At 40.1% G+C, this 117,903-nt stretch overlaps 2 protein-coding genes across 3 annotated transcripts in view; both read left to right on the top strand.

Moving 5' to 3' along the window:
* Window positions 1-4,881: 4,881 nt before the first annotated feature.
* crip2 (cysteine-rich protein 2) lies at window positions 4,882-59,889 on the top strand. 2 transcript variants are annotated; one of them, XM_079573589.1, is made up of 8 exons: window positions 4,882-5,061; window positions 41,063-41,157; window positions 51,460-51,517; window positions 52,093-52,218; window positions 55,169-55,240; window positions 55,342-55,436; window positions 57,732-57,789; window positions 59,624-59,889. In XM_079573589.1, the coding sequence occupies exons 1-8, from the start codon at window positions 5,019-5,021 to the stop codon at window positions 59,689-59,691; spliced, it is 615 nt and encodes a 204-aa protein (XP_079429715.1). In that variant the 5' UTR covers window positions 4,882-5,018; the 3' UTR covers window positions 59,692-59,889. The 2 variants fall into 2 exon arrangements, with proteins under 2 accessions (XP_079429715.1, XP_079429716.1); XM_079573590.1 differs by having other exon boundaries at window positions 4,884-5,061; window positions 55,172-55,240.
* Window positions 59,890-104,393: 44,504 nt separating this feature from the next.
* crip1 (cysteine-rich protein 1) overlaps window positions 104,394-117,903 on the top strand; it is a 14,506-nt gene continuing 996 nt past the window's right edge. The window contains exons 1-3 of the mRNA XM_079573608.1: window positions 104,394-104,558; window positions 112,164-112,258; window positions 115,286-115,343. Coding sequence (XP_079429734.1) covers window positions 104,519-104,558; window positions 112,164-112,258; window positions 115,286-115,343 — 193 coding nt within the window. The 5' untranslated portion in view covers window positions 104,394-104,518. The remainder of the gene's footprint in view (window positions 104,559-112,163; window positions 112,259-115,285; window positions 115,344-117,903) is intronic.

The raw sequence follows: 117,903 nt of genomic DNA, 5'->3' as shown, positions 1-117,903 counted from the left end.
AAACTCAACATGTGACAAAAACTCAACAAAAATGTGACAAAAACTCAACAAAAAAATTAAAAAAAATTCTACGAAAAGTGACAAAAAGCTTGACCAAAAAGTAACAAAAATTCAACAAAAATGTGACAAAAACTCTACAAAAATATGACAAAAACTCAACAAAAAAATTACAAAAATTCAACAAAAATGTGACAAAAACTCAACAAAAATGTGACAAAAATTCAACAAAAATGTGACAAAAATTCAACAAAAATGTGACAAAAATTCAACAAAAATGTGACAAAAATTCAACAAAAATGTGACAAAAATTAAACAAAAATTCAACAAAAATTCAACAAAAATGTGACAAAAACTCAACAAAAAAATTAAAAAAATTCTACGAAAAGTGACAAAAAGCTTGACCAAAAAGTAACAAAAATTCAACAAAAATGTGACAAAAACTCAACAAAAATGTAACAAAAATGTGACAAAAATGGAAAAAAAATAAGAAAAGAAAAAAAACATACAAAAGGTGACACAACACAGCAACAACGCGAGGAAAAAGGTCAGTTTTGTGGGTCTCAGCTTTCAAATGAGCCAAAAGAGGACAGAATGCATTTGGTTTAGGCGGGTGGTAAGAGGTTAAAATATGTATTTGTGGAAGTGTCACAATTACGCTAATTTGGGCCAGGCTGGTCAGAGTCCAGGGCTGTTTTTCAGTCCCTGCTTCACTTTATAACCTTAGTGAGAGAGTAATTAGCATTCCTGCCTCACATTGAGAAGATGCTTTGCTCGATATCTGTCCTTCATGCAGAGGCACATCCGGTGGGTTGGCTCAGCTGGACCCTGGAGGTTTCTGCGCGGGGTTTTCCTGCTCTTCCGTCGTGACTCGTGTCTGGGTGGGTTTCCCTCAGGTGCTTCGGTTAATCCCATCAACCTAAAACATGCTCTTAGGCTAATCCTCTTGCTATACCTGACCATGAACGCGGCTCTCTCTCACTCTACATACATAATGACAAATAAAGCAGTGAAAAAAGAAAACATGAGCTCTACAAGATCTGATGAGGCCTTTTTATCCCATTACAATCGACTGCAACACCGTCCCACTCTGTCTCTGCAAACTCCCCGTCCCAGAGGAAAGATAAACCGTCACATTTTTACCCCAAAATACTCCTCCTTCAGTCGGAGTCTGAATGAGCACATTGTAATTGCCCGCCGGGACCAGCCCAGTGTGTAAAACGGGAGAGGAAATGTCCCAAAACCGAACACAGGGCGGGACAAAATTCAAACTGGTCCGGAGGGAGAGAGAGGAGAGGGCTGACTTCACGAGCTGTGGCAGACCAGTCGGAAAATTACATGTTGGCGATATAGGGTGACTTTTAGAATTTGGGAGAAAAAATGGTGGTGCCAATTTGACTGTAGTGAATAGAGTTTACATTAGGGGGTATATGCAGGAAGTATAGCCAGACCAGCCAGGCCCATTTCTTGATCAAAATAGATAGGGAAGAGTATAGTCTGGCTGGCTATATAGGCTATGGCAGCAACGTCAAAGATGATTTTGAGAAACATTATCACACAAATCAGAGAGTACTTTTAACATTATTAGAGTTAAATGGGAGAAAAAAAGGTAGAAAGAAACACTGTCAATACACCCAATTAGGTCATATATTATGTACAACACTGGCATTTCAAGAAAGTGCAGTGGAAAAAGAATAGTTGTTTTAAGGAAGAAATGACGAATCTACTTGAATTAAGAGATTATACCTAAGGTTTGAGTTGATTTGGTCTGGTCATAGATGAGATAAAACCTCTGGAAGTAGTTATTCTCTTAATTCAGATCATTTTGTGTCATTTCAAGTGAAAAACTATTGTCTGATTTCACATGGATTTTATTCTTGTTCCATTGGCGCTATAGCATTTGTATCTTAGTTCAAACCGACTCAAATTCAACATAGAAGAACTTTTATTAAAGCATTTTTAAGTAATTTATCTCATTTAAGACGGTCATGTTTCCAGTGTTGTGCTTTACTTTGGGCTAATAATCAGTGGCTTCGGCCCTTGGTCTATTTACAATAAAGAAAATCAGCCAAGAAAACTTGCCTACCCCTGGGCTATGGAAAGCTTCTGTGCAATATACAAGAATAACTACAAAACATCTACAACAAGCCTGGACGGCATATTTATTCATTCAACACCCATTTGTAACCATGAACAAATTCAGCTTTTAAAAAACAAACAAGCATCTAATTGTATCGAATAAAAGATCATACAGATTTAAAATCACGATCAAAACGCTAAAAATAAACTTTTGCATGTTTTGTTGCCATGCATTTTGGTTTTAGGCGCTATAAAAGTAGGCTGGATGCACGCTGTCTCCTCGTTGCCCGGTAACCACATTTTCACAAGCACGTGAAGGAGGCACGAGTCCGACGTTAGATACACCGCGCACAGCACACTAGAGTGGTCAGCAGTCACCCGCACGCTGGTGAAATGTGGCCGCCAGCTTGTGACTGCTGCATGAGGGTATTCTAATGGTAAAGGTCAGTCAAAAACAAAACTGTTGACTAGACAGAAAGTGACAAAAGTTTGATAAGAGTAGGCTAATTGCCAGAGGTTTTGGAAAAGTATTCTGAATGAAATAAAAGATAAGTAGCTACACATCCAGTTCCTCTTTGGGTCGTAATTTGTCTTCCTAATAAGAAGGTGGCTCCACATGCCTTCCCAGTTGAAAACCAATGAACTAAACTATAGGATTAGAGAGTTTTATCCATACATGTCAACTGTTGGATTAGAAAATAAGGGTATTTTCAGCTGGTGCCCACTCCGATCCATGCCAAGCTCTTAAAGGAACAGGCCACCGTTTTTCCATACTGAGATATGTTCTTACCTGAGCTTAGACGAGTTGATGCGTATCTGTCTGTCTTTGTGCGTGCTCTCAGTGACCCAAAACGACCAAAGATGTTGTTAGCATTCGGCCTCTCCCAATGTATTCCTATAGCTCCAAACGGGGGTGAAGTTTGAAGGTATATATACCACGCTCTCACACAGGCACAAAGACCAGACAGGAACGTACCAACTCGTCTAAGCTCAGGCGAGAACAGATCACAGCATGGAAGAACTGTGTGCCCTCGGTCATGCAAAAAGACCAAAGTTGCTGTTAGCATTTGGCCTCTTCCAGTACATTCCTATAGCTCCAAACGGGTTGAAGTTAGAGGTGACCAAGCCCTTCCACGGGTACCCACACAGACCAGACAGGTACATATCAACTCGTCTAAGCTCAGGTAAGAACATATCTTAGTATGAAAAAACGGTGGCCTGTTCCTTTAAGGGGGGTCAAATACAATGGTTTCAGGGCCAAAACGCTAGACTTGACATCTACGCAATTTTGTTTTACTATAACTTGGTAATAATATGACTTTTTCGACCTTCATTTATCAAGTATAAAAGTCATTGATGTTTAAAATCTCTTTTTCAAGAGTGTCCTGATTTACGGGATAATAGAGTTCGGAAATGTCCACAGTTACCATAGAGATCCGCCATCTTTGCAGCTGTTAGCATACATTTCCATAGACTAACATTAGCTAAAAACAGTATAACAAGTGGAGAAAAAACCAGTGGTACGACTCCGTTGCTGAGATACTGCTGGTAAATACACTGTGGTGTCCATGTGTTTTAATGTGAACAATAACTCCAGTATTTTAACTTTTAAAATCTCCATTAGTTTACATTTGCTGCTAATCCCATAATGCTTAGCGATATGACGTCACATTCCCGAACGCTATACTAATATGGGAGGATCACCGGACTGACTTGGGCTCAAACTGGGAATAAAACGGGTTTAAATTTGGATTGGTGAGATTAAAGTGGAAGACAAGTCTGAAAATGAAACGACAGAGGAGTTTTACAGCACGGGTTGGTTTTCTTATTCTAGTAATTGATTTTGAAGTCGTTATCTGGACTTGGTTGTGGGACGGGTTGGTTAAATTTACTCAAATGCAGGTTCTGTCATTTTTGCAGCGACTTAAATCGAATTAAAAAAAAAAAACAGAGCAGTTCTGTCTCTTTAAGGCCCTTTTGTAAATTCAACGATCCCATGTGTCTGTGGGGTTTTGAGTTTTGCCAAACGACATGAAGTTACTCGATTTCTTTTTTCTTTTTTTTCTTGGAAGTGTAAGCTGTGAAGAATTTATTTTAAATTTGAAACTAATAATTTGATACATTTGCTCAAATAAATGTGTTTAACGTTTTTATTAAAAAAATAAAAAAAATAAAAAAAATGGGAGGATCACCGGGAAAGAAGGGGAAAATAGAGTTCGGGAATGTGACGTCATATCGCTAAGCATTATGGGATTAGCAGCAATTGTAAACTAATGGAGATTTTAGAAGTTAAAATACTGGAGTTATTGTTCACATTAAAACACTTGGACACCACAGTGAGTTAGATGTATTTACCAGCAGTAACTCAGCAGCTAACGGAGCTGTTCCACGGCTATTTTCTCCACTTTACAAACTGTTTTTAGCTAATGTTAGTCAATGGAAATGTATGCTAACAGCTGCAAAGATGGCCGATCTCCATGGTAACTGTAGACTTTCCCGAACTCTATACGGTTGCTTCCCGGACAAAACAGGAAACTTGACAGCTACGGTTTTGTCTATTAAATAATACCCCACAATAAGACCTAATTGCCTATTTACGTCACCGCAGGCGACATTTTGCAATTTCTTTACCTTCTTGTAACAAATCTTTCGCTCAACTCCATTGTACCGGAGCAGAGCGTACCGTCACAACATGGCCGACGCTCTCCAGTCCATCCGCGCGCGTGAAAGCCCACGCTAGGGGTTTTTGGGAGCGGTAGGCGGGGTCGTATGCAAATGACGGAGCCTCCCAGTGAATAGACTCCCCTCCTCCTGCTGCTGCTGCTGCTGTGGAAGATCGAGAGAGAGCGGGAGACACGACCAAAACAACGGAGAGAGTGCCAGACATCGCTTCATACACAAACGCTCCGGGACCAAAGCGAACGCCACGCGCATCACCGATCATGTCGTCCAAATGCCCCAAGTGCGAGAAGACCGTCTACTTCGGTGAGTAAAGGCGAGGAGGACAGCGTGCGTTTTTGAATTTTGAGCTATACTTTTTGAATGGGATCGCGTGCTGTTAGCTAAAGGCAGGCAAGCATGGTTTTGACAGCAGTATTGTTCGTTTGCAACCCTCTCAGACGCTCAAATGCACGTAATACAACTATAATGACTCCGTTGTGCGTGAAATGCATTGACGTTAAATGCACGCGCGTGTATTTTCAGTGTAAATTGCGAGACATCAATGTTCCTGCCTTATTTCATTCTGCTTTTACCATTTTGTCCCGTTCATTTTGACTGCAGTGCATGTTACACAGGAGTACATTGCATTTCTTTGCATTAGGGCTGCACTGTATTTGAAGTAACTTGCGATATGGCCGTGCAATATCGCGATATCGATATTTCACTAAACCATTTCAGTACCATATGTTCCATTCTATTTACACACAAATTGTAGCTAGTTTTTCAGCAGATTGTGTCAAAAAAAGACTTAAATAAAGACTACATCCGCGCCACCATAAGACTAACATGTAACCAAATTAGGAAATGTTTAACTAAAACTTTGAATTGAACTTTTACACGTTTATAACTTGAATGCATTGTTTGCTTTTGGCTGAGTTTGCAAAACAATGTGTTGATCTTAGTCAGATGAAGGCCTTAGTGATGTTGCGATTAGGACACGGCGATGTGGCCTAAAGTCTATATCACGATATAAAAACGAAATATCACAATAACGATATTTGACGATATAATTGACAATGGGGAAATTACTTACGCCTATTGGGAAGATTAATTCAGCGATTCTTTTTTTTTCACACTCCACAACGATATAAAAAAATTGCAATAATGATATGCGATATGATATGGCCCACCCCTAGTTGCGATATATTGTGGCTTCTCGCGATACGGATGTTACATCACCTAATATTGCGATACCACATTTTTTTAATTTCACGATATCTGACGATATAATTGACAATGGACAAATTACTTACACCGATTGGGAAGATTAATTCAGCGATTCTTTTTTTTTCACACTCCACAACGATATAAAAAAATTGCAATAATGATATGCGATATGATATGGCCCACCCCTAGTTGGGCCATATCATATCGCGATACCACATTTTTTTAATATCACGATATTTGACGATATAATTGACAATGGACAAATTACTTACACCGATTGGGAATATTAATTCAGCGATTCTTTTTTTTTAACGCTCCACAACGATATAAAAAAATTACGATATCCAAAAACTATATCGCGATAACGATATGCGATTCGATATGGCCCACCCGTAGTTGCGATATATTGTGGCTTCTCGCGGTACGGATATTGCATCACCTAATACTGCGATGCCATATTTGTAAATATCACAATAACAGTATTTGACGATATAATTGACCATGGACAAATTACTCACCCCTACTGGGAAGATTAATTCAGCGATTCTTTTTTTTTTAACGCTCCACAACGATATAAAGAAATTACGATATCCAAAAATTATATCGCGATAACGATATGGCCCACCCGTAGTTGCGATATATTGTGGCTTCTTGCAGGACTGGGCGATATGGACCAAAAGTCATATGCTGATATATTTTGGTTGAACATCGATATACGAGATATATCCTGATATTTTGAGAGCGTGAGAGCTGTGAAAGGAAATCTTGAGTCAAAGTCAAAGCCAAATATGAGTAATTTTATTGAAAACTCACTATAAAATGTAAATCAGTTTAATAATAAGATACATCAGCTTGAGCTTGTGTTTGTTAACTTAATAGTTTATCTGAATTTGAAATATCCCGATATACTGTATATACGATATGATCTAATTCCATAGTCTCATTTAAACATACATCAATATACTGTATATCGTAAATATCGATGTATTGCCCAGCCCTAGCTTCTTGCTATACGGATATTGCATCACCTAATGTCGCGATACCATATTTTTTGCGATATATTGTGCAGCCCTACTTTACATTGATGCCCTATAGACTCTTATTTGTGGTTAGCTTTGAGAGGGGGGGAATCCCAGCCAAATTGGATGTTGTGGTCACTCAGTAAGACGACTTCCTGTGTTGTTTTTGCTTACTTTGTGCATTTTTGAAGCGACAACAGTGCAACTAATGAGGTATTGCTGTGTAATGTGTGCCCCATTTCCCTTTCATTACACCAAAAGTCATTTTTAAGAGCATTTTTCTCAAGTGATCTCTAAATGTAGGTTACAGCAACATCCCGAGTTTTGAAGAATGTCTCACCTAGTTCCTAACATTCCTCAGAAATAGCCCTCTTTTCTGAGTCACTGACCTGTAATGATTGACTGTGGACTTTGGGAAGACTAGTAGCTGGAGAGGCAATGTAAACAAAAGGGGTTTTTAAGCAAATACACGAGTCTGAATCCCAAAATATTGTGCGTGTCTGCGATTTCTTGCCTCTCTTTGAAAGCTGACGGTCTCTTAATTTGTTATGTTTGGTGACTATCCAGCCTTGGCAGCGCGCTCGCGAATATGCCCAAGATAACGGCGATGCCATATGCCGTGAATTGCCCACTCGGTTTTTGAAGATCAAGCGTGCTGCGTCAGTCGGCCGGAAAACTTGTAAACAAAACGCGCTATCTTGTTTTTTTTCTCTCGGTAGGCATATAAACAACTTGGGTAGAGTGTTTGGAGACGGTCTAGATTTGTATTTTTGTGTTGCCAGATGCTTGCAGGGAGGGAGGAGTTGAGGATTAGAGAGGGACTTACGTCGAAAAAGATAAACAAAAATTAACATTGCGGGACCATATTGTCATATCAAGCGAGTGGGAACAAATGTAATTGTGATTTTTCTGACATATATGGTGATTAGATTAGATTAGGATCATTAACATGGGACTGTTAAACTACTACGTCTTTATAGAGGTTTAATGGAAGGTTTTACATGGGATGTTTATGATTGTTATGTTAAATAATTGCTAGCTTTTGCGATATTGCCAACAGTGACTATATCCAAATTGCTATTTTGCTTCGTCTTGCAGGCCGACAAGCAAGATATTCCCTCCCTAGACCTTGCAGTGATACAGTTTACGATGACAGCGATGCGACTTTGTGCTTATCTTTCCTACTTAGTGCCTCGCGTTTTGATTTGTCACGGGTCAGAATCAATTATGCGAGAGGATGGGAGCGGGATTACGTAACGGCAGCTCGCATCCCCAGCTGCTGCCCATCCCAGGAGGCAGGACGCAGGCAATAAAGTGGAATAATGTTCTTTTGTAAATATGGTTTTGTTTGTGCAGAGCGGGGAAGACTAAACCGGGGGCTGAAAATAGAGTCTGGTTTCACTTGAGGCTTATTTTGATTCTAAACCAAGATGAATTGAATTCCAGCTGGCGTTATGTCTTAATTTCTGGAAAAATAATGATTATTGTTGCTGTGTAAGTGCGCCAAATACATAAATTCGGGTTTAAAGCTCATTGAGTTGCAGTTTTCTCTTCCTTCCTCTATTTGGTTGAACATTGGCAAGTCTTTAGGAATGAAATATGCACTAATTTGTTGTGTTTGTTGCTTTAACCCTTTAATGTTACTCCCTACACCCTTTTTTGTATTATCTATGCATTTGGAGGACAATCATCAATGTTTTATTACATTTTTTTGATAGACCTCTGAGTTGCCTGCCTTAAACCAGTTCAAACCTGATCTAAACCAGTTCAAACCAGTCAAGCCAGACCTGATCTAAACCTGGTCGAAACCAATCAAAATCTCCTCTAAACCAGTGAAAAACAGCTCTGAAACTTGTCAAAACCAGCATTAAACAGTCCAAACCTGGTCTAAACGGGTCCAAACCAGGTCTCAACCAGTCTAAAACTGCTCTAAACCGGTCCAAACCAGTACAAAACTGTTCTAAACCAGTCCAAAATTGCTCTAAACCGGCCCAAACCTGCTCTAAACCAGCCCAAACTAGTCCAAAACCATTCTAAACCAGTCCAAACCAGTCCAAAACTGCTCTAAACCGGTCCAAAACCGTTCTAAACCAGTCCAAAATTGCTCTAAACCAGCATAAACCAGCCCAAACTAGTCCAAAACTGTTCTAAACCAGTCCAAAACTGCTCTAAACCGGCCCAAACCTGCTCTAAACCAGCCCAAACTAGTCCAAAACCGTTCTAAACCAGTCCAAACCAGTCCAAAACTGCTCTAAACCGGTCCAAAACCGTTCTAAACCAGTCCAAAATTGCTCTAAACCAGCATAAACCAGCCCAAACTAGTCCAAAACTGTTCTAAACCAGTCCAAAACTGCTCTAAACCGGTCCAAACCAGTTTAAAACTGCTCTAAACCAATCCAAACCAGTCCAAAACTGCTCTAAACCAGCCCAAACTAGTCCAAAACTGTTCTAAACAGGTCGAAACCAGTCTAAAACTGCTTTAAACTGGTCCAAACCATCTAAAACTGCTCTAAACTGGTCCAAACCAGTCCAAAACTGTTCTAAACCAGTCCAAAACTGTTCTATCCAAGTCTAAACCAGTCCAAAACTGCTCAAAACCGGTCCAAACCTGCTCTAAACCAGCATAAACCAGCCCAAACTAGTCCAACCCAACGTATACTAGTCCGAACTGGATATTTTGAGTATTACAAACTTGAACCGAATGGTAGTGATAGGCAGAATTAGAAACATGATTCGATAAAGTGTGCTCTACCAAACGGTTTAGCAAACTGTTAAAGGGGTAAGAATATAGTATTTGGGCTTTGCTTGGTCAGGTTCATCCTCTCAGCATCTCTGGCCCTGGTTCTTTGGTGGGTGAGTCACAGCTTCCCACAGCGATGCGTGTTGTTCTTTATGTAACGTGCACAGAGCGGAGCCAGAGCTGCGGAGTTATTTTGGGGTCGGGTGTGTCCACGAGGGCTGCGTCCACCGAATCGCCAGGGGGATGTGAGTGAGCGGCAAGAAACGTCAAAGAAAGAGGACGGACGGGGAAAAAGTCGGTCATGAGAAAAGTGTGAGGTTTTCAGTCATTGAGGGAAAGGGAGCGGGGATGGAGGGAGTGTAGTGGAACAGGTTTGATTATTCATTCATTCCCCAGAGTCTGAGTGTTGCACTTACGGCCTATTTAATCACCACTACTAACTCACTCATACACTCATCCATTGTTAGAGAGGATGGGAGAAGTGTCTTGTCCAAGGAACAACAGTTTAAAGGTTTTTTTGGGGTAAATATTTCAACATGACCTATTTGTGTGTCATGGGTATGAGCTAAAACATGTTCAAATCAAAGTTTAGGTACTTCTGGTATTGAAAAAAGAAAAATATCGAAAGCAGGTACCGAAAACATTACTATATCTTTAGAGTAGGGCTGATATTGAAGTGACTTTCAATATGAGATACGATTGTGCAATATCGCGGTAACAATATTATTACGATATTTTATTAAACCATTTCAACACAACATTCTAATAAAACACACATAATACAAATTATGGCAGTGGTTCCCATCCTTTTTGTCTAGTGTAGCCCTTAAACCTTCTATTTGTACTCCATGTACCCCCTACCTCAAGGGTGTACACGGAGGGTGTAAATAATCATCAGATTTAGTGTCTCAAATTCATACATTTTATTGCAAAATAGTATTAAATTAGCCTTTTTTCATTCAAATTCACGTTCTTTTTAATCTGACATAACTCCAAGCACAAGTCCTCTAGGGGTCCCCGTACTTCTGTTTGGGAAATAAACAGTGAAACATATAAATTAGTGTTAGTGTTCTGTCTTCTAGTTCTATATGACAAATATTCTATTATTGGTATCATAAACCTAACATCGTTAAAGTACCGGTATCTAAACATTTTTTACAGTACCCATTATGGACAAAATTATGGGTTAGGTGAAAACCAAGCATTTTTCAGAAAAATATAAAAATAATACAAAGGAATGCGGTTTCATTGATGAAAATCTATATCGTTTGTATCTGGCTTTTTCGATTTTAAAGCAGTACTAAGTAACTCTTGCCCCTAGAGGCCATAAGCGCAACTGCAGGTGTAGTAGAAAGTTACGTTTTTTTAACTTATTAATTGTCTTGGAGAGTAAATACTACGCTGACAGAAAAGGCGAAGGGAGAGAGGGATATTGTACATCCAATTATATAATGTAAATATTTTTTTTCACTCAAACATGGCTGTAAATACTGTTTAAAGTGACGCTAGCCCACAGTTAGCTTTGTTAGCTTCTTCTTCTTCTTCGTGATTCCATTAGTGTGTATTGGTGGCTCTGGTCCGGTGGCAGTCAAGTTGCAAGCAGGGTTTTCTGGTCAGAGACACCAGAGGCAGATGAAAGACCCTCCAATCATCCCATAAACACTTGTACAGTATTACCCCAGAGGGACTACGGAAAGGATTTATTAAGGTAAACACAGTACTTAGTACTGCTTTAATGTTTTGAATGTTCGTATCTTAATATCAATACGAAAACGATGTATCTTTCAGCCCTAGTACTCGGCCCTATTCACAATTAAAACGCATTTTAAGTTATGATGAAGTTATTTCCATCTTTTTTTTTGGTTGCTGAGACAAATAATCGATCAGAGAGATGCCTTTACTCTGGGTTACCTAAGGCTTGAACTAAATCTGTCTCCAATCAAGTCCTATTTGGTGCAAGTTCAGGCCTAAGTAGGTAACGTTTAGTCACTGAACTTTGGAGGTTATGAGCTTTGGGTAAGGTCGCTCCACAAGCTTGTGTTCTTGGGCTACAGCTTAAGGCAACATGAATTGAGTAATGATTGCCAAACCCTTTACAACCACTAGGTGCATATACTACATACACTCATTTTAAACTAGTAAGAGCTGGATTTATGCTGCACTGCTCCAGTCAGTTTGTCCTGAATTTCCATTTCTAAGGTCATCTTCATGTTAACTTTGCCAGCGCGAGATCTGCTGACAGTTGTTGTGTGAGAGGTGTAGGCTGCCGTGGCTAATTGCGTTAGCTGCTTCTTCTAGGAAACCTTAGCGATTTTTCTGCTCTGCTGCTCAATGTGGCCGTGAAACAAATCCGGTAGCTTCTTTTGATGCCATGAAAACATCTCAAGCGATGACTCATTTCTCATTGGCACAAAGATGATTTGGAGGATTGACTCATGCCTCATCATTCATAAAATCTTGTCAAAAAGGTACAAAACAAGCATTCATTAAGTGTCGATCTCACTCTTTGAAAAGAATGTAATTTTCTTCTGTCTTCTCGAATTTCTTCAACACAATAAGAAGAAATTTATTATGTCTCTTCTTGCCAAAGCTTGGACAGTGAGTCAGGATCTTGGCAGGAGTTCTGTGTCGCCCACTGGCTCCGCTCTCATGTTTCTGCATTTATCTTGCTGAGGGACTTTGTGTAGATGTCTTCAGTGGTCCATCTTTTGTAATTTCATACATGACATCACTTTGTGTTCCTCCCCCGTTCTCCTACTGTACACTGCACTGAGCCCTGCAGGAGCGAGTACAGAGAGAGAGATCGTTGCCCGGTCACAGCTCTGCCCACTGACCGGAGCTTTAGGCGCTATGTGATGAACTGGGTCCTCAGAACAATGAGCTCAGCAGCAGCCGTCCACCTACAGACGACAGCCTCCACTCAGCACTTCTGCAAAGAGGCCAAGCAGAGAAACTCAGGCCGTGGCAGATCACGCAAATGAGAAAAACTTGAATTACAATCATTCATGTACTAAACCAGACCCAAAGGTGTGTCAAAAGCTAGAGCTAACCCTGAATGTAAACAGTGAAGTTGGTCTAGACCAGATTTAAAGACTAAACCCGGAAAATAGGTTTAGCAAGGACCAAAACCACAACTTACAGACATACTGCAACCTCCACCTTGGGAGGGTGATATTGACAATGACGATGAGGCGATATTTTTGCAAACATCAGTAAAAATGTGCTGGTAAACACCTACATTTAGAAAGTTTTGTTGCACAAACTGCAAAAGTGCAGAAAAACACCTAATGCCCTTTTGTGAGAGACCACACATCAAGTATATTTTGTCCCAATCTGATATTCAGTATCAGTATCAGAAATAGAATTAATGACTGGATCGAGTCCAAAATCCCCAAAAAGGTGTCCGTGAATCTGCATCAGATCCAGCCTGCAGGTTCACCACAGCCATGAGGTCCTACTAGTGTTTATGTCTTTTACAGGTCCAAAACATAATGCGATAGACCTAAATTATCCTTTAGAAGCAGATAAAGCTGAAACTATCTACTGCTTTGCTGTTGTGCCTCTAAACTGCCTCTAAAATCCTAAAATCCTGCACTGTCACTCAAAAAGGTGTTACTTTGGGTCTGAAGTGCCGTCAAGCACGAGCTTAATATAGAAGGTGGCATTAGTGAGTATATAATGACCAACTTGCATCTCTTTAAGCCTTTATGTTCTCCAACATTGCTTAATTGGAAATTAAAAGATAAATCCAAAACGTCTTGCATATAGGCCTATTTCTATAACAGACTAATTTATAAAATATGTTATTAATCCTATACAATATTATATGAAAATGTATTAACACAAAAAGTCTATATTGGATCAGTATCGGCCAGCATGATGTGTCAAAATATCTGAGGGGATCGGGACATCTCAACAAACAGCCATTTTGATATGATCTTGAAGAAATTGAGAGGTGATGAAATCATTTCCTGATTATGTTGGACCTGAGGAGGAGCTGCCGCCGTGCTTCTAAGAAAAGCCACCATAGATTACTCAAATATGCGCCGACAGCTTGAAATACATCTCCAGATCGGTTTTAAAAAGCTCTAAAAAGTTGATTTTGTGCAATACCCCACTTTGAAATGAAGTCTAAATCAAAGGATTTTGGTCTAGGACTGTTTGAAACCCAGGACTGTTTGAGATATGGACTGAACAATGTGCATCTCAAATGGAAAAAATGTTTTATTTTTACATTTGCTATAACTGGGAAGGCAATTGAGTAGAAATGAGCTGCCCAGTCAAACCTGGCACTGCTGGAAATGCACAGTCCAGTCTTCTATGCCGCATAATTTCACAATTGTCCCAAACTTGTCAGAAAAGCCTAAAACGTCCCTGCTTCCCCTTAGACACGTGCTGCCCGTGTAGAAAATTGCCCCTTGTGCTCCATATCTCCAGTTATGGCCGTGCTTGTTGGTTTGATTCTGTTGTTCTGATTGGTCCTCGCCACCCGCTCCAGCGCTTGAGCCAAACACTTTTCTTCTTCATCTTTTTTCCGAGCGCAGCAGCGGTGAACCACAGTCTGGGAGGGTCAGATCTTTCAGGGAACAGTTTTTTACGATTTCCCGTTCCCCTGTGTCACAGCTGTGCTACTGCGGCTGCCGAAAGATTTCCCTCAGTCCAAAACACGGTCTCTGTGTGAGTTTGTGGAAGTCGATGCAGTAAGTTTTGATGTTTGAGCCTAAAACTAAACCTCACAGTGACTTAAAAATGTGGAAAAGTTCAGTTTTAGTCATTATATTTCTAATTTACTTCCATTTTTGCTTTGTTTTGGTACTGATTGTGTGTTTTTATAGTCTTGTTTTGACACTATTTCATTAAAAAACAACTTGCCTTCCTTTTGCCTGAAAATATGCCTCCAGTTACTTTTTTTTCCCATACTGGTACTTTAACGATACTTGGTTTTCGATACCGATACGATATTTACCGATACATGTACTAAAACATTTGTCTTCTGAACCCGACAACAGAATAAGGTGTGGAAGATGTGCAAATTTACAACATCAGGTTAATTTCCAATGTGTGTGAAAAATGGGGAATAATATGGGGGGGAAATGGGGGAAAACGGGGAGAAATTGAGGCAAAATTAAGGAAAAAATGGGGGAAAAATTGGGGGAAATTGAGAAAATATTAGTAATAAAGAATGAGCCTAAATGAGGAGAGAAAAATTGGGAAAACAAGAAAAAAATTGGAGAAATGGGGCAATCATTGGTCAAAAAAATTAAACAAATAAGGGGAAAAAAGGCATAAAAATTGGGCGAAAATTGGCGAAAAGAAACACATTTATTTGAGCCGAAACAACAAAGTCTCTTCCTTTTAATCTCTTAACCCCCACCAGCACATTTTCTCCAGTCTGGCTTTACCCAAATCTAAAAGCTTCTTGAAAAGAGTGTATAAATAGCGACAAAAATGAGACAAAAACAAGGATGAAAAACGAGCCTTAAAAGAACAACAGAAAAGTAACAGACAAGCGATGAAAAAGTGACGACAACGCGGCAACATTGCAAGGTAAAGATCCTTCTAGATCAGTTTTGTAGGTCTTAGCTTTCAAATGAGGCGTTACTCTGGCCTATAGGCTGTAGCATTTTAGATTTGGTAAAGTAAATGCACATTAGTTAAAGGGGCTAGATACAAGTTGTCATTTTTATACTCACTACTGCCACCTCTGGTCATACGTATAACTGCAGCTTCTATATTAAGCTCGTGCAACACCTTTTTGAGTGACAGTGCAGGATTTTAGAGGCAGTTGTGGTGAACAGGTCTGAGCTCATTCTATTAGAACATGGCTGCTACATGTAGGGGGAGGAAAATACATAATTTTGACATTTTTAAACTCTGTATAGTCCCTTTAAGGCGGGGGTTAAGAGGTTAATGCTGTCCCTGAGCCAACAGCATCAAAACTTGGATCTAAAGATATAAGACTAGACTTTTTTTGTCCCAGATCCCGTATCGTTTGACAGTACACAGCCCTTCTCTTATGCTCCAGCCCTTCTTGCATCTATAAGTGAATTGTCTGGACTCCAAATTGGTCCTAAACGTCTTCCTTCTTTCTCTCGTTGACCAATTCGTCTGTGTCTGGCTGCTCTAGTTCCTCTTTTAAAATGTACTTTCTCTTGCCCCGGGGCGCTGGATTCCCGTCTCCCCGATGTATTTTTTTTCTCGCCAAAGCTCAGGGGGGAACGCGGAGTGAAGTGACCGGCCTGTTATTTAAGCAGGGAGTCTCAGAGTGTCTCATGCATTATAATGAGGACGGACATCTCCATTGAAAAGCGGCGCTCCTTTCTCTGCGTCTGCTTCACTGGGTCCGACAGAATACCTTCTCCACGACTGCGTTTTCATGGCCGGACCAAGTGCTCCGCGGTTTCCCACATTTTTTTTACTGAAATGCGCACACAAAAGCCGTGGTCCAAACAACCCAAGTGGAAGCCATATAAAGTGCCTGCTAAAACGGTTTGGAGAAAGCCCTGTGAAATGTGAAAGTCGAGGCTGGTACGTCAGGACTTTGGCAGAAAGAGAATAGTAGGTGTTATAGAGATGATACATACAGTATGTTTTAGCAAAATACTTTAAACATTTGTTTACCCACAAAAAGAGGGCCTTCAAAATTAATCATGAGTTCATTTGATCACTTATTTTCTGCCAAAAAGCAAAAACTTAGTTACAACTGGCCTGGTCCTGTTGTGGCCGATACAAACTTAAGTTCAGACCTAGGGCTGAACGATATGGACAGAATTTCATATCTTGATATTCATGCAATAAGATATAACTACGGGTTAGGTGAAAACTAAGCATTTTTCAGAAAAATAAAATCATAGTACAAAAGAGTGCAGTTTTATTGATGAAAATCTATATCGTTTATATCTTGCCTTTTTGATTTTAATGTTTTGAATGTTCATGTCTCGATATCAATGATAACGATATATCTTTCAGCCCTAGTTCAGACCTAGGGCTGAAACAACTAACCGATTAATCGACAACTAATCAGTTATTGCAATAGTTGTCAACTATCTTAGTAATCGATTAATTGTTTTCTAGTAAACACAGACTCAAATAGAGCAAAAATGGCACGAACATTTTCTATTTTTGATGGAAACCGACTTGGTTTTTCAAGTTAGGGTCTGTAGTGTTTTGTACATTGAAGATTTCGTAAATATCTGTCTGTGTCTCATCCAATCAGAAATCAGAATTGGGACTAAGAGCCTCCAAAAACTCTCACTTTAAGTTTACTCCATTAACTTGTCCTCAAGCAGCAACACTTAAGCTTTATGTGATTAAAAAAGTGAAAAAGTAAAATTTTCATGCACCATTCACAGCCAAGCGATTAATCGTAAAAAATAATCGGGAGATTAATCGATTACTAAAATCAGCAAACTTTTGTAAATATTAAAGGCACATGCCACCGTTTTTCCATTCTGAGATATGTTCTTACCTGAGCTTAGACGAGTTGATGTGTACCTGTCTGGTTTTTGTGTGTGTGCTCAGTCACGCAAAACAACCAAAGATGTTGTTAGCATTTGGCCTCTCCCAATGTATTCCTATAGCTCCAAACGGGGTGAAGTTGGAAGCGACCAAGCTCTTCCACGGCCACAAAGACCAGACATACATATCAACTCTAAGCTCAGGTAAGAACATATCTCAGTATAAAAAAACGATGAACTATTCCTTTAAGATATTGGTCAGAGAACAAAAGTTGCCTGAAAGTCGAAGTAGAATCAGAAGGGAAGGGGGAGGGAGATTAATTGTCTTTATTTTCTTCCCCTCTCTCCTCATTTTACAAACTAGTGGCTTTTAGATCCAATCAGAATGGACGGGATGTCTCTCTGTTTAATCCATTTGATGTTCCTGGGGTTTTTTTCCTGGACAATGGGGTTTGGGTCAAGTTTGGACCACAACGAACATTCAACACATTTCTAACATCCCAGTTTGTCCCAGGCATGAGTTTAAACTTTACAAGCACTTTTCACAACTTTCAGGGTCACTTTTCAGGGTCACACTAACAAAAACGAGCCTGTGAGCAGAACAATCGATAGAAGACAAAACAAATTTCATATCTGTAACAAACTGGGTTCATGGTCTTCAATAGTCGGGGGAATTGTGGGTCAATGAATAGGCATCTCGGTGTCTCTTTATTCCACACTTTTCCGCATAAATATCCACTCTTCCCAAGCCAAATCATCACTTGACTTCGAGTCCCTGAGAAACCCGTCCATGAGACCAGCACAGCCCCAGGTTGTCCTCTCGAGGTGCCTCCATTGGGACAAAACCCCTTTTCTTCCCTACCTGTCTGTGTGTTCCCCGTATACGGTTTCCCACACCTCCCGCTCCCCCCCCCCGAAACCTTTAACAAAATCCTCTTTCTCCTTTCCCTCTCGTCTGTCAGCGCCCGGGCCGCCTCGCTTCCCCTCCGCTGCCCGATCCCGTCTTACGTAAGCTAATTTCTCCCGCTCGGTGCCATTGCGTAACGTGCCAGCCACTGTGCACATTGGGCAGTCGGTGCACAGTGCCTTTGTGCGGCTTTCGGAGGCATAAATATGATCCCCCTAATAGAGAGGACAGAGGAGGATAGTGCTGGAAGTCACCACAGGCTGTTTTATCCCTTACGTAAGAAAGAACCAGGGCCCTGAAGATGCAGCACGGATGTTACCTGCATTATTTATGAGTTTTTACACAGTGTAGTCAAACTTCTTTTCCCCCCAGTTACTTCTGTCATGTGAAATAAAAGCTTTGTGTGGCCGTACAAGTGAAATCTGTCGTCCACTCTTGACCCAGGGCTGCACAGTATAAGAGAAAGATTGCAATATTCGATCTTGGATATTGCAATGAAGATGTTATTGCATTGGGGTGGGAACCTCTGGGTGCCTCACGATTCGATACAAGATCATGGCTCACAAATAACCTTATGATATGCTGATATTTTTAATGTATCATTTCATTAAAAGCAATATATTTGTGTGACATGTGTTTGGTCCAAATTGTATTGCTGCCCTTTACATTTCTGACTGAATTCTTGATCATTATTGACCTCATTGACTGCAGTAGAGGATTTATGTCATCAAAAGTATCGGTACCGTATCATATCGTATCGTATCACGATTTATCGCGAAATCAATATATTGTCACACCCCAAATATTGGTTTTGCTAAATCGTTTTAACGCTGTATGATATATTAAAAAAGCAGTTTGCATTTTTCATCAAATTGTCTCAGAACAAGACTTAAAGGAGCTAGATGCAAGTTGGTCATTTTATACTCACTACTGCCACCTCAGGTTTTAGGTGTAACTGCAGCTTCTATATTAAGCTCGTACATGACGGATATTCGGACCCGAAGTAACAACTTTTTGAGTGACAGTGCAGGATTTTAGAGGCAGTTGTGGTGAACAGGTCTGAGCTCATTCTACACCTCAGGACATAGCTGGAACATGTAGGGGGAGGAAAATACATTATTTTAACAATTTTTAAACTCTGTATAGTCCCTTTAAATTAAAATAAATATTGTAACAGTTTGAATTTTTCATCAAATTATGTCAAAACAAGACTTAAAAGGGGGGTATTATGCAAAATCGACTTCTTCAAGCTTTAAATCATGTTATTATGTCATTCCCTCATTAAAAACATGCCTGAAGTGTTGCCTTGGCACATTCACTTATTTTTGAGTGATCTGTAAAAACTCTGATGGCGGCCATTTCAGGGATATGTTTGCCTGAGTCCTCCTAGGAACGCCCCCACCTCCTGGAGACGCCTCTGAGCTTTCGTCACCAGCCGAGTAACCAACCACTGCTCCTCAGCAGAACCCCCTCCCCACTGATGCTACAGACAGCGTGTCGGAAAGGGTCAGAGGTTCTTAAAGAGACAGAGGCCTATTTCAAGACATTCACTACAGCCTTTTTGAGAGAGCAATTTTATACAAGGCAGTTATTCTAATTTACTGCATTTACAGACCAACAGAAGGTTTCGTCATCATTGTAGTGTGATATAGACTGGTGCTATGTGATTGAAAAAAGCATAATACCCCCTCTTTAAAGGATGGGTATTAAGCAAAATCGAGCTTTTGACCATGTTACAATGTTGTTCCCTCATCTAAAACATACCCAAAGTTGTTTTTCCGGCCGATAGCACATCTTTTACTCATTATTTAATCTCAGCGGCAGTTCCCAAAAAGGAATCAAGGATCAAGGAAATGTTTATTGGTTTATTTGGTCGGGAGTAGTAATCGATTAATCACTGACTCAAATAGAGCAAAAATGGCATGAACATTTTCTATTTTTGATTGTTTTTCAAGTCAGGGTATGTAGTGTTTTGTACATTGAAGATTTCATATTTGTCTGTGTCTCATCCAATCAGAAATCAGAATTGGCACTAAGAGCCTCCAAAAACTCTCACTTTAAGTTTGCTCCATTAACTTGTCCTCAAGCAGCAACACTTAAGCTTTATGTGATTAAAAAAGAGTTAAAAAATTAAATGGTCATGCACCATGCAGGGAAACCGGAGTACCCGGAGGAGAACATGCAAACTCCACACAGAAAACCCCCGTCCCAGGTGGGAATCGAACCCGGACCTTCTAGCTAACCGTGATACTTTCCTCGCCTCTCGATCTTTTGCTAAGCTTAATCTTTCATTACAAAGTAAAATCACTTGTTTCACTTCATCCTAGCAAGTGTCATCGTCTATTGTATTGTTCCCCTTCTTTTCTCTTTGTTGAAACAGCTGCACAGCAAAGGGGAGTTCCTGCAAAAAGCATCATAGCCCCTAAATCAGGAGCAACACAAGGCTTATGTGTGTATTGTTGACAGTTTGGATTCAGGAAGTTGCCATCTAGAAACCCACTCACTCTCATGACATCAGCCGTTCATCCCCGTCGAACATCCTTCATCTTATTTGGAGACTTTTCTGCATCAAAGCCACTTTTGTCGATCTCCAAATCCTCATTAGAGCTGTGATTGCGCTCAGATGACTCGAGGTCTTCAAGTCTCCGACATGTGATGTGGCCCTCGGGGGACGGTTATCTCATTACAGAGACAGATGGACACACAGCGCTCTGTGGGCACAGATCTGCTCCCACCGCTTTCAAAGTGACTCTTTCTTATCTACAATCAAAGAACAGAGAGGACATTGGTTTCAGGGTCACGGCGGAGAGGAGAACATCGTGATTTTAGCCTTAGATTCTGCAGTTGGTGATCTTCCCTCGTCAAATCATCACCAACTTTGAGATGCCCATAGCTGCTTGAGTCCAGGGCTGCGTTGGACAAACTGACCTGACCAACTACAGCAACTCCAGATCGTGACAGTGTATTTTCTCTGTTTGTACTTGTACTGAGGCGACCGTGGCTCAGATGGGAGAGCAGATGGCCTCATGACCAGAAGGTTAGCGGTTTGAATCCTGGATCCCGCAGGTACAGGCTGTGTCGCTCACTTTGCCAGTGTGAGTGAGCGGTTGGGGAGGTCAGAGGCGCAGATTATGAACCTCCAGGGCTGCTCGGGCTAAATAGTATCTTACCGCCAGAGTATGGGGTTTAGTTTAGTTTAGTTTAGTTTAGTGTAGTTTATTTTATTTCAATATCTTCACACAGACACGATTAACTACAAAAGGTGAAAATAATGAAAAAATGACTGAAAAAGGTATTGGCTTAATTACAACTCAAAGCGCCAAGCAGACAGCAGTTTTACCATCTGCATTATTGTATCTATTGGTTACAAAGTGAATTCACACAAGTCACACATTCGTCTATAGATTGGCTCAAATCAGTCAATTATATTGTCAAGACAAAATATACTGTACTCAGGAGAACTTATATGTGATTTAGTTCTAGTGCTGTATAACTGCTAATTACATTACATTTTAACTTTTTTTTTTTTTTAAAGCGTTTAAGGATATTGAGTTTTTCAAGTTTCAATCAGACTATTCCATACTCCTCTGGCTGAGACACATCTGGCTTTGGTGTTTGTTCCAAATATACTTTCCTGATAAGTACGAGTTCCTCTTAGATTATAGCCAGTCTCTCTGGGTTTGAACCTTTCTTCAATACATTCAGGAATAGGCGTGGGAACCTCTGGGTACCTCACGATTCGATACGATACACGGTTTACAACGATAATCTCATGATATGCCAATACTGAAATAATCAATATATTGCACAAAAATAATCTACTTTTAACCTTCATTTTAGCATACTACATATTATTCTTCGTTTACATTTGTTTTCATGTGCTTTGTACCTCTTTTTCTGTGTGTTTATCTCTGACTTACACACTGAAAATGGGTCAATGGTCTGTCAGTGTTTACATTTAAATAAACAAGAAACCACAGGAATTAATCATCCCCAAATTAATCATAACTGTCTAAACTATCACTAAAAGTAATACATTTGCGTGACAGTGTTTGGTTCAAGTGCTGAAAAACTGTAGTGCTGCCCTTTACTGCTCTGACTGAATTCTTGATTATTGGCCTTTATCGCTTTATCGCTATCAGAATAAAAGATATCGGTATCGTATCGTCCTGCAAAATATCGCGATATATTGGAAAATCGATATATTGTCACACTCCTATTCAGGAAGCTTATGGTGAAAGAACAATGTCTTTGAATGCCTTAAAAGCACATATTAAAACTAATTTCTTGTCTTTAATATCTTTCTTATACTCTCCGACTACAGTTACTAATTCAACCACCACATCCAACCTGAAGACGTTTTTTTATATATCATTTTAATTGTTATTTCCATGTTTTCTTCTGGATTTTCAAGTGTGAGATACGCATGTGCTTCCAGCTTCCTTCCTGAGTGTTTGTTTTAGGTCTATATCTGTGGCTTCCCTCTGGTTTGGGCGTGCGCCGCTGCTAAATAGTGCCTTAAATCACATATTTGTGCATATTTGGATTTCCCTGCGGCTGATGCAACACAGTGGTAACTCCTCCAGCCCCGGACGTCGCCTGCGTCTGTGCCCAGGACTGGAGCTTCCTCTCTGGGCTCGTCCCTCCTCCGTCCACCCCTCCTGGGAATGAAACGCCCTGACCTCCAGGATCTGTGACGTTCTTCTCCGCGGTTGTGTCAGGGGAGAACTGCCTCTGCCCTGTGCGCTGGCCTTTACAGATTCTGAGAAAGATGGAATGAAATTGAAAAGAAGATGTAAACAAACTGTGCACATTTTGGAGGGAATTCTGTTAAGTTTTTGTAAGCTCGTGGTCGTCCAGGATTTTATTTTTGTAGCCGTAGTTTTCAAGTGTCGACGATGTAGCCATAGATATTGGAGCCCTATTGACAAAGATTCCCCTTGAGATTTAAAGATCGCTTTTTCAGGAAGTCGTGGCCCCAGAGTGAACCCTATTGTCCATGTTTTTGTGATGGGTGGAGACAAATTTGATCACAAAGATTAGGGCTGTGCAATTAATCGAAATTCGATTACAATTTCAATTATTCCACTAAACGATTACAAAATTAGCATAATCGGAAAGAAAAATGTTTTGGCAAAGCAGACTTGCATATTTCATGGCACTGGGATTATTTCCCCTTCTCATTTCACGTGCCATGGCTCATGCTTTTGCCTGACTTAAAAACAAACAGTGCTGCTCAGTTTGCTTGCGCAGGTGTGAGGGCTGGCCAGCAGGGGGCAGGTGTGAAACAGAGACCTCTCCTTAATCGAGGCAAACTTGAAATCATCTGTACTTTTATGACTGTTCAGAAAACAGAAAATATTCAGCATAGTTTTTTTAAATTAATAAATATATAAATAAAATAAATACCTTTTTTATAGGGAATAATAATCGTTAGAATAATCGTGATTTCAATTATGACAAAAATAATCGTGATTATTGTTTTTTCAATAATCGAGCAGCCCTAACAAAGGTGCTTCTTATTCTCTCAACCAAGAACATTTGCTAATTAACCTCTTACCCCCCACCTAAACCCATTTTCTCCAATTCGGCTTTACCCAAATCTAAAAGCTTCTCAACAGGAGAGCAACAGTGTAACACTTCATTTGAAAGCTAAGACCTGCAGCATTTTTGTCACATTTTTTAAAGCATTTTTGTCGTGTTTTTTGTTGCTTTTCTATCTCTTTTTCACGGCTTTTTTGACGTTTTTTTGTCATGTTTTCATCACATTTTTGTCGCTCTTTTGTGGCTTTTATGTTGCCTTTTCATCCCTCTATAGTTTCCATGAAGCTTTTAGATTTGGGTAAAGTCGATCTGGAGAAAATGTGCTCGGTTCAGGCGGGGTTTAGGAGGTTAAAGCCACACCGTGTACAAGTTTGCCCATTAAATCAAATTGAAAGTATTTATTTTGTGACAGATATTTTATCATTGAAAAATAGGCAAGGCAACTTTATTCATACCGTGCATTTCGTACAGAAGGCAACTCAATGCGCCTGAAAAGGAAGATAATGCGAAATTACAATCAGGTTAAGTTAAGGCAAAGCACAAATAGAAACATCAAGACATGGGAAATACACGATGACCAGGCATTGACCGGGGGGCGGGGCTGAAGAAACGTGTAGAGGTTATTTACAGTCTGAAAGTCAGTGTTATGCAAAACATGACCCAGGGAGCTCAGTCCTTATCTGGTTTAGCTCTGTGGCTTGGCCTTGAAGGGAAGTGTTATAAAAAATACTTATAAAAAATGTTAAAATTAAATATTTTCCTCCCCCTACATGTTCCTGCCATGTCCTAATGTGTAGAATGAGCCCAGACATATTCACCACAACTGCCTCTAAAATCCTGCACTGTCACTCAAAAAGGTGCTAATTCGGGCATGCACGAGCTTAATATAGAAGCTGCAGTTACACGCAAGACCTGAGGTGGCAGTAGTGAGTATAAAAATGACCAACATCTAGTCCCTTTAAAGGCCTTGTACATGATATTTTGTTGGTAGTTGAATGAAATGAGTTGTTTTGTCCTCCTTTAGTAAATTGTAAGAATAGACGTTTGTGAAAAGACTAGAGGTCAACCAATATATCGGCCGGCCGATATATAATACCGATATCTCTAATATCTCCAGACGTAGTGCACCTTCATGGTTAAATCCAGCCGACAGGGCGACGCCACACTGGGATCGTGACTGTGATCCTGAAAGTCGTAAAAACCTGCTCATAAACTCATCCCTGTAAAGAATGTGGATGTTGGATAATGTGCCAGGAAAGTTAGGAATGAGTTTGGGAAACAACAATTTAAACTTTGCAAACAATGAAAGCAAACGACGTTAACAAAACACACCGGGGCTGTAATTGAAATCACAGACTCTATTTTGGTCAGTTACTGTCATGGGGACTTTTAATCAAAGTCTGGAAATCACGACACCTGGGGGAGTAAAATGTCTTAATCTCGGAAGTTCTTTTTTTAAAATATATTGCCCAGGTAGCCCCATTTTGTGATTTCTGTTTTATTGAAGCTGGAGGGTTTGTGACTGACCGCCGTGTGAACCGCCGCTCGACTCCAGCTTTGGACCCGTTCAGAGAAGGTCCTGAGGGTGAGGTCAAATAGCAGCGACTGAATGACCATTGTGTTTAAGGAAAGGTCTGATCCTGAAGGGAACACGGGCCGGATGTGGACTCGGAAACACAAGGGACTGCTGTTTCCTCCGTGAGACTAACTCTCAAAGGGACCTGCAGGTTGTTTACTGTGACATTGCACTTGAAGTTCACTGTGGTATTGGTATTAGGGCTGTTTGCCAATGATTAGGGTTGGGCTCAGTAATAGGGCTGCAAGGTTTATCGATATCGAATCACAATCAAGCAATTTCTCACCTCAAGAGGCTCAGGTCTTTTTCTTGTCTCTGACATTTGAGTGATAGATGTTGTTCACCGATCACAATTGTGGAGCCTCTGATCTCCAGTTCTGCTGCAACAGATAAAAGGTCTGAGTTTCCATAAAGGCAAGGCAAGTTTATTTGTAGAGCACAATTCATACACAAGGCAATTCAAAGTGCTTCACAGTCGCATAAGATTACACAAAACAAAAGAAACGGATCAAATCAATCCATAAAACATCAACATAAAATTAATCAATTTGAGTAAAAAGCCCCCTTCTGGAACCGCCACCGTGTTTAGTCCTGACTCTGGAACCACCAGGAGACCCCTCCCTGAAGTCCTCAGGGCCCGGGATGGTTCATACGGCTCTAACATGTCAGAGATGGACTTTGGTGCTAAACCAAACCAGATTGTAAAGTGTTTAGATAGACGCTATTCCATCCAGGACTTGTTTTAGTCACGTGGCTGTCCCCCGGAGGTACTCTCTGAATGTCGGGGAAGCTCCTCCAGTAAAGGGCGCTGTTCACGTAAAACAATTAAAGCAGATTATTGTGTTTTGTTCTAATGTGGAGCAATTTGAGCAAGAGGTTAAGCTTTTTGTCAAAATCATGCCGCCCTACTTAGTTATATGCAATGATTGTGATAATGAATGGTATGGTGAATGTTTGATAGTTTTATATATATATATATATATATTGATCTGGACAGGTTAAATAACATCAACCTGTTCAGGGACTGTGGGTGGAAATTAGAATGTTTTTTGTGAAAACTGTTAATGGCACATGACATGTTTATAGTAATGTCTTAGTGCATTGTCCCAGATCAACATAAATTTTCATGGGAACACTGCATAATTGCTGGAATAAGAGGAAAGCTTTAAGATCATGTCCCATAGAACTTTTATTTTATAGTTTTTTTACTGTGGAGATAAATGGCTCGCCACAACTTTGGGGAAGATACAATGTTCTCGCAGGTGCAGAAACCAGAACAATCTGTGCTGTGGAATAAAATTCAATTCAAATAACAGCATTTTAGTCGAGTTTTGAATGGGTGGATGAGCGAAGGACACGTTTTCGGCTGTGATGCGTCGAGCTCCACCGAGGGTCGATAGATTCTCCTCTGCTTTGTCTGCTTTGTTGTGGATGGAGCTCAAACAGATGGGCTGCACTTCACCAGAGTCTAACGAAGCATACAAGAGCACGGTTACATCATCCGTGTGAAAAACGGGAGGACGCTCTTAGTCATAAAACAACAACATAAGAATAGATGCGCGGGAGAGAGAGTGAAGTGGGAGAGAGAGTGCAGCGGGCGCGTCACCTGATGTAGGCCGGTGATGACTTAATGGGAGTAGAAAGGATTCATGCAGTAAACATTCAAATTTAATTATGTGTGGCTGCTCCCTTTACTTCAGGTTTCGCTGCCGACTGTTTTTATCCGTCGCCTCTTAAAACCAAATGCTCTGCTGTTCGGGATAGGCGACATCGGTGTAAGCATTTATCACTGTGTACTGGCTATTGCTAATGGCCAGAGCAGGTCAAAAATGGGGTAAGGGTTAGCATGTTATTGGTTTGATGCCTTTGGCAAAATCAAGCATCTTCTACAGGCCATGCAGCTCAAAAATAGTACTTTTTTCTTGAAAGTTTCAAGGCTTTGATCAAATCAACACTTTGGGCCAGATCTTGTGCCTGGCGCAAGGACAGCACAGTCTCTAACTCGATGTTTAGAGCAATTACCTAATGTGTAGAATGAGCCCAGACCTGTTCACCACAACTGCCTCTAAAATCCTGCACTGTCACTCAAAAAGGTGTTCATTTGTGTCCGAAGTGCCGTCATGCAGGAGCTTAATATAGAAGCTGCAGTTACGCCTAAGACCTGAGGTGGCAGTAGTGAGTATAAAATAACCAACTTGCATCCCCTTTAAGCATTAAAGGCTCTCACAGGTGAAACTAAAACTTTATTAACCCCATCTCTAATCTTGTGTCCCGAGAGAAAGAGATGTCACCAACAGCCGGTCCCGGTGTGGCGCGGGTCGGCACTCGCTCGGCCGTAATTGTGACCAAAACAAAAGCACATGATCATCCCCTACTCCCCCACAACTAGGCCTGTTACGATAACACATTTTAAGTTCGATATATTGAGGCAGGAAAGTATCGCGATAAACAATATTATTGACACATAACGATACACTCGGGCATAAAAATTACAGTAAACCTCTGTTCTCAAAGTGCATCATCACATCCTAAAATACCACACAAGCTGCGATAAACATGAATTATAATGTAGCTCAATTTGCGTCAATTAAAGATCAAAGTTTTACAAAGAAAAAATATGGGGAAAATGCTAAGAAATGTACAGACGCTAAATATCGAGACCAAAAATATATCGTTTATCTGTTATTTATTGAAGTCGATGTAGTAATTATCATGACAGCCCTACCCACAACCCCTCTCCCCTTCCCGACTGAGGAGTCTGATTGGTGGAAAAAAGCTGTTTGACCATGGATGTTTCTCCACACCACGTACTTCCAACTTAAAAACTCTAGGAGCTTCAAGATCTTAAAGTGCGCTCCTACTCGACGCTACGCCATAGTCTGCATTTAGAAACACAAGATCGGGCCCTGAAAGTCTGAGACTGTGGAAACCCCGGGCCAGGTCCAGTCGACCGAAGAACAGTCTAATCCACCAGGCTATCAGGAAGCTGAACTCTCTCCCTTTCCTGCCCTCCCTGTGCTTCCACCCCACCATCCCCACGACAAGGACTTGAGAGAAACGAAAATTCCAACAATAAAATCTTTAAGTTGTAATTTTGAGCTCAGCTTGTGCAGTTCGCCAGTAGTAATTGATAGTAATTTTTGGAGAAGCTGATGGAGAATTACCATCCGAAAGAGCATCGGATGTCCTTTTCCTGGCTGATTGAGGAAACCAGTTCACTTCAAGTTCCTTATGTTGAAGAGTCATTGGAGAAGTTCATTGTTTTGCCCTTTGTTTCATAGAAAGCATATTTTAGATCATCTTCTGAGCAAGCGATTCATAAAAACATGAATGGTATGTCTTGGCTTCACCTTAAGCCAATCATTCATGTCTGTATTGGCTTGTGTCAGTCATTTTGCTCTTACTACGTCATAACAGATGATTATTTAAAATCTTTTGAAAGCATTTACAGTATAAATATTTAGTTCTCAGTGACTTGCTTCTCTGCTCGCTCGTGTCGCCCGCTTTGTCAAACACATTTCCTCTCATCGAATTATTGATGGCACAGTACCATCCACCCCCACCGCAATGCATGCTGGGACACGAGCTGCACAAAAGCTCTCTATGTGTGAAGTTCTAGCCTTCAGTGGGTTCGCAAATACAGTTCTTAACCTCAATGAAACAACACATTTTTTGATAATCTTATGTTGGATTGAAAAGTCGCTTGTTTTGATCGTTCTGGCTGTTTTCGTCGCTATGATCTGGAGGAAACCAATCTAATAACAGCTTTTTGGACTGGGACAAGAGACATTGTTATCCCATTAAGATCATTACAAGATTCAAAGACTGGCAGAAAAGTTTAATTGAAGCTTTTGCCCTGCGAGTTAAATCTCCCATGACTTACATTTTCCCAATAAACAAAGTCCCTGTAGCTTTCAGTCTGGAATGTATTGAAGTTTGTGACAATTTGATGCTGATGATGCTCCGATCAGTATTTGTAGCGACATAGTGGGAACAAGAAACAGCCCTCCACATTTTTAAACCCATCAAGGCAGATGCATCTAGAAGAACCTTCGATTTATATGTACATAATACACTGCCTGACCAAAACTGTATCCACAAGTTGGCGCTGGGCGATATTGACAAAAATGAATATCTCAATATTTTTGGCGACTTTCTCAATAACAATGAAGCGATATTTTGCAAACCATTAGAAATAGGCACAAATGTGCTGCCAACATCTTCATTTACATGGCTTTGCCGCTCAATAGATAATTGTCCTGAACCGACAACAGAAGGGCAGGAAAAAAAACCTTTTTCAAACTAAATTCCCCCCATTTTTTAAAACATTTTCCCCCCATTTTTTCAATTTTTTATCCCAATCTTTCACTTATTTATTCCTATTTTTCCCCAATATTTTTCTAAATTTTTTCCCCCATTTAAAATCATTTTTTAAACGTATCTCCCCCTATTTTTTATTTATTTTCCCCCTACATTTTTTTCAAGTTTTCCCCCAATTTTTTATACATTTTCCCCATTAAAAAAAAAAAAATCCCCATTGTTTCCCTCTATTTTTCCCATTTTTTCCCCCCATTTAAAATCCTTTTTTAAACTCATTTTCCCCCATTTTTTTGTGTTTTCCCCCTACTTTTTTTCAAAGTTTTCCCCAATTTTTCATTTCCCCCCCCCCAATGTTTCCCCCTCTTTTGCCCATTTCCCCCCCCCCCATTTAAATTAATAAAAAATGAGAAAAAATATTTTTAAACCCAATTTTTCTCCAATTTATTTATAGTTTCCCCCCACTTTTTGAACCAATTTTCCCCAATATTTCCCCTTTTTCCCCCCCAATTCTTTCGTAATTCTGCCCAAATTCCCCTCCCATTTTCTGGTATAGTTTTATCAACCCAATTCTCGAGTGAAAATTATGTCTCCTGCTCGCTGAACCACTCTTTCACAATGTGAGCCCGATGAATCCTGACTTCATCATCTTAGAATATGCCCGTGCCATCAGGGAAGAAGAAATATATTCAGCTGATCTGATTCTTTGAGCACATAGGGGTCAGGTTTATGTCCACATTAATATGATTTTAATCCACATATCTAAAATAATGGAGCAATTATGGCGAAGTATCTAATCATTAGTTATTTTACTCACATTTTAGCCTGATCTAACCATCAGAGCCGCGACAGTGAAGCTCTAAGTGCAACTTCGGGCAGAGATCCCAGTGCGGTAATGTCTTTTCCATTGGGTGAGGTAAGTACCTTCCCTCACAGGCTTTGGCCGCGAGTCTCTCCATTCGCTAACGCCGCCTTAATGCCATTTGTGTTGGGCGTGCGGGGCATTTTACACATTTCCTGTCACTAAACGAACTGAAGCGTGAAACCTTGGGTGGAGCGGCAGGAGTTGACGTAAACACAGTGATGCAGATTTTTGAAGAAGGATTTTATACGTTTGTTCTGTCTGGTTTTGAAAGTCGACTTGTCCAGTTTGATTACTCTGCGTTTCAAATCATCCCACACTTGTAACGTCGAAGAAATCGTCTTAAAGATCGCTTTGACCTTTGGCTCTTTAAGCGCTCGCAGCCGCTCACTTCTTAAGCATCTTTCTGTTTTCACAATTTATCCAGGATTAGGCCTCGGGATGATGGTGATGATGACGGACAAACTTGTTTGCCTTATTTATTCCTATTTTCCCCCCTATTTTTCCCATTTTTTTCCCCCATTTAAAATTATTTTTTAAACAAATTTCCCCCCATTTTTTTTGCATTTCCCCCCAATTTTTTTTTTTTCAAGTTTCCCCCTATTTTTTCCACATTTTCCCCAATTTTTACATTTTTTTCCCCCAATGTTTGCCTTATTTTATTCCTATTTTTCCCCCTTATTTTGCCCATTTCCCCCCCATTTAAAAATATTTTTAAACCCAATTTTTCTCCAATTTATTTACAGTTTTCCCCCACTTTTTGAACCAATTTTCCCCAATGTTTCCTGTTTTCCCCCCAATTCTCCCCAAATTCCCCTCCCATTTTCTGGAAGGACAAACTTCATGTAGAATCAGTCTCGAGTGATGAGAAAGGAGATCGTATCTTCACTTCCTGTAGGAGTGGGGGGAGCGCCTGTTTTCTGAAGCGGCGCGTCCCTCGTCACTGAGAATGAAGAGGAGGGAGAGGACTTGATGGCATTTCAGAGATGTCTAAACCGCGCCCACGTGTTTCCGAATATAACTGGAGCACTGCTGCATAAAGCTTCTATATGAAAACTTTCAATTAGCGTGTTAAAATCAGCCGTCTGATCTTCAAACATACACCGTTTTTGCAGTATTGTTGTAGTAGCATGAGTCTTGTAAATGACCGCACAATATGAGAAAGTGTTGCAATATTCTATTCTATAACAATATGGTAAATGTTCTCAATTTATAAAATGTCTTGTTAAAGGGATATTTTTTATATTTTTTTGTAATTCATGCTATTCTTATGTTTGAAGAGTTTCGTGGCGCTAGGCTAGTGCAAGGCTAGCGCATTTCTATGGTATCAGCTAGCCTGCATTATAAACAGTCTGACCCGCTCCACAGTGCACCTGACGCCAGACCAACCATATAAATGTCTGTGTCGATAGAATAACTTTAACAATTTTGCATTTAAAAGACATTATATTTGAGCAGCATCAGCTTCGTGGTTGTATAAGCTACACGGCGGCGGAGTGATCTGCTAGAAAATAGTCCCTCAAAATGTGATCATTCATGTGATACAAGGTCAGTTATATTCCAAAAAGGATTCTATCGACACAGACGTTTATATGGTTAGTCTGGCGTTATAAGTGATTTGCCTCAGGTGCGCTGTGGAGCGGGTCAGACTGTTTTTAATGCAGGCTAACTGATACCATAGAAATGCGCTAGCCTTGCATTAGCCTAGCGCCACGTAACTCTTCAAACATAAGAATAGCATGAATTACAAAAAAATATCTCCAGGCACCAGCAACACTCAGGGCCTCATTTCCTAGTTATCCAATGTCAAAAATCCTGAAAGATCTCTTTAATGTGAACAATGAAGGAAGGGGATGATGAAATGATCTCCAAAAGGCATGAAGTTACAATTGGAAGTTTGGAAGTTTTTTCGCAAAAATCTGGTTTTAAGTAAGTGCTTTGTTTGTCACTGATCAATTGTACAACAAAATAGTGTTCAGGTGTTAGTCCTGAACCACTGCGACTGAGCCACGCTGCCACTGTGGGTCAACCTGACTAGCATGTTTTTGCAGTCTTCAGTCTCTGATCCTCTGAAACGGTGCAGAGCCCCCTGGGTTTGTCCCTGTTTCAGAGCGTGGTGTCCTGCACTGATCAGCTCCACCTTCCTCTTCCTCCTGCACAGCTTCCTCCACTCCACTTTCGCCATCTTCTGGGAAGAGCGTAGCCGTTAATCTGTTTTATTCTCCAGTGAACGTCCATTAGCCAGAACAATAGATGGCATGTGTGGCTGAGCTGTGAGTCTTGCCCGGCTACCTCCTCGTTTGTCCCTCAACTTCCACAAAAACACGGCAAAGACGTCCAAATGTATCCAGTAAAACAATGTGGAACACAGAAGCCACAAATGCAGCTGTACCGAGAGAGAGTGAGGTTGCTGCTTTCATTTTGGTTTGAGCACCTGAAGAGTTAACACCTCGTAGCTCCACAATATGACAAGTAACACAGCTTTCTAGCCCGTTCTTTCTACAAAGGTCTTCCAGAACCAAGAGATGTCTTCTCTTTGAAGGGCCTTCCATAGATCTTCAATGATGTTTAGGTTCAGACTCCACCTCTTCATGTAATCCCTCATGGATTGTTTGGTGTTTAGGATCATTTGAAGAATGTTATGGGAAAGTCTCATCTGTAACTTCCTCTTCCCCTTACTTCATCGTTCACATAAATAGAAATTTGGATACGGGGTGCCTTAAAGGGGCTTGTTGCAAGTTTGCAATGACGGCACTTCAGACCCGAAGTGACACCTTTAGAGTGACAGTGCAGGATTTTAGAGGCAGTTGTGGTGAACAGGTCTGGGCTCATTTTACACATTAGGACATGGCTGGAACATGTAGGGCAGTGTTTCCCAACCAGTGGTACAGGGACCGCTGGGGGTACTTAAGGACCCAGCAGGGGGTACTTGGAACTATATCAGATTGAAAAAAATGGAAAATGTAACATCATTTTTATAGGAAAAGGTATATTTTTCAGTAAAATGTTTTGCTTTGGGAGAATTTTAGGTTTATTTTGACTGCAACATTGTCCTTTTTCTTACAAATACCACTTTTAAGTAATTACTTTATAAATAAACTGCAACACCCTTGAGGTAGGAGGTACACGGTTGACCACTGAAAGGCCCAAGGGGTACGAAAGACAATAAACGTTGGGAACCACTGATGTAGGTGGAGGAAAAGGCATAATTTCTAACATTTTTAAACTCTGTATAGTCCCTTTAACTCTGTACATTAGACACTGCTTTGAGATACTTCACTGAACCATTTCAACACAGTACATTTCCTTAACTTTAAACAAAATTTAGTAAAATTTAGATAGTTATTGGATTTTGTGGCATATTCTGTCAAACCAAGACTTTAAAAATACACAATCAGAGGCAAAAAGAGGCTAAAATGGAATTAGATTAGTAAGATTGTTGCTGTAGTTCTGTGCAGAGGATAATGCAGGATTGACCACATCTGTACATGACAGAGATGAGCTTTGGATACGGGACACCTCCCCCACACTCCCCCGGCCCATAATAAAGTCAGGCTCATAACTACAACAATAACAACCTCCCTTTAGACTTTAAACAACTGAAGTAATGTGCCCGGTTTAGCAGATTGTAGCCACTTACAATAACAAATCTTTAATGGGTTTGTCTCAGAGCTAATTGGAAACTTATGAGAAGAGAAAGTGTTCCTGGGGCTCTTCGTTTTCAGTCTATTTTTACTGCAGGTGTGAGCAGACGTGTGGTTGTTCTCCGCTTTGTTAAACACCGTCTCGAGCTGTTTGAACTCAGGAGAAATATGAGGCATTTATGCGCCTCACATTGTGTTGACGTTAGGCAGCTGTGCATTTTACCCAGAATAAAGGACGCTTTACACTGCATTTTCAACACTTTTTCTTTTAGATTAGCCGGTCAACATTTGGTGTATAGTTATGTACTGGTATATTGTATGTAAAAGAAAGTGAAAATGTAGTATGACGATAGCAGTGAAGGGTAGATGTCCTCGATTGCGTTGTGAAATGGATGTCTGTATCATCGCCATGGTTTCCGTGAGGCATTATAAAGGATTCAGCATGAAATAAACGCTTCTAAAATTAAGAAGAAGAGCTTTGTGATTATACAATCGTATCGTAATACATTTTTCTGCAATACCAAGTATCCACACTTTGAATACTTTCAATACTTGTGTTTGGAGGCATTTTTATCACACACTCCTTTGTTTCCCAGTAACAGCACTTTGTAACATTTTGTCTTAAAGCAGAACTAAGTAACTCGTGCCCCTAGAGGCCATAAGCGCCACTGCAAGTGTTGCCGCATGTTACACTTTTTTTTTACTCAATTGTCCGTGAGAGTTATCACTACACTGACAGAAAAGACAAAAGGAGAGAGGGATATTGTACAAAATGGAGATATTTTTTCACTCAAACTTGGCTGTAAATACTGTTTAAGTGGCGCTAGCCCACTGTTAGCTTTGCCCGTTCGCCCGTTAGCTTCTTCTTCATGATTCCATTAGTGTGTATTGCACCTCTGACCCGGAGACAGGAAAGTTGCATGGGTGGTTTTCTGTCCAGAGACACCAGGTGGAGATGAAAGACCCTCCAGTCATCCCATTAACACTTGTATTACCCCCAGAAGGACTACGAAAAGGATTTATTATGGCAAACAAGTTACTTAGTTCTTCTTTAATGCACTTTTCAAACTTAACACTTTTTAAAGTAAACATATGACTTATCATACAGTAATTAATGACAGTATCGCAATACGTATCGGCTCAGCCACTGAGTATCGTGAAAATCGTGCATCGTCCCAGTTCTGGTATTAAAGCTTGAATGTCATCAGAAAGTATTAAGCATTTGATTCCAATGTTATGTCTCGAGATGTCTCTGGATTAGATTTGGGTCTTTTACTATGTCGGATATCGGATTTATAAAAGGCCGATATCTCTGAATGTGATGGACTTTACGTTTTTTGTTTTGAAATCTGAAGATTTTTTGCCTTTCAAACAAACTTCCTTATACATGAACGTCCTGAATAAATCATCCATACGTCACTAATAAAGCGCCCCCTGCTGTCACAGCTCAACACTGACTCACTATACAGTTTAGAAGCACCAAACACAGGATTATAGACGAGACATTTGGAAATTTTATTCTCACTACTGCCACCTCAGGTCATACGTGTAACTGCACCTTCTATATTAAGCTCGTGCATGACGGCACTTCGGACCCCAATTAACAATTTTTTGAGTGGATTTTACAGGTCTGGGCTCATTCTACACATTAGGACATGACTGGAACATGTAGGGGGAGGATAAATACATAATTTAAACATTTTATAACTCTGCATAGTCCCTTTAAGTTCTGTGGACCTTTGTTTGTGGCTTTAAAAATACAGCTTTTGGGCATTAAAAAGACATAAGTCTGACCCGCTGCAAAAACCCTGCATCGTTATCTGCACTGTGTTTTGTGAGACATCATCCAATCCCAGTTTCTTTGTACGATGCTTAACAATAGCCTATTGTGCATCTATGAACTGACCACCTCCTGTAAAGACACAGAAAAAGCCAATAGTCTCCATTTTAATTTAGTTAAAGCAGTCTTGTCTTGATTTATACCTGTTTTCCACAGACTTAATACCTTCGAGTGTCTGTCTTTTTGCACAGTCAGCCTTTCTCTGCTCTTTACTGACAACACAATCAATATAAATCGATTGCTTTCATGTTCTTGGGTCAACCAGAGCCATGTGGATGAGTCCAGTTATTAGATATAAACCTACAAACCAGGTTAAACAAAGAAAAAGCACATTATCCGACCAGTCTCAAGCCCAAACCCACCGCTCTGTGAGGGCTTGAAGTGACAAAGTGCAGTTCGACTCTTTTCTAACAGGATCCCGAGAAGCACTTTTTCCACTTGACGCCAAACGTAAACATCTGGATCACATGACCGTCTCAATTCACGAGTTTCTTTTACAGCCGCTCTTCAAAACCCAACACCGGCCGCACTTAGCACTTTAGGCTCGTACTCTTCACTTGACTTCCTGTTGGATTTATGACATGCAATAGATTCAAATCACACTGTTTGCCTTTTAGGAGCTCTTCATGAGACTAAACCTGGTCTGGACTCACTGAAGAGAGCGTCATTTGTAAAGTCGATATCCATATTAGGAACAACGACATAGGGGGAAAAAGATAACACCACAGTTGAGAGCAGTACTTCGAACTTGAAACGTGCAGTTCTAGTTGATCCTGGAAGAAACAGGAAACAGTGGTCACCTGTAGTCAATATTTCTTTAGATAGCTGAGCCTGGCTGGTTGGATCCTTTCTCTGTGGGTTCATGTAAAATAAAGACAACATAGAGCTGATTCATGAACTAAGACACCTTTAAAGGGACTATACAGAGTTTAAAAATGCTAAAAATATCTAATTTCCTCCCGTTAAATGTTCCAACAATGTCCGAAGGTGTATAATGAGCCCAGACCTGTTCACCACAACTGCCTCTAAAATCCTGCACTGTCAAAAAGGTGTTAATTTGGGTCAGAATTGCCGTCATGCACGAGCTTAATATAGAAGCTGCAGTTACACGTATGACCTGAGGTGGCAGTAGTGAGTATAAAATGACTAACTTGCATCCAGCCTCTTTAATACAAATCTTGGTCTTCGTCATAGTCTCTTCCTCAGTCAGTGTAAGGGCTCGTCTTTGCATTTTATCTCATTTTATCAACTCTAAAAGATGACGTAAACCCTCCTTTATTGCCTCGATTCAGTTTTCCCTCTTTGTCCTGAACAAAAGGCGTTACATGGAGGTGCCATGGTTCCGCGTGACTCATCTGTGACGTCACTGGGGCAGAATAAAGATGGCGCTGTGCTGCGTCGATGGGAGATGGATGAGAGCCCTGTCTGTCAGCCGCATGAGGGATTGAGGGATTGTGGGGGGATGGGGGTGTTGGAAAGAGGGGGGGGTGGTTGTTATTGGTTGTGGGTGGTCCCGGGCGAGGGCAGGCGGGGGGGTCAGTCTGTGCCACGCTGGAGGCTGGAGGCTGGAGGCTGGAGGGATGATGTCAGACTGGGAGAGGGCGAGAGACAGAGAGAGGAGAGGAGGGAGAGAGGAGCATCTTGTCAGACTGAGCGATATGAAAAAAAACTGTGTTGAACGACATCAGTCATAAGTTTGGAAACGTCAGCCATTTCTGGTGACGACATCGTGAAGCTCAGTGAGAAAATGTCCAAACTGTGCAAAGCAGCAATCAAAGCAAAAGGCGAATCTATTCCACCTTTTTTTTTTTTTTTTTTTATATAAATGATCGGCTTCAGTGAGAATATACAATGTAAATAGTCTTGAAATAAAAGAAATACAAGTACATTAACCTCTTAATGCCTGAACCGAGCGTATTTTCTCCATTTCGGCTTTATCGAAAGCTTCTCGACAGGAGAGCAACAGTGTAATACCTCATTTGAAAGACCTACAAGAGTGATTGTAACTTTTTTGTCATGTTGTTTGTTATAATTTTATGCTTTTTTGTCATAGTTTTGTAAAAAAAAAAAAAATGGCATGTTTTTGTATTTTTATGTGTCGTGTTTTTGTACATGTTTTTGCCGTGTTTTTGTACATGTTTTTGTATTTTTTTCACGTGTTTTTATATTTTTTGCCGTGTTTTTGTATTTTTTTGTATTTTTTTGTATTTTTTTGTATTTTATTTTTTGCCCTGTTTTTATATATTTTTTGCCTTGTTTTTGTATTTTTTGTGTGTTTTATTTTTATTTATTTATTTTTGCCATGTTTTTGTATTTTTTTCTCATTTTTTAAATATTTTTTTGGTATTTTTTTGTCATGTTTTTTGTATTATTTTTTTTGTCATATATTTTTTTTCCGTATTTTTTTGTTGTGTTTTTGTTGCTTTTTTTGTTTTTTGTTCTTCACATTTTTTGCCAATTTTTTTGTCATGTTTTTGCCATTTTTTTGTCGTGTTTCTTTGAATTTTTTCCGTATTTTTTGTTGCTTTTTTATCGTGTTTTTGTTGCCTTTTCATAGTTTTTTTCATGGATTTTTTGTCTTAGTTTCTTCACATTTTCCCCCAATTTTTCACCAAACCATTTCCAGCACAGCAATTTCCATAAAACTACAGCAAAATCACAATGAGCTTCACAAAAAGACTAAATCAAAACACATTTACACAACATAAGAGCTTCTTTTTGAATGTGTCCACCGAGTTTCAGATTCAGATAGACTGTATATAAACAGCCTGGCTACTACATGCATGGGCTGGGTCTCAGGAGGATGGAGAGCAGGGGAGGAGGGGCGTATCCGAGGACGATAACCTAAATCCTTTGTCTGTCAGTCTACCATGTTACAGTGAGGTCAACATATACAAGTACATTGACATTATGGGGGCAAAGTGATGCAAAAATCCAGGCCAAATTTGGAGCAAGGGAGGATCAGATTAATGCCTAATAATATCAGGAGAGACCTCTGCAAAGGCGCTGTCTTAAGCTCGCAATGATAAAGATGAACCTAGCTACATATCGGTGAGTATTCGTTAGCAGAAATTGATCTCTCCGATTTAAAAAACACCACACCCCTCTCCTCTACAGTAGACCTTATTTCCTCTCAGGCCACGCCCCACCTCTCCCCAAAAAAACAACCCAAAAAGCGACTCACAATGGACCCGCGGAGCCAGGAAACCCCTTGTTCTTATCTCTAAGGGCGCAGGAACCAGGAAGTCTGTCTCCCTCTCACTTTGGCACTTCCTCTTCCCAAATAAACTCTCCCAAATGTATCATAACAAATACAAGGAAGCAATGATTTAGTTTTTTTTTTTTGGAGAAGGTGGGTCTAACAGGTTGAAAGCCCGCCATTTTGAGATCGTTGCGTTGCTGTCGGTAGGGTTTGCTCATTAATAATTGTCCGGTCAGAAAGCGACTTCGGGGTTGCCAGATTCTTTGACCGAAACCTGTTGCCAGTAAATCTACAGATGATAGTTTTGTAAGCAATTGAATTTAATGAATTTAATTTGTATTGCACTGTCCATCGTAGACAGAACAGCTCATGTCCAAAAGCTCCTCAGTGCCTGTGTTTTGTTCATTTATCTATTTCTACTTAACAATAATATTAAGATGTTACTTATTACTGCAGCTAAATGGTCTCTTTTCGCCTTTACTTCAGCTCCGTGTGGATTCTCTCGTGTTTATAGCAACTTATCCAGTAGCTTCAACATTTTGATTGTTTTGCTGCAGCTCTTTTTCGCTCAATATGAACGTGCTGTATCTAAGGCTGTAAACGATATATTTTTGGGCTCGATATTTATCGTCTGTTCATTTATGAGCATTTCCCCCGTATGTTTCCTTTGTAAAACTTTGATTTTAACTAAAGCAAATTGAGTTACATTATATTTCATGTTTATTGCGGCTTGTGTTGCATTTTTGGGATATGACGATACACTTTTAGAACAAAGGTTTAATTTTTATGCCTGAGAGTTGGCAGTATCGTTTGACTCAATAAAATCGTTTATCGCGATGCTTTCCTGCTTCAATATATCGAACTTCAAATTCGTTTTTTGTGACAGGCCTAGCTGTATCTCTTTATTTTGGATTTTCTGAGGACTTTTTAGTTGCTGGGTTAGTTTTTCAGATGAATAAGCTGCTGGACATAAAACGGCGTCAGAATCGCAGAGCTGTTAGCCGAGAGTTAGCGGCTAGTTAGCAACATTAGCAACATTAGCCTGTATCTTGTAAACACTGCAGACTCCACGCTGCAGCACTAACAACATTTAGCTCTGGTTAAATCCAGCACAGACTCTGATTTAGGGAGTGTCGTCTGTAATAAAGTCAGCTCTATGTGGAATATTGTATTTCCAATAAAGAATTCTCCAGTTTGTTGCTGTTTTCTCTCCTCAGCGAAGAGGTGGAGCTCCAGCCGCACGTCAAGTGGTTTCGGGAACTCATTAATGAATACGAGTTGTACAAGCATATATACTGGTATCGGTATCGGTGCATCCCTAGAAAATACGGTGCTGGAAATGTTAAAGTACTCTCCGATCAAAATCATCTTGACATCGTCTATCCCTGATCTAGACCTTGGTTTGAACCTGTGGAAAACCTTTGTTGCCCCTTGTTTGGTCGTTATTTAATCCCTGTTCAGACACAGTTCAGATTTAGTCCAGGTTAAGAACTTGTTTAGACTTCATTTCATCTTGGTTTAGTTCTTGGTCTGTCCTGTAGCTCTACTTCAGCCCTAGTTTAGCACTGACTCAGGTTCTCCAACTCTTTTGGCCTGGACCCTAAGAATGATCACGCAAACAACCCAGAACCCCGACAGCAAAAGCCTTTTATACGACTGGAGAGGCAGCAAAACATTACAAACATGTATTTAAACTGTTTATTTTGATAATGATCTGGATCTACCAAAGTATATGTGGTTTTGCCCTAAAAATACAAGAAACCAGTGGAATTTTCCTTCGAGTTCATCTTGAAATCCTCTAGTTTTCAGCTGTGTCTTTTTGTGCTTGACTGTAATTAGATCTGACTTTTATAAAGGTAAACGAGCTGTTTTATTGTGAAAGCCAAATGTTTTCTGAGGTGTAAAAGAAGTTCGATCCGCGTGGTTCTAATCAATGCCTGTACAATTTGCAACAAACCTAAATCCTATATCTTTGTGTGTTTTTTTGCAGCTGAGAAAGTATCGTCTCTGGGGAAGGACTGGCACAAGCTGTGTTTGAAGTGCGACCGCTGCAACAAGCTCCTGAACGCCGGAGGCCACGCGGAGGTCAGTGAACGCAACACACGCGAGACTCGCTTTGACGTTTTAACAGAATCAACGGCCTAACGTCGGCAGATAACAGCGCTGATGTCGTGGATTTGGAAAGAAAAATCAAGAGGAGGTTCCTATGAACATGTTCCTCACGGAGCGCAATTGTTGTAGCTCTCCTTCAAATTTAGTGACACGGCGACAGAGTAGAAAAGTTGATAGTTTTGTCTCATAACAACAGGGTCACAGGTAGAGTCATGATATTTACTATATCGAATAAATGAAAGACAACCAATACACTTTTGGACTCAATATTCATTCGTCTTTGCATTTTTTGTCACTTTTTCCAAATGTAATACTTTGTTTTACCCAAAGTAGGCTCATAGTCGTGAAGCTTGAATCTATAGATCCACCGATTCGATACTGGTATTGGATATCGGAGCCGATACTGGAAACAAATAAGATCTCAGGTATCAGCTACAAATATCCAATACTAAACCGATACCAGTTACGTTTGTCAAAAATAGAAACACTATAGTTTAAAACTAATTCAGCTGCAGTTTTGACTGAAATGTTGCCCGTTGTGTCCAATTTTTCTTTTAATTATCAAAATGACCCCTCACTTTGTTTGATTGTTTGCAAATCTTATGAAAGGAAGTTAGATTTCTTTACATCTGTGGCAAATGGTCACATTTATATAGTGCCTTTCTACCGGCTTTAGGCACTCAAAGTGCTTTACATCAAGGCACCAGTCACCCATTCAAGGCAAGGCAAGTTTATTTGTAGAGCACAATTCATACACAAGACAATTCAAAGTGCTTCACAGTTGCATAAATACAAGAAAGAAAATAGAATCTATAACATAAAATAAAATTAATCAATTACAGTAAAAGGCAAGAGTGCAGATAAAATACTTTCAGTTGTCATATACATGGGCAAAAAGAACTGTTTGAGCATTGTCAGAGTTGAGGCCTGTCTCACTTCCTCGTGAAGACTGTTCCAGATTTTAGCTGCATGAAACTGAAACGCAGCCTCTCCGTGTTTAGTCCTGACTCTGGGAACCACCAGGAGACCCCTCCCTGAAGTTCTCAGGGCCCGAGATGGTTCATACGGCTCTAGCATGTCAGAGATGGACTTCGAAAAGACAATGAAACCATGAAAAGACTTGAAGTGTCTTGCTCAAGGACATAACAACAGTGTGCACCTGTGGGCCTACCGGTCACTAAACGACCCGCTCTACTCTCTCACTGTCGCCCCTAAAGTATATAAACTTTAAAATATCATTAAAAAGCAAAACATTTTACCTGCTAATTCACTTTCTCTTATTTATAAATATATTTTTATCGTATTATAGTGTACGGCTTTGAACAATATTCCCTATAAGTAACTCTTATATAATCTCTGTTGGATTCATGGTCACTCCTCTCTCGGTGAAGCGCCCGGGGCCTTGAGTGCAGCCCGTGTGAGTGAATATAGGTTTATCTGAATCTGGGACAGTCACATGAGCTGTAGTGACTGAGTGGCCTCCAGCCCTGCACCATTGTTTCATTCATATATATGTGCACTTTTATCAGGCAGCAGAGGAGGACGTGGCTCAATCATCCAGGAGGAAATGAATTTAAGGCACGATCTTTTATGGATGATGTTTTCACTTCCTGTTTGTGGGATTATAGGGGTGGAATAACTACAAATGTAAAATAATGACGTCAAAATGATAATATAAAGAATGTAGAAGGTTTAAGCGCATGCCAGATCGGGCCCACCTAAGAATCTGATCTGGCCCACAGGAAGTTTCCCAGAATATTAATATATTAGGGCTGGGACAAAATATCATATCGTAATACTTTGTTTTGCAATACCAAGTACCAAATATCCCGAAAACTGCCATAACCGGGAATTTCGAGCCCTTGTAAATACACTCATTGCGACTTTTTCTCTCACTCTTTCTCAAGTCTTTGCATAAAATCACTTAGTTTTGCCGCATGACTAGTAAATATGTGTCCAACCAATAATCATCCATGTCGATAAGTGGACACAGCGCTCCTGACCCGCTCCCCGCTGTGCAGACGTCCACAGCCTCCATTAGTTTGACACGAGTCGATAATATCTGGGGCAGAGCGCTCCCTCCTGCTGCGTCACTGGAACAACCGCCTTTTAACGTTTAACCCAGAGCTGACACTTTATACACACAATAATGACGATACTACAGCGAAAACAGGACATAAATCTGGTCATTACAGGTTAAACAATGTGATATAAAAGTGCATGTTCACTTCAGTCTATTGGAATAAATGGAGCTGCTATATGTCAAAAAATGTTGAAATATCGGAAAAATTTAGAAAAAAATTGAGAAAAGTAGGTAAGTAAGTGTTTTTTCTTCCCTTTCTATCTTTTTGAGCGACAAAGCAATGCAAGTTGTGATGTTTGCAGCACATTTTTCCTTTTCAACTTAAGGGCCCCAAAACAATTAACCCCTTAACTCCCACCTGAACCGAGCACATTTTCTCTAGTTTGGCTTTACCCCAGTCCAAAAGCTTCTGGAAAAAAGCTGTGAAAATAGCAACAAAACTGAGACGAAAACAATGATGGAAATGTAACACAAAAGTGAAAAAACATTGACAAAAAAATGACGAAAAAGTGGCAAAAATGTCACAAAAATGTCACAAAAAATGACAAAAATTTGATAAAAACGACAAAAAATTGATTAAAAAATTTGGCAAAAAAATGTGACAAAAAAAATACAAAAAAATGACCCAAAAAAAATGTTATAAAAATTGATGGAAAAAATGACTAAAAAGTTACAGGTATAAGAGGTATAAGTTAAACATGATGAAGTATAGAACTCTTGAAGAAAAAATCATTAGAAAAGAAGTTAATTGCGGCCACATAACAGTTTGAATAGTATTTTCCTCCCCCTAAATGTTCCAGCCATGTCCTAATGTGTAGAATGAGCTCAGACCTGTTCACCACAACTGCCTCTAAAATCCTGCACTGTCACTCAAAACGTTGTTACTTGCGCGAGCTTAATATAGAAGGTGCAGTTACGTGTTAGACCTGAGGTGGCAGTAGTGAGTATAAAATGGCCAACTTGCATCCAGCCCCTTCAAATACTTAAAGTACATGTTTTCTTGTTGTTTAATGTTTAAGATCTTTGGAAAACATGTGATCTAAATGTTTATAATGACCGAAGAAAATAAACTTCTACTACTACATTTTTGCATATTTCTGGCGGTAGTGTTCAGGTGTTATTCCTGGGCCGACCTGAACCGGAGGTAGGGGAAACCTGACTGGCTGCCTTCTTTGCCCCTCTGATCCTCTGAAACGGTGCACCGCCTCCTGGGTTTGTCCCTGTTTCAGAGCGTGGTGTCCTGCACTGGTCACTGGTTCCTCTTCCTCCTGCACAGCTCCCTCCGCTCAGTCTTTCACCATCTTCTGGGAAGAGCTTAGCAGTTAATCTGTTTTATTCTCCAGTGAACGTCCATTAGCCAGAGCAATAGAAGGCATGTGTGTCTTCTCTGGGAGTCTTGCCCGCATACCTCCTCATTTTGTCCCTTTTCTGGTTCCTGTAGCTCCTCTTGTGATGCCTCCTCTGTGCGGCCGCTGTGGGGGCTCTGGGGGCTCTGGGTGCCTCTTCAGTGTCTCAGAAGAAGACATTTGTAGGCCTCAAATGGTATTAGCTGATGAGCTAGCTGCTTACTTTTAAAAAGCTGTTTCATTCAGGACAATTATGGACTCTCTGCCATGTTTTTGTGGAGGTTCAGTGTATTTTTTTAATGCAAAGACGTACAAAAGTATCCAGTAAAACGATGTGGAACACAGAACCCCAAATGCAGTTCACAGAAAACGGCAAAAAGTGCAGCTGTACTAGGAGAGAGGGAGGTTGCTGCTGGTTTACACGTCTCCATGAAGTATCGCTTCATCGACGTTAACAAAAAACTCCCCAGTATCCATTTTGATCATTATCTCTATTTGGGCCAGATTTTGGGGGCATTTTACCATGTTCCCAGTTCTTCCTCCGTCTCCCTCTCGTCTCCTCTCTCTCTCTCTCTCTCTCTCTCTCTCTGTATACGTATATATAATCCAGTTTATTTAGTGCAGGAGGAGGATGTGACTCCAGCTCAGACCCACAGGACTCTGCTGCTGTTTAATCTCTGTGATTACTGTCATTGTTAAGACAGTCTCTCCCACTGCTTCTCCCTGGACCACCTCCGTATCTGACGAGCTCTTCATCATTCTGCCATGTCACGTACTGTAGGTTTCAGCAAGAGTTTTCTCAATAAGAACAAAGAGCATCACAGTGGTGCTGCTGCAAACGCACGTTACCGGATTTGTAGGTTCACATTAAACAAAGAAGAACTAACATTGTGATTCTGTGGACCCTTACATGGTGCTCTGTGAACCCCCTCAATTGACATTTGTCGCAGTTTATCTAAAGTAGTCACTGAGTGTGTCTACATGCGCCTGGTTATTAGTCACATCCTGGTTATGACATTATTCTGTATGAATGAGCTTATAAGGGCTCGAAATTCCCGGTTATTTGCTGTATTCCTGTTATGGCAGTTTTCAGGATATGGTGATTATTTGACACTGAGAAATCTGGAAACTCAAATCCCTTGTTTTCATGATCAAATAAGGAAACGCGGCTTTTCGTATATTTAAGCTCTGGCAGGCGCATACATTATATTTTTGAGCACAAAACGGTGGAAATATTAAAAGCATCAATGTGTGGCTTATTGTGGGCCTTGTTCTTTGAATGGCCACTTTGCTCTCAATGTTTTGCTCATCCTCTACATTCTGAGCTACAGCAATGGCAGATTGCAGATAAGTCGTTACCTTCACCCGTCCTGGGTCTGTGTTTATCGCAGAAGTGGACCAGGGAGCTCTGGGAGAAGGTTTGAAGCCGGGGTTCACCGATAGTTAGTGGAGGAAAAACTTTATCCGTCTGTGTTGTGGTCGACTCCTCTCTACGTTCAGAGGAAAACCAGAAATCCACATTCCGACGCTTCTTTCCATCTTAAATATTCACTGCTTTTAGTTCTTTCATGGTTAAAATACAAACCTCCGTCTGCTCTTCACTCCAGAAACGGGAGCTCTTTGGACTCCTCGTCCATATATTCATGTAAATCATTAGTCATAGATAAATATGCTGTATTTCACCCATTTTCCATCGGCGACAGTGGCTGTGGGCCAGAATACATTTTATATTTTCTTTTTCTTTAGTCTCAAAAGTCCTGCTTTTGAACAGATAAAGCAGGCGTGGAGCTGATCAGGCGAGGGAAACGTAAGGATCTACAGCAAATAGTGCCAACATTATCTCTGACTGAGTGAAGTAAAAAGATCACACATTGATGTCCTGCCTTTAGCAGCAGAGCCACAGGTGACTGAGGCCCCGCCCACTGGAGCTCAGTGAAGCCCAGATCCACATTGTAAAGAAAATGACTCTTATTTATCAGCCTATGATTGATTTGATCGTTCAAACATATCAGGCTGAAAATAATAAAACTGCCACACGTCTGTTTGAAACTTCTCTTCCACATGATTGTGTTGGTGCTTCAGTCGTGTTTATGAGAAGTCGCGATAATAAAGTTTGTCCACAAGAGGTCAGTGTTCAAACAGAATGAAACAGCTCCGAGACTTCGAAACGTACAACACTTTTTTGCTAGGAAGGCCTCAAAGTGTTACAACGCTTCACTCGCCCATCACTATTTGTTATTATATGTAATTTATAAGACATGAAACATTGCCTTCACTGGGAGCCCTTAGTTCAATCTTCCTTTCGATAAGCAGACCCACAAAACTTTGAACTTTGGCAATGCCGGGAATCCTAGAAAAAAAGTCAGGAACCTCAAGTCTAGGAACCAGAGGGAATTCTCTTACACGCTTCTTTCTGTCATTGGGCAAGACATTTCCCCCTTGTTTACAGCTCTCTGATGAAAACAGGAAGCAGCTTTGTGACTCTTCTTTCTTCCTAAAAGCTCATGACTTGCAGAAAAGATGGAAACCGTTCTCGTCATAAACACATTCGGTCTATCCCCCCGCCCGCTCCGCAGACCCCTCTTCCTCTGCTCTGCTGGTGGATGATTGGTCATGTCTGGTATGTCGGGTCAGCGCCCTCGCGGCTCAAGTGGCTTCTTTAAAAGGACACTGAGATTAGCTCCTGTCCGCGCAGATCCGGGACATGCTTCGTCTGAACTGTGGCCCTCGTCCAAAAGCGGCAGGGCTCCACGTGATGAGGCCGCACCGCTCGCCCCCCGAAGGCCACGCCGGAGGTTAAACCAACGCGGAAATGGAGTCAGAGTCAAAGTCATACACATTTTTAACCCAGGCTTCTGACATTTAAACAAAACATTGGACTAAGGAGCTCTATCAAGGTGTGTGGGATGAGGATATCGATCTTTGATTCACTTCTCGTTAAAACAATCAAGGTCTGGAGCTCATGCCTCTAGGCCAGAGTAACAGTAACTGATTGTAACTGTATATTCTGTATATTCCTTTTTTGTACTATATGACATAACTATATTTTGTCTACTTTGCACTTTTCTGTGATGAAATAAATTAAATCAATACCGAGCCCAGCGTAGCAATTTTGAGAAAAAGATAAACTCTTTGGGGCGAGGGTTTTAAGCAGTTCTTGGGAAGTGCAAAGACTCCATTGGAATGCGTTTCTGTTTCTCCAGTTTGGCTTTACGCAAATCTAAAAGCAAAAACTGTGGCAAAAGAGCGACAAAAATGTGACGGAAAAGCGACAAAAACACAATAAAAAAGCGGCAAAAACTCACGACTCAAGAGTGACGAAAACGGCTGTAAACTCCTGTCGAGAAGCTTTTAGATTTGGATAAAGCTGAACTGGAGAAAATACGCTCAGTTAAGGTGGGTTAAAGAGGGTAAACTACTTTGGTCACATTGGTTATGAATTAAAAGCCACAATGTTTTGCAAAATCTACTTAAAGCAGTACTAAGTAACTCATGCCCCTAGAGGCCACAAGCGCCACTGCAGGTGTCAAGTTTGTGTCCAATTTAGTTTTGATTAGTAAAATTCCCACTTTTCCCTCCCTTTTGAATGTTTACAAGTCTTACGAAATAAAATTAGTTGAGATTTATCTCATTTATGGCATTAGAAAGACAGTATTTAGGCATTAAAGCAGTACTAAGTAACTGCCATAAGTGTTACGTTTTTTACTCATTAATTGTCCGTGAGAGTGAATACTACACTGACAGAAACGACAAAGGGAGAGAGGGATATTATACATTATCTCACACAATGGAGATCATTTTTTTCACTCAAACTTGACTGTAAATACTGTTTAAAGTGGCGCAAGCCCGCAGTTAGCTTTCATCACAACCATTAACACTTGTACTACCCCCAGAGAGACTACGGAAAGGATTTATTAAGGCAGACCTGGGCAAAATATGAGATGATTCAGTCCGGCCCACAACTTGTAGAGCATAAATTCATAAGTATGTCCAAAAAAAAGTAAGTCTCTAGCCCATTCCTGTGCGGAGTTATGATTTATTTATTTTTATTACCAGAATGCTCACTCCAGCCACTAGGGGGCAGATTAAATAAGAATGAAAGGAAAGAATTCTACAGGTGTCCAGCAGAGGGCACTGACATAATAAGAAATCAGGTTAAAAACAACACATTGTAGTCAAGTGGGAAATGGACAGTCTGCTCGGGCTCATTATTATTCATTTATTGAAAAAAAGTCGTCAATGTATTTTCCCAATCAAAATAATGTTGTTTTTTTTAATTTTGGAGCTTTTGTTTATGGATCCCGGCGATACACACCTCATATATTATACTTATATCCCGATACAAGTTTGAGTTATTGTTGGTGCGGCTCCGACTCATCTCTCATGTGGCCTCTTATGAAAATTAATTGCCCACCCCTGTATTAAGGTAAACAAGTTACTTAAAGGGAAATGGTTTAGTAAGATGTAGCAATATTATCATTCAAAACAGACAAATATCGTCATCTTTCTGTCATATCAAACAAACCTAGTTTCCTCTCGATTATAACCGCTGTAATGACGTCATCTGTCCTGACTTCTTCTCCACATCAGGTCCAGCCGCTGTTAAACCTCCCTCTGTGTCTCAGGGTGAAGTCAGTCTCAGTCTAAAGAAGACGTTCCCATTCACAGACACAGGGTCCCTTTGTGCCCGTCCCGTCCCCGTGTAACCGCTGTGAGACTGTAGAGCGTCTATGAGCCCGACGCGTGAGGACACAGGCAAATGGATTATCAATACGTGAACGGCCCACGCTGTTCTCAGCAGTAAAAGTTAAAACCGCCGCGTTACGATGATCAAATATCGCTCTTCATACTCCTGACCTCGGGTTTGGTTTCTGAATGCACAAGCAGACAGGAGGAAAAGTGCAGACAAGCTCAAATTAACATATTTCGATCTGTTGTTTTGCATTTTATTACCCATTTTTACTACAACTGTAATGGGAAGTGTGATCAAAATCATCTTTTCAGCCAATTATGTGGCAGTAACGGCTTCTACAGTTTTGCAGTTTGAAGGAGCACAATGGAAGATTTTTTATGTCTTATGAATTGATATCGCCTGTTGCTTCAGCCATTCCAAAGTTAAGTATAGGCATTTATATGATATATTGTACCTCTACCACTATGGAGCACTGAAATATAAGTATTTTCTGGAGGTATTTCTCAAACCCGGAAGACAAAACGTTTGGATTCAGTTAACTCCGCCCCCTCTCTCCGCGCATACAACTTTAGCAGTAGTAGAAATAGAAATACCACAGCAATAAGTGACTTCACGATGCTTCACGAGTTATAAGGAGTTGACATCTGCAACACAGCTTAATAAATGGCTAACACACAAGCTAATATGCTAACACACAAGCTAACGCGCGTTTTGATTGACTCACCGCTCTGTCCTGGCCTCTCCATCAGGCGTTTACATTATGGGACTCGCATTTGTTATAAAAGTTAATCCACTTTGATTCTGGTGAAGGTTCACCAAACATCCATCAGAGACGGTCACAGAAAAACACTATTTTGGCTGATAGTCGCTGACTCCTGGAAAGAAATTTCAACTTCTGGCGATTGGCCTCTTCTTTAAGAAGGTTGAATAAAGTCCTGCACCTCTCGTAATGCGTTTCTCTCTATGGCGTTATCGTTAGGTTAGAAAGAGCTCCTTCTTCACAACTTTAGGTGAAAACGTGACATCTTCTGTTCAGACGCTCAGGGTGCGTTTTTTTTTCCCTACAACAAAAATGATGAAAAAAAACTGTTTTAAAAAATAAAATCAGGCCGTAAGACATTACATGACAGACGTCGAGCACTTCCGTTCCACTCTGACGTCACAGAGGAACAAGTCAGTCCTTTACCAGGAGAGGGCGGAGCAGCTGCAGGATTCAGAAGGATTACTGAGAACAGCGTGAATTAAGCCAAAACCCACTCTGGGGGTGTTTTTGAGACAGAAATAGCACAACAATATGATTAAAAGCTCCAAAAAGTCGATGTTTTATTGTAAATGGCTATATTTTGTGACCAGGTCGGCAAATGAGCTGTTAGCCACATGGCCCATGAGCAAGGCATTGATTTGTCTGTGTGGGCTCTCAGTTGTACAGGAGTTGTCCATCTCAGATGAAAGTTCTTGAGTCATCGTCTGTACACTGTAGTTGAAGTGTAGGACGTTTCGCCTCTTCATCTTAAAGGCTCAGTGTCGCTGACGAAGCCTTTTGGATGAAGAAACATCCTACACTTCCAGACAATTTGAGACAAGTCTTTTGAGATGAAAGGATCCCGGCTCCCTGATCAGAGCCAGGAATCACCAGACCTGACTTTTGTTCATCTTTTCTCTTTGTTTTAATATTGTAGACGATATTTAACCAGTAACATATAATAACGACGTACTAGCCCCAATAAATATATAAAACTGAACTGTGATAAATCTTCAAAAAATGGGGTGCACAAAATAGTTATTTGAATGTTTTTCCGTATCTATTCCTCTTATCTCCTCCTTTCGTCCCGTGGCAGGAGGTGTCCCTCATGTTTTGGTCAAGCTCTGGGTGCATGTCCCTCTTTTCCCATCATGCACCGGGGCTCGTCTCTATTGAGGCAGAAAGAATGTTGTGTCTTAAAGAAACCAGTGATGAGCTCATCCAACAACGCTGCGGCTAATCCCGGTCTCAAAACCCAGATATTTCTAATCATTTTCAGGGTTTATTTATTTATTATTCTATTTAAAATCATCTCACTGACTGAAATATAGTAAAGTATAAAGATTTGTGTCTGTGAGTGTCATATTATAAATTGTTAAACTGATAAATGTCTTGTTTTTGTTCCCCACAGCACGATGGACGGCCCTACTGCCACAAACCATGCTACGCTGCCCTCTTTGGACCAAAAGGTGAACTGCACTTTTGTTTCACACCATAACAAACCTCTTTTTAAGAATGTTAACTGCACATTGTTCATGTTATTCAAGCTTTATACCAGCGTTTATTTTGTAAACTAAGATGCTTTGTCATAATTGTAGCCAAAGTGATATTTTTGATGACTAAAAATGGACTAAAACTGAATTAAAAGTAGTTAATGATGACTGAAACTATGACCAGAATGTCCAGATGTTGGGCTGAGGAATCAGATGACCCAATACATTTGTTAAGTGATTTAGCTGATTTTAACCTGTTGTAGGGCCGACTACAAGGCTCTTTTTAAATGTCTGATCACAAAGAAATATTACATTTACTGGAATTAATTATCAAATTATTATTTCCATACACAATGAGGGCTTATTTATATATTTAATTAATCTTCATTTTACCTGGAGAAGCTATATTGTACAGCTTTTGGCCTTTTATCTGCTGTTATTTCATCAAGAGCTTCAGATGAAGTTGTGTTTTTGCTGTGTTTATCTATCTAGAAATGAAAAAGAATCGTTTGACTATAACTAGATTTACTTACTGTAATGTATATTTCCAGGAGTGAACATCGGAGGCGCCGGCTCCTACATCTACGACGCTCCGGCGAACAACAACTCCACAAACACCGACTCTGCTCCGAAAACCGAGGAGAAGAAAGTCTTTGCCCCGAAAGCTGCATCCAAAGGTGAGAGCAGGGATGAACAGAAAACGTGCAGGATGACAAGAGTTGGACTCACTGTTCCTGAAGTTTGATTACAAATGGCCGCCGTTTGTGCTCTGAAACTGCTTGTACGTTTACTAGGGCTGGGTAACGTTACATGTTTCTGTACCGGCACTTTATTGATACTTGGTTTTCGATACCGATGCCTTAAAGGGACTATACAGAGTTTAAAAATGTTAAAACTAAGTATGTTCCAGCCCCTACATGTTCCAGCCACGTCCTAATGTGTAGAATGAGCCCAGACCTGCCTCGAAAATCCTGCACTGTTACTCAAAAAGGTCTTAATTCGGGTCCGAAGTGCCGTCATGCACGCACTTAATATAGAAGCTGCAGTTACGCATATGACCTTTGGTAAAATATCTGTCATACAGAGCCAGAAAACAGAACAATAACGTGTGAAAGATCTGCAAATTTACAATATCGGGTTAATCTCAGTCAAAAAATGTGTGAAAAATTGGGAATAATTTGGGCAAAAATAAGGAAAACATGTTAAAAAAAAAAAAAAAAAAGGGACAAAAATAGGGGAAAATGGGAGGGGGGGGGCTGTTATTGGAAAACAAAGGAGTTTATGATTAAAAAAAATGCCTCAAATACACAAGTATTGTAAGTATTGCAATACTTGATAAAGTATCAATACTTGGTATCGGAGCACAAAGTATTGCGATCCAAATCCGATCTGATATTTTATCCCAGCCCTACTATTTATAAGTAAAAAGTCAATGTTGTGTCCAAAATAACCTAAAATTCTTCACACACGACACATTTTAGGGCAAATTATAGCTTTGCCTATCAAAATAATTTTATTTTTTATTATTTTATTTTTTTTCCCCCAATTAAATTGTTTTCAGGGTAAAGGATCCAGGAAATATTTAGGAGGATCCGGCAAAAAATTAATCTGATATAATGGCCGGTTCCCCCAATCCATCACATCAGAACAAAAGTGTTCCTGAAATACAAATTTACAAATTAAGCACTGCGAGTGCCCCCAGGGGTGCCTTTATCCATGGTTGGGATACAGGCACAAAATCTGCTTTAAAGCATCAAAACCTGTACAGGTATATATAATTTTTTTCCTATACCTGCTTTCGATACTTATTTTACTTTATTTGATACCAGTAGTACCTAAACCTTTATTCCTAATACCAGACTGGTATCGTTCAACATTACCCAGCCCTAACATTTACTTGTGTTTAACATCTGTACAAACAGGAAAAGAAGACGGTTAAGTTTGTCACTGAGGCGACGTGTTACAGTGAGCGGTTGATTCAGGCTCGTCCTTTGCAGATTCAGTTGTTTTTTTGAGGTTGTTTTTCTGATAACATGTTCACAGTGTCAGCCTGGGCTTTCCCGGGGTTAACGCTCGATAACGCTTTCCCATGATGCACTTCTTTAAACAGGAAACCAGAGTGTTCAGTGCACGGCTTTTATCTGAACCGTCCCAGTCAATGAGAAGTTCAGATTCAAGAATTCTGTGCGTCATCTGATTCTGCCGTCAGAACAACATCCTCCTTTTTTCACTCTATTATTAAGACGGATAACTGGATTCATTATGATACATTACAGAAAAGTCTTATTATTTTTTATTATTCAAGAAAAGAATCTGGGAAAGACAAATCAAAGACATTCGCAGCAAGTACTTAAAAAAAAAGCTTAAAATCGGATTCAAACTGGCATAAATAATCATTCTTGGAGAGAGAGCCCACTGAGTGACATTGCTCAATTATTTATTATTATGTATTTACGGCATACATTTCTCAAAAACAGATAAACTATGGTCTTAAATAAATTCAGCTGCAGTTCTGATGGAAATTTTGCACAATGTTTTGCTCAAAAGTTTCCCTTTGTGTCCAATTTAGTTTTGAATAGCAAAATTCCACCTCTTTCCTCCCTTTTGAATGTTTACAAGTCTTACGAAATTAAATATGTTGAGATTTTTTGCATTTACGGCATCAGAAAGACAGTACTAAGTAACTCATGCCCCTAGAGGCCATAAGCGCCACTGCAGGGGTCGTAGCATGTTACGGTTTTTACTCATTAATTGTCCGTGAGAATAGATACTACGCTGACAGAGAAGGCGAAGGGAGAGAGGGATATAGTACATCCACAATGGAGATAATTTCACTCAAACTTGGCTGTAAATACTGTTTAAGTGGCGTTAGCCCGCAGTTAGCTTTGCCCGTTAGCCTGTTAGCTTCTTCTTCGTGATTCCATTGGTGTGTATTGGTGGCTCCGGTCCGGTGGCAGTCAAGTTGCAATTGTGATTTTCTGGCCTGAGACACCAGGGGGAGATGAAAGACCCTCCAATCATCCCATTAACACTTGTATTAAACCCAGAGGGACTAAACAAGTTACTTAGTAGTTATTTAGTTATGTGGATATACAGTATAGCCGGTCATAGAAATCATAGAAATGCCTTTAGCTAACGGCTCAAGGACGTATTGAATTGAACGTTTTACCCCCATAAGAAATACACGGAGAAGCCAGGCTCTACATTAAAGTATGGCGAGGTATGACATGTCCGTTTCATGTCATTTATGTAATTTCTGTCGTTTCTCTATCATTATAAGATGATGTTTCGTGGCCACTGGATGTGTCTCCAACCCGCCAAAAGCAGAAACTTACTGAATATGATTTAGCATTTAGCTCAGAGGAAACTAGTTCTTGTCTAAAGTCAAATCTCTGTACATTCATTCATTATTCATAACCAGGCTCACCAAAGCAAGGCGACTTTATTTAAATGTGGTCAATGGGTTGTCAATAGCTGAAAACATTTGGATCTTTCATTCATGTTTAATGGCTAATGCTAATGCCTATAGGAAATCGGGAAGTCCACATAAGTGTCAGTTCCTTATTATACTAGCTTATTAGATAGAGAGTACTTTTTCAACCCCAAACCATCATTATTGTGTGTTCGCAGCCGGCGGCATCACCACCTTCTCTGGGGAGGCCAATCTCTGTCCCAGGTGCAACAAGAAGGTCTATTTCGGTGAGTCTTCTCTCGATCTAAAAGTATGAGTGGATGTGTTGAGGATGTTAATGAAAGTGGTAACGTTGTGGACGATTGTTGGATGTTTTTCGTTTTTGCAGCGGAGAAGGTGACGTCTCTGGGGAAGGACTGGCACAGGCCGTGTCTCCGGTGCGAGCGCTGCAGTAAGACTCTGTCGGCAGGAAGTCACGCAGAGGTGAGGGGGAGAGGAAGCCGTGGTGATTATTATCGGTGCAAAAAGAGAAATGCAAAGTCACAAAGTCTTCTCTCTCAGCACATGTGAACTAAGGCGATTTACTGCCTAATAGAGGGGGCCAAACGTGGAGACAATGTTCAAAATTATTTGCTTGATGCCGGTCAGATGAAAGGACTTAAAGATGAATGGGGCAGGTGTGTAAATTAATCATTTCCAAAAAACATTCTTTCCAAAACTGTGTCTCTCCCTTTGAGTCAGATCTGCCCCTGTTCCAACTCATGTTATGACATGACAATCGAGAACAGGGTTTAAATTAATTCAAATCAAGGCCTTAAACGCAATTTAAAAAGCATTACATTGGTATAACTGGTAGTAAATCAAAATTTCTTGTAAAACTGTGACATTGCTCAACGAGTTTTACTGTCTAAGTTAATCAAATCTCACAAAATGATGGTCTAAAACACATTCAACGGCAGTTTTGGCTGCATTTTGAATGAATGACTATATGCAAATCTCATGTGCCCATTTTTTCTGCATTTGTAGCATTAGAATATAGTAGAAGAAGATTATTTATATAGCGCCTTTCACAGACATGGTCACAAAGCGCTTTACATGAGACAATTGTACATTCACTCCATACTCAGTGGTGGTAAACTACAATTGTAGCTTCAGTTTCCCCTGGGGGAGACTGACAAAAGCGCTGTCGCGACTGCACACATCTGTAAACATCATTCATCCTGGCCTATTGTACATGTTTTAGTGGTAGGGGAAACCGGAGTACCCGGAGGAAACCTACGCAGACACAGGGAGAACACGCAAACTCCACCAGGTGGGAATCGAACCCTGGACCTTCTAGCTGTGACGCGAGAGCTACCGCTAACCGCTGCGCTACCGTGCCGCCCAGTAGGTGGGCATTAAAATGGCATTTAAAAGCATTAAATTTGACTTGCCATGGCCTGTATAAACCCCGAAGAATGTCAAAAATGCGACTTATTGCAGATGTCAAAAAAAAAAAATTCTTTCACATTTTCAGATCTTTTTTTTATATATCATTTCAACCAGAGCTGTTCATATCAGTTAACAATATTTGCATTCACAAGTACAGGTAACAACATTTTATTTTGTCATATTTGCATCTAAGTCATATTCAGTTATAAGTCCATAAGGAGAGAGAGTCTATAGTTGGTAGATGTGAGTAATATTCCTCCTTTTTCAAACGCCAATGTATCTTAACCTCTTAACTCCCGCCTGAACTGAGAGCATTTTCTCCAGTTCAGCTTTACCCAAATCCTGTAGGCCAGTGTAACGCCTCATTTGAAAGCTAAGGTCTACAAAACTCATCTAAATGGATCTTTTTCCTCACGTCATCAGATATTTTTTCCATCATTTTTTTTTGGTAGTCAAGTCATTTTTGTAACTTTTTTGTAATTTTTTTTCTTCATTTTTTTTTTTTTTTACTTTTTGTCACATTTTTGTCATTTTTTTCTTCATTTTTTCTTCATTTTTTTGTCATTTTTTGTCAAATTTCTGTCAATTTTTTGTCTTTTTTTCTTCATTTTTTTGTCATTTTTTGTCACATATTTGTCACATTTTTGTCATTTTTTCGTCATTTTTTCGTCATTTTTTCATATTTTTTTTCGTCATTTTTTGTCAATGTTTTCTCACTTTTTTGTCACATTTTCATCATTATTTTCGTCTCAGTTTTGTTGCTATTTTCACACCTTTTTTTCCCAGAAGCTTTTGCACTGGGGTAAAGCCAAACTGGAGAAAATCGTGCTCGGTTCAGGCGGGAGTTAAGAGATTAAAGAGGAAAATGAGTGATAAAATTCAACAAAATGTGCTGCCTTCGTGTTTTTGTACTTCCGTGTTATGTAATGATTAATATTGTGGCTTGGAAAAATATATTATGTTACGATTTCTCACAATATACAGTCGGTATCAATCATTTGTGAGACGCATTACAAAAAGGAATATGCTTGGGCCGAAAGGAGTCGAGCAGACAGTAGGGGGCAGCACTGCACCTCTTAAAGCTCCTTACTGACTCCAAGTCCCATTCATTTCTTTGCACTGACTCTTCTTTGTCACACTCAAACTGCATGTCTACTCTTTGTATTCATTTTTATTATTCACATTTATTTTAGACCTGGATCTGTCCTTTTATAGACCAGATTTAGCCCTAGATGTCTAAAGTTTGAGAACCACAGCTCTTCTTTACATCATATTACCTTCCTTATCATATTAATGTTGCAGAGAGAATCTACTAATGCTACTTTCTTGTCTTGTTTTCTCTCGCAGCACGACGGACAGCCCTACTGCCACAAGCCCTGCTACGCCGTTCTGTTCGGGCCCAAAGGTAACCGCTAGAGGGCGCTGTGGTGTCCACTGTATCACCGCACTGAATCTGAATGTGTCTGAAGACTTGAAACGCGCTGGAGCGAAGTCTGCACAGAATAACAACTCTCTCAACGGCCGTGTCCTTACAGAAAACACATTAATGTTTGAGGCAGCTTAAAAAGGACAATGTGAGAAATGAGGAATGTCTTGTTAAAAAGCAAAACCCTGGAGAATGTGTAAGTTAGTGTTTATATAGTCTGTATTATACTCTAAACAGTGGCATAGATGTCTCGTCCAAAACCGCTCAGATTTGTGTGATTCTTGGCCCATTCCATGTGAAAAAATTAGATTTCAAAATGTAAAATACTGCAGATATCGCCCTCAAAAAGCATCCAGACACTGCAATATGTTTATGTGTCGTTTCTCCGTTACTTTGAGCTGTTCTTACTGTTCCAGAGGTGGGGAGAGTAGCCCAAAAATGTACTCAAGTAAGAGTGTAGCAGTATTTAGAGAAATTTGTGATACTAAGTAAAAGTTTGATTCATGTTTCAGTCGTGACATAGATTATGAGAAACAAAACACTAAATACATTTATTTTACGCCTCAAAATTAATATTTGCCACTTAAAGACTCATTCACAAAGGGACAAGTTACTATTTTTTTTTAATATTACTCAAAAACTACTGAATGAAAAAACTGCAACATTTTATTTTACAGTACCCTTGATACATTGTGCCTAATTAAATTTAGTACAATGTAATGTGCTCTGTAACAATGTGTAATAATTTGTACCTATGGGTTAGATACACAATGGAATAATATGTATTTGTATTTTGTTGGTGCATAATGTAATAAGACATATCTCTACTCTAACACTAACCTAACCCTAAGGGTCTCGTGTCCTAATACATTATGTACCTACAAAGTACTAATACAAGTTATTCCATTGTGTATCTAACCCATAGGTACAAGTTATTACAGATTGTTACAAAGTAACAAAGCCAAAGCCATGGCACTTGAGAACCACTAATGAAAAACATTGGCATTTGCACAAAAAAGTTCTTTACTTTAGGTTAAAATGGCGAGGTTTGGCCCTTAGTGTTTTGGCAATGATTAAAATTGGCCCTCCACAACGCAAACTTGCCTACGCTGATGTAAGGGGAGGAAAATACTTGATTTTAACATTTTTAAACTCCATGTAGTCCACAATTTTTGCTAAACATAGTAGACAATTATATGTAAGATTTTGCTAAAGATTGTACCCAGCTTTCTTTAGTTTGGCCTTTTTTGTGATACTTTCACTTCCTTATTAGACTCTGAAGTGACATATAGGCAAACTATTTTAACTGTACCAGGATATAGTTACTCAAAATATTGTGTTGCTACCCAACACTGTCTGTAAGTGACAATAGGTTCATGTTCAAAAATCAATCGAATTTGAATTAATATGGAGCGTTCATTCATATTTTCCATATCTTTTCCTAAGAATTACAAATTGTGTGTTTTTTTGGCTGTATTATAATGAATTATCAGATTTTCTGACTAGCAACTTTTTAGAGTAGCATTTTCACCTTTTTACTTACTTTATACATCTTCTTGTGTCATATTATTTTAAAGTAGCACTATATTTCGTCTACTTTACCCACCTCTGGTCATAAGGCAAGACTCCAGTCACATTAACAATACCTCCAAGTAAAGGTTTTCCCGACATATTCTCAGTACTTTGTCGTTATTGCATTGAAACCCCCACATCCACACTCTCCTCCAAACTTCTCGCTTCTTGTCCTATAACGCTTTTGCCTTTTTTATCTGACCCTGTTTTTTTGTCCCTCTGTGCTTGTGGTTCGTTGCAGGCGTGAACACTGGCGGCGTGGGCAGCTACGTCTATGAGAAGGAGCCCAGCGCAGTGAACGAGCCCTGAGCCATTTACCCTCCTCCGACAAACCCCCCCTCACCACCTCCTCCTCCTCCTCTTCCTCCTCTGCACCGCTCCACTCGATCATGTCCCCAAACAGTGTTATTTTCAGCCCCTGTGCGGCCATTATCCAGCATCCCGCCTCTCCCGATCGACCTCTGCCCCGAAATCCGCAAACAAAGCGGCGATTATGAGCAAAACAAATACATTTGGTTATGTGACTTCTACCGCATTTGCCATGTTTACACTTTGTATATAAAACACTAATTGTACTAAAACGTCGTGAAATCAACAGTGTTAGATAATAAAATAGGTGTTCGTTGACTTCGGGGGAGATTTCAAGTGAAGCTTCGGTCATGGAATCATTTCTTTTAAATGGTATATTACAGTTTTCAATCCGTTTGTGATAAACTACGTTATGAGTTCACACGAAAGACACTTCTCTTAACCCCTCATAATTAATATTTAATAGATATTTAGAAAAGCGTTATTCGAAATGAAAGATAGCCTACAGACATGTCATGCTATGGGGCGTATCCTAAGTCTGTTATGGAAATCATTATATTTTTCACTCTTTTGAGACATTTTCTGACAAACTATAAGCATATTTAAAACACACAAATAAAGTCAAGTCAAAATCAGGTCATTACTAGTGTTTTTAATGAGCAGATTGTTCACTGGAAGCAAAGAAACAGCAATAGAAATTAGCCGTTAGCTTGTGGCATGAAGCTAACGTTAGCATTATAGTTAGCATTCTCTGTTATTTATGTTTTACGGGCTGTTTAACTCCTCTCCACGTGTCTGTATCTTTATTTGGCAGAAAGTACATCTATAGTTCAGCATTTCTTAAAGTAATGGTGGACTAATAGGTGAAAGAGTTGTTAGTTATCATCAGTTTTCTTCGCTGATAGATAGCCTACAGACACGTCATGCTATGGGGCGTATCCTAGCAACAGGGAAGGAGGTCTGTTATGGGAATCATTATATTTTTCACTATTTTTAGATGTTTTTTTGGCAGATTATAAGCATATTTCAAACACACAAATAAAGTTAAGTCAAAATCAGGTCATTATGAGTGTTTTTGATGTGCAGATTGTTCACTAGAAGCAAAAAACAGCAATAGAAATTAGCCGTTAGCTCGTAGCATGAAGCTAATGTTAGCATTGTTGTTTGCATTATCTCTTATTTATGTTTTATGGGCTGTTGGACCACTTTACTCCTCACAGTGTCTCTGTATCTTTACTTGGCAGGAAGCAAATCTTTAATTTAGTATTTGTTGAAGTAGTGGTGGAGTAGTTGGTGAAAGAGTTTTCATCAGTATTCTCCCTCGAATGTGTCCATTGACCAAAGCCTTGATAACTGTGTTAGATTAATTTTATTGTCTGTTTAATATTTCCGTTTTTAGTTTGTTCCTAATGTTTGACAGTAAATATGAGCCCCTTTAGAGCAGAACCAACAGGACCTTAACTTAACCACGTTGTCACAGGAAGTCATTAAATGATCTTTGCCCAAAAATAGGCCTTAAATGTTTCAAAAAGTATTAAATGGGATTCCAACTGGCATTAAATCTACATTTATTGTAGAATAATTGGGTCTAAAACACATTCAAATGCAGTTTGGGCTGAAATTGTACAGTTATTTGCTTAAAAGTGGCCCATTGTACCCAGTTTTCTTTTGATTATCAGAATTTCCCCTCACTCAATCTTTATAAATTAAAATATAGATGAAATATACACAGCTTTTTTGGCCTTTGTGGCTACCTGTTTAACCCCTGGCCACTGTGTAAGTCAAAATGATGAATTAATATTAAGCTAATGCGCTTTATTTGTCATGATACAATTGTATTGTACAATGAAATTTCTCCATCCAGATATGAGGAGAACTTGCAAACGCCTGCATGTTCTGGGAATTGAACCTGTGGTCTTCTTTCTTTACGGCAAGAGCGCAGACTTCTTTGCCGCAAAGTCCAATAAGATCATAACAAAAAAAATATTTAAAAAATTGCTCACAAAAAGCCATTGAATCGTCCTCGACTTCTGAAATCTCCCCCGAAGCCACGTCTGTATTTCTACTATAACAGTGTTCTCTGGGTGAAATGCATCGTGGGTAGTGTAGTTTTTGAGCGTGGACCTGAGAGGCAGCTGCAGCGCACAGGTGGCGCACAGGATGCCAATAAATCCACACGTTTGGACATTTTTTGGCTCCTGTCCACATTCCTGTTCGGAAAATTACACTGAAGTTTCAACACTCGTCCGACACGTCCGTAATGTTGCGTCCAGAGTTACTCGAAGCATGTGTTTCTATGATGTTTTCTTTTTTTTTTTTTGCTAACACTAATAAATAAAAGGTGTCTTGACCAGTGCAAAGCCAAGAAATGACAGCGCTGTGTAAAAGTTCTGAATAGGAGGTTGATTAAATGCACTAAACCAAGAGCCAAAGCAAGTTTAGAGATGATGAATTTGAGATTTCATGAAACTACTTTGAAATCCAAGAACTTTGCCTGGACTAAAACAAAGCTTAGTTCATAAATAAATGGCTTAACCAGGCCTGAGACGCAAACTGTACATTACTTAAGTATAGTATAGTGGACGTTACTTAAAATAATCGCATTGCTGGACACATTTTTGCAATTATTGTAAGTCAAAGCCATCCATTAAAGGGGCTATTTGCAAGTTCGCCATTTTATACTCACTACTGCCACCTAACTGCAGCTTCTATATTAAGCTTGTGCATTGGAACATATAGGGGGAGGAAAAACTCTGTATAGTCCCTTTAATGCTGCGAGACATGAGGAAAAATGGTAATACCATCGTAGTGAGTGAATACACGTTTTCCGCCATGTCTAATAGGGCTGGGCAATAGGATGATAGAAATCGAATCGTGATCTGATCTCCATGACGATCTGCTTTTTTGGCAAATCATCATATCAGTGGTTTTTATGTTTAACACAGCGACGAGCTCAAATACTGACACTTTTCCCCACTCGCTGCTTCTACTCTTAAGATTAAACCAGGGGAAAGCTAGGTCTAAACCAGGTCGGGCAAATCTGGGACTAAACCAGGAAGTGAACCAGACTAAAGCAGAGACTGAAATCATGGTTTATCCCAGGACGGAAATAAAAAGGACTAAACCAGTGACAGAATGAAATGAGGATTACCCTGGACTAAACCAGGACTAAACTCAAGGACAAGAGAACGCTGGGTTTGAATCGGGTCTAAACCTGGACAATATGACAGCCTGAACCAGGGTTAAACCACGAGTGAAGCACGTCAAAACTAAACTATGTCAGGACTGAAAACAGACTAAAACGGGTCTTTACTAAGAACTAAACACCAAGTCTAGAAGAAGAGGCACATTTTCTCCAGTTAGGCTTTACCCAAATCTAATCTAAGCTTCTTCCTCATTGTGATTGTCACGTTTTTGTTAAAAATAAAAAATGTGCTTGGTTAAGGTAGGAGTAAAGGGGTTAAAAGCATGATTTGTGAGAAAATCTAAATCGTGATTTAAACAAAAGAAAATGGTGATGCGATTTTTTTTTTTTCTATTTGGCCATATCGCCCAGCCCTAGTGTCCAATTTGCTTTTGAAAATGTCCCTTCATTGCCCTCTTTCGATGGACTGTTTGCATTATTAAAGAGACTAAATGCAAGTTGGTAATATTATACTCACTACTGCCACCTCAGGTCTTATGTGTAACTGCAGCTTCTATATTTACCACTTCAGACCCGAAGTAACACCTTTTTGACTTTTAGAGGCAGTGTTGGTGAACAGGTCTGAGCTCATTCTACACAAGGACATGGCTGGAACATGTAGGGGGAGGAAAATACTTAATTTTAACATTCTTAAATTCCGTATAGTACCTTTAAGAAATCAGATATGCACAGATTTTGGCATTTGTGGCATTGAGAGCCTTGGGTTATTTGGATTAAAACAGAACTAACCCTGTTCCAAATCAGCACCAAACCAGTTCAAGTCCAACTAAATCAAATCCAAACTAAATGTGCATAAATACTAGTTTTGCTATTGAAACAGACAAACCCGCTCTTAACTAGAACTACTCCAGGACCTAACCAGGACTAAACTGAATGCTTTCTTTAAACTTTTACACAGCCCTGTATTAAAAAGCGCATTGACACTTCTATTACTATAAATGACTATTTATTGTTATTGTTTGCCATTTACTTTAACACTAGCGTCACTCGAGGAAACGTGAGCTGTACAAATCTCTCAAACGGAAAAGATTTTTATGACTATTTTTAAATGAATAACCTGCTGTTTTTCCTATAGAGATGATGTCGCTATATATATTTTTTGCCGTTAGCGTAGCGCGTTAGCACTCGGACAGTCGTTCAGTTTGAATGTGCATCGGTGGCTAGACATAAATCGTGCTAGTTTTGAGTATTTTGTACAAAGTGGGGCGTATAGACACTTTAGACGCACCTCCGCCCCACTGCTACGGTCTGTAACTCCCTCAATAATTAAAAAAATATGGATTAACATGAGTGTCTTGGTGTTTATTTTTGTATTCATGCCACCGGGTGTTCTGTACTAAGTGATTTGTTCTGAGCTTTTCTTTGCATTTTACATCAGTTTTAACCAAAGACAGTCTGGGGAATAAGAAAAGTTGTTTATTGTAAATAGTTGTATCATCTAGCACAGTGGTTCTCAACCTTTTGGAGCCGCGACCCCCATTATCACAGGTAAAGGAGTTCGTGACCCCCCGCTCGGGTCACAACGTGAGAAATAGGAACATTAGCCTACATAATTCTTAAAAAACAAATGACTGAAATAAAATTCATCAAACTACGAACAAATAATGGCACTCTGGCAAAATAGCACATAACACATACAATAAAACATTAGATTATATGCTAATGAAAATCTGTATATTTTATTCAAATGATCTGGTGACCCCCCAAATTTGTCTTGCGACCCCCTTGGGGGTCCCGACCCCCAGGTTGAGAACCATTGATCTAGCATGTGGCCCCCTCCCCCTGTTGCTGTGAGCACCACGTTCTACATTATTAAGCAGACCACCATTTTCAAGCAATATAGGAAAGAAAAAGGATCTAAAGCGTCATGACAAAGCATAATCACAGTACTGTTAAGAGATTCGTGGCTGATTCAGAGCACACATGTGTTTGAGCAGATAAAGGACGCATCAGATTAAGAGAACAGCTGCTACAAAGCAGCAAACAGGTATTTGAAGCTGCTGGTGCCTCTGGAGTCTCCCGAACATCAAGGTGTAGGACCCTGCCCCCTGACTTGTAGGGCATAAATTCCTGAGTATGTCAACAACAAAAAAAGTCTCTAGCCCATTGCTTTGCAGAGTCATGCTTTTTTTTTAAAGAAGTCACCAGAATGCTCGCTCCAGCCACTAGGGGGCTGCTAGAATAAGATAAAAGAACAGAATTCCACACGTGTCCAGCAGAGGGCACTGACATAATGAGAGATCAATATACAAACAACACATTGGCTACAGTTCTGTCAGGCTCATTATTTTTCATTTATTGAAAAAAGTTTCCTCAATAGTATTTTCCAAATCGAAAGGATCTTTTGTTAATGGACCCCAGCAATACACTCCCCATGTATGTTTTGTCCCCCAGTGAAATTTACTTGGTTTGAAGGAAGCAAAGAGGTGCTTTCAGTGCAATGGTAGAAGTTAACGAGTATAAGAAGTTGAATAAGCTAAATAGTGATGCACTCACATGCATGTCCTTGTCTTGATATGGCTAAATATTTTCAGAAAATAACAGTCCTAAACACCAGTATCAGATATTCAAAATACACAATTTAGTGTAATATAATATAGGATAAAGTTGCAGAATAAGTTCGAGTTACTGCTGGTGCGGCTCCGACTCAATTCAGGCTTCTTATGTGGCCCCTTTTAAAAATGAATTGCCCATCCCTGCTCTAGAGGCTGCAGTTGTGCATAAACCTTCTAACCGGCCTCCCCTAAACTGTTCATTGAATGCTCATGAGCAGAAACGGCTGGAATGGGCCACAAAACCTTTACATTTTTGATATAGCGCCTTTCTACCTGCTTTAGGCATTCAAAGCACTTTACATCAAGAAGCTCCTCACCCATTCACACTCTCAGTCTTACACCAGCGTAGGCAGACACTGTTTTAAAGGATTATAGACAAGACATTTGGGAAATTAGTCCAAATATCGACTGAGCATATAGGCACTGGCCTTCATTGGTCGACCTCACTAAAAACAACAACTTTTCAATGACACTTGAAAAATCATTTAAATTCACTTCCAAAAGAACAGATCTGTGCTTTGGTTCATGTTCATTGTCCTGTCCCTAATTAACCAAGGCCTAAAAGCCACACTGTGTGACATTTCAACCAATCAACAGAATGTTCCCGTTCGTCTTTGTTTGGGTTTTGAGTTTCATATCTGCACATTGTAGCTTTTGTCACACGGTCACAAGGCTGGACATCTGGAAACATGTCGCACAAGAGATGAAACCACTTTTTAATTCAATATTTCTACATTTTCAATGCCTCACAGCAGATGTAGGACCAGAGAGATTTTCAAAGCCTCTGGTCTCCAAAACAAAAAGCTTCCTCTCTCTCTGTCCCAAAGTTATGTGTGGAAGTCGACAATGTTGCAAATGGCAGAGAGAGAGTGAGGGAGGTTAATCCCGCAGTTTCTGTCTGATCTCACTGAGTAAAAATGAGCCGCAGTTTCACAAACACTAACGCACGTCGTGGTTGAACCTGTCAGAGCACCAGAGCTCGCTTTTGGGAGCTCTGTGAAGTGTTTACACGCCTGTGCAATGGGGCTTTTACATACTTAAGCCTGTAAATATAACAGTTAATAAGACATTTGAATGTGGGATTTGTAGTCTCAAGATTTCCACTTTATAAAGTGTTCAGAAACAGGTCTCATTTGCAAAGAAACATGTTTCATTGGCACAGCTGACGTGTGTGTTTTTGTATATTTGTAGTAAAAGTACCACAGTATAATCCTTTGCTCCATGTGAGAGAAAACAGATTTTTTTTCAAAGTGCATGAAATGAATCTAAACTCATCCGCCGTGGCATTATCACATTATTGTGATAATGTGATGGAAATGTGACAAGCCACAAAAAGTGATGAAAAAATGACAAAAAACTCAACACAAAAGTGACAAAAAAGTGGCAAAAATGAGATGAAAAAGAACATGAAAAGAAGTGACGGCATCACAGCAACAACGCGAGGAGAATGATCAGTTTTGTGCTCAGTGACCACTGCGCAAAGAACTACTATAGACTATTTCCTCTTAAACTGGCAGATATGATGTGGGGGGTATGAGTGTTATGTCCGAGAGGCCCATTGCTCATTATACAAGATTTTCTGGGAACCACAACTCAAGAAAGCGCCACCAGAAGAGTATAAAAGGCGTCACATCGTGTTGTGGAGGAATTGTGTAATTGCATCTATATAATGACAGGGATGCTAATAGCTCTTGACGCTAATTGTGGGCCAGTGTAATGTATTACGGGACCTATCTCTCGATCTGACTGACCCGACCGGCCCAAAACTCCCGGTGCTCCCGATGGCCAGTCCAGCCCTGCTCCCTGGTGTCTCTGGCCAGAGACACGATTGCAACTTTGCTGCCTACGGGTCGGAGTCACTAATACACACTAATGGAATCAAGAAGAAGCTAACAGGCTAACGGGCAAAGCGAAGTGCGGGATAGCGCCACTTAAACAGTATTTACAGCCAAGTTTGAGTGAAAAAAATGATCTCCATTGTATAATTGGATGTACAATACCCTTCTGTCCCTTTGTCTTTTCTGTCAGCGTAGTATTTACTCTCACAGACAATTAATGAGTAAAAAACACAACATGCTACGACACCTGCAGTGGCGCTTATGGCCTCCAGGGGCATGACTTACTTAATACTGCTTTAAAACCTATTCAAAACAAATCTCTCTCTAGCTCTCTCTCGGCTGGAGGTGTTAAATCCATCACGTCTTTTCTAATTTCCAAAGTATTCCTTCATTTCCTGCTCTGGACGGTTCCTGTTTCGTCGTCTGCTGCAGGTTCGAGTCTCACGCCAGAAAACGATATTTCCGCCGAAGGTTCCCGGAGAAAAGACTTTCACATGTGGCCAATAAACCTGGCCAGGGCTATAGTTTATGCAGAGGAAAGAGATTGGACAATGACATGAAAAAGGAACAAGTCAAATCACCTCAGTTTGGGACTCGGAAATCTCTTCTTAAGGGATTGTATTTGTGTTTGTGAAATTGAACAACAGTAGCACGTCTTGACGCCTTGAGCCAGATGTCGGGGAAACGTTTCGACTTGGCCAACAGAGATGTACTGTTTCAGATCTCACTCACCAGCAACTGTTTGTATGGCATTGTGTCACACCCAGAGGATTATGGGTAAGTCTGAATGAATGCGACTGTGGCTAGAATAACAAATAAAGAGTGAGCCGAGGTTATGGGGTTAGATAAAGGTCGACTGAAACACATACACATCACAGATAATCTTTTTGTTATGGAATTGTGTACAAGAATATTATTATTTCACTTAGAAACTTTGTAGCGACAAATTGAGAAATTGTCGCTACAAAGTTTTGTCTCCTCCTTGGAAATGAACAGTGTTTGTATAGTGTATGTTTTTGTGTATGAATGTGAGAGTGGTTCTCTGATGTAAAGCATTTGGATAAAAGCGTGATATAAGTTGAGACCAAAAATCTGAGAAGTATAGTCTCTAAACTGGACTAATCCACACCTTAGGCTAATGTACCGGCCTACATACTGTAAGGCAGCTGCAATATACCTGTATACAAAACTGCTGCTCGAGTCCTGACCAGAACCAGGAAATACGATCGCATTAGTCCAGTGCTCAGGTCCCTGGCAAGGCAAGGCAAGTTTATTTGTAGAGCACAGTGCTTCACAGTTGTATAAAATTACAAGAAAACAAATAAAATCAATAAAAACATCAGCATAAAATTCATCAATTACAGTAAAAGGCAAGAGTGCAGATAAAATACTTCCAGTCATATGCACGGGCAAAAATAACTGTTTTCAGCCTGGATTTGAACATTGTCAGAGTTGAGGCCTGTCTCACATCCTCGTGAAGACTGTTCCAGATTTTAGCTGCATGAAACTGAAACACAGCCTCGCCGTGTTTATTATTGACTCTGGGAACCACCAGGAGACCCCTCCCTGAAGTTCTCAGGGCCCGAGATGGTTCATACGGCTCAAACATGTCAGAGATGTACTCAAAGACTTGTACAAAAGCAGAGCAGTTTTAAATTCTATTCTCTGAGTGACGGGAAGACAGTGCTCAGGTCCCTGCACTGGCTTCCTGTTGCTCAGAGAATACATTTGAAAATTGTTCTTCTTGTCAAGTCCTTTCATGGTTTGGCCCCATCCAACGGGCTAGCAGGGTCTTGAGCCCAGGGGCCAACCAGAGTCAAGGGCCTATGTGTGTACCTGGAGTGGCCCTACCTGGCCCAGAGGGATACATGTAGGAGTAGCAGGGTTTATGCTGAGGGGGGTGGGGGCCTAGAATCCTGTTTAAGCTCGGGGGCCTATGGGTACATTAAGCCTGCCCTCGTTCAAAGTGCTTCAACCCCAGACCACTTCAGGCCTGGGTCTGGAGCGGTTGGCCTTATTTGTCATATTTAACCAAGTGCTTTGTTAGCAACAGCTGTTTCTGGTCTGGGAGTCCTACACGATGCATCTAAAAAAGTTTATGTTTGTGCGTATTTGACCTTGTCGCCTTAGGAGTGGTCTGCATGGCACAGTCTGTGAGCCCTGAGCTTATATGCATTTAACCTATTGATTATTATCCACTTGTACCTCCACATGCTGCCCAGTCTCTGAAACAGACTCCTCATCTGTCGTCTCCTGTTCATTTGGACGACTCTGTTCCCTCTGAGCTTCACCTCCAGCTGCACCGGGACACACGGGCTCAACACATTCACTCGCAATCTCTTTCTATTCTCGCCCACTTCCCGACTTTGTGTCAAACTATTTCCTGTTTTTCATCTTAAACTGTGGACACTGATGCTGGATACATTAGAGTAAAGATACAAAGAAATAGCATCAGTAATTTAGTCCACAAATACAGGGCCGAAAATGGAATAACAGCCAATAATGTGATGACTTTGCCCAGTTTTAATGTAATGAGCCTATAGAGGGGCGGCTCCCATTGTGGGGTCCGGGTCTCTGCATTGTTAGTTATGGGCTTTAAAGATACGGAGGACAGTTTTTTGGGTTTGAACAATGACACAATTGTAATCAGGAAGTACAGAACGAGGCGCTGACACTGTAGAAGAAGAAACAGCTAAATTTAACAGCCTGGTTTAAACCTCAAGAAAGTCGATTTTGCATGATATGTCCGATCTGCGACTTTTTCATTCAGAGACTCGAGTACAAATACCAGGTCCAGACATGTGAGGGCTCCCATGATGCAGATCTTCCCTCTGTGACTTCACTGTTTCTGTTTGTGTTTATCTCCGGAAAATTGCCGCACATTTTCAAAGCGCTAAATCTTGGCTCGAGCCTCGGTTCAGTTTGAGGTTATTTGCAGCTGGAGGATCATGGGATAAGACTGAGGGCTGAGGGCGTGATCAGACTCGATGTGTTTGTCTTACGTAAGATTAATTTGAGGAAGATGTGTGAATTATCAAGGGAATTATCAGGGATTTTCCTTCATCCAGCTCCACCACAACTGGTTTAATATCTCTTGTCTTACTATTTGAGAAAAGCCAGAAAAGCTATTTGACCAAAACCACAATGTCATTGTTATTTTTAGGTTTATTTTCTTTCAAATTTCTTACTCCCGTCAAAAAGATAAGTGTGTGACGTCACAAGAAAATCGCTCCAGCTAAGAAGTTCTGGGCTTGAGCTGGAACAAAATATGAACATGCAACTAAAATATTGTTATAAGGGTCTGACATTTGACCAGCAGAGGAAGCTGCTGTCTCTCGGACAGAGACAGAGAAAGCTGTCTCTGGACAGTCATGCTTTTACTGGTGCCAGTTAAACCATGACTGTCCAACAGCCTTTACCCTCAGGCAGAGGCTGCTGAACGGTGCCTCCCCTCGTCTCACAGACAGCAAACCATCCCACACTCTGCAATAACTGTTAACTGGACTTTGTAACGCTGCATTAATTGCATTTCCGTCTAGTACTGACCATATTTGTTTTGATGCTCATTTGATCAGTTTCTGTGATGCCTGTTTGCAGCTGCCAAGAAAGCAATGTTATTGTATTTGTGCCTGCAATGATGCATCCTCCTGATATGACGTGTTCAGAGAGTGAGTACTTAGTGCAGGAACTTCAAGGTTTCAAAATGAAAGAGGTAAATCCATAAAGTGAAAAATGTATGTGAATGCCTGTAATCTTGTCAAATTTAGACGTAATATTTCAGCAGCTCATTATGCTTGATTGATGGATAAAGCAATGCTCATGCAGTGATCTGCAAGCGCCGTGTAACCAACAATGTTGCCTTTACTGCCACTAGATGGCACTGTACTTCCTGTTTGTGTGACCAGGTGAGACCAGGTGAGACCAGGTGAGACCAGGTGAGACGCGGTGGCGCAATGTTTTGCGCTCATGCTTCACAGCAAGAAGGTCCGAGGGTTCAATCTCTGCCGGGGCCTTTCTGATGGAGTTTGCATGTTCTCCCCGTGTCTGCTTGGTGTCCTGTACGTACTCCGGTTTCCACTACCATAATAAACATGTACAATAGACCAGGGAGAATGAGAGTGAGACTGGGGGACAACAGGGGAAAATGATCCCATGGCTACAATCCGGCGTGGCGTGTTTACATGCACTGCCCCGACCAGGTAAACAAATAAATAAAGTGTCTTTGGAAAACTCTTGCAAAATGGCGTCCGTGTTACACTTTTTCCGTGGCTAACGTTTCGGCCAAATCAGCTAAAAACAGCCTGAATTTGCTCCACTGAAAAATTTCCTCCTGCACAAGATCTTCTCCTCACCTGCCAGACTTTGAAACAGATGGATGAGCCTCCTCAGCTGCTTCTCTCGTCGTAAAGGAGCAGCAGCTCTACTTCGAGCTCATGTCCCAGAACTTAAGGGTGAGGGAAAGAAACTGTAACAATCTTATTTCCAGGTGACTTACTAAATATTCTGTCTATTTCACTCACTCGGCGACATTGTAGGCTGTCAGACCAGCAGAGTGATGAAAAGTATGTGGTAATTGCTGTCATCCTCATGCCTCACCCACACAGTGTTTCCTATGCTCCGACGCTGAGATGTTTCAACAATGGGCTCAGTGTGAGGCTGCAGACGGAGGAGACAGGAATGTGACGAGAGAAGACGAGACAATGGACACACGGCGACAAAAACAACGAGAAAATGACTCCGGGCTGAGGTCACGACGTACAACTCCAACCCACAGCTTCCATTAATGCTTCAAAACAACAAACAAACAGAAGTCAGAGTGTTTTCTGCATTTCCATTTAGGTTTCCTTCGACAGCTTGATGTCCTGACAAAACACTCTGGAGCCAGGACTTCCTTATGAAAATCTCTTTAAATGAAGGTGAAAAAGAATCAATATTAATACTGTATGTTATATTTCATTGTGAATTTAAAATGGTTTTGAGAGTATACGAATTCTACTTTTAGGAGATGCCTTTCTGAATAAACTGCAACACCCTGAGATGGGGGTACGTGGATTGCCCAGTAGCTAAAACGGTATATAAAGTAAAAAAGAGCCATGGAACAGCTCCATTAGCCGCAGAATCACAACAAGTGAAACCATGATGTAGTCTCCAAATGTTTTTATGTGAACAAACAAAGCAGCCAATCAGGTTTCCTCCGGGTGCTCCAGTTTCCCCGACCTCCAAAACCATGCTGGTCAGGTTGACCCTCAGTCGCAGCGGCTCAGGACTAACACCTGAACACTCTGTCGCTATATGCTACAATGACAAATAAAGCACTTACTTACTTAATAACTCTAGCATCCACCATTGGCCCCTCCAACCACCACTGACTCTCACACAAACACAAACACACTAACCCAGGGGCCGAAATTCAGCTCCCATGGTGGGTCGTGGGCCGCATATAACATTTTCCAATACATGAATAATAATAAGCTGTGATTTGTAGGGATGGGCGATACCACATTTTTTGTAATCGATACAATACCGATACTTTTGGGGTCTTTTTTGTCAATACCGATACCGATACTGGTCATTTCATATGGGTGAATGTATTTCAATCAATATACATTTCTAAAACTGGTTATTTAATTAATTGGTCCATTAAAATTATATTACTTTAACTGGTTAATTAAATAATGTTAATGTGAAACTAAATACATAAACAACAACATTTAACATTAATACTTAAATGACAAACAGAACCTAAACCAGAATGATATGACTGGCTCAGTTCAATCCTTTGCTGCTGTGGACTGTTCTGACTCAGAAGAAAGAAAGAAATCATCCTTTTGTGTTGATAACTGCTTCCCCGCCTTCCTTTTACATATGCAAATTAGTATCGATACTTTTTGCCCAATATCGATACTTAAAAAGTAGCCGTTTGGTATTGATATATCGATACTTTGGTATCGATATATCAATACTTTGGTATCGATCCGCCCCTCCCTAGTGATTTGGTCAAAGCCCCAACTTGACTGTACAGCTTACACTTGTATTGCACTTTACAAGCCTGTGTCACAAGTTCCTCAAAGTACTACATAGTCATTATTCTTTCACTCCACACTCGGTGGTGGTAAACTGTTATTGAAGCCACAGCCGCCCTGGGGCAGACTGTCCAATTACCACATGGCTATATAATGTGTTGTTCATATCCTGAGCTCCTATTATGACAGTGCCCTCTGCTGGACACGTGTGGGACTCTTTCCTTTTTTTTTAATGTAATGCCCCCTTAGTGGCAAGAATGAGCATTCTGTTGTTTCTTTAAAAATTCATGACTCCGCACAGGAATAGAATAGAGACGTACTTTTTTTTTTTACATACTCTGGAGTTCATGCTCTACGGGGCAGCCGGATTAAATCATCTCTGATCCATATGTTTGACACGCCAGCTCTAATGTATTGGTCGGAAGTTTGGAAAGGCTTCTTTTTTCCTTGTATTGTTTTGTCTTTTATATCCACAACACGTACATAGTAGACTCTTATCTCTACGCTTATTTATGAATGAACACATGTGGAATTATCCAATAGATATGAAGCAGCTACTGATATCCAGCAAACAGAAGGCACTCATGGAAAGAGGCAATAGAATATGCATAAAAAGATTAGGTCCAGGCACTCATCAAAAAACCCCAACTTTATTTTAGGGCCAGAAAACTGCTGCTTTGAACTTTTTACCGTAAATGCTCTAATATAGGCCGGGGCCTTTATTTACTCAAGGGCATCTGGGACCAGGCCTTTATTGGAACCAGGCCACAATTAGAGACAGGCCTTTATTTCTATTTGAGCAAAACGGACGACCAGGAAAACGAAGAAAAACGAGATTTGTGTCCACTTCGTAACGTTCATTGTGTCTACTTGTGTTCTGGTATCACTTTTTAGGTTCATTTTGCCAGACACTTAGGTTAGAGATGTTAAAGATCTTTTATTTTGCCGGGACAACAGGAAGTGTTTCGTTGCTGTTAGCGTAACATTGACATCAATGTGACTGCAGGTTTCTGTTTCGTTTTTACCGTGGACCGGATTATTTGTTGTTATCTTGTGTAAAAGGCGAGTTTAGACGGAGCGTTTGTGTTTGTGTTTGTGATTGATCAGACAGACCCGAGTTATTTTGAGGCGTGGGACTGACCTGCACACGGAGCAGCTGGACGCGCTTTGAAGACGCAATGGTGATTTTATTAAAACCCTGGAGGGTCACACAACATTTGCTGTTTGCCCTGTTTCCACAAATAGTCACAGGAGGTTTGAAAAGTGGCTAAATCTGTGTCAAAGTTACGCTCGGATCAGCTCCTCCGCAGCGTCCCCCTCGGCCCGGGTTCCCGTTTGTTTACTTCCTGCACGGAGTTATCATTTACACCAGTATGAGACAAATTCCTAACATGGGGATTATTTTTATCGCTATAGTTTCTAATAAAAGCCCCGGCCTGTTTTAGAGACCGGCTTTAATTTGCCTCCGCCAGCCGCGAACCCGGCCTCTGTCAGAGACCCGGCCGCTAATGGAATACAGGCCAGTATTAGAGAATTTACGGTAGCTTCATGAAAAATGGTTTGGTCTGGACTGTTCCAGCTCATTGAAGCTCATTGACAAAATGTTAAGAAAAGTAGTAATAGAGTTATTTCACACTTTTTTGTTTCCTTCATAATCCCATGTGTTCATTCATAGTTTAATGTCTCACAATGTAAATAATGTTGGAAATAAAGAAAAGCCGATGCATTGAAAGTGTTTTGACTGGTACTTTTTTAGTGGTATTGAAGGGGAGGAGACCTACGCAGACACGAGGAGAACATGGAAACTCCACACTGCGATTCTTCAATGCAAAATGTAAACTCAAGCTCAACGAACCGAGTGACATTTGAACCTGCTACATTAATCAGGTCAGCGCTCCTATGCCTTTTCCAGCCCACGCAAACATCCCTCCCTGTATTTCTCTTGGCCTTGTCCACATTTCTCTGACATTATTCATCAAAGTCAAATCTCTGAAGTCTCAAATCCGTATCAGTTCATTTCATCTCCCCCCCCCCGATCTCTTCTGCAGCTGTCGTTCCCACACTCGCCCTCCGGAGAGGAAAAAAAAAACCTCCGCATTTACACACATTTATTCCAGATTTATTTTGAGTTCAGACGAAACCGGACCGTGTTTTTGTTTTCGTCTTGGCGTTGCCGTGGAGACCAGACGCAGCCACTGTCCAGAAATATTTTAATATCTTTTGTGTAGGGTTTGGATGAAGGTCTTGCGTTCTTTATTACTGCAGTTTGGACCACTCTCCTCCTTTCTTCCCTCTCGGTGAAACCATGTTATTAAGATCTGGTCGTAGGAACTGAGGTTGCCAGATTTGAGGTCTCGAAATCCCCCTCCACAATTCACAATATTTAATTTGGTTCAGGACTAAAGCTTTTGGACGACCGCAGGATTTCGACTCCCGCTCCAAAGGGAAAGATTTAGTTTGTGTGTCGAACGCTGGTGAGTGGTTTCCCGTAAATGTTTCTATGGTTTATGATGCATTTTACACATTTATCAGTAAAGAAAAATAACATTTATAAAGAAACCAGTCAACTCTCATCATGGACTAGTAATACGTTTGAACGAATGCCGATTCTGGCGGCCATCTTGTGACTGGACCTTCTAACCCAGTGCAATGTTATCAAATGGAAACCACTTATTTCCTTGATAAAGTTTTGATCTATTTTGAGTTATTTCATGACTCTGATAAATGTGACCTGACCTTATGTCATAATATACTTTTTTCTAGTGTTATTTCAGTTTTATAGGATGCATAGACTTTAAAGCAGAACTAAGAAACTCATGCCCCTAGAGGCCATAAGCGCCACTGCAGGTGTCGTAGCATGTTCCGGTTTTTTTTACTCATTATTTGTCCGTGAGAGTAAATACTACGCTGACAGAAAAGACAAAGGGAGAGAGGGATATTGTTCATCCAATTACACAATGGAGATATTTTTTTTTAACCTTTTTTTTTCATTTTTTGTTAGCTTTGCCTGTTAGCTTCTCCTTTGTGATTCTATTAGTGTGTATTGTGCCGCTGACCTGGTGCAGTGAAAGTTGCAAGTGTGGTTTACAGGACAGAGAGGGGAGATGAAAGACCCACAACTATCCCATTAACACTTGTATTACTCCCAGAAGGACTACGAAAAGGAGTTATTAAAGGGACTATACAGACTTTAAAATGTCAAAATTATGTATTTTCCTTCCCCTACATGTTCCAGCCATGTCCTAATGTGTAGAATGAGCTCAGACCTGTTCACCCCAACTGCCTCTAAAATCCCGCACTGTCACTCAAATTGGTGTTACTTCGGGTCCGAAGTGCCGTCATGCACGAGCTTAATATAGAACCTGCAGTTAAGTGTGAGACCTGAGGTGGCAGTAGTGAGTATAAAATGGCAAACTTGAATCTAGCCCCTTTAAGGTAAACAAGTTACTTCATTTTTCTTTAAAGGAACAGGCCACAGTTTTTCCATTCTGAGATATGTTCTTCCCTGAGCTTAGACGAGTTGATACGTACCTGTCTGGTCTTTGCGCTCGTAGGAATATACTGATTAACATCACGTGCATCTTATTAACTCCCACTGTGAGTTAAAGGGACTAGATGCAAGTTGGTCATTTTATACTCACTACTGTCACCTCAGGTCTAACTGCCGGTTATATATTAAGCTCGTGCATGACGGCACTTCAGACCCGAATTAACACCTTTTTGAGTGACAGTGCAGGATTTTAGAGGCAGTTGTGGTCAACAGGCCCACCTTAATGCACCCATAGGCCCCGGGGCTTAAACAGAATTGTAGGCCCCCAGCCCCCCTCAGCGCAAACCCTAACGCTAACCTATAACCCTAACCCTAGATCCCACAAAAACCCTAACCCTGCTACTCCTACATGTATCTCTCTGGGCCAGGTAGGGCGGGCTGATTGACAGGAAAATCTTGATTCACGCCCACACCCACTCACTCTAACCCGAGATGACTCCACTACAGCCTACAGCCTACAGCTTACTCATTAATGTAAGCAATCAGAGCCATTTTTATGAATTTTATTGTTTTCATGCTCACTTATACTCACAGAGGTGGAGAAAAAACAATGATGGTGGTGAACAGGTCTGAGCTCATTCTGCACATTAGGACATTGATGGAACATGTAGGGGGAGGAAAACACTTTAAACTCTGTATTGTCCCTTTAAGTATTAAAAAAGTGGTGTCACTGTATCACACTGATGCAATGCTTGTCAAATGAAAGGACTGTAAACTACACAGGCCATAGAATGTTCAGAATGGGTTTTTCATCGGACACTTGCACCAATTGCACTCAAAATACACCGGACACCTATACCCATGCCCTTTGGTTTTGCCCACCCATTTTACAATTCTGGAAAACAGTCACATCTTCCATCTCTTCACTTCTAGGCTGCCACATCCCAATGTCCCCCTCCCTTTGCTTACTTGGTGAGCTTACTCAGCTAGGTACCACACAACCAAATAAAAACATCCTACTGGTAGCGCTAACCATCGCCAAGAAAACTATCCTCATGAATTGGAAATCAAGGTTAAAAATAAACATTGCAATGTGGAAAAACATGTTGAGTGAACATATATCATTAGAGAACCCACAAAATTGTCCCAACCATCCCACTATAGAACCCGTCTGCCTCTGGTCATCGATTACTACATCACTACACGACTCCTCTAAATTGTAAACTGTTATTATCTCTTCCTATGAACATACATTATTTATTTATTTATTTAGTTTTACTTATTTATTTTTATTATAATTATTATTTATCCTTTTGTTACTTTGTCTTCCTTGTCTTCAAATCCCTCTATTTATTTTATATATCTGATTTTATATGTCTTGTTTGTATTTTTATATTGAGTTATCTGTATCATTTTGTTTGCATATATTCGTATCATTACTCTATGACTATAATGTGATTATATTATTATGATTATTACTATTATTATTATTATTACTATCACAATTACTACAACTATTATTTATATTATTATTATTATTACTACTATTTCTTGTATAACAAATTCCACGTTGGTAAATCATGGTAAATCATGTTAAGTATCATTAGTATCATAGGCCGAATCATAATTTTACAAATAAAAAGAGGAAGAAAGGAGGCCAGTCAATAAGAATAATAATAACAATAATAAACAAATGAATTATTTTATATTTTATAAAATAAAACATTAAGGAGCTCTGGAATAAGGCTCCCCCACCTGCATCATGTACTACCCTATGAGTTTTTAACTGCACCACATACCACAAAGTTTTTAATGCACCACACAAGGACAGAGATGCAGGTGGGGGTGGGCAGAACTTAATATTGTAGTTTCCTGTTTGTTCTCTCCCTTTTCTTCCTCCAATCTTGAATGTTTACCCTTCCTCATGTCCATTACCCCATTCAGTTTACCTTTACCTCATTATTATTGTTTCCTTACTATTATTTGTTACTATCATCATTTTTCATGTTCCACGATTTGTTTCCCATGATTTATTATTTGCTTTCATCTTTTTTGTTGTGTTTTCTCTCTTACTCATATCGCACACCTACTCAGCACACACACCACACATCCACGCCATGCAGAACCCAAGAACGAATAATCAAATATGTACCCTACCCTTATGTGTCTTCCCTTTGTCTATGTGCTATTTGTAAGCTGTGTTTTATGTCAATAAAAAAAAAAAAGAAAAAAAAAAAAAGAAAAGAAAGGACTGTAAACTTGCTCACGAACAAACATACGATTGGATATTCATTTCAAAAACAAACACACAGTCCATATCGCTCCATTTGAAAACTATCATGTCAACAAATTCAGGAATGTTGAGCGCACAGAACATGTTGAGTCTGTGAACCGGGCTACGTGCTCAAAAATATCCAAAGAATGCACACCATTCCTCACACACACGCAATCACCGCGCAATCACTTTTAAACGTTCACTTTAAGGAGAAAAGGAAATGCCAACTTTTCAGTCATTACCCCCCCCCCTAAAAAAACACCACTGCCTGTTCTCCCTCAAAGCTCATATTCACTGCGACCATTATAACACAACTCAATTCATACTTTAACGGCTTCATAAACTTTCCCATTTGTGGGGGTATTTTTAGCCGGTATTTGCAGCCTGGACATAATGTTTTCCTAAGGGGCGGGATGGAAAAGCAATCATTGATTTTTACAGAAGCAGCCGAGGCCAGTTAACGCCACGTTCGGTTAAACTCTCCATTCGTCATGAGCTGGAGCTGGATCGCGGTGCAAAACGATTACTCTACGGGCTATAAATGTTACAGGGACGCGCTTTCAAGTGGCCCTAAATGAACTTGAGATATGCTTTTCTCGCATGTCCCACTTTCGTCTTCCTCTAAGCTTCGTGTTTCCTGCAGCTCTGAACTCTGCACCTTTTTTTTATCTGTGTGTTCACCATCCCAAACACAGGTTCCACATCAGAGACGACAAAACGGGAGGGGTTGAGTCGCTGCTTCTTCACATCCAGAGGAGCCAGCTGAGGTATTTGTCATGATAGATGTCGCCCAGATGCTGTCGTGGGGGGGGGTGTCGGGCGTGTCCCATCAGGAGGAGGCCCCGTGGACACACTGGAGGGACTATGTGTGGATCTTGTGTTTCTCAATGCGGACTGTAGACTTTTGATGCGGGGCGCTATGTAAAATCTTCTTCTTCTGGTGCAGTGAAGCGGCTGAACAGACTCCCATGGTGATGTTACGTGCAGCAGTGGACCCTCCCCCAAGCTTTCAATACGCACTTTGAATGTTATTGTTGACTGTCGGAGATCCCGCACATGCGCACTACGCTGGAGGGCAAAAGGCTCACCTCCTCAATCCTCCACAATCAACACAGCCCACTCAAAACCTCGTTTTTAAGACAGCCACCGGCACCGGTCGCCTCACAGACCACCTAACATCTTTGTGCCGAGGACCACGAGCTACTGCACTTTCATAAGCAGATAAAAAGGGGGACTATATTGTGAGGCGTAATGATACGAGGAGCAAAACGTCCGCGCAGTAACTCCTAAAGGTTATTGACGGAAGTGAGTGGGGGAAGTCTTTAGGAGTTACTACGCGGACGCTGTGCTCCTCGTATCATTACGCCTCACAATATAGTCCCCCTTTTTATTTGCTTATAAAATCGACATGCTACATTTCTGTGTAAATATACTTCGCATGAAAACACTTCACGTAACTTTATTTAAATAGGGAACACGTGGAAGAGCTTGGTAGCTTCTATCGTGAGCTTTTTTGGAGCTATGTGACATGTGGGAGAGGCTGCGTATGTGCTCCGTTTGCCTGACAGAGCGCACGGACAAAGACCAGACGGGGATATATTAACTCAGCTAAAGTGAGGTAAGAGCATATCTCAGTATGTAAAAACGGTGGCCTATTCCTTTAAGCTTAAACTATAGTCTAAAGTTACTCTTAATGCTTAAGTCAACATTTTCGCCTAAACCAGTTTAACAATTACATTAAGGCTATTAAGTTATTATCATTATCAGCACTTAAATATCATTAAAATCACCAAAGTTCACCAAAAGAAGATAAGCATCCCCACAATTGGGACAAAATGACCTGTTGTACATTTAGAAAGTGCTCGGTTCAAAAGTCTGATGTGACTGGACCGTCCTCTCTTGAACTGCGAGGCTTTAGCAGACACGACGAGGCACTTGATGGTAGTAACTTTTTTGTGTCTGTGCATGTGGAGCAGGTTTGCATTATCTTACCTCTAATAACATGAAGTGAGTCATGGCACGGTCGCTGATTCAGTCTCCTAATCACAGCTGATTTGATTATATTTAGCCATATTTAGCACGTCGGCGCCACGGCTCAGTATCACGTGCTCGTGACGTCACCCGTCAACATGCGTATACATTTGGGACATGGACAGTGTTTCTGTTGTGGTCCGGCCACTCCTCCCTTCCTTCCATCTCCCCCTCCCCTGGTGTGTTTACCTTGTTTGTCAGTTCCCTCATTAGTTGCCTGCTGTGCTCCACACTTGTATCTCATCATGCAATCAACTCCACCAGACCTCCACTCCATTGCACGATTGTTCCGTCACTCATCTCTCAGGATATTTCGAACTATTTTGTCGTACCTTTTTGATTTTTTGACACTAACCTGCCTTCTTCCATGTCCTGTTTAGTTTTGGAGCCAGTTCCTGCATCACCCCCATCGCCATCCGTCCTCTGTTTTTGTCTCTGTCTGGATTCCCCACCAACCACCTACCTCCCCTCTGCTGCCGTCCAGGATCCCCCCTTCCACTTACCTGCCTTGCCATCCAGGATCGCCCATCCCCCCCATCCACTTACTTGTCTTGTTACAACAAAAATACTAATCGTTTCTGCATTTTGGGTCTGCCAGTTCTTGTTCACAACAGTTTCTTGTCATTTAAAACACCTTTACATAACTTCAATGGCACACTGTAAGTTGTGATTAGTAAAGGTTGCTCCAAAAAATTGCAGACACAAATTGCCCCAATTTAATTGAGTAACAGCTCCGTCATTAGAACAATTAAAGCGTCCTCTGAACGATCAATGGAACATTACTCTTTACAAAGTAGTTTCATTAATGACTTGACAGGAAATCAGTAGCCCCTAAAATACCTGAGCCCTTATAGGACCTGCTGTTATGCTAGGCTTTTTCAGAGTTAGATTTCTGTCGGAAACCATGAGTGAGAGTAACATGACGCTAAATACATTGTGGGCATTATATTCAGTAAAAAGGCTGAGGCCTCACTGTTCTTCAGTCTGTCACATCCTGAGTAAAGATTGAACATATTTTAAAGGGATATTTCTTATCTTATAACGCCAGACTAACCATATAAATGTCTGTGTCGATAGAATAATTTTTGGAATATAACTGATCTTGCATCACATGAATCATTTTGAGGGACTATTTTCTAGCAGATCACTCCGCCGCTGCGTAGCTTATACAACCACGAAGCTGATGCTGCTCAAATATAAGGTCTTTTAAATGCAAAATGGTTAAAATTATTCTATGGACACAGACATTTATATGGTTAGTCTGGTGTTATAAGTGATTGTTGATTGCTGTTATATTGTGACTGTTTTTAACCTCTTACCACCCGCCTAAACCAAATGCATTCTGTCCTCTTTGGCTACTATATAGGCCTGTGTAACACCTCATTTGAAAGCTAAGACCCACAAAACCATTTTTTTGTTACATTTTTGTTGATTTTTAGTCATATTTTTGTTGATTTTTTTCTCACTCTTTGGTTGAGTTTTAGTCATATTTTTGTCATATTTTTGTTGAATTTTTGTCACATTTTTGTTGATTTTTTTGTCACTCTTTGGTTGAGTTTTTGTCACATTTTTGTTGAATTTTTGTCACATTTTCGTCGCGTTTACATCCTTCTTTTCTTCTCATTTTTTGTGGCTATTTTGATGCTTTTCTCCCAAGAAGCTTTTTGATTAGGGTAAAGCCAAACTGGAGAAAACAGGATCTGAGTTAAGAGGTTAATGCAGGCTAGCTGATACCATAGACATACGCTAGCACTAGCCTAGCGCCACGAAACTCTTCAAATATAAGAACTGCAACTGAATTACAAAAAAAATATCTCCAGGTACCAGCAACACTCTGGATAACTAGGAAATGAGGCCCTATGTCAACAATCCTGAAATATCCCTTTAAGTAATTATTCACCTGCTGCATATTTCTGTTTATAGAAGCATTTTTTCAATCTTTGCGTTGTGAGCAGCAGAACTCTCGAACAATCGGACCAAAGCTGATGCAGTTCAGACGGGAATCATCCACAAAGCAATGAAGCGAATGGAAATGTTACACTTTATGGGGTTGCATTGCAGGAGTGGCTTCCTGTGCGTGAAAAAAAAAAGTGCAGCAGTTTTGTGACCTCTGGCAAAAGAGAGGCAGGAAAACGCCAAAAAGTCTTTATTTGACAGGGGGAAAAAGTGAAAAAAGTGGACCGACTGCATCACGTCTCGCACGTCCAACATTAAAAAGAAACTGTAAGCTCGGGACGTCACCGGCTCCGTTCGTTTTGTCAAACTCTACGGAAAAACCTGTTCATTTAGCTCCGTTTCTCAGTGAATGGTAAAGATCTTTTTTCAGGATTTATTGACTTCTCGTTCTTCTACTGCAGCCGCCGAAACAAAGGCCGGATTGTGCGGAGTGAATGGAGTCTGAAATCTGTTCCAAACCAAACAAGAGTAAATATTTGGTTCGTATTGGAGTTGTCATGTCCAGCACCGCGCCGTAAAACAGATAGGATTACAGCGTGAGTCAGACTGAACAAACATAGAGTAGCGGCGCTCGCAGATGTCTGGCTTCTGCACGTGCATTAATGGTTTGTATTGGAAATTCTCGTCCGGTGCTATATAATTTGCTAAAAGGGATTGGTCACAAATCACTTATGTCGTCTCCAGCCTGAAAAGTAATTCTGTCTCAGGGATTTGTGAAGCATTATGGTGTAAAGGGTTGGTTTGTTTGTGGACTTTCTCCCTGTGTTTGGGGAAAGTCACTCTGGTCTCCAAGATCAGGCTAAACTATTGATAAAATGTAAATAAGAACAACAAAAAGGAGAGAAACATTTAAAAGCCATGGGTGAGAATCTAGTATAGAGTATATGTAGTAGAGTATTTCTTTATTAGGAACATACACAATATATGAAGAAATAAAAAGAGATGCATTCACCAAGTCCACAATGTTTAAAGCAGAACTAAGTGACTTGTTTACCTTAATAAATCCTTTTCGTAGTCCCTCTGGGGGTAAAACAAGTGTTAATGGGAGGATTGGAGGGTCTTTCATCTCCCCCTGGTGTCTCTGGACAGAAAACCACAATAGCAACTTCGCTGCCACCGGTTCGGAGCCACCAATACACACTAATGGAATCACAAAGAAGAAGCTAGCAGGCTAACGGGCCAAGCTAACTGTGGGGTAGCACCACTTAAACCAGGGGTGGGCAATTCATTTTCAAAAGGGGCCGGGGGTTAAATGACAAGTAAATCACCCTGGGGGCCAACACATACATGCCGGGGTCTATTAACAAAAGCTCCTAAATAAAAATATGTTTTGATTGGGAAAATACGATTGAGGAAACTTTTTTCAATAACACATAATGAGCCTGGCAGGACTGTGGCCAATGTGTTGTTTATATCCTGATCTCTCATTATGTCAGTGCCCTCTGCTGGACACGTGTGGAATTCTTTCCATTTTTATTAAACAGCCCCCTAGTGGCTGGAGTGAGCATTCTGGTAATTTATTTAAAAAATCATAACTCTGCAAAGGAATGGGCTAGAGATTTTCTTTTTTTTTCTTTTTTTTTTACATACTCAGGAATTTACGCCCTAAGTCATTATCTTCATTGTGTAATTGGATGTATAATATCCCTCTCTCCCTTTGTCTTTTCTGTCAGTCAAAAAAGTAAGAAAACATTGACAAAAAAGTGACGAAAAATTGATGAAAAAGTGGCAAAAATGTCACAAAAAAACGTCACAAGAAATTGACCAAAAATTGACCAAAAACAAATGGCAAAAATGTGACAAAAATGTGACAAAAATGTGATAAAAATGTGACAAAAAATTTGACAAAAAAATGACAAAAAAAAGACAAAAATGTGTCAAAAAATGACCAAAAAAAAAGACAAAAATGTGACAAAATGATACAGAAAAATGACAAAAAAGTGAAAATTTTACAAAAAACAAACAAAAATGTGACAAAAAATGTGATAAAAATTTGTCAAAAATGTGACCAAAAAATGACAAAAATTTGATTAAAAAATGACAAAAAAATGACAAAAATGTGACAAAAAATGACCAAAAAAAAAGACAAAAATGTGACAAAATGCCACAGAAAAATGATGAAAATTTTACAAAAAACAAACAAAAATGTGACAAAAAATGTGATAAAAATTTGTCAAAAATGTGACCAAAAAATGACAAAAATTTGATTAAAAAATGACAAAAAAATGACAAAAATGTGACAAAAAATGACCAAAAAAAAAGACAAAAATGTGACAAAATGCCACAGAAAAATGATGAAAATTTTACAAAAAAATAACAAAAATTGGACAAAAAATGACAAAAAAAATGATAAAAATGTAATTAAAAAAAAGGTTACAAAAATGAGTTGAACAGCCAGCAAAAAAATGATAAAAATGTAATAAAAAAAAAATGTTCCAAAAATGAGTTGAATAGCCAGCAAAAAAATGATTAAAAAAAATCTGATGACGTGAGGAAAAAGATCCTCTCTGTTCAGGCGGGAGTTAAGAGGTTAAAAGGGGTGGGACTAAGTAAGTGTTTACTTCCCCCCCACTCCTTTTCGGACAGCCTAGTTTAAAATGTGCAAAAGGTAGAACAAAATTGTCCTAAGATGTAAATGTATTGAGCTGCACACTTGATATTGAGCTCACAACTGTCTCAATCACAGCAGGTTGTATTTTGAGTAAAAAGTTACATAATGTAGCTTTAAGAACTTGCCAAAACAAGGCATGACTTCTGCACCGCCTCAGCTACAGCGTCCCATGAGACACTAGGGAGGACCTTTTCTGTGGGACAGTACGGGCCAGGATACATGTTTTAATCCACAGCGTGACAGATAAAGTTATTGCAGCCTTTTACCCTTTCGCATATGGTTTTGCTGCTCAGAGAAATGAACGATTTATGGAAATCTCTGCGACTCACATCATGTCTCCAGATTCGTCCTTTGCAATCGTTTTCCTCTTTCACTTGAACTGATTCCAGATTTCAAACTTCAAATTCTTGTAAAATAAAAAACATCTCTGTGGGAGCATGTGGAAGCGTTTGAGTTAAACAGAGCCCAGATCTGCTCCAGCTCCACTCGCTGTGATGCCCACCTTTTGTTCCACCAGCGTCTTTACTTTTTTTTTTATAACTTAATGCTTTAGCGCCATTTTCTGAGGATGGAAAGAGAAGCAGGTTTAATTTGAGCTTAATGAGTTCCATTTGGTGCAGTAAATGTGGGAGTTATTGGAATCTGTGGCTGGAAAGAGGATTAAAATGGGTTAAATATCTATGGAAAAAAAAGAAACAATTATAGATTTTAGAACAATTCAACAAAAAAAATCAAATGGCTCAGTACAATGACTATTTTAACTACTGTAAATTTTAGGGTAAACAAGAAATAGGTGTGTCCTGGCTGTCCTGGTCTCTCTAAGACGAGCCACAGCTTAAACAGACCGTGCTGTGCGTCAAATCAGTCTCATTTATAAATATTATTTTAAGATTTAGCTCTGTACAGGGAGATGAGTCTTTTGGATTGTTTATTCCAAAGAGATTTTTAAAGGACTGGATCATTTTTTTGTATCGGTTGTTTTTACGATAATCAATTAAAACCCATTATCCAATGATCACAGACACAGGCACAACTTTTTATTCAAATTATGCAAACAAATGGCTGAATTTTACCCTTTAAAACAGGGGTGGGCAACATCAGGCCCGGGGGACAAATCCGGCCCTCCAGCACAGAACCTCTGGCCCCCAATATGATTTTGAGAAATATTATTAAGCAAATAAGGGATCAAATACCTGTTAAAGTATTTTAAAAATGCGAGAAATAGTGTCTTTTTATAGGTTATTTTTGAAATGTCCTTGCAGAACATCCCACTTGGTCATATATAATGTAAAACAGTGATTCTCAACTGGTGGGTCGGGACCCAAAAGTGGGTCGCGAGTCTATAGGGAACTTTTTTCAATATTTTCCATCTGAAACTACACAGAAACACAATGGAGTCTGTTAAAATTGATATTATTGGCTTGTTTTGATCATAATTTCAGTCTTATAAGCAAATCTACGGCTTGTTCAATAAAAACATGTGTGGTACAATATATGACTATATATGAAGTTATAGTTTAATTTGGGTCGCAGCTTGTCATTAAGGTAATGGCAATTAAGATGTAAAACATTGGCCTTTGTAGAAAATGGTTCTTTACTTTAGGCTACACTGGTGAGGTTTGGCCCTCGGTGTTTTGGCGATGATGAAAATCAGCCTCCATGACGCAAACTTGCCGACCCCTGCTTTAAAAGAAAAAAGCCTTTTCATTATTAGTATTTTTTTTAATATTTTGTCCATCTATCCATGTTCTTCCGCTGTATCCGGGTCCGGGTCACAGAGGCATCAGTCTCAGCAGAGATGCCCAGACTTTTCGATCCACACACACCTCTTCCAGCTGTTCTGGGGGGACCCCGAGGCGACACCAAGCCAGCCCCTCCGTGTCCTGGGTCTTACACGAGGCCTGGAACAGCGGCCAGGAGGCTCCGAAACAGATGCCCGAGCCGCCTCAGCTGCCCCTTTCGATGTGATTAAGATTATGTATTAATGAAAATAAAGCCTGTTCAGCCAGAAGACACACTTCTCCTACTCCTTACACAGACGTGTATCTGGGATCAGGGTGATTTCTTGAAATTCCCGAGGGGAACGATGACATTTACCAATCAGAAAACATGACTCAAATGGCATATGACGCATTTTGTAAACAGGTTTTACGAGGCATCAGCCACAACAGTAGTTCCCACAGTGGGTGTCGGGACTTCCTGGGGGTCAAGATGATTTTGAGATGATATATTTCACACTTCTGACAATCAAAATCCGGTATCCAAACCAATATAATTTAACATGATTATAAATGCTCATTATGTTCTAAACAAGGGGGCTGTTGGTTGAGTGATTTTAGGGGTCATGGCCAGAAAAGTTTGGGAACCTCTAAGCCAGAAGAGCAATGTCTTTACGAACTATTTATTGTTTTATGCAGGTTTTAGTATATTCTTTTTCTTTTTTCTTTTATCTGTTTTTTTTGTGGTAGAGCTAAAACGTATTGTATCTGTTTTTAGGATCTCAGCACTTTGGAAACATTTTTGTTGGTTAAATGTGCTATACAAATAAAGTGGATTGGATTGGATTGAAGAGCAAGGCAGCCACAAAAACCAAGGGAAGAACAAGGAGTCTTTAGCAAAACTGGGTTCAGGTTTTAAACACAGGAAAAATGAACACAAATAGGCAACAGCTGTTTCACTCAACGTACATTTGCAACGAGAAGACAATCCGCTCAGAAAATATTTTAGGATAATTCGGTTCCTTCTGGAAAAAAGCTGTGAAAATAGCAACAAAACTGAGACGAAAACAATGATGGAAATGTGACCAAAAAGTAAGAAAACATTGACAAAAAAGTGACGAAAAATTGATGAAAAAGTGGCAAAAATGTCACAAAAATGTCACAAGAAATGGCCAAAAAATTGTCCAAAAAATTACAAAAATGTGACAAAAATGTGATAAAATTTGACAAAAAAATGACCAAAATATGACCAAAAAATGTGACCAAAAAATGACAAAAATTTGATTAAAAAATGACCAAAAAATGACCAAAAAATGACAAAAATGTAACAAAATGCTACAGAAAAATGACAAAAAAGTGATACAATTTTTACAAAAAAATAACAAAAATTGGACAAAAAATGACGAAAAAATTACAAAAATGTGACAAAAAATGACCAAAAAAATGACAAGAAAGTTACAAAAATGAGTTGAATACCCAACAAAAAAATGATGTAAAAAAAATCTGATGACGTGAGGAAAAAGATCCTCTCGGTTCAGGCGGGAGACTTCCTGGGGGTCGTGAGTGGGGGGTCGCAAGATGATTTTGAGACGATATATTTCACACTTCTGACAATCAAAATCCATTATCCAAACCAATAAAATTTAACATGATTATAAATGCTCATTACGTTCTACAGAAGGGGGTTGTTGGTTGAGTGATTTTAGGGGTCGTGGCCAGAAAAGTTTGGAAACCTCTAAGCCAGAAGAGCAAGACAGCCACAAAAACTAAGGGAAGAACAAGGAGTCTTTAGCAAAACTGGGTTCAGGTTTTAAACACAGGAAAAATGAACACGAATAGGCAACAGCTGTTTCACTCAACGTACATTTGCAACGAGAAGACAATCCTCTCAGAAAATATTTTACTAGAGGATAATTCGGCTCCTGTCGTGACAGCGTGCTCTGTGATTGGGTCGACATAAAGCCTTTCGACATTTGATTGGCTGTCAGCAAAGTTCCAGACGGTCCTGCTTTTGAACAGACACAAAAAGCAGGAGTGGAGGCTGGTCAAGCAAGAAAAGAGTCCATACATTTGCCATTGTTACACCATTAATTGACGAGAAAGAGAAGAAGCCCATCCCCAACTCAATTCCCTCCTCTGACCTTCCCACACAGTCCTATTCACATTTCAACCGCATATTTTCAACGGGGGAAAGTCTTTTCAAAGGAAATTATCTCACAGCATCTGCCATCGAAACATGCCAGGCCTCTCCTCCCGCCCTTTCACATCCTGTTTCCGTCTCCATAGCAACTGCAACCACAGCAAACAACCGGCCGTTACCAAGGAAGCCACCATCTTTCCTTTGCCGTTATTTTCGTTCACATTCTTTCACATGAGCCGGCGCCCCGACAGCAACAGATGAGTTTGACGATAATGTGGAGCACTTTTGTTAAATGTCGTGGTGATTTGGGGGTAAATTGAGGACGGTATTTATTGGAGAAGAGCATAAATTACGTGATGTGGGTGTTTTGAAATGTGTCCAAGTTAAATAGGGTTCGTCCGCCGTCGCCTTTTGGCTCGAGGGGGAAACGGTGGAATGTTGTGAGTGACATTTTGGAGCATTGGGATGAAAAGGGTGAACATAAAGTCAGAGAGAGGAGACTGTGGTGGTGGAGTCTGAAGTGAAATGCAACAAACACCACCATGAAAGATGTTCACCAAGATCTTGTATTGATGATGGGAGAATGTGACTCTGCGCTGCAATGGCCACACACTCATTTAAACTCTCTACTTGTTGTGTCTAGCGGAGAATCAGGACAGTAGTTTGATGGATAGACGAGAGTAAAGCCGTGTCCGTGGCCTTTTTGTCTCAAAGAGGAGTTGAATCCACACGAGCACAGTAACTTACAGTAACTCTGGTTCTCTGAATGTGCACAGTCTATAACGAGTTGGGCGACTCACAGGCTAATTCTCAGTGGTCAGACAGAAATAACCGTCAGGTGCAGATTTCAGTTAGCTTTAAATCAGCGATTCCCAAACTGTGGGTCAGGGCCAGAAGTGAGAGAATGGGCCCATTTGCCATTTTCCATTTTAAAAAGTGGGGAAAATAGACTAGTAGTAAATAAATAAATAAAAGCCAAGCCATTTGGAAACATCAATGTTTTTTTCTTCATTTTAAATGAAAAAATAATCGGTAAAATGAAAAATAATCTATAGATTAATCGATTAATCGAAGAAATAATCGATAGATTAATCGATAGAAAAATAATCGTTAGCTGCAGCCTTACGAATCTCCTTGAATTCAGAGATTATATCTATGGTTTGAGTAGATTTGGATAAAACCTCTGGTCGTAGTTCTTCTCTTAATTCAGATTATTTCATTTCAAGTGAAAAACAATTGTCTGATTTCATGTGTGTTTTATTCTTGTTCCATTGTCGCTATAGCATTTGTATCTTAGTTCAAACCGACTCAAATTCAACATAGAAGAACTTTTATTCAAGCAATTTTAAGTAATTTATATCATTTAAGATGGTCATGTTTCCAGTGTTGTGCTTTACTTTGGGCTAATAATCAGCGGCTTTGGCCCTCGGTCTATTTACAAGAAAGAAAATCGGCCCTTCGCCAAGAAAACTCGCCAAGCCCTGCCTTAGGACATTGTTGAAACATGTAGGGGGATGAAAATACTTAATTTTAACATTTTTAAACTCTGTATAGTCCCTTTAACATAAAGCGCAGCTGAAATACTCTTGAAAGATTTGCATACACTTGCTTGCCTTATCTGACCCAGGCTCTCTGCTTTATTTCATAAACCAGACCCAATAATACATTTAATATTACAGCAAGTTTGATTTACTGTTAGTAAAATTCCAGACGGTCCTGCTTTGATCCGATATTAAAAGCAGGAGTGGAGAGGCTTTCAAGGCAACCTCTTTATTATACCTCATGATAATTACACAGGCCCGGCAAGGAGTAACCTGGTCATTCAGGATGTTTAGCTGATCTCATTCTTTGGGCACAAAGTGTTGCTGAACCGAGACCTGACCAACAACAGTAAACACCCTTTGATGTCGTCCTGATGCCCTTAATGTCCAAAAAGTTCATTTCATTTTTTCATTTATTTATTTATTTAATATGGACATAGGAATTACATTGGACGAACCAGATGCATTGTTAAAGTGTTATAGCACATGTGCTAATTTTCAACACCTGTCCATAGGGGGCTTTTAGGTTTCAAAGATAAAACACAATTTTTAAACACAGTTACAATAAAACAGATTATTAAACTAGATAGGGCACATTTTACACATGTGAACACCTTTGGGCCGATTTGAGCCACTGTTTAAGCCTCTGGTAAAGATGGTAACGTTCGTCTGCAGTTTCAGAGCCGTAGGGAGAGAGTTCCACAGCGTAGCCCCTCTGAAGGAGAAGTCCCCCTGTTCGGAGAGAATACAATCTAGTCTAATCTCATACATGTAATTGGTTTCTTGTATAGATACAGACGGCATCTCTGGAATCGCCCATATATGGTCATTTTTGAAAACAGTTAAGGGGGAAAACAATTTTGAAAAAATGTAAATTTTCTCTAATTATTCAAAAACTACTTTAAAGAGGGGGTATTATGCTTTTTTCAGCCACATAGCACCAGTCTATATCACACTACAATGATGACGAAACCTTCTGTTGGTCTGTCAATGCAGTAAATTAGAAGAACTGCCTTGTATAAAATTGCTCTTTCAAAATGGCGTAGCAAATGACTTGAAATAGGCCTCTGTCTCTTTAAGAACCTCTGACCCTTTCCGACACGCCCCCTCCACACGCTGTCTGTGGCATCACAACAACACTGCGCTCGTTGTCTGCGTACAGTATTGAAACTACGATCGGTGCATTTTAATTTTTATTGTTGGAAAGGACCTACTGTTTATCACTTTGTGAACAATGGCCACACAGGATATTATTTGGAAACGAACCTTCCACACCGGACGCTTGGAAGGGGCTCTTGCCTGAAAAATAACTGCTGTTTGGAGGCTTCTCTTTGCATCTGCCATGCCCTATGGATCTCTAACTATACCCCCATGGACGACACCAGGATCTGCAGGAGCCCATACCATTCAAAGACGGACATTATCTTTGCAGGTGGACAATGGTTTTTCGAGGTTACCCGTTAGCTTGTTATAATCGACTACAGCTCATTGTTGATGAAAAGTCTGTAATAAACCACAAATGTGTAAAGCCAGGCTCATTGTGTGATCATCGTAAAGGCTGCTTCGAGTAGTTGCCGGCTTTATTGACGTTATTTGTGCATAATATGCTGCCTGTTTTCAATGAATGTTGTGAAGGTGAAGGTTGTTAGCTTGTCGCGGCTAATAGTGCCTTAGCTCCGGGAGAAAACCACTTGGCTACGACTCACTGTTGATGAAATGTGAGCAATAAACTACGAAATCAACAAGCCAGGCTCCGTGTGTCATCATCATAAAGGCTGCTTCAAGCAGTTGCCTGTTTTAGTGACGTTTTCAATGCATAATATGCTGCTTGTATTCAGTGAATTTTCCCGTTAGCTTATCGCGGCTAGCTTGTTAGCTCCGGGAGAAAACCACTCGGCTACGACTCACTGTAGATGAAATGTGAGCAATAAACTACACAATCAACAAGCCAGGCTCCGTGTGTCATCATCATAAAGGCTGCTTCAAGCAGTTGCCTGTTTTAGTGACGTTTTCAATGCATAATATGCTTGTATTCAGTGAATTTTCCCGTTAGCTTATCGCGGCTAGCTTGTTAGCTCCGGGAGAAAGCCACTCGGCTATGACCCATTGTAGATGAAATGTGAGCAATAAACTTCCAAATCAACAAGCCAGGCTCCGTGTGTGATCATTGTTAAACGGTTCTTTATGTGTGTGGTGGTTTTATTGACTTTATGTGTGCATAATTCTCGTTTTCACGTGATGACTCGAGGTTTAGCTTAGCATTAGCTTTCTCCGGAGGCTCTGTGCATCATCAAGGCCCAGCGCAGAACCAGACACTGAAATAAGTGTTCTTGTCACCGGTTTTAATCCTGGGTGTTTCGGTAACAGAAACACTGATGTGTGTCTTTGTAAAAGTCTGCTGTGGCTCCGGTTCACAACACATGGAGCTAATCCTCCATTATGACTGTTTACATCTTAGGGCTAGACACTGCGGGGAGGGGGTTCTGCTGAGGGGCAGTGGTTGGTTACTCGGCTGGTGACGAAAGGTCGGAGGCGTATCCTGGAGGTCGAGGGCGTTTCCTGAAGGAATCAGGCGTTTTATCCCTAAAATGGCCGCCATCAGAGTTTCTACAGATTACTCGAAAATACGTGAATGTGCCAAGGCAACACTTCAGGCATGGTTTTAATGAGGGAATGACTTAATAACATGATGTAAAGCTTGAAAAAGTCGATTTTGCATAATAGGCCCCCTTTAACAAATGCTGAATTATGAACATAGTTTCTACAAAATAATGATACAAAGACATGGGGAGGAGCAAAGTGGTTCAACAGCCCATAAATACATGAATAACGGAGAATGCTAACTTGATGCTACATGTTAGCATCGGGCTAATGCTAACGGTTAGCTAGCACAAGCTACAACTGCCGTTTTTTCACTTCTACTGAACAATCTGCTGTGAGAAAATATCCACATGGGCCCGGTTTACACTTGACTTAATCTATGTGTGATAAATAAGTTCATATTCCACCAGAAAATGGCAAAAAGAGTGGAAAAATGTTTCTCTAAAGATTCTATTTTCCCCCTCAGTGAAGCCACGCCCCCTTCTATGACGAGATGCCGTCTGTATCTATTGTCCATTTGCTTCGTTCACTACAAAAATCACTGAGGTCTTTCAAGATTAGACTTAGTCACGATTTTCAACTTGACTGGAGAAAAAACATAGCCGTGTATTTTTGGCCTGGGTTGACTCCATTGACTGTGTGAAATCATGGAGTCTGAGCCGAACCCCTGATAAGACAAAAGCACAGGCGGAGATTGTCCAAAGCTTTTGTTGAGGTCAGAGGAAACTGATGCAACAAGAGGCAACAAGGCCGTCCTGTGTGAGAGAGTGTCTGAGTCTGATATTATTCAAGTTCACTTTATTGTCCTCTCTGTGCACATTTGTAGGATCTTGCACTTAATCTTGACACTCAGAGACAGTTGAACCAGGACGAATGGCTCAGGGAGACTTTTAGTAACCGACAAGATGCGTCCAGTCTGTTCTTCAAGCCACTTCCTTGACAACTTAATGAAAACAAATGAATAATTACTTTGAAATGCGACATCCCTGAGTCAGCCCCTTTCTTGTAAATGCATTTACTGGCAGACTGTTTTATGAATGTTCCCTAATCCCTGAAATTCCCCTCTTTTCTCCCCGAATAATCCGGCTCTCCGCGTGCGGCTAATCCATTGTTGCAGATAATGGGTCTTGTAAATTTAACCAACCACAAAACCACAGCTGCCTTGATAATTATCTGCATACGTCGTCTGCTGGTTTGTGGCTGGTGCTGTGATTTTGCTGCTTTATGGTAAATATCTCTGTGATTACTGGACATCTGCACGAAACAAAAGCTAGTAAAAGCGGAGTTGTTTTTTGCACTACAAATACAACAGATATTACGACTACTTCAACTCCTTTTGACGTGCAGGAGAGGAGTATTTTTCTAACACCACTCTGTTATCGAGGTGCAACACGCCTTCACTTCAGAATTCCCTTTCTTGAAATCGATTTTATTGTGGGTGGATGCCTTCAGGGGAATGGGGAGTGTGTCCAGCAGAAAGAAATGAACAACGAGGACCTTACAACGCCTGAAAATGTTGAATGAGTTTGTCTATGCTGCGCAGTTTACTCGTACACCCCAAGGAGAGAGTTCAACCCATCAATGCAGTGAGAACCGTATACATACGTTTCATAAAAAGACACATTTGCATTTTTTTCTCACTGTCAGACATGAAATCAGAATAAACTTTTATTGTTTTTAGGTCAATTAGAATTTTAAAAATTATTTCTATTTGTCATATGCCAGAAGTTTTTCATTACTTTTTACAAATCAAAAGTTTACATACAGTTCATTAAAGGAACAGGCCACTGTTTTTCCATACTGAGATATGTTCTTACCTGACCTTGGATGAGTTGATGCGTACCTCTCTGGTCTCTGTGTGTGTCCGATAGCTCCAAATGGGGTTGAAGTTAGAAGCAACCAAGCTCTTCCACAGGCACACGCAAAGACCAGACAGGTACACATCAACTCGTCTAAACTCAGGTAACAACATATCTCAGTATGGAAAAGGTGGCCTGTTCCTTTAAGATGTGTGTACCCTCGTCTCTGTTGATGGATCTTGTAAAAAAAAAAAAAATTGGCCAAAATGACCATCGTCCCGTTTGAAAGACTTGCCAGTCTAAGAACACCATCCCAACTGTGAAATACGAGGGGGGTAGCATCATGCTGTGGGGTTGTTTTGCTGTGAGAGGGACTGGTGCACTTCACAAAATAGATGGAATCATGAAGAAAAAACACTATGCGGATATACTGGAGCGACATCTAAGACAAGATAAGATAAGATAGCCTTTATTGATACACAATGGAGAAATATACTTGTTACATACAGCTCTTAGAAACACTCAGGGTGTGCAAATAGGCAGAAAATGTGAGGAAAAATAAGCAAAAAAATGATTAAATGTAAAATAGTGGTATCTTATGTACAATGACTACCAAGGACTTTGTGGGGACAAAAGTATAAACAGTAAATAATTAAGTAAACAGACCATAACAAGAACAGCAGTGCAGGTTTACATCATAGTGCAAGTGGTTGATGCACGTAAGTGATTTAAATACAGGGTTTATGTCACATGTTACTTGACATCAGCCAGGAAGTCAAAGCTTGGGCGCGGATGGGTCTTCCAAACGAACAATGACTCAAAGCAAACGGCCAAACTGGTTACAAAGTGGCTTAAGGAAAACAAAGTCAATGTTTTGAAGTGGTCATCACAAAGTCCTGATCTCAATCCAGTTGAAAAGCAATGGAGGCCAATATTTAAAAGGTATTATTTTGAAATCTGTGTAATTGTAAATCTCCAGTGTTGTGTTACAGGCAAAAAATAAAGTGTATGAAATGTGTACAGTTCATTATTTCATTTTCAAAAAGGGAAGTTCCCCTTACTGTACACACATTACCACCATGATCTCCAAAGCTCTTCCTTCTGTCCCTATGTCCATTTTAATCTTGTCTAATTTGGGGTTCGGAGTGCTCCCCTTCGTTTAATGACAAGGCAGAGGGCTGAGATGCATTATGGGTAACCGCAGCAGCCGTAGAGACCGCACCGGACCCTGGTTTAGTGTCTCGGATGGGCAGTAATGAGTCCACTTCAAAAACAACATGTTTTTATTGAAAATGGCCCATTGGGTAAAGCTCTAGTCTCTCATTATAGAGATTAGGAGAGTTCTGCTAATGGGCAATAACAGAGCAGCCACCGCGGGACGGGCGCGAGGATGCATTAGATGTAAGAGGGGGAATGAAGAAAATATGAATTAAAATGATTGTTTGGGATGTGAAGAGTAAACAAGGCAAATGATTGATTTAAAATGTTTTATTAATTACAGTAAAGAGCAAGAGTGCAGATAAAATACTTTCAGTTCTCGGGTAAAAAGAACTGTTTTCAGCCTGGATTTGAACATTGTCAGAGTCGAGGCCTGTTTCACTTCCTCATGAAGACTGTCCCAGGTTTTAGCTGCATGAACCTGAAACGCAGCCTCACCGTGTTTAGTCCTGACTCTGGAAACCATCAGGAGACCCCTCCCTGAAGTTCTCATGCTATATCAGATCTAAGTAAACTACAGGTAAGTATTTCACATTTGGCAAAATGAAATACTAATTAATTAAGAAATATGACCTCTTTCAACCCAGAAGTTGAGACGCTCGGTTCCTCTGAAACTCCACATCTGCCCATGAAGGTGCCGCCCATTATGTTCTCATTTCTTATTCTGGTGCAACATAAAACAGGCAAAAAATAATTATAAATTATAGCAGGAATGTTACAGAGCCCGTCTGCCTTTAGTTCGAGTAAAAACTACATAGTTTGTTTTGAACACAAACCATGATCATTTTACCAATGAGCCGAATGCACATCTCGGGTCGCCTGTTGCATTATGGGTAATGGAATTTCTTTTGGCTACCAAACAATATTGATTTAAAGCAACGAAGAAAGCTCTGATTTGGACCATTTTAACCGCTGGAAAGTTGATGATATATGTTTTGTCGTTGCCATGGAGCTTGTTACAATATTAGCATAAAGTCTATTTTTACAACCTCGGCTTTGTAGACACAGACAGAAACTGAAAGAAGAGTCACATAGTTGGAATAACTATGTGAGAAAAACATTTCTGACCCTTGAAGACGACTGTTGGACAAAGTCTAGGGTCTGAAACTGTGGCCTCATGTCGCAGATATTCAAGACATTTAAACTGGAATGAGAAATAAAAACATAGAATCCTTTTCTTTTTTTTGTCAATAACGAGGTGGACACAGTAAATGAAATCTTTGTTTTGTTTGTGACCAGAGAGATCCAGAGACTTAAAGGGCCAGATCTTGTGGCGGCGCACGGGGCGGCGCAGGCTCTTGGCGAATTATTTTCCGAGTGGCAGCGCTATATGTGCCTTCGCCTCCGCCACCTGTGAGGGGGCGTCACAAGAGGAGGTGACTGCACTGATGGAAACACGGCTGACATTCACTTCCTCGTTTACATTGCGCTGTCTTGCGTTCTTTCTTAAGCCTTAGGCTCTCACAGGTCAAACTACAAACTTTATTTACCCCATCGTGAGCTAAACGATGTTCACGTGTCAAGAGAAAAAGAGCTACAGCGTCCGCTGTGCCGCGGATCGGCCCACGCTTGGCGTGAACGCGAAGCAAAACAAAAGCACATGTTCACCCCACACAACCACTCTCCTGGACGCGGAGTCGATCTGGTTGGAGGAAAATGTGTGTGTCTCCACCCACTTAAATGCGCTAAGTCTGGAGTGGCAAGATCACAAAGTGCTCCTACTGAGGGCAAAATGTCACGCTATCGTCTCCGTTTTGATGCACAAGATCGGGCCCAGAGTCTTTAAACCAATGCCCGTAAGAGATGGACATTCGGCTTTACGTAGTAGTTTTTAGGGCTGGGACAAAATATCGGATTGTATTGCAATACTTTTTGCTACAATATCAAGAATCAAAACTTTATGAAGTATTGCAACACTTATAGAAGCTCCAAGGGAAGAGAAGAAAAGCTGGGAACCACTGGTCTATAATGGACGACTCCTTTACTAACAAACACTCAGAATTAAATTATATTTGAAATACAGCACAGTATATGCAAGAATAACATTGAAATCAACAGGATTCAGCCCAAATTAAAGTTTTCTTGTAAAGAAATGAACGAGATATTTCAAAATCTTTTTTTCTATAATCAGTGAGGCCGCTGGAAAAAGCTGGTTTAATTTACACCACGGTCATGTCTAATCTTCTCTCGATCTTATCACTTCAAGAACATGCCGGTGTTTTCATAACCCTGACTTCTTGTTTATGTTTTCATATTGTCCTGTTGCCGTGGTGATGCACACAGATGACCTCACACAGCGCGTGCAGCGCAGGAGTGTCCCGGGTTCAGAGTCTGATGTGTCTTAATCGTTAAAGTGGGACTTCTCCATAAAGGAGCTTTTGGAAGCGGCTGACGGACGTGTGATTTACTGTTCGCAGTTTCACAATGTCTTCAAACACAGACAGGTTTAAGAGCGTCCAGTGGCCTATTCAGACACGCTCAACGACGTCAGGGAGCTTTATTTAGTGGAAAAATATCAACTGAAAACATACAATGAGCTCTGTTTTATAATCTGTCAATCTACAATATATTTTCAGTGTTTTTTAATCTTTTTATATCAGTCAGACAGTTTTGAGACTTGAGATTTTTCCATCATTGATTTTTCCATCAGTTTCCCTTAACAGTTTATGACTCTCTTCACTGTCTTTGTAATTAGTACAAAATAAATACTCATTGTCTGAAATATTATGTTTCTTGTGATTAGTTCCACTCATACGTTTTGTACATTCAAGACCTTTATGTAACGTGGACAAACAGCGCTCGGTTACTGCGGCTGTAAACATTACACTGTAAAGAGTCTATAGTGTGGACTCAGGGATGGAACAACAAACTGGGATTTATCACCAAGGAAATGACAGTTTGTATTTTATGGGTTTAGTGACACATTTGCAGAACATTTCAGGTCATATGTTTCTAAAGTGTCAGCTCAGTGCTTCTGGTGGGCGTTCACAAAGTGCTTCACATTCCAAATGAGCGCTTAAAGCAGCGCGAAGTAACTCTTGCCCCTACAGGCCATAAGCGCAACTGCAGGTGTCGTAGTAAGTTGCGATTTTTTAACTTATTAATTGTCTTGGAAAGTAAATACTACGCTGACAGAAAAGGTGAAGGGACAGAGGGATATTGTACATCCAATTACACAATGGAAATATTTTTTTTCACTCATACTTGGCTGTAAGTACAGTTTAGAGTGACGCTAGCCCGCAGTTAGCTTTGCCCATTAGCATGTTAGCTTCTTCTTCATGATTTCATTAGTGTGTATTGGTGACTCCAGACCGGTGGCAGTCAAAATGCAAACATGTTTTTCTGGCCAGAGACATCAGGGGGAGATGAAAGACCCTCCAATCATCCCATAAACACTTGTATTACCCCCACAGGGACTACGGAAAGGATTTATTAAGGTAAACACGTTACTTAGTACTGCTTTAATAAGTTTGTAACAGATGAGTAACAAGTGTAGCCTAAACCTCCTCTTAACCGCTTTTATGCTTGAACTTTCTACTTTGAATATACCAGTATTCTCTACTACAGGGTCATTCTGTGCCAAATCACCCAAATTCACAGAATCTTCCCTGGTGACCCTCTCAGATTTGGATTAAGCTTTTTTTTTTTGAGTTCCTCCACATGTGTAATGAACACGTGCAAAGTGATTTGCTCTAACTCACAATAATATTTTTTTTAGACAATTTACAAAACAGTGTTGCAACCACCATTTCTGCTCCCAGGTGCTTTTCGCGTTTGTGACCACCTTTAAAGAGCTGTTGCTCAGCGATGGTATGATGTACAGGGCTGCAATTCGGTATGTGTCATGCGTAGACTGTATATATATGAATGGACAGCTTCTGCTCACTCCTCCCCTTTACCATAATGACCACGAGGGGGAATTCATGGCGGATTTACAGACTCCCCCTCCCCAGCTCTGACGAAGCATGTTCCTAAAAAGGACATAAGGGCGGGATCTTCACTGTAGACTCGGCCCTTGCGTGACGTGTAGCTCGCGCTGCTCCAATGCTAACAGTCCGACCTTCACTAAGTACGAGATTTCAAAAATTCTTCTTACAAAAACGAGCCTGGTTTCTTAAATTGTTTCTAACCCAGCGTTATCACAGGAGGAATATCTAGACTAGTCTAGTGTTGAAAAAATAGAAACCAGGCGTCAAAGTTGTTTTTAACGTGTCTAAACTCCAATGCTTTTCAATGGGGGACTAGCGGCGATATGGAGGTACTACAGCAATGGCGGCCTCTAGTGTCGTGGGCATAAAGCAGAGCAGCCAGCGGCCATTGGTGCCATGTCCACTAAACATAGTTCAGGGAACAATCATCAAAAATGTTTTATTATACAGTTTGGGATTTATAGGCTGCTAAAAATGGCAATTTTTGAATTTCTGATTTTTTTCCCCAAAAATATCAGGGGCTCTAGAAAAGAAGTGTATTGAGTGAGCGTCTTCATATTCTAGATTTGAGTTTATTAGGATATGACCTTTGCTGCAGTAGAAGCAGGATGTCGATCGGGTAAAGGGTCTTTGAATTATAGCTTCACAAAAATGGGTCCAATTCAGAAAAGCTCAAAAATGGCACTCTGGTCTATGCAGCAATTAACCACATAGTCAGATACTGAGGCACTACTGAAGCCAAATCAGTCAGTCTGTAGCCAGGAAAATGTTATCTATCTTCAGTACTTTCCCTTAAAATTAGAAGGTGAGTTGTAGCTTTTCTGTTTGTAGTGTAATAAAAAGTAGATGTTAATTTGGCCGACAGTGAACCAGGGCAGCTGTATCAGAGGTGTCGGTTCATGGATCTAAAATTAGCTCCTCAGAACAATGGGAGCTTTACTCCGGTGTTAATAATTCAGCCGTCAGTCTGAGCAGGAGGACAATGAAAACCACTTTAGAGTCATTACAACCATCACCTGCAGCGAGGGGAGTTCTCACAGTCTCCGAAGTACACAAATATGTAAAGACAAAGTACACAACACACATTAGACTATGATAACTTCTATTGGCTTTATACTACATGATTAGATTTGATGGTATTCTTAGTTTATGAATGTAAAAAATGAAATGTCCTGCGTTTTTATAGCGTAGCCTGCAGTTTAAATGTAATTTTAAACCACAATATGAGTCTTCTCTTTGGTCCTCGTGCCGGGGCCGACGTTGCTGCGATATCTCCCCCTAGTGGCTTGGTCAATGTGACAAAAAAGTGACAAAATGTGACAAAAAACGGACAAAAAAGTTTCAAAAAGCGACAAAAACATGACAAAAAACTGAAAAAAAAACATGACAAAAAACTGAAAAAAACATCACAAAAAAGTGACAAAAATGTGACAAAAAACTGATAAAAAAAACGTGACAAAAGTGACAAAAATGTGACAAATGTGACAAAAAACATGACAAAAAAGTGGCAAAAAAGTGACAAAAATGTGACAAAAAACTGAAAAAAAACATGACAAAAAAGTGACAAAAAAGTGACAAAAAAGTGACAAAAAAGTGACAAAAAAGTGACAAAAGTGACAAAAATGTGACAAAAGTGACAAAAATGTGACAAAAGTGACAAAAATGTGACAAAAAACTGAAAAAAAACATGACAAAAAAGTGACAAAAAAGTGACAAAAAAGTGACAAAAAAGTGACAAAAGTGACAAAAATGTGACAAAAGTGACAAAAATGTGACAAAAAACTGATAAAAAAAAACTGGTAAAAAAGTGACAAAAAAGTGACAAAAATGTGACAAAAATGTGACAAAAAAGTGACAAAAAAGTGACAAAAGTGACAAAAATGTGACAAAAATGTGACAAAAAACATGACAAAAAAGTGACAAAAAAGTGACAAAAATGTGACAAAAAACTGAAAAAAACATGACAAAAAAGTGACAAAAAAGTGACAAAAGTGACAAAAAAGTGACAAAAAAGTGACAAAAGTGACAAAAATGTGACAAAAGTGACAAAAATATGACAAAAGTGACAAAAATGTGACAAAAAACTGAAAAAAACATGACAAAAAAGTGACAAAAAAGTGACAAAAATGTGACAAAAATGTGACAAAAATGTGACAAAAAAGTGACAAAAATATGACAAAAATGTGACAAAAAAGTGACAAAATTGTGACAAAAGTGACAAAAATGTGACAAAAGTGACAAAAGTGACAAAAATGTGACAAAAAACTGGAAAAAAACTGGGGAAAAAATGGTAAAAAAGTGACAAAAAAGTGAAAAAAATGTGACAAAAAAGTGACAAAATTGTGACAAAAATGTGACAAAAATGTGACAAAAAACTGAAAAAAACATGACAAAAAAGGGACAAAAAAGTGACAAAAAAGTGACAAAAAAGTGACAAAAGTGACAAAAATGTGACAAAAGTGACAAAAATGTGACAAAAAAACTGAAAAAAATGGTAAAAAAGTGACAAAAAAGTGAAAAAATTGTGACAAAAAAGTGACAAAAATGTGACAAAAATTTGACAAAAAAGTGATAAAAAACTGGTTAAAAAAAGTGACAAAAAATGTGACAAAAATGTGACAAAAAACTGACAAAAACATGACAAAAATGTGGAAAAAAAGTGACAAAAAAAGTGACAAAAATGTGACAAAAAAGTGACAAAAATGTGACAAAAGTGACAAAAATGTGACAAAAGTGATACAAAATTACAGATATGTGACAAAAAAGGTCTTAGCTTTCAAATGAGGCATCACGATCGGCGTTTAGATTTGGTTAAGGCGAAAATGGAGAAAATGCACTTGGTTTAAGGCGGGATTAAAGGAATAGGCCACCGTTTTTATATACTAAGATATGTTCTTACCTCACTTTAGACGTGTTAATATATCCCCGTCTGGTCTTTGTCCGTGCGCTCTGCCAGGCAAACGGAGCACATACGCAGCCTCTCCCACATGTCACATAGCTCCGAAAAAGCTCACGATAGAAGCTACCAAGCTCTTCCACGTGTTCCCTATTTAAATAAAGTTACGTGAAGTGTTTTCATGCGAAGTATATTTACACAGAAATGTAACATGTCGATTTTATAAGCAAATAAAAAGGGGGACTATATTGTGAGGCGTAATGATACGAGGAGCACAGCGTCCGCGTAGTAACTCCTAAAGACTTCCCCCGCTCACTTCCGTCATAACCTTTAGGAGTTACTGCGCGGACGTTTTACTCCTCGTATCATTACGCCTCACAATATAGTACCTCTTTTTATCTGCTTATAAAATCGACATGCTACATTTCTGTGTAAATATACTTCGCATGAAAACACTTCACGTAACTTTATTTAAATAGGGAACACGTGGAAGAGCTTGGTAGCTTCTATCGTGAGCTTTTTTGGAGCTATGTGACATGTGGGAGAGGCTGCGTATGTGCTCCGTTTGCCTGGGAGAGCGCACGGACAAAGACCAGACGGGGATATATTAACACGTCTAAAGTGAGGTAAGAACATATCTTAGTATGTAAAAACGGTGGCCTATTCCTTTAAGAGGTTAAAAAGAAGACGCTTTACAGGTCAATACAAGGAAACCAAATGAAACCACTTGAGCAGGAAGGATGTGACTAAATGCAAGAAATCTACACATCATTTCTAAACCGCAGTTCTCTTAAACCACACCCGGCCCGCTCCTCTCCCCCCCTCTCTCCCTCCCTCTCTCTCTCTCTCTCTCTCTTCCCTCCCTCTCTCCCTGTCGTATAAAACCTCTCCTCACATCTCCAGACCAGGCGTGTCTCTCTCGAAGCGCAGGTGGCTCGCACGGATACTCGCTCACTCTTTCTTACCTACGGAGGAACAATCGCACCTGACCCTGCGCCAAAATGCCCAAGTGCCCAAAATGCGAGAAGGAGGTTTACTTCGGTAGGTGCACGAGCCTGTACTTTCACATGATATTGTCACTAACTCTGTGCTGCACGTTTTATTTCGACACTTCCTGACTTGAGCGAACAGGAAACTCTGCAGAACAGCGCGTGTTTGTTGGATCGATTTACGTGATGCATTATTGAGCGGTTTGGCAATGATGTTATTAAAAACAAGCTGAACCTGTTCAAAGCAATTAAAGCTACAGTTTGATGTTTGCACATTGTGGAAAGTCTACGCACTTTCAGGAAACATTTTGCTATGTTAATAATTTTAAAGAGGTTTTGATGGTGTTTGTGGGCTGTGTTTCAAAACGTGTGTAGCTTTTTCCTCCTGTGGGGGAGAGTTTAGAGTTGAGCCACTTTTTGCTTTGACGGTTATTGTGTAAAAACAGTGTAATATAAAGACAACAAAATCGTCTGGAATAGATGGTTTTAAAGATGTCCGTTGATTTAAAGGTGAAATTGATACCAAATATCATAAAATCTTTTTTACGTTTTAATGTTTTCCATTTGAAATTTTATGCAAACACAAAAAAGAGATTAAGATATAGATTTTTCAACCTATGCAGATTTTGCATTTTGTCTCTAAAAAGCCCACAAATATTGTTGTGTAATACATTTTAATGTCCTTGTCTCGACTAAACCTAGAACCAGAGGCGGATCTAGAGAAAAGGTCACGGGGTGGCAACACCTTTTACAATGTCGAATGTTTATAGCGAAGGTACGCAAGTTCACAAGGCAATTTTTCCGTTTAGATGCTGCTGAGCCTCCCAAAAATTATACACAAATAGTAGCTTTGTCCGTAATGTAAGTAGGAGGTTTTAACTAAGTAAAATGTTAAATTTTGTAAAAACAAAACAAAACAAAAAACAAACCTAGAATTTAAAAAAAACATTATTTAGCTATAAACTTGTTATAATTCTGTGTCCTGTCAAAAAGTACTACAGTAGATGACCACATGACGATGGAGTGGCAGCTGGGGTGGCAAGACCTTTATTTGGGGTGGCAGCTTCCACTCTGTGCCACCCCTCTAGATCCACCCCTGCCCAGAACCACCAAAAATCTGATGCAAAAAGTATAGAATTGTAAATAATCATAGTTTCTTATGGACCAGAGGCCAAGTCAAATGAATTGCCCCATTTTCTCTTCTATGATAAAACCAAGATAGTTGTGTTTTACTTTAGATCAAATCTGTGTAAACTATTAATCTGATTAACCAGGCCAGACATTAACTTTGAGAAATGCTTTTGTCGTACAAAGTGAGGTTATTTTACGGACATTTTTTTTTCTTTTTTTTATTCTCTGGCAAGTTCATGAAGATCTAAAAAAAAATATTGGATGGTTCAACTTAACCCACTCATCCCTATTTGGCAACAGGGCTGGGGAAAAAAATGTTTTCCTCATATTGATCAATCCCAATTCAAAAAATAAATAAATAAAAAGATGTAAACCTTCGACTCTTCCATCCAAATTACAAAACTAAGCTTTGTTACTTTCACAGAATTTCCTGTAAACCTGATGCTTATAAAGTTCAGATGAATTTCCTAAGGAGCAGCATTTGGACTGTGTAGTAGTGTAGTAATAATCGTCATATACAATTTATTCATAGAAAAAAGGGAATAAATACTAAACTACACACTTACAAATACGACACTGTTGCAGAAATGCGTTGTCAGCACATTCATGGATGGAGAAAAGAAAGAAAATAGCACTTTTCTTTTTGCATTTCCTGCCTTGTTATGCAGTAGTGAGTTGTTGTACCTGCTGCATGGTTGGTTAATGATATTTTGAAATCTGCATCGTTATTGTTTCATTTACTTTGTGCATAACTTGATCTCCGCCGAGGCAGTGCAGCTCCGCCCTTGAGTGGTTCAGCAGAATTGTCCTGAAATTTATTACGGTCTTAATGCTTTCTCAATGTGGTTAGGTCTGAATAATGGCCCTCAGTGTGAAGGATGCAGCCGGCGGTTCGGCCTCTCGGGGGCTGGAAGTGGCGAAAGGAAAAGGGCGAGCATTGTTCCATATTTTCCCGTTCGATTCCTGATGTATTGTCCACATTGTGTCGGGATGAGAGGCGGGACGATAAATCTCATCCAGAAACCTCAAACCAGTGTCTCCGTTTGCCAGATCTCTGCTCGGTCCATCAGATCCATAGACCGTACGTTTTGTTTTGTCAAAACATGGGAAGAGTAGGGCAGCTCATTATTATAGAAAAGAGTAAAAAGACCTCAGCAAATACTTTCAATACAATACATTACATCAAATTTACACATGTGTACCGTTAAAAAAGTTTAAGTACTACTGTGTTGATGGGAAAATATTTATATTTTAAAGTTTTGATGCTGTTGGTCCAGGAAACGCAGACTAAAGCATAACTTTTTGCCCTTAGACGCCCGTGGCCAATTGCAACCTTTTTCCTCCAACCAGACTCCGCGAGAGGGGGCGGTGGGGGAGTGGGGGATGAACATGTGCTTTTGTTTGGGTCACGTTGACGCAATTACAGCCGAGCGAGTGCCGACCCGCGCCACAGTGGGACCCGTAATGCTAAAGCGTGATGTTAAAGCAGTACTTAGTAACTTGTTTACCTCAATAAATCCTTTCCGTAGTCCCTCTGGGGACAATACAAGTGTTTATGGGATGATTGGGGGGGGGGGGGGGGGGGTATTTACAGCCAAGTTTGAGTGAAAAAAATGATCTCCATTGTGTAATTGGATGAACAATATCCTTCTCTCTTTGTCTTATCTGTCAGTGTAGTATTTACTCTCACGGACAATTAATGAATTAAAAAACAACACCTGCAGTTGCGCTTATGGCCTTTAGAGACATGAGTTAGTTAGTACTGCTTTAACGGGGAAATACTACTTGTAATCAAGCATGCCTCAGTCAACCTCTTTAAAAAAAAAAAAAAAAAAATATATATATATATATATATATATATATATATATATATATATATATATATATATATATATATATATATATATATATCTCTTAAATTGCATTATGCAACTTTTTATGTGGAAAAAAAAGCTGATATTTGTGCATATCTGACCTTGTATTTGAGCAGTGGCTGTATGACGCGTTTACTTTCCCTCACAATGATTTCTATAACACTCCAGGATCAACTGTTTGGAAGGTTATAACTGCTGACGGACCCTCTCACCAGAAAACCTCCAAAACAATTGATCCTGGAGCGTTGTAGAGACCACCGTGATTGAAAGTAAAGGCACCATGCTGACCATTCATACAACTGCTGGGTCAAATACACACAAATATCAACTTTTTTATTTGCATAAAAAGTTCCATAATGCACCTTTAAGCAACTGGAACATGTAGGGGGAGGAAAAAAACTTATTTTTTACATTTTTAAACTCTGTATAGTCCCTTTAATGTTGCAATAATTATATTTTTTTGTTGATGTTTTGTCCAGCTCTGTTTTAGGCCAAACAAGTTCACCAAACCTCATAATGGGCTGCTTGAATATTAAAACCCACACATACTATTGGTAAAAGCATCATAGTATGAAGCATTGATATTGATTAGAAAACAGGTGGATCCTTTTAACAATCCACGCTTCTCACTGAAAGGTAGACGAGTTTGATTTCCAGACGCAAAGGCCCTGAACACTTGAAGAAGCAGCTTAATTGTCGGTGCATTTTGGCGGCGCTCGGCTGCTGCCGACGGGTCGTCCCGCCACTGAGACTTTGAAGTTTGTACTTCACCTACAGTAGCAGATCAAAAATGCTTACATCGGGGCCTTTCCTGTAATTATCATCAGCTTCTCCCTTTACCCACTGTCTGTTACACATTTTCCATCATTTCACGGTCTGCCCATTCGCTAAAAAAAACAGGGTCTTGGTCCGGGTCCAAAGGAAAACCAGACGTGATCCGCGCCCGGTGCCGGAGGGGTGTACAGTAGTCTCCAAAACCACACATTTAACATGAGGCAGAGCTCGTACATTATCCTACTATGGACCACGTCTTATGGAGCTCTCTGTTCATTGGGACCATATGGATGGAGTGGATGAACCCTTTCTTTGGAGTTAGGGGATCCCAGTCCTCGCCCAAACTATCCCAAAGAGAGAAAATATGCCTGGATGCTTCAAGAACGGTGATCCAATCAATTCAGTGACACACGACTATACTTTTTAAGGTTTATCGCTCTGACTATCCCAGCGAGGCGCCAAGCTCTGCCTGACGGTTGACTCCAGCAGGCCGCCTCGTTTACCTATGTAATGATGGACTCACGGGCGAGGGCTTAAGGCGGGATTAGCCCCAAGGCAGGATACTATGCACTGCAGACGTTGCCATCTCCTATAGGCGTCACCTTCTGCAAACTCATGCAAATAAAGCCACTATACCCTTATAGGGATGTATAACTGATGGGACTCCTACGACCCACCACGTGCTACAACTACTTCCAGCTCTTCTCTACATAATTAAATAAAAATACCAGTAGCAGCGAGTCTTGAGTGTTTTCCCACAGCTCTGCTCACGTCTATTGAGGAAATGATTGTTTATTTATTCCCTGGATGTTTTTTTCTCTGAAGCGCAGCCATTAGCTCTGAGTGGTCTCTCCTGATCCCTCTGTGTTGCTCTGGTCCGGTCTGAGGAGCCTCAGGGCAAGACTCTAAACTATTTGTAAACAGAAGCTGATTCTGAGGTGATGGAAGGAATGGGAACTTTTTCATTTGTCGAGAAACGGAGGAGGATTGATGGATATTCGCGCTGCTAAAAATATACATGTGCTGTAGTATGATAATAATATTTGTTTGCTCCGGAAAGTCTCAAGAGTTTTTGTGTCATTTGTGGCAGCAGATCTGCACCTATGACTGAGGGTTGTCAGATCTACGATATTGCTGCAGAATTTACGGTGTGTTTTTTAGCTTTTCCATGAGGAACAAGCCGTCCGCGGGTTTTGGCTGTGCTGTGGCCACGTAAAATGGCTAAAATAGTACTTTATACTTCATAATAACTACACCTCATGTCGCCTTAGAGAGACTAAAGAGCGAGTCAGTCGTTTTATGCTCACTACTGCCACCTCAGGTCTTACATGTAACTGCAGTCTCTATATTAAGCTCGTGCGTGACTTTTTGGAGTAGGGGAAAGCTGCAGACCCGAAGCCGAGACAGATCTACCGTGAAGCGAATCCACCGTGATAGTGCGCCCTCTGCTGGATAAGGCGGATCTAGAGGATGTTGATCTACTTCATGCACGTGATGAAGAAATTTGTGAAAGTGTAATTAGATGCTTCTGTTGATTGACAAAGACAACATAACTTCGAACAGCAGACAAATTGGTTGTTATTTTTGTTCCTGAACGATCCTAACGTCACCTAACCCTAATCTTAACCTACCCCTAGTTCTAACGATTTTAAACTAAACCTAACAATAATTGTAAAACATAAATTATTAAAGGGGGGGTATTATGCAAAATCGACTTTTTCAAGCTTTACATCATGTTATTATGTCATTCCCTCATTAAAAACATGCCTGAAGTGTTGCCTTGGCACAAACTCTGATGGCGGCCATTTTAGGGATAGGTTTGCCTGAGTCCTCCTAGGAACGCCCCCACCTCCTGGAGACGCCTCCGAGCTTTCGTCACCAGCCGAGTAACCAACCACTGCTCCTCAGCAGAACCCCCTCCCCACTGATGCCACAGACAGCGTGTGGAGGGGGCGTGTCGGAAAGAGGTCAGAGGTTCTTAAAGAGAGAGGCCTATTTCAAGACATTCACTACAGCCATTTTGAGAGAGCAATTTTATACAAGGCAGTTATTCTAATTTACTGCATTTACAGACCAACAGAAGGTTTCGTCATCATTGTAGTGTGATATAGACTGGTGCTATGTGATTGAAAAAAGCATAATACCCCCTGTTTAACATCACTGCGGCTCCGCCTCACCGTTATGGTCTGCAGCAAACTATTATTGACTTTTGTGGTGAATAGGTCTGATAAAAATACTTAGTTTTAACATTTTTAAACTCCGTATAGTTCCTTTAGTACAGTGTTTTTCAACCACTGTGCCGTGGCACACTAGTGTGCCGTGAGATATTGTCTGGTGTGCCTTGGGAAATTATCCAATCTCACCTAGTTGTTTTTTTTTCTTTAAACAAATGCATTATTATCCACGAATAATGTACCGTTTTCGAATGTCTATGCTGTCTGGTGATCGGCAGAGTAACCATATTAATCTCTTCCATATCAGTTAATTTCTTTGAGACAAGAGAAAGTTTAACTTCTCCTCACTCCTTTTTGGACATGTGCATTTGTATTTGGCTTGTATTTGGCTGACATGTTTGCTTTTGTCTTTTTGATTTGTAATAGCCTTTATGTTTAAAATTTTGTACAGGTGTGTTGTGTTGCTCACATGTTCAAAATAAAATAACGAACGAACGAGAATTAGTGATGTATTGAGGCATTGTGTCAAGTGAGACTATGCGGTGTTCCTAGCCAAGACACTTTGATGAGAACATTTTCTGCTGGTGGTGCCTCGTGATTATTTCAATGAAAAAAATGTGCCTTGGCTCAACAAAGGTTGAAAAACACTGCTTTAGTATACTATGCATGAACACTTAATTAAACATGAACAATTCCTCAGTTAAGTGTGACTAAAAGTGTGACTCATAATGAATAGTTCTTCATGTACTTTGCTTATTCAGTGTTAAGTAGTTATTAAGTGTTAGTCACACTTAACTAATGAATTGTTCATGATGATTTAAGTGTTAACTCATAATTTATTAAGGCTAAATAAGGTGTAGTTATTATGTAGGGTTTTATATTCGGGCCAGGTCGCAGAGATACGCAGAGCAGAGAAAAATTTTAATCCAGGGCAACCAGAGCTGCATTTCTGCGAGGAGACAGAAAAGGTCAGCTTAAAACTAGACTCAAACTAAATCAAAAGTAGATACTGGAGACTAAAACTCTGACTTAAATCTGTTTTGTTGTTGGCCAAAGCAATGGGCCTTTTTATTGGTCACAAAGTCCATCTCGTGAAGTGGAGCTTGAGTTTGTTCAAGGGAGAGTCCATTCAAAACTATGAGCTCAGTCTCATTCAAATGCTATATGTAAACCACATCCCCTTTCCATAGAAAATATCATAAACTTTGTTTGATTTATGACAAATGCAAATCTCAGACTCAGAGGTATTTACATGGAAACTCCTCTGAGCCAAGAAGTGGACAAGCACGCTATTTTACTTTACAAAAAATAAAGATTGGATGGTTCTCTGTCTATTTATATTGTAAATGTGCATATCTTCTTTATAGCAATATCAATATTATCTTGTGTATGATATATTGTCCACCTCTAACCTCTAGTATCATGACCTTTGCAGAGGTGTTCTATGATAAAGTGCCCGAGTAGTATAAGTAGCAATAACAGTACAAACTCTGACTGTGAACTCTGCTCCCCGGGTCTCTCCTGAGTTTACGACGGGCGTTTCTGAGGCCAGACTGGAAGATAGAGACATTTTATCAGTGTTTTCTTCCGATCCACGCCCTATGTGTCCTCTGTCCCATCCCATCTAATCGCATCGACCCCTGTGACCGGGCAGAACCTACAGACCCATGATGTAATGCTTTAATGTCTTGTTTTCTGTTGCAGCGGAGAAAGTGACGTCTCTGGGGAAGGACTGGCACAGGCCTTGTCTAAAGTGTGAGAAATGTGGGAAGACCCTGGTGTCTGGCTCACACGCAGAGGTGAGAGTGCGCACAAGATACTACAGGACTGGGACATACAATGTTAATATTCCTACATTACTTCACAAGGGCCAGTACTATACACAGCGATTAATCATTTTCTGGTGAACACAGACTGAAATAGACCGAAACTTACATGAAAATGTTGTTTTTTTGATGATAAACAACTTTGTTTTTAAAGTTAGGGTATGCAGTGTTTTGTACATTGCAAATTTCATTAATATTTGTCAGTGTCTCAACCAATAGAGAGCAGAATTAGCACCAAGAGCCTCCGACAAACATTCACTTTAAGTTCCATCAAAAAAGCACAAGTGGTGTCAGAACAAAACGTTTGGGAAAAATCTAATTTTCATAAACCAACGCATTAAAAAGCTACTTCCGGGTCCAAAATGTTGACAGTTCCATAGATAAACACAGCAAAAAGCCCAACTTTATCTGAAACTTCGGCTGAAATAACAACAGATAAAAGGCCAACAATATAACTCACCATTTCTCCAGGTAAAATATTAATTTATAATTAAGGCCAGAAAAGCATTACTAATGAAAGTCCAGAGTAAATGTAGCATTTCTTTGTGATTTTAAAGAGCTTTGTAGCTCCGCTGGACCCGGATGTAGAGCGATGACATCATCACTTAACAAACCTATTAATCGTAAAAAATAATTGTCCTAATAACCATCCTAATCATAAGCAATTGCAATACCTTTACCCAGAATTAAAATAAAAAGAAAGCACAGAAGTGGACTTTCCAAGTTAAAACTAAATGCATACTAGTTTGGCACATAGACTGTAGAAAAGCAATGGACTAAGTGAGTGAGGCTTCCCTCAGGGCTAACTGAAGCTCCTTCATGCTAGCAATTTGGCTGCGTTTTTGGAGCCAGCTCCTATATTAAGAATAACGGCAAAAACAAAAATTAAAGCCAGCAAAAGGAATAAAAAAATAGGGCGAGGTTACGCATTATATGACATAAAGATGAACAAAAAAGTGTCTTTGCAGCTCGTAACGTTTGTAGCCGGCCTCCATTTCCTCCAGAGTTCAGGATCGTGACGTCATATTGCTAAGAATCACTAAGCCTTTCACATAAGGGAAATCGGTCATATGAAAACATTGGGACTGTGTGCTCTATGGAAATTGTTTGCTAGTACCCACAAACATGGTGGATTCCCATGGGAACAGTGAATTTACGTTCTGTCGGCAAGGAAAGATGATTACTTAGCATCTTTCACAAACAGAAGTTACAAAGGGCTTCACATGATAACAATAAACACAAATGAATCAGCCCAAGTGCAGAACAGTCACAAACACGATGGTCATAAAACATCCCTTTTTTACTGTAGTTAAAACACCTGAAGAAACAAGTGGGTTTTTAGTTTGCTCCTAAAAGCATCAGCAAAGTTCAGGCTTCAGCAGCGACGCCATGTCCATGTTTTTCACAGTCTATGACCTGGCACTGGGTGAAAGAAGCATTACAGTGGTTTTATTTAGTCTGAAAATCCACTTTAGTAATATATTAAATGTGTGTTTCAGCAGACCAAGTGCATAAATGTGGAGCCTAACCTCTATTGTTCTCCAATATTGACTATAGAAGCAGTGGAGCTCCACCGCCTCATTAGCATGCGTGATGTCATCAAAGCATCCTTTCATACAATACACAGAACAAGGCTGAACAATATATTGTCCCAGCCCTACGAATTATGTGTAGATACAGTATATGAAACAAATATTAGCTCAGAAAGGGAATGAAAAACTGGTAACACTTTACATTACGGGCCGGTAAGTCCTTGGTACTTAACAGTGGTAATTCTAGATACTTATGGTGGTACTTACAGTGGTAAATACTAGTAATAATGGTGGTTCTTTTAGGTACTTACGGAGGTGCTTATGGTGGTACTTACAGTGGTAATTCTAGGTACTTAAAGGATACTATAGTGAGAATTACAAGGTATGTACTTCTAGAAACAGTGGTAACTCTTAGTAATGAAGGTTGTACTTCTTGTTTTCCCTAATGCTGTTTTATATTGTTATATAGTCACACAATCCTAGAAATCACTTCTGTTTGTAGAAGCACCACATTTACTACCTATGAATTGCTGCTGTAGCATCCTTGAACTACCAATAAGTACCATAGTAAATAGAAGTACAACCTTCATTACTAAGAGTTACCCCTGTATCTCTTAGTAATGAGAGATACAGTGGTAACTCTGTGACTCCCTAACCCTAACCCCAATTACTAATAATTACCACCTTTAGTACCACAATAAGTACCACTGTAATTACTAGTAATTACCACTGTAAGTACCACGGACTTACCGGCCCGTAGGCAAGGCAAGTTTATTTGTAGAGCACAATTCATACACAAGGCAATTCAAAGTGCTTCACAGTTGCATAAATATAAGAAAACAAATACAATCAATAAAAACATCAACATAGAATTAATCAATTACAGTAAGAGGCAAGAGTGTAGATAAAATACCTTCAGTTATATGCATTTTTAAGTCTTGTTTAGATTCGCTCTGTCTTGAGCACTATTTTTAAGTCTTGTTTGGACTCGCTCTGTCTTGAGCACTATTTTGCTCTGTCTTGAGCACTATTTTTAAGTCTGGTTTTGACTCGCTCTGTCTTGATCACTATTTTTCTTGCTCGTTCACACAAAGTTACCTAACCTCTGTTTTTGTCGCTCCTTCTCCTCTGGACATCAACATAAAATTAATCAATTACAGTAAAAGGCAGGAGTGTAGATAAAATACATTCAGTCATATGCTCGGGCAAACAGAACTGTTTTCAGCCTGGATTTGAACATTGTCAGAGTTGAGGCCTGTCTCACATCCTCATGAAGACTGTTCCAGATTTTAGCTGCATGAAACTGAAACGCAGCCTCACCGTGTTTATTATTGACTCTGGGAACCACCAGGAGACCCCTCCCTGAAGTTCTCAGGGCCCGAGATGGTTCATACGGCTGTAACATGTCAGAGATGTAAAGTGTTACCGAAAAGCTCATAAAGTATTGTCTCTCTTGTCTCTTTTTCAGCATGAAGGCAAACCGTACTGTCACAAGCCCTGCTACGCTGCACTGTACGGGCCTGGAGGTAAAAAACCCAGTCACATCTGTCCCACTCTGGTCCAGAAAGTAGAAATCTCATTCATTTTAGAGTTTTTAAAGAACAACAGAAGTTACAGAAACACTTGGACCATAACACAACCAATTTTAGTCGGACTGTTTCGCTCCATTACCTGATTTCTATGTGTTTTCTGTTATTTAACTCTAGCATATTTCATCTTGAGGGTATTCCCTGTTATTGTAGATCAGGGGAAATCACATTTGCACATTCGTAATCATTCGGTTTATGACCAGGCTGTAACTTTCATTGATTACAAACACAAGGGCAGATACTACAGCAATATACTCATTTAGGTCAAGGATAAGGCGAGGTCAGTGGAAACTTTGGTGTAGCAAAAAATCCACAATGAAAGTATAGTTAAAGTTTAAAGAATGCGAATTAAAGGGCTATTTACAAATACCAGCAAGCAAAGGTTGGAACATATAAACCAAAGAGACAATATGTATTTGTGTAGAAATGGGAAATGACTCACAGTTTAGTGCTGTTGACCAGGAGACAGAGGGAAGAGTAAAGACAAGAGTGTGGCTGTATGAGTGGTCAGCATGGCGCCTTTACTTTCCATCACGGTGGTTTCTAAGACGCTCCAGGATCATTTGTTTGGAAGGTTTTCACTGCTCACAGAGCCTCTCACCTGAAAACCTACAATACATTTGATCCTGGAGCGTTGTGGAGACCACTGTGATGGAAAGTAAAGGCGACATGCTGACCATTCATACAGCCACTGGGTCACTACAAGGTCAAACACGCAAAAAAATCAACTTTTTTCTCACATAAAAAGAAAAAGAAGAAGAAGAGAAGGGGAGAAAAGAAGGAGAAGTAGGAGAAGAAGAGGAGGGGAAGAAAAGAAGGGGTGAAGAAGTAGGAGAAGAAGGTGAAGGAGGAGAAGAGAAGGAGAAAAAGAAGAGAAGTAGAAGAAGAAGAGAAGGAGAAGAAGAAGAAGAAGAGAACGGGAATAAGAGGAGGGGAAGAAAAGAAGGAGGAGAAGAAGTAGAGAAGGAGGGGAAGAAAAGAAGGGGCTAAGAAGTAGGAGAAGAAGGCAAAGGAGGAGAAGAGAAGGAGAAAAAGAGGAGAAGAAGAAGAGAAGTAGAAGAAGAGAAGTAGAAGAAGAAGAGAAGGAGGAGAAGAAGAAGAAGAAGAGGAGGGGAAGAAAAGAAGGAGGAGAAGAAGTAGAGGAGGAGAAGAAAATAAGGGGCGAAGAAGTAGGAGAAGAAGGCAAAGGAGGAGAAGAAGAGAAGGAGAAAAAGAAGAGAAGAAGAAAAGGAGAAGTAGAAGAAGAAGAGAAGGGGAAGAAGAGAAGGAGAAAAAGAAGAGAAGTAAAAGAAGAAGAGAAGGAGGAGAGAAGGAGGAGAAGAAGAGAAAGAGTTACATAACGCACCTTTAAAGTTAATTCAAATTACATTTCATTGCGATTATCCAATCAGAAAATTAGCCCCACATTTAGTGTTGCTAGATGCTTTGGAGAAAACCAGTCTGGATGTTCAGTTCAGCTTAACCAAATCTAAAAGCTTCTTGACTGGAGTTTACAGCCTATAAGCCAGAGTAACCCCTCATTTGAAAGCTAAGACCTGAGCTCTCGTTCTTGTATTCATTGCATTGTGGTCACGTTTTTGTGGGTTCATTACAATTCCATTACTTTAAAAAAATGATGTGCAGCCAAAACACTACAAAAATGAGTCAAACTTGATGACAAAAACAAGGAAGAAGCTTAGATGAGTTTTTTAGGCCTTAGCTTTCAAATGAGGCGTTACACTGGCCTATAGGCTGTAAGGTCAGAAAGAGAACATTAACATGAAGGGACTCTCTTTCTTCCACAATCCCAGCACTTGTCCACATCAAGTGTCTTTAGAGGTTCTTGGCTTTCAACTTGCAAATCCAAAGGCAGTCTCTGGACAAAGAAAAAGTATGCATTTTAATTGTTTTTTTCAGGCTGTGGCCGCGGTGGAACTGAAAGCTACAAATATTAGCAGGTATCAGGTATTGAGTGTGGTGACCGGTGGCAGCGGTGCGTACGCGAGCAAACAGGAAGTGGAGTTAACCAATAGGCAAAGGGCGGGTCTGCCTTTGATGTGGTGTTGTTAGCGGGTTTGCATTAACACAATGAGTGCCAACAATCCGGACCATTTTTCATGATATTTGTAGAACTACAGCGTATTCTATGTTATAGCTCTGGACTCGTGCTGTGGCTCGTTTGAAAGGTGAGACTCTGAGCTCTCCGTAGGTGGAAACAGTTTGATTATACGTGCTTCGGTTCCTGAGAAATCCTAAGCTAAACAGAGGAAATGGAGTTATTGCATGTTTTATGCAATGCTCTCCTTTCTGATTAACTCCTCTTTCATCCTCTCTCCAACTTTCTCCTCTTTCCTCCTCTCTCCAACTCTCCTCCTCTCTCCTCCTCTCTCCTCCTCTTTCTTCCTCTCTCCTCCTCTTTCTTCCTCTTTCCTCCTCTCTCTGACTCTCTCCTCCTCTCTCCTCCTCTTTCTTCCTCTTTACTCCTCTCTCCTCCCCTCTCCTCCTCTCTCCGACTCTC

Source organism: Gobius niger (genome assembly GCF_951799975.1).
Source record: "Gobius niger genome assembly, chromosome: 16".
NCBI classification, from domain to species: domain Eukaryota; kingdom Metazoa; phylum Chordata; class Actinopteri; order Gobiiformes; family Gobiidae; genus Gobius; species Gobius niger.
Note: the sequence above shows the minus strand (reverse complement) of the source record. Positions and strands in the feature narration are given on the sequence as shown.

Bases quoted from the DNA above. Each gene is read 5' to 3' on its own strand.
- crip2 (XM_079573589.1), top strand. From the start codon at position 5,019: ATGTCGTCCAAATGCCCCAAGTGCGAGAAGACCGTCTACTTCG. The intron at 5,062-41,062 runs GTGAGTAAAGGC...GTTTTTTTGCAG, and splicing joins CGAGAAGACCGTCTACTTCG to CTGAGAAAGTATCGTCTCTG. The intron at 52,219-55,168 runs GTGAGAGCAGGG...ATTGTGTGTTCG, and splicing joins CCCGAAAGCTGCATCCAAAG to CAGCCGGCGGCATCACCACC.